This window comes from Cynocephalus volans, chromosome 3 (genome assembly GCF_027409185.1).
Source record: "Cynocephalus volans isolate mCynVol1 chromosome 3, mCynVol1.pri, whole genome shotgun sequence".
NCBI lineage: Eukaryota > Metazoa > Chordata > Mammalia > Dermoptera > Cynocephalidae > Cynocephalus > Cynocephalus volans.
In genome coordinates this window covers 27,529,188-27,642,491 of record NC_084462.1, presented here as the reverse complement: position 1 = coordinate 27,642,491, position 113,304 = coordinate 27,529,188, and the positions used below count along the sequence as shown (strand labels likewise).

Genomic DNA, 113,304 nt, shown 5'->3' with positions numbered 1-113,304 from the left:
CACAAAAGAGAAGCAGGAGAGAAAAATTAGTCAGCAATTGGGGTTCATGGTTACTTTGTGGCCAGGTGGTTAGACTGAGAACACAGAGGAGGTCAGGAATCCTGTCCCTCAGGAGGCCCCATAGACTGGGTAGGGAGATAGACCTCTACATGGAACTAGACAGAACATAGTGTGGTAAGTGCTGGAGTAGAGCCCATAAGGAATGTGTTGGATGATGAAAACGATATACTGGAATGCTTCTCTTCTTCATTGACTTCTACTTTAGTAACACTTCACTGATACTCTCCTAAGAAAGTCACCATCCTGGAATCTTGATGGGGTAAATGTTAGGAGGATGAGAAGAAAAAGAGAAGAGGAAAAGTCAAAGAATGACCACAGTTGTTTACAAATAACTTGTAAATTCCCTTTGGGCAGTGGTAGGCCTAAAACATATGCATATTTAAATTACTAAGGAAAGGGCCGGCCAGTGGCTCACTCGCCCGGGTTCTGATCCCATATAGGGATGGCCGATTAGCTCATTGGGTGAGCATGGTGCTGACAACACCAAGTCAAGGGTTACGATCCCCTTACCGGTCATCTTTAAAAAAAAAAAAAAAAAAAAAATTACTAAGGAAAATACAATGAGCCCACCTTTCTAAATACATTGAATGTGGGTGAGTGCTAAGGAAGATCAACAAAGCTTAATGAATTTTGCACAAGAGAACACTGGAGTATGGAAAAGGTGAGTGCACGGGATCCATGCCTATGTGACTTGTCATCCTGGAAAATGACATAATGTTACAAATATTTGTAAATGTTTGTCCTGGGTTCTCTGTCAAGCACAACTGTCACGTATGTAGTCTGTGCCTTTAAGGAGTTTATAGTCTGGTGTGGTAGAGAAGGTCGTTGATGGTCTGGAGTCAAATCTTGGAGGCTTTGAGATTATAGGTTTATACTTGTAGAAGAGGTGGCGTTGGAGCTGGGCCTTGAAAATTTTGTCTGGATGTTAGGAAGCAGACAGCATCCCTCACCAGACAACCAAACCCGCTGGTGCCTTGATCTTGGACTTCCCAGCCTCCAGAACTGTGAGAAAATAAAATTCTGTTCTCTATAAATTATTCAGTCTCGGGTATTTTGTTATAGTAGCACAAACAGACCAAGATAGACACTTCACCCCTATATACTTGAGCTTGTATCTTTTAAGAACAAAGACATTCTGCAACATGACCAGAGTACCATAATCATAACTCGAGAAATTTAGCAATGAAAAAAAAATTTAAAAGTGATACAATAATCTTAGTATGAACATATTCAAATTTCCCCAGTTGTCCCAATAATGTACTTATAGCAGTTTTTCCCACCCCCCCAGGTCCAGGATCTAATCTAGATCGTACATTTAAGTCTCTAGTCTCGAAGAACCTTTTTTGGGAGTTGGGTGAATGGGTATCTTGTTTGTTTTTAAAGGTTTATTAGTTTGCAGCTTGCTTATTTACCTATGCATGCCCATTATTTTAAGGCAGGGATTCTCAATCTCTGCACTATTGACATTGTAGGCATAATTCTTTGTTATGGGGGACTGTCCTCTGCACCGTAGGATGTTTAACAGCATCCCTGTCTTCTACTCATTAAATGCCAGTAGCACCATACAACCCCCTCCCCAAGTTGTGACAGCCAAAAATGTCTCCAGGCATTGCAAAGTGTCCCCTGGGGAACCAAATCACCCCTGGTTGAGAACCACTGTTCTAAGGGGTATTGGTTATTATGTATCACCATTATGCCCACTTTTCTGGGAGAGCTCTTATTTAATGTAATTCGGTTCTTTTCAATAAAGGTGATTTAATATGTAATTAACTTAGTGGAACTTTCCATATAAATAATTTCATAAATCAGAATGAACATCTTTTAGGGGAGAATAGTATTTACAAACCTACATAAGCCCAGGTTTTGCCAACGAGTAAGGAGTTTGAGGGAAGTAGTAGAAATATTGAGGACAGATTGTGGAAGGTCTTGCAGGTCAGGCCAGAGTTTGGTTTTACTCTGGTAGCTTTAGGAGCCATTGGAAGCTGTGAACAGGAGAGTGACACGGTGTGGAAAATACGGAGAGGAAAGAGAAAGGAGGTGGGGAGACAGTGGAAGGACATTGCCCATTTGAGGTGTTCGCACATATTGAGAGGTGATAGTCTGAGGATGGAGAAGTGACTTGTAGATACAGAGAAAACCAAGTAAAAGACTGAAGCAATCCAGGGAAAACAAGAAGGGAAGTGTAATCAGTTCACTACTTGGGCCATCTGTAATACATAATCATAAGTTATATACTGCATATTGATTGAAACAATTGCAATATAATTATTTGGGGAATATGTTTGTGGATGTGTGTGGTGTTTATGGGGGAACATGAGAGGGCTAAGTCCTCATCTTCCATTGAGGAAGATCAACAGCTAATATTTAAAACTGAAAAAGACTAACAAACTAAAAAATAGCAATACAGTCATCCCTACGTATCTTTGGGGATTGGTTCCAGGATCCCCATGGATACCAAAATCCGCAGATGTTCAAGTGTACAAAATGGTGTAGTATTTGCATGTCTGATGCACATCTTCCCGTATACTTTATTTTTTCTCCCATGTACTTCAAATCATCTGTAGATTACTTATAATACCTGATACAAATGCTGGTGCTATGTAAATAGTTGTTATACTGTGGTTTTATTTTTTAAATTTGTGTTATTTTTTTATTGGTTTTTTGCTGAATATTTCAATCCATGGTTGGTTGAATCCAAGGATGCAGAACCTGCAAATACCGAGGGCCCACTATATATCTATTATTTAGAAATATGGAGGTAAATACCAGAGGAAGCAGGTTTATGAGTTGAAAATGGATGCCAAAGGGAGCAGGAAGTGGGCAGGAGAGAGTAGTGCAGGGCTGCTTTTTGTAGAACTATTTTTTTTTTTTAGCTATGTTTTTCTGTTTCTTTTTGGAGCTATGCTCATTTTCCCATGAAAAATACATGATTTTCATATAATCTAAAACATTTTTAAAGCAGAAAGTCACTATAATGTAGTAGTTTTGGCCAGAAATACTAAAGGCCTGAAGTAGGACACTTATGGGGATAGCAGAAAGGGGAAGTAGTTCAAGATATTAGGTAGGTAGAACTGATGTTATCTGGTTGACTGGCTGCAGAGCTCGAGAGGTGGGGGCTGAGCTTGCAGGATTGAGAGGAAGGTGGGGCCATTCATAGAAATAAAACCCACACAGAGCAGATGATAGAGACTAGAGAGATAAAAGACTAGGTTTGGGATGTTTTGAGTTTGAGGAACCAATAGGACAGGCAGGAAAAGATCAGCCAGAAGCTGGAACTAAGCAAGGGTATGTGTCAGCATCAATGAAGGACGGGTGTGTGACAGGGCATAGCTCCACAGGACACAGACCACAAAAACAGGCCCTGCTGATGAGCTCATGTCATAAAACTACTAAGTGGGGATCAGCACAAGGAAATGTGCTGTGCATCTCTAGAGAGTTATTCCAGTAGATAATCAGCCACAGCTGACTTTGAGCAGACAGTAGGTAGAAGTTCTGGAAACTACAAAATTTAATCTCTGTCCTTTATTATTAATTTGTTCATTCAAACATTGGGAAAGAAAGTACATTGAATAATTAATTATGCTAAAATTATGATTTTAAAAACCTTGAGGGTTCAATGAAAGGGGATGTGGGCTGGAACAATCAGGAGATGGTATCAAGAAGAAAATGGAGGATTCGGATGCACAGAAGAGAAAGAAATACACTTCTGGCAGTGTTTACGAATGAGTGCAGTGAATTCCGGGAATAGGGAGGAAGTGGTCCATTTGAGGCTTGCTGGGAGTTAGGAACCCTAAAAACGGACAGGAAGAGTAAACTCAAAAAGAAAGGTTTTGTAGGCACCTGGAATCAATGAAAGTTTTACAGAAGGAAATTCAGTTTTGTTAGCTTAGTCTTTTATTTTTCTTTTGACATCTTCAGGGCAAGATGTTCAAGTCCTGTGTTAGTCATCTCCATTGTAAGTTTGAACCATAGAAATGGAGGACATCCAGCCAGCAAGAGTTGCATTAAAGTTTATTATTTCCTATATTGTAAAACTAATACATAGTCATTATAGAAAAACTAATATATGTACTTTTTATTGAAAGATATAGAAAAATATAAAGGAGAATCTAATCAACCATAATTCCATCTCTCCCAGGTAAGCACTGCTCTTTATTTTGGGACCCCTAATTAGCTTCTTATGGTTGTTCCTGGGGCTCCAGTTGATGGCTGTGCCCACAAACCCCCATCTCCAGCCTCCGCTGCCATCCTCAGAATTTCCAGCTGTTTTTTGGATGACTCCCTAGGGTACCTCGACTTCATATGGCGTGGTGTTAGCAGCATCACACTCTAACCGACTGAGCTAACCGGACAGCCCTGCTCTTTTCTTATTGCGCACTTTGGTTTTTTTTTTTTTTTTTTTAAAGATGACCGGTAAGGGGATCTCAGTCCTTGACTTGGTGATGTCAACATAACCGGCCATCCCTATATGGGATCCGAACCCGTGGCCCTGGTACTATCAGCACCGCACTCTCCCGAGTGAGCCACGGGCCGGCCCTTATTGTGCACTTTGTACAGCACTCATCACGTAGAACTGTAATTATTTGTGTCTATCAATTATTTTTTTAGGTCAGTCTCTGTGTCTTATTTTTTTCCCCTGTATCACCCAGCATAGGGCCTGGAACATTGTAGGTGCTAGTGAGTACTATTTGAATGGATGTATCTTTAATAGATATGTCTTTTAATATGGTTTCCCAAAGAAGCTTCGACATTATCCTTTCCAGCACGCCCCTAGAAACAAGCATAATACTAATATCCAGATCTCAACCACACTCGCCCTGAATAGTTAACTTTGGGGTGAGCAAGGCTGGGGCTCAAACTGTCCATCAGCAGAACCTTTGCTTGGGGAAGGTTTTGGGGTTACTTCCCGCCAACCTTTCCTGGCATCTCAGCCCCACCCGCGCATCCCCGGGCGTGGCCGAGCGCGGCGCCTTTAAGGAGGGGGCGGAGCACAAGTGTAAAGACAAAGCCCCTGGCCGCGCGCTCCCCCTCCCCCTTCCGGCGCACCACACGGACAGTGGTGCCCGGATGTCGGTGTCGCCGTCGGTGACAGATGGCGCAGTGTCTGTATATGAAAGGGGGCTTCTCTGGCCTGACCTCCTTAAGTTCTAGGCCTTTCGGTCCCCCGCTGTCCTCCAATTTTAACTCCGCCGCTGGGTGCCCGCGCGCCTGTCACCGGCACTTACATAATGTGACCTTTCACCTCTTCAGACTGCCCTCTAGTGCGCTGCAACCTAACTACGCGGCAGGGGCAGGGGGTGGGTCCCGGACGCAGAGCGGCAGTTCCTCTGAGCCAGTAGGCTGTGAGTGCTGACCAGCTCTCCGCCTATTGGGGCATTCGCCACCGGCGCCACTGGGGAGCAAGTTAGTGTGTGCTGGCCGGGTTGGGGGGGAGGAGGGGAATCTCCCGCCATTTTTCAATAATTTCCTCCGGTGCAGCTGAGGAGGAGTCGTGACTGCCGGCCGTGGGGGCCCGTTGCGAAGGTTGGCCGGGGGCTGCCGGGAGGCGCAGCGGTGTGCGTGGGAGCTCTGCGCCTTTGCGTTCGGCTCCATGGCTCTCGCGCGGCCGAGCCAGCAGTGAGGGAGACGGAGTTCGCGCCGCCCTCTCACCCCTCCCCTCCCCCACCCTTCCCCGGGAGCCAGGCGCTCGCTCCGGGCCGCGGGGCCTAGTGCTGCTCCCGGGTCGGCGAGGAGCCGTGCGTTCTCCCCGCTGCCGCGATGGCGCCGCTCCTGGGTCGCAAGCCCTTCCCGCTGGTGAAACCGCTTCCCGGAGAGGAGCCGCTCTTCACCATCCCACACACTCAGGAGGCCTTCCGCACCCGGGAGTATCCTTTACTGGAGGCGCCGGCCGGGCCGCCCGTGGGCTGGGCTGGGCCGGGGCGGGCTGTGGGGGGGTTCTCCATGCCGGGCCGCTTGCGTAGCCCGCTCCTCGGGCAGCTGTCAGCGCGCCGGCCCGGACGCTGCATCCGAGTCCGCCGTTCTGGGGGCCGGACGGGGGGCGCAAGCCGGCCCTGGAGAGAGGCGGGCCCACTCGGACCGCCCCCGGAGCCCCGTGCCTTCCATCCTTTCCCCAGCCTGGCACTTTGTCCCCAGGCCTCGCTGACGAGCAGCGAACCGTCTCCCTCCCCAAGTTGGCTTTAGGCCCTAAGCACTGGGGGGAACGGGGTTTCCTTTTTAAAATTTAAATTAAACCTTCTATTGAAGTTTTTGAAATTGTACCAACGCGGCCTCGTGATCCGGCTCATAGAAGTCTCCACTGCGTCTTACTCGATCTCTGCTGGGGCGCTTGTGGTTTTCTCCTCCCGGGTGGTCCTGTCGGGGATGAACTGACAGGACCATGAGATACAAAACCAAGAATGAATTTGCAGACTTGGAGGAAAAGGAGAGAAAAAAAAACTGACTCGGAGCTGATGCCTTCCTTCCTGGGGCATACACAGGTTTGAAATTTTGGAGATTCAGAAGGAGATTGGTATTTAAAAAAACATTTTTTTTTAAAAATACCAGGACATACTAAAATTTCTGTGTTGTGTTTTAGGAATGTGATGTTTTAAATAGAAAGTGTCTTCTCTCCTAATGAGTAAGATTTCTTGCACAAGCATAATTTTTTACTTAAAAGTTGTACGCCTTTATTTACTTTTTAATACTGATGCCAGATGAATCCTTTTGGAGGCTTACGTGTGAAAAAAAAGATTTCTGAATAAAGCTTTCTTTGGTGTACAGAAAGCCGCAGAGTGAAGACTGATGTACGTATTGTTAGTTTTATCAGTCCTTTCCCTTTGGAAGGACTTGATTTGTTAGTAGTATCTTCTTATTTGCTTCTGTATTATAGGAGGAAATGTCCATGCGACCTATTTAGTTTCTCCTTGATTCTCGCTTTAATGTTGTACTTTATAGAATAATCTCATTCTTGTTTGAGTGCAGTCTGTCAATGCTGGGTGTTTATATACAAAGGGACCTGGAAAATGAGTCCATGCTGTAGGAAGGCTCTTGAAGAAATATACCTGTAGCATCCAGAGCTGGAATGGATATTGGAGGCTTTGCCAGGTGGGCCCAGAGAGTTGAGGTTGGCTTGTTAAAGTCTCATGCTCTGTAAATGATGAGTCAGGAGTAGAATTCAGTGCCCTCACTACTTCGTCACTGTAAGTAAATCAAGAGGAGAATGTGGAATGCTACTCCTTCAGTTTTAATTAACTTAGATGTTAGTCCGCTTTTTGTGTCAGTTTGTGGTATAAGGATCATTTAAGTGGAGTGGGGGTGGTAATGTGGTTCTTTTTCTTGTCCTGTTAGGACTTTTGGAATGCTTTGGAGTTTTGTAGCTCTATTAAATAGGGCATTATTCTAAAGGTACCCTACTTTTAAAAAATAACACTCCAAAAGCCCGGTGGAGTAAAAACTTACTTGTGGGGATCTGACATATCCTTTTCAAATGCCATTAATTTTTTGAGCTGTTGATGGTTGCTCACATACTAATTTTATCAGAGTTAATTTTTCAGATCTGGTTCTAGTAGTGTATAAGAAATATGCCATAGAGGAGAGATAAGTTCTAAGTTTATAACAGGTACTGAACTATTTTAAAAATGGCTGTAGATAGCTAATTTAGGACTGGCAACAATAGGCTTTTTCATGTCACGTAATTAAATCATTGATAAAATAAAAGTTTCTCTGTTAATGATGACAGTTGAAAACTGAAACCTGACTTGTAAGTGGTATGTATTTAATAGACATTCTTCATTTTTTTATTTCCCATAGCAGAATTTAGAACCCTTATAGTTCTTAAACTGTGTTATATGTGGGGGGGGGGGGGGATTGCTCCCTTGGGAATTTCTGCAAGTGGAAGCACTTTGAGGATCGTTTTTAAATAATTGTACTGTATGGTTAGCAGATTGGTGTATTTATTAGGCTATTAGTGGTTTCATAGAAAACAAATATGTGGTTGGGTAACAGCTGCATTTGAAGTATTGTTATTCCCAGTTCTCAATTTATACTTACAGTTAATGTTTTTAATAGGATTTGATACTTTAATTTTCTCTTAATACCAACCTCTTGATTGCGTGTATACTCTATAGTGCATTTGTATGATATTTTATTGACTTAAAACTTTGGGTTGGTATGTACTTGAAGGTATATTGTGCATCATCTTTAAACTTCAGAGTGGAAGTTGTGAATAATGCACACATTTAATGACTGGGTGTCATATATCTTTTTTTTTTTTTTTTTTTTTTTTTTTAAGATGACTTGTAAGGGGATCTTAACCCTTGACTTGGTGTTGTCAGCACCATGGTCACCCAGTGAGCTAGTCGGCCATCCCTATATGGGATCTGAACCCGTGGCCTTAGTGTTATCAGCACTGCACTCTCCCGAGTGAGCCACGGGCCGGCCCATGGGTGTCATATATTGATGATCATGTTGATTGTACTGTAGCTTTGAGTATGGTACATTACTTCCTAGGGTAGTATCAACAGGCAGGACTCTAGATCTTAGTTCGGAAACATTAACTTTATCAGAATCAATTCTTGATGTAATTATTTGACAATAGGATGATACACTGTGTTTAAGTCAAGATGGGTTTTAAGCAGGAACTGAAGCTTATGAGCAGCCTGCTGTAGGTTAATTAATATTTTTGCTATATTACTTCATCTGTCTTAGTTTCTAAAACTTAGAAACAGCTAGTTTATGACCTTTGTAGTCTGAGAATTTAGAGATGGTGTAATGAAGGGCTGTTATTCATACAGTTAATCTGGCTCTACACAGGAGTGACTAGAGCATGTTTTAGGAGTGGGGGAGCTGTAGATGGAGTTAAATTGTAGTTGCAAGACACGATTTTATTGGGCAATTGAAGTATTGAACTCTTATGTTGATTTTTATCATTTAATTACTTCAAAGTAACAAATTATGCGATATTAGAGTTATTTTTAATGGAATGGCAATCTGGTCCAAAAGATACAGTAAAAAGCATGTCTTGAGTTGATGCTACAGTATTTGTCATCTTCTCACTTAGAAATTGTAGGGTTGTAGTTATCTTTTTTATTTTTTTATTTGTATTTTTTTTGGTGGCTGACCAGTAAGGGGATCCAAACCTGTGACCTTGGTCTTATAAGGCTGTGCACTAACCAACCGAGCTAACTGGCCAGCCCCGCATTATGCTTTTTTAACCTCCATACTTTTGTGGGCCGTTTCCTTTCAGGCTGTCAAGTACTTTATTGAAGAAACAGTCCTTACAGGGCTAAAGAGAAAAAGCAGCCGCATATTGTGGTAAGGAGGTACCTCTTGAACTCATGAAAAAGTAGATGCATAATGAGATAGTCTAGGATTTGAAGATATCTTATCATTTATAGCTTATACAACCTTTGGAGAATTGCTTTGACATTTTGTCTGCAATTATATGTGCAGCAGTTGCTGGAACATAAAAATCCCAATTGGCATTTGCTCTGAGTGGTTATTTGAGAGTGAGTGACTTATTTTGGTAACCTAAAATCTGAAATAGGATTTAGAGGCAGCTGACTCAATATCCTTCCAATGGGCTTTTTCCCCCCCTTTACATTTTTATTTTTTCTCGCTTTCTCTTAACATGTTAAGGGTTGTGGTACGAATTTCAGTTTTACACTTTTGAAATTAATTTGACTGTCAGTTAAAAATTTTGCGTTAAAGGGCTGGCTGGTTACCTCAGTTGGTTAGAGTATGGCGTTGGTAACACCAAGGTCCAGGGTTCTATTTCTGTTACTGGCCAGCTGCCAAAAAGAAAAAAGAGTTTTTTTTGTTTTTTTTTTTTGACTTAATATTGTCAGAGGGCATTTGTTGTAAGATGTATACCTTAGATTTACAGTGCTGTTCAATAAAAATATAATATGAGCCACACATAACAAAATTTTCTAATAGTCACATTTTTAGAAAAGGAAAAACAGGTTAAAAAAAGAAGTGCATTTTTCTTATTCTAAGGTCCTTCTTATTCTAAGGTCCAGGCTGAAGGAGCAGTTTGTAAATGTGACATGCCTTTCTAGTGACAGAGAGAGCTGGAGGAAAATCTAATGACTTCCTAAGTCTTTTCCTGGAAGTGGCATATATTACATCTGCTCACATTTATTGGTCAAAGCAAGTCATATGGCTAAGCCCAACATCATTGGGGCGGGAATGTACATTCCTCTTTACAGGAGGCATTGTAAGCCACATGGCAGTGGGTGGAAATGTAAAATTCTCTTGTGTAAAGGAGGTGAATAGTTGGAAACAGTAATACAATCTACTATATTTGAAGGTTCAGGGAATGTTTCCTGGGGAAAGTTATTTTTAACTTGAGATCTAAAGGATGATTAAAATTTAGTTAGATGAAGAATAGAGAACTACATATTCTCAGCTGAGGTAATGAGTTTGTGAGTGTGAGTTTGAAGGTTCTTGATTTAAAAAATTGAAGTTTCATGTGAAGAAGGGGGAATGGGGATGCGGTTACTAAGTGGTGAGAGATACCAAAAAGGGCTGCATCACACAGGTGAGATAGGCTGAAGAGTTTGGACTTGGCCTTCAACTTAATGGAGGCTGTTGAAAAATTTGAATAGGAAAGAAACAGCCTTTTGGGTTAGGAAGATCACTGTGGCTGCAGTGTTGAGAATGGGTCTCCAGCTTTGAGAGTAGCAGCAACTAGACTAGTGATGTGGCCACTGAGATAATCTAGGCAGTAGATAATGGTGGTCTGAATACATTTACTAGCCCTTGAGGTGGAGAGAAGTACAATAGATGGATTTCAGAGATAAATAAGGTAGATTTGACAGGATTTGGTGATTGGGGAGGAGTCAAGGATAATGTTTGGTTTTCACTTGGATTGTAATATCATTCTCTGAAATAGAGAACCCTGGAAGAGCAGCAAGTGTTTATTTCTTTTGTTTTGCTTATGAGTGGGGGGAGGGGAAGTGAAGTGTGAAGTGTTCAGTTTGGACATTCTTGGGGGGGGGACAGCTGGCCCGTATGGGGATCCAAACCCTTAACCTTGGTGTTACAAAGCTGTGTTCTAACCAACTGAGCTTGGACGTTCTTATATTGAGTTGCTGTTTATATCCAAGTGGAGATGCCCATATTACTATTGGATATATGGGTCTGGAGTTTAGAGAGGAGACTGAATTGGGGATAGAAGTTATTAGCATATAGATAATAATTTGAAGTTATGGGAATGGAGAGGTGACCCAGCAGGAGAATGCCATGTAGGTAAGCAGGGACTTTCAAAGGAGGGTTGAAAAGATAACTATCAGGGTAAAAGAGACTTTCATTGTTTGCAAAACCATAATCAAATAAATATTTGGTATTTAAATATATTTGTGTGAAAAAAAATAATTTTATAAATCACAGCAAATAAAGCTCAACAGAATCTTGGTTGGTGGTGTGATTTTTCAATTCTTTGGGGGCCAGAAGATTGCTTACCTGCGGGAACATACTGTATTTTGGAAGGCCTGAGGGCAAACACGATTTTTAATCAGAAGGAGACCTGGGTTTAAAAAACAAGATTAAGTACACATTGGGCTGAGCCCGTGGTGCACTCGGGAGAGTGTGGCGCTGGGAGCGCAGCAACACTCCCTCCGCGGGTTCGGATCCTATATAGGAATGGCCGGTGCGCTCACTGGCTGAGTACCGGTCACGAAAAAGACAAAAAAAAAAAAAAAAAAAAAAAAAAGGTTAAGTACACATAGCAGGAGAAGCACGAAGGAACAGAGAAGAAGATCACAAGTGAGGCCAGTAAAAATGTTTTAAAATGTTATGTCTAGGGCCGAGCCCGTGGCACACTCGGTAGAGTGCTGCGCTGGGAGCGCGGCGACGCTCCCGCCGCGGGTTCGGATCCTATATAGGAATGACCGGTGCACTCACTGGCTGAGTGCCGGTCACGAAGAAACGACAAAAAAAAAAAAAAAAAAAATGTTATGTCTAGGTGAGAAATGAGAATCAGAGGCTGGATTTAAATAATGGCTCTGTTATTGGAGAGAAAGGTCTGAATTGAGAAATACATAAGTGGTTGCAGTTAGGGGCTGAAGAGATGAGGATGATTCCCTGATTTCTCACTTGGATGCTAGGGTCATTCAGTGAGATGGGGAATATCTGTTAAAGAGCAGGTTTGGGAGGGTAATATGAGTTTAGTTGAAAAAAGTTGAATTTGAGGTATCCCTGAGGCATGGAGGTGATACAAATCTTGTATGCTGTTGGCCACATGGGTCTAGATCTAAGGAGAATGGGCTGGACATATTATTCCTACTATTTCTTTCTTTCTTTGGCATCTGACTAGTACAGAGATCTGAACCCTTGACCTTGGTTTATAGCACTGCACTCTAACTAACTGAGCTCATCGGCCAGCCCTATTCCTACTATTTAAAGTAACTAATAAAAACTCAGTGTCCTTTTGGACATATTCTTTAATATATTCTCATTTATATTCTCTGATAACAGTGAATTTCTTAAATGTAGCCAAACAATGTATTAGAACGTTATCAAGCTTTTAGAAAGTTTAAATAAATCTACTTACTGATTCTCTGTACTGATTTTTACCTCCCCTCTTTGTTCCCCTAGTGCAAACAGACAAAAACAAAACAAATCCATCCTCTTGTGATGTTTTTATTTATTTATTTATTTTTTTTGGCTGCTGGGGAGTGCAGGGATCAAAACCCTTGACCTTGGGATGTGATAATGTTTCTGTGGAAGCCATCCTGTTAATTCCTTTTCTTTGGGTATAGGTTTTTATAAATTTTCAGTGATTGAATTTACATAGGAATTTATATGGAAGTCTGACTCCTGGTTTTTACTGGTCCTCTGTTTTATCACTCAGATATTAGCACCACCTCAGTGAGGAAAATGGACTTACTACCTCAATTTTGGCAGATCTGTAGAAAGATTGACAGCGAGTGAAGGTGTTATGTTATTGGCTAAAAATATTATTTTGGATTACCTATGGACTTGTCCCTTTTGTATGCCTTTTCACCAGTCATAACTGGAAAACTCAGAATCTCCATATGTTAAAAATGAATACTGTTTAGTTGTGAGGTGATAATTACTGAGTTTAAATACTTTTATTTTGATCACTATAAAACGTGTCACTTGGAAAGTACAGGGATTGGCCGCTAACTCTCTAGTTGTAGTGTCAGTTTATTTTCTTGCATAGCATCTGTTGCTGTGAATAAAAGTAAATTAGTTACTTGCCATTTGAATTTGAATGTGGCTGGCCGATAGTGAATTCCCGTTGGAATGATGTGGAAAGTTGCCATATATGGCACTAATGTATATGATGTTCTCTTCCCCATCTCTCTCACGAAGACTGAACAACTACTAATAAATGATCTTGTGGATGTAGTATTATTGGAGACACATAAAGACTGGATAAATAATATATCAAAAGTATTTTTTAGGACTTCATGGAATTTATTTTTTAAACTCCAAGAAGCAACAGGTGTTTTCCAAGGTAGACTGCAAGGCTGTGGGTAAATGGGTCGTTAGCATATGCACAAGGTTATTCCAAACTGCTTGTGAAAGTGGTCTAGTCATCTCATCTTACTGTGTACTGATTAAATTTGCTGACCACTGAAGTTGTGTAACAATTCCATTTGCCTTAAGTTCTTATTCCTATGACTTTATTTTGCCTTTGTTTTTTCTTATGAATTTTTTCAAGTTTTTTTTTTTGTTGTTGTTGTTTGTTTTTTGGGCAGCTGGCTGGTATGGGGATCCAAACCCTTGCCCTTGGTATTATGAGCACCAGGCTCTAATCGACTGAGCTAACCTAGTTGCTCTAACCAACTGAATTAACCAGCCCTCTTATGAATTTTTAGTACTGTGTGAGTCTTGTGAAATGGAACTTTGGTGAATTGAGGAAATCACATTTGTACTAAAATATTAATATTTTATTCGTAAAACATGCAAACTCTTCTAATCTTTTAAATTACACTTTAGTCTTTATCATCTTGCTTTTTGGGTTTGCCACTTGTAAACCCTGATTCCATTTTTATGTTCTCACGCTGTATATTATAGAAAGGATACTGTCAATTTTTTTTCCCTGTTATAAGTATTTTATAGTTGTCTTTGTTGCTTGCATATTGTTTTCCTGAACCACTACCAACAGAGAGTATGAAGCTCGCTTGGAAAGATACAGTGAGCGCATTTGGACGTGTAAAAGTACTGGAAGCAGTCAGCTAACACACAAGGAGGCCTGGGAGGAAGAACAGGAAGTTGCTGAACTGTAAGTAGTAGAAGCATTGCCCTCTGGCACCATCTTCACAGTATTAGGAAAAGGGGGAATATTAACCCTAAAACAGTATTTTTATTTAAATTTATGGGGCACAAATTGGAATATATTACATTAGTATACTGTATTGTTCTCTTGTTGCCTTCGCCTAGTGGCATTTTGCTAGCTGAAAAGCGTGTGGAGTGTATATTTAGTTATATGTGCACTTACTTATGTATTTACCAGGACTTTGAGTATTCTTGCTCCATACTTTTATCTTGTAAATACTTTGGAAATGTTGTTCTAAGCAAAGGAAGCTGATAAGATCTAGAAGTGATATGGAGGCACCAAATCATCAGAAAGTTGTCTTTATTTTGTGGTTATTTGAAATTTCAGATGATATTTACAGCAGCTGTCAAAAATAAATACACAGTTTGAGGGCAGTTTATCTCAGTGGGAAGGTCGAACTGGGTATCTTAACATCCTGTCTATGTTCAAAGTGGCTAGTTGTCTGGATATTCTCTCAAAGCAAACACTTAGAATTTGGGCAGGTGCATACGGAAAGATAAGTAGAAATGAGGGTTGATAAAACAGTGCTTTTGGGAGTTTGGAATAGACTTTATTCCTGTGGATTTCTCATGGACTCATCTTGATAGCAGATAAGCAGAGAGAGCATAGAATTTAGTAATCTAATACAATTCTGTTCTTTTGCTGGTATAACAGAACAGTAGTTCAGTTGAGACCTAGGTTTTAGTAATGGCTCCATCACTGACTAATAATTAGTCATATCTGTTAATCTGGTGCCTGTTTCTTTTTTGCTTGGGTCACTTGTGTCATTCCATCTTGGATTAGTGTCATTTATATACTGTATATATATAGTTTGTTTAATGTACTAGACCAAGGGTTAGCCAACCTTTTCTGTAAAGGGACAGTGTGTAAATATTTTAGGCTTCATGGGCCCTAAGGCCTCAATTTGAACTGCTCAGCTCTGAAGCCATACTATGAAAACAGCCATAAATATTATAAGGAGTGAGAGTGGCTGAGGTCTAATAAAATTTTATTCATAAAAACTGGAAACAGGCTGGATTTGGCTCATTGGCTGTAGTTGACCCCTATAATAACCTGTAAACTTATTGAGGGCAGGATTCATATTTGACTTACTCTTGATTTAGTAACAGTGCCTAGCACAATCATCTGAGATATATAAGCACTTATTATTTGCTCTTTGCAAATAGAGATAACATTACCTTCTTTAGATGTCTTTTTGGGACAAAAAGATAATGTGTGTGAAAATTCTTTGCAAATAAAAGATACCACCATTAGCCTACAATAAAATAAAGACTATAAAGAGTAGTAAGGAGAAGAGGTGAGTTGTTGCATGTGTTATGATATGTACCTGAAAAACCCAAAGAGAATTAAGTGAAAAACTGTTAGGAACAAATAAGACAATTCAGTTTCAAAATGAAAAATAAATTGCCTTCCTACACACAAAGAGAATGAAGTACAGTGGGAATTTAGAGGCCAGAGACACTGACTTGGAGGTGTCAGGGAAAACTTCATGAGACTTCACAAAGAAAATGATGTTTGAAACTTGAAGGATATTTTGTGCCAAATTGTGGAAAACAAGGTAAGGCATTTTTGTTTAATTCAGTGAACAATGGAGGACAGCAGTAATATTTGAACAGGGGAGGCATAATGATTGAAGTCGAGCTTTGAGAAGATTAATCTGGAAGTAGGGTGTAGGGTGAGTTAGAGAGGGAAGAGGCAGGTGGGAGTCTTTGTAGGCTAGAATAGTATTCAGTAGAGAGCATGGCATTATTGGGAATAGAAAGGATGAGATGGATTCTCTAATCCTTCCTAAAAAGAGGGTTATTTGGCCATAACTTGGAAAACCACTGCAGACTTTCCTGGAAAGTCATAATGCACATTAGCATTTTAAATATTTTTTTTGGTTTAGTCCAGTGGGTTTCAAATTTATTTGATCTTAGAACCCATTACATGAGAGAGACGTTCTATAGGATACACTTGGGAAATGCTTTATGTGATTTGGTAGCTAATAGAATATAGGGGGTGAGGGAAGGGATCATTGAAAAAGAAAGGTTTTGAAATTTTTATTCAAAGTAGGAATCTTTTTACTGATTATAAAATTAATGCACAATTGTACAAAAATGTAAATGACAGAATTAATAAGAGAATCTGAACATGATTGTCGAACCTGACTCCTCAGAAGTAACCACTAACAAAGAAGTCTTTTTTTTTTTCGTGACTGGCGCTCAGCCAGTGAGTGCACCGGCCATTCCCATATAGGATCCGAACCCGCGGCGGGAGCGTCGCCGCGCGCGTCGCCGCGCTCCCAGCGCTGCACTCTCCCGAGTGTGCCACGGGCTCGGCCCTAACAAAGAAGTTTTAAATCTGAATGAGTGACTAGGAGGCTTAATGAAAAGAGTGAATTTCTGGGGGCCAGGATAGGCCTCATGGAATTAAGGAAGTCTGAGGACATCTTGGAAGGATGATTAAGCTGGGAAAGGAGGACAGTGGGGAGAGTACAAAGGTAACAAATAGCCTTAACAAAGGCAGGCAGACTAGAAGCATATTGATTGTGACTAGGGTATAGCAGATAACTCAGTAGATTAATTAATTGTAAGAGTATGGTAAGAGATTCTAAGTCTAGCAGTCAGTTGGAGGAACATTTGTAGTGATGAATAGAACAGAGAGTGATAGATAATATTTTCCCCACATTGTAACATGGTAATAAACCTAATACTGGTATTTGCACGAATGTTCTCATGCCTGTTCCTACCTACCCCCTTCTCCCCACCCCACTTCAAATAAGTATTAAAATTTCTGGTCAAAATTGGATATATAACAACTATCCATTTAGGTCGTTTCCCATTTTCTGCTACCGTAAAGAATTGAGCAGTGAATATCTTTGCGCATATATGACAGTTTTGATAAATGTCAAATTTCTTTCAAAAGAGATTGAAACAGGCTATCAGTAGTGTATGTGTGCCACTTTGCACTGTTCACTTGTTCATATGTCAAGAAAACTCTTTTTTGCTAGCTTAAGAAATGGAAAGTAGTATCTCATTATTTTACTTTTGCAAGGGCTTTGGAGTTCTAGTCATCTTTCCAACGTGTTAACCTTTCCTGTTTTATTTTCCTTGCCTGTAAAATGAAAATTCTAGACATCTCACAGGTATTGTGAAAACTAAATGAATGAATACCTATGAAAGCATTTTATTGATTGAGACGTCACACAAATATAATCAAGTTATATTCATCTAACCAAAAAATGGGCAAAGCATGTGAATCAATTCACAGCTGAAAAGAAGTCCATTACAAAAAAAAACCAAACTGATGGGAAAATGTTCAACCTTACTAGTTATGTGTCTATTATTTTCATTTTATGGATGAGAAAATTAACCTGGATAAGTCAGTTTGACAAAGTTAATTAAACGTTCTTGTGTTTTCCTGTAAACTGTATGGTTTTTAGTCTTTGTATTCCCCTGTGCTTTGTGTATACTGTATTTGCTAAAGAAATGTTTGTTTTGCTGTGAACTTAAAACTGCTCTAAAAAAGTTGTCTTTTAAAAAAAAAGAGAAAGGGCCGGCCTGTGGCTCACTCGGGAGAGTGCGGTGCTGATAACACCAAGGCCACGGGTTCGGATCCCATATAGGGATGGCCGGTTAGCTCACTGGGTGAGCGTGGTGCTGACAACACCAAGTCAAGGGTTAAGATCCCCTTACCGGTCATCTTTTTTTAAAAAAAAAAAGAGAGAGAGAAAGAAAGAAATGTTTGAATTGACCTGAATGAAATCTCTGGATAGATTTTTCTGTGTTTTCTTGGTAACTAATAACATTTATTTAGTTTGAAGGAGGAGTTCCCTGCCTGGTATGAGAAACTTGTTCTGGAAATGGTTCACCATAACACAGCCTCCTTAGAGAAGTTAGTAGACACTGCTTGGTTGGAGATCATGACCAAATATGCTGTGGGAGAAGAGTGTGACTTTGAGGTAAGTGCCCATTTTTTCCCAGGATTTGATTCACTATCAGAGTTGGAGCTTCTGATATAGATTGTAGAATTAATTTCTATATGTGTAAAATTGTGTTATATTTGAACTCTGTTTTACTTATTTTCAAGTATTATAAGGTCCAAATTTTAGAACCATATTCATTACTGAGAATGTTTAATACTGTGATAATTACCACACTCTGTACTAGTACATCCTTGATTTCTCTTTTTCATCTCTTTTTGATAATTCTGTTATCTTGGCTTTTTTTGGTTTTGTAATTTTTTTCATACTTCGTTTAAAAGACTTTCAGATATGTTTAATCCAGGTCTTCACTATAATTATGAGAGAGTTGACTTTTTTCTTTTTCTACTTAAAAAAATTTTTTTTTAATATTCCAGCCCAAATATATGAAGTATAACTATTGTGAAAGTGATACCTAATACTAAAGAAATCCCTATATAATCTTTTGAAAGCTTAAAGTAAGGTTTAGGAGAAAGGGAGCTGACATTTGTTAAACATCTGTGTACTGAATACTGGGCTAGTTGCTTCACATAATGTCTTGCAGAATCTGCACAGAAATCTTGAGGTTGTAAACGGGTTCAGACATTTAAATAGCTTTTCAGGTTGATATGTATCAGTTATGAGTGCTTTCAACTGTATGTAATGAAATGTCTGACTAATAGTGGCTAGTTCTCAAACTTTAGCCTAAATGAAATTACTCAGAAAGCTTCTGAAAATACATTCTTGGGCCTGTCCCATGAGAATTCAGGTGGTCTAGAGTGGGGCCTAAATTTTTGCAGTTCTAACAAGCTGCGGGGTGGTGATGATGCCATTACACTGGGGACAACACTTTGAGTAGTACAGGCTTAAACAATAAGGGCTTTTGATTATCTCAAATAGTAAGTATTAGAAGTAGGCAGCTCTAAATTTGGTATAGAGGCTGAATAATATTGTCAAGGATCTAGACTCTCTGTCTGTCCAGTTCTTCTCAGTGTGTTGAGTTTTGGTCCTTGGCTTTATTGCTGCCTCCTCCTCACCTTTTTTTGGTGGTGGGTGGGTACAGGGATCCGAACCCTTGACCTTGGTGTTATGACGCCATGCTCTAACCAACTGAGCTAACCAGCAGAGCCCCTTTGTTGCTTCTTGGTTGTGAAATTGTGACTCTTCAGAGTGAGGAAATGCTTATCTGGCAGGGTAAGAAAATCTTTCCAGAAGCATAAAAGGTAAAGCATCCCCTTTCCCCCTCAGTATCTTTACATGTCACTGTCTAGACTTTGGCTTACATAATCACCCTTAGGTGCATAGCTGCAGGGAATCTAAGGAAGTGAACATTTGCCTTTTGTTGCTTTTTAAGCTTCAAAAGAGGGGAGCTGGCAAGAGAGAAGACGTAGGGGAATGGCTTTAGTCAGCTCAACAGTGGTTTGTGTTACAATAGCAAGGAAGTGATGGGACCAAGATTCAAACTTTTGTTCCTTAGTGGATCAGATTCCAAAGACCTTGTTCTTTCCTTTTTATTTCACTAATTTACTCTGACTCCATTTATCTCCTAGCTACTTCTTTTTATTTGTAATGTCTAGGATTACCAGGGGGTTCCTTTATGTATGCGTGTATTTATTTATTTGATGGTTGGCTGGCTGGTACAGGGATCGAATCCTAGACCTTGGTGTTATCAGCACCATGCTCTAACTAACTGAGCTAACTGGCTAGCCCTCCAGTAGGTTTTAGCCACATACTTTATATCAGTCACTGTTTTGGCAGGAAACATGGCATACTTAAGTGGTGTAATTTAATTGAGCTTAATAAAAGGACTGTTGGCAATAGTCAACAGTCTGATCCAGGATCAAGGAAAACTTAACAAGGAAAGGTTAAGTACCTCATAGCTATCAAGAGTGGGGAGACTTTACCACTTCTAAACCCCAAGGAAGCAAAGGGCAGGAGTGGATACAGGAATCAGGAGAGAGTAGCTGTAGTTGTTGAGGAGTACTTTGGTAGTGAGATATAACCAGCCTGTTAGGGAGGCATTCAGAGGAATAAATACCCAGTGTCACTTTTCTTCTGCCATCTGGTATTCTGCTGATGCTTCGCATGGGCTGAACTCACCAGAATCTAGAGGTCAAGTAAGCCTTTTGGTGTAGGTCATAAAGGTCAGCCTATTTAAGCACAAAGTAAGGTAGAGAAGAATGGAGGTGGATTTGAAGTGGCAAAAAGAAAATACTGTGTACACATCTGCAAGGTGGAAGAAGAAAGGTTTGAGGAGAAGGAAGAGATATTAAGGAGATATGTATGCTCATAAACATGAAAAGATGTTTAAACTCATTAGTATTCTAGGAAATTGAATCAAAACCATAGTGAGATAATCAGTTTAGCAGAGAAGAAAGTCACTTCCAACTTTTGACAAGAATGTGGAACTGCTCATTCACTGCTAATAGTGTGAGCCAGCACAATTGTTTTGGTAAACACTTTGGCATTGCAGAATACAGTTGATTATGCATATACTCTTTGACTAAGGATTTTATTCTTGAGCATTTACTCTCTTAATTTTATCCCAGGAGACTTGTGTAAGAATATTCATAGAGTTTTGTTCATAGTAACCCAAATAGAAAATAATCCAAGTATCCATCAGCAGTTGAATGGGTAAATTGTTAAGTTGGGGCCGGCCCGTGGCTCACTCGGGAGAGTGCGGTGTTGAGAACACCAAGGCCCCGGGTTCGGATCCCATATAGGGATGGCCGGTTAGCTCGCTGGCTGAGCGTGGTGCTGACAACACCAAGTCAAGGGTTAAGATCCCCTTACTGGTCATCTTTTAAAAAAATAATAAATTAATAAATAAATAAATAAATAAATAAATTGTTAAGTCATGGAATAATCTATAACAGAAAAAATGTAAACTTGAAAGAAGTCACAGAATCACGGAATACAGTGTGATTCCATTGATAGAGAACTCAAATCAGGCAAAACTGAATAACTTAGAATGGTTGTTACCCTTATGGGGGAGTGAGTAGGCTCACTGGGAGCTTCTGAAGTACTTTTAATGTTCAGTACTTTAACCTGCATGGTGGATATACAGGTGTTCATTTTATGATTCATTAAAATGTTTTATACTCATATGTGTGATACAAATAAAAAGTGGTGTATCTGGTGGACATTAGAAGGGTGACACAAACATTGCCTCAAGTGCCATATTCAGTTGTTTATCCCAGATAAATGTTGATGATCCACTATGTAGAGAGCATATTTTAGGTTCTGGAAAAACAGTGGTCACCAAAATCCACAGTTTTTTTGGAGTATTTAATTGTGGTGATAAGAGCCATAAAAGAAAAGCACATAGGGCAGAGTATTTATGAGAGTTTATAATAAGGGATCCAGCTTAGACCTAGAATTGGTGGAGTCAGGTAAGGCTTCTCTGAGGAAGTGATATTTAAGGTGAAACCCAAAGGTTGAGTAGGATATAGCCATGGGAAGAGGGACATTGAGTATTTCCGGGGGAGAGAATAAGAAATGTGAAGGCCCTTAGACAAAAGGGAACTTTGATGCTCAGGAACAGTTTCTCAACCTCGGCATTATTGACTTTTTGAGAGCCAGGTGATTCTTTGTAGTGGGGGCTTTCCTGCATGTTGTAAGATATTTAGCAGCATACCTGACCTCTACACAATAGAAGCCAGTAGTACCCCCTCAGTTGTGAAAATCAGAAATTTCCAGATGTCCTGGAGAAGAAAGTGGGGGTGAGAGGAGAAGACAAAATTGCCCCTGTACTGTATTGGGAAAGCCATTGTACTGGAAAAACAGAGAAAGTCAATGTGGTTAGGGTATATAATGAGAGTAAGGACAGGGGCAGGGAGAGGTGGTAGGAGTGGTAGTATGAGATGAACTGGCTTTTGTGCAGGACTTCAAAGGTTTTGTCATGTTTTGAACTCTCAGCTTTGGAGAACCTTTGCAGGGTTCTAAACAGGTGGTTAAAATGATTACATATCTATTTTTAAAAGACTACTTTGGCTGGAATGTGGATAAATTTATTGGATGAGTCAGGTGAGTGGATTTGAGGAGACCTTAGAAGGCTATTACAGTGGTCCAAGTGAGAACTGGTTAGGGGGATGGTTGTGGCATAGGAGAAGAGCAAACAGGTTGGGGACATATTTTGGAAGTGAAGAGAACATAGTGATTAATTAGATGTGGAGGGTAAGCAAAAAGAGAAGTCAAGGGTGACTTCCAGTTACTAATGTTGTACATTCAAATCCACAGATAATTATTGGCCAATCTAAAAGTTTCAGGTCAATATAAGACCAGCTCATTAGGTGTTAAAGTGAAAAAAATCATGAGACTTAGAGTCAGAAGACCTGGGTTCTAGATCAGCTTTGTTACTATTCAGCTGTGAAATCTTTGGCAAGGCTTTTTACTCTAGGGTTTAGCTTTTCAGAATTGAGGGGTTTGGATACAAGCTAGAGACTCTGTATAGTTGGCTTAAAAATAGCTTTATTGAGGTATACTTGATGTAAAGTTATCTGCACATACTTAAAGGGTACAGTTTGATAATTTTTGCAGTTTTGTAGTTTGATAACTGCACATATTTAAAATGTGCAGTTCGAGATATTATATATACACATGAAACTCATACCATAATCAAGATAGCAAAAACACTCCTCACACCCACCACCTTTTGTAGTCTCTCTCCTACCTACTCCTTACTGCTTCCCCACCACTGATCTGTTTTCTGTCAGTGTAGATTAGTTTCTAGAGTTTTATATAAATGGAATCATTTTCTAGAGATTTATGTAGATGGAATTTATATAAAATTTTCTAGAGTTTTATATAAATGGAGTCATTATGTATTCTTTTTTATCTGGCTTCTTTCACTCAGCATAATTATTTCAAGATGTATCCCTGTTGTTGCACATATCAAAGGTCATTTGTTTTTATTGCTGAGTAGTGTTCCATTGTATGTATATACCACAATTTGTTTATCCATTTATCTATTAGTAGACATTTGGGTTGTTTTGGCTAACAAAGCTGCTATGAGTATTTGTATACAAGTGTTTGTATGGACATAGGTTTCTTTTCTCTTGGATACCTACCTGGGCTTGGAATGGCCGGATCATGATGGTAGGTGCTGTGGATTGTTTGAATTGTGTCCCCAAAGTTCATATATTAGAAGCTTAATTCCCACTGTAAACGCTGAGGGTGGGAAATCCTATTGTGGTAATTGAAAGGTGGGGCCTTGCAGAGGTGATCGGATTGTAGGACTGTGCCCTAGTGAATGGATTAATAATGGTGGTCAGGGGCGTGATTCTGAGGGCTTTAAAAGGAGAGCACATGAGAGTCTCTCTCTCTCTGCTCTGCCATTTTCTGCCATGTGAGACCCCCGCATTGCTGTAAAGCCACCACTAAAGAAGACCCTCATGAGATGTGTACCCTAGACTTTGGACTTTATAGCCTCCAAAACTGTAAGCAATAAATTTCATTTTCTTACCAAGTACCCAGTTCCAAGTATTTTGTTATAAGCAACAGAAACAGACTAATACAATAGGCATAGGTTTAACTTTTAAGAAGCTGCCAGACTTTCCAAGATGGTTAAACTATATTACATTCCCACCATTGGTATATGAAAGTTCCAGTTCCTTCACATTTATGCCAACAGTTGGTATGGTCAATCTGTTTAATTTTAGCCATTTTGATAGTCGAGTTGTATCAGATGTGTTTTTCTTTTTTTTAAAAAGATGACTGGTAAGGGGATCCTAACCTTTGACTTGGTGGTGTCAGCAGCACGTTCTCCCAGGTGAGCAAAGCAGCCATCCCTATAAAAGGATCCGAACTTGTGGCCTTGGTGTTATCAGCACCACACTCTCCCAAGTTAGCCATGGGCCGGCCCTCAGATGTGGTTTGGTTTGTATTTCCCCAAACAACTAATAACGTTGAGCATCTTATGTGCTTATTGCCATCCATTTATTCATATTTTCTTTGATGAAGTGTCTATTCAAATATTTTATTGTTTTTAAAATTGGATTGTTTTCTTATTTTTTGATTTTGAGAGTTTCATATATATTCTGGATACATGTACTTTATCGGATACATGCTTTTGCAGAAACTTATCTCAGTCTATGGCTCATATTTTTTCATTCTCTTAACAGTATCTCTTGAAGAACAATTTTCAGTTTTGATAAAGCCAAGTAGAAAGCAGATAAACTAACCATGTCTATCATTACATTAAACATAAGTAGTCTAAACATTTCAGTTAAAAGGTGATCGTCAGATTGAATAAAAAAGCAAGACCAAACTGTGTGCTCCCTAAAAGAAAGATACAAAAAGAATGTAAGTAAAAAGGATGGAAAAAGATATACTGTGCTGACATAAGTCTTGCCAAACTCTCAGGAAAAAAATGAATATGCAAATTAACCACTGTGAAGAGTTAGAGAAGTGACATCCCTACATACTCTACACATATTGACAGGATAATAAGGGGATATTATCAACACCTTTATGTCAGTAAGTTTGACAAGTTAGACAAATTCCTTGAAAGACACAAAGTACCAAAACTCAAGAAGTAGAAACCTTAATAGCCCTGTATCTATTAAAGAAATTGAATTTGTATTTAAAATCTTCCTACAAAGTAAAGGTCCAGATGTTGTCAATGGTAAATTCTACCAAACATTTAAGGAAGAAATAATATCAGTTCTGTACAAATGCTTCCAGAAAATAGAAGAGGAGCGAATACTTTGCAACTCATTGTATAAGGCCAGCATTACCCTGCTACCAAAACCATGTAAGCACATCACAAGAAAAAACTATATCTATGTTCACAAAATTCCCTTGTGAACATAGATGTAAAAATTCTAGTAAAAAATTTAGCAAGTGAAACTCAGCACTTAAGGATAATACATTATGGCCAAGTGGGTTTATCCTAGGAATGCAAGGTTGGTTTAACATTTAACATTTGTACGTCGATGTAGTTCTTATTAATAAAGAGGAAAAATCCCATGTAATAATTTCAATAGACACACAAAAAGCATTTGATGAAATCTAACATTAATAAAAACTCAGAAGATCATGTATGTAAGGAAACCTCTTCAACCTTATGATAAAGGGTATTTACAAATAACCTCCAGCTAACATCATATCTAATGGTAAAATACTGAATGCTTGCTCCGTAAAATCAAGTTAGGCTGTTTGCTCTCACACTCTAACATTGTAGTATGTCAATAAAAAGAATTAAAAGGCATCCAAATTTGAAAGGAAGAAGTAAAATTATTTGCAGACAACATGATTGCTATGTAGCACATCTGATGGAATCTTCCAAAAAAGCTACTAGAAATAATAAATTAGTTTAGCAAGATGGCAAGATACAAGATCAATGTACAAAAGTCAATGTTTATTTCTGCGTATTGTGACAATTGGAAGTTTAAATTTTAAAAATCAATACTATTTACAGTAATGTCAGAAAATATGAAGTACTTGGGGTAAATCTGACAAAAGATTGACAAGATCTATGCAATAAAAATTTTAAAACATTGATAAGAGAAATAGAGGAAGACCTAAAAAATGGAGAGATATACCTGTTCATGGGTCAGAAAACTCATTGTTAAGGTGTCATTTCTTCCCAAATTGATGTATGGGTTTAACATAATTGCAGTAAAATCCCAAGAACTTTTTATAGGAATTGCCAAGCTGATTGTGAAATTAGAACCTAGCCAAAACAACTTTAAAGAAAGAACAGCAAATTTAGAAACCTAATACTATCTCATTTCAAGCCTTAAAATTTCTGTATTAAGACAGATTAGTGGAGCAGACTAGAAACCAGAAACAGACACATACACACACACACACAACTGATTTTTTTTTTTTTTTTTAAAGATGACCGGTAAGGGGATCCAAACCCATGGCCTTGATGTTATCAGCACCACACTCTCCCAAGTGAGCCAGGGGCCAGCCCCATAACTGATTTTTGATAGTAGTGGAAAGGTAATTAAGTGGAGAAAAGATAGTCTTCCCAACAAATGGTTTTGGAACAATTGGATATCCATATCCAATTTTACACACACAAGTTTCAAAAATTTAGTGGAAAAATGGAATTGAAAGATAATACAAATCCTTCCATGAACTTTTGAAGTACGCTTGTGTGTGTGTGTGTGTGATTTTTTTTTTTTAATGGAAATTCTTGAACTATACATATATTTCAGACCATTCCAATGATTGCCCTTTGGCCTTAATATATTGGTACATGAATTATAAACTGGGTTGTGATCATTTTATTTTTTAAAATGTCATATTTCAACAGGCTGGCCATGTATTAGCTCAGTTCCCTTATGACACCAAGGTCATGGGCTTGGATCCCCAGAGCAGCCAGGCACCAAAAAAAAAAAAAAAAAAAGTCATGTTTCAACCTAGAAGTCTGAGAAATAAAGTTGGAAAGAATTCACTGTGCTTGGATACTTTCAAGTTTTAGTGAATTTTCATTAGGTGAGGAGGAACGTATAGTGGATCATATATTCTGAACATTAGCTTTCTAGTTATTTATTATCTTTGATTTTTTTTCCCTCCTGTCTCCTTTATAGGTTGGGAAGGAGAAAATGCTTAAGGTGAAGATTGTAAAGATTCATCCTTTGGAGAAAGTGGATGAAGAGGCCACTGAGAAGAAATCTGATGGTGCCTGCGATTCTCCATCAAGTGACAAAGAGAATTCCAGTCAAATTGCTCAGGACCATCAAAAGAAGGAAGCAATTGTAAAAGAGGATGAAGGAAGGAGAGAAAGTATTAGTACGTATGATATTAGCTTTCCTTAGTGAGTTATGAGACCCTCTTATTTTATTATACAGAAGTCTTTTAGAGTTCTAGCAACTAAATGTGTGGTCGAGTTTTTAATATAGACATGATTTTGTTCATTTATGGTTCAGAAAACAATTAAAATATTCATAAAGTGAATCCAGACTTAGATCTACCTAAACAAGACCCTTGGGAAATTATTTCCTCTAGATGCTTAGAAATCCGTGTGCACATTCCTAGCTACACAAGATGGCAAAGAAAGTTTGCTTTCCTTTTCTTTTAAAATTGAAAATATGTACATATTTGTAGAAAGGGGTGATCAGGGTAGGAGGAGCAAATTATTCTAATCCCTGTTGCTTTTCACGTTACAAGCCAATGAGGTGGCTTTAAGAAACTTCCTTCTAGGGCCGGCCCTGTGGCTCACTCGGGAGAGTGCAAGGCCGCGGGTTCGGATCCTATATAGGGATGGCCGGTGCGCTCACTGGCTGAGTGTGGTGCTAAGTCCCTGTCAAATGAGAGCTTCTAGAATTCTGAAACATTGTGATGTCTAAAAGTAGTTTTTAGGGACCTGGAGACTAACAATGTTTCGAAAATTGAAGAACTGAGACACTGCTCATTGGAAAATTATTCAGTCTCTGAGGCCTTCATTTTTGTTTTATTTATTTTTTGTGTGTTTGTATTTATTTGCAGCTGGCCAGTGTGTAGGGATACAAACCTTTGACCTTAGTGTTGCCAATACCACGCTCTAACCAGCTGAGCTAACCGGCCAGCCCCCTCTTTTTTTTTTTTCTTAAACTGTAAATCAGGAATTTTACTGGACTATATTCCTTTTGTCTCCAAAAATATGAGTAGATAAAGTGTTTGGTGTGTATACCAATGTGAGGATGGTGATTTCCCTCCCCGTGACTATTAGAGGAGCAAATAATTTTACCTCATTATTTAACTGTTACAGACTTTGGATTAGAATGTTATGTCATTTATCTTCTGTTCTCTTTTGTGTCTTTTCATGTTTTGGATATGTGTAGATGGTTTTAGAGGGACTTCCTTATTGTAGGTTGAAGGAAACTTCTGAGACTGTCTTTGTATCTGGCCCACCCCAGTTGTTGATAATTCAGCTTTGTTTTTCTATCTGTATTATAAATGCTAATGTTTATGTTTTCCAGTTTCTCTCTTCTTTTTTTTTGATACTGAAGTTTTGTAATATGCGCATTACTTGTAATTCATTGAGATTGATAAATGTCTTGGTTAGGAATTGTCTGATGATGTCTTCTAACACTTTTCTTCTAGAATCAGATCATTGGAATACCAATGATATATAATTGTTAGTTTTATGTGTGAAGCATTGGGTTCCAGGAACCCCAAGTTTTATACTTTGACTTCTTTTTAAGTGTCTTCTGTGCTTTAGTTTATGTTTTAATTATTGAGATATAATATTATTGCTAGTATTTGGAAAGGGTGGTATGTAGGCTAAGGAATTGTTATATACTCTGAATGTTTTCTGGGAGGAAATTGATTAGAATTTCCATAGGAATATGGTAGACAAATTCAATATACATAATAATTTCTCACCAGATGACCTTGCCTTCTATATTATAGAAAAAAAAATAATGTATTGGGCAGGACGTTTTCAGTTTTGTGTGCTTAACTTCATTGTATTTTCTGTATTTGTTGTCCATCTTAGAAGGAGGCTGTCTTTCCTTTTGGCCAAGACAGTTGTGCTTTGAATTTCATTTCCTCTTACTTTCTCAAGGACTTGGGTTAACTTTTATTATTCTTTATTTATTTTTTTTTAAAGATGACCGGTAAGGGGATCTTAACCCTTAACTTGGTGGTGTCAATACCACGCTCACCCAGTGAGCTAACGGGCCACTCCTATATGGGGATCCGAACCCGTGGCCTTGGTGTTACCAGCACCATACTCTCCTGAGTAAGCCATGGGCTGGCCCTTTTTTTTTTTTTTTTTAAGTATCAGATGTTGAATTATTGGTACAATTATTCCTTACTGATTGGTTGGCAACAAGAAAAAAATAATTGTCAAAGACAACTGGGATTCTGAGTCCAGGTACTAGTAGAGGAAAGTTAACATTAACACAAAATAAGAACTAAGGTGGAAGAAGAAGATGATGGAATATAGATTGCTTTTTAAACTGCTCTATTAACTTCAAATTATAAAAAGAATATTTTTTCCTAAAATGGATGAAATTGCCATGCTGACAGAATCTTTTAGACTGAGACAAAATAATATATTCAATTAGAAACTGACAAGTGGGAACACCAAAAGGATTACAGAAAAAGTAAATCACAAAAATACAAGCTTGTAGAGTGGTGGCCACTTTATCAATCTCAGGAAAAACTTCAGGATTCAAGGTGTGAGGCAAAAGTCATAATGATTGTCAGGTTCAGGAGTTTGGAAGCACATGTAATGCTTCATCTGTTGCTCTCTAGTCTTTCTCTTGATTTCCATCATCTGCCCTACAAACCTTTCTACATCATCTCCCACTTCATTGTGATCAACATGCCTATTAGGTATGGCCTGTCGAAAGTTAGTCACCTAGGCCGACCCGTGGCGCACTCGGGAGAGTGCGGCGCTGGGAGCGCGGTAGTGCTCCCGCCGCGGGTTTGGATCCTATATATAGGGATGGCTGGTTCGCTCGCTGGCTGAGCGAGGTGCGGCCGGTCACAAAAAGACAAAAAAAAAAAAAAAAGAAAAAAAAAGAAAGTTAGTCACCTAACCCACCCCCGTCTGACATTTCCTCCAGGCTTCTGGCCTTCACTCCCTCCAAAATGGCAAGATTCCTCTTCATTCTGCATGGGGTCCTGCTCCCCTCCTTCATTTTCCTGCTAGGCACTTTCTTCCTTGAGATTTTTTGCTGCTTGTTCCTCTTTGGACTCCATTACTCCTGGGCCTATCCTTGCAGTCATCTACTCCTCCCACTCCCCCTCTTCCACCCCCCCCCCATGAGGTGTGCCACCTGACACTTTACACTGCAGACCTGCTCCCCCTCGCTTCCTACTTTTTGGGGGCTGCCCCTGGCCCGCATGCCCTCAGGGCTACCAGGGGCAGGTACCGCCAAGAAGGGAACGAACCAGAGAGTGATGGCAGGGTCTGATGTGATGGCAGGGTTTGATGTGATGGCAGGGTCTGACGTGCAGCCAGCTGCGCGTTAGCCAAGTTTTATTATTCTACTCTACAGTCTTTTCAGCTCTCTCTAATGGTTCTTTTCAAATTATAAACAAAGCCCAATTTTCTAAAAAGAGTAGCATGTCCTCCATTGTTTCTCTTGTCTGTCCTGTTCATTCAATCATTCAAGCAAAGATTCTTGAGAATGTTATCTTCACTTTCTTTTTTTTTCCTTTGGCTGCTGGCCCTTGCAGGGATCTGAACCCATGTCCTAATTGTTACAGCGCCGCACTCTAACCAGCTGAGCTAACTGGGTAGCCCCTTTGCTTTTTTATTTTTTAGTCTACATACTGTTGTGTCTCATTCATGCCCACAGTTTAAACTCCTCTCTGTGTTGGGTGATGATTCTAAAGCTAAGGTCAACTTCTTTTTTTTTTTTTGTCTTTTTCGTGACCGTCACTTAGCCAGTGAGTGCACCGGCCATTCCTATATAGGATTCAAACCCACGGTGGGAGCGTCACCGCGCTCCCAGCGCCACACTCTCCCAAGTGCGCCACGGGCTCGGCCCTAAGGTCAACTTCTTAACTCTAGATCTGTGATCTTCATTTGCGTATCCTGCAGGCAACTGAGATTCAACATATGTGAAGCAAAATTGATCATCTCACTCTTGTCTCCCCAAGGCAACGAAATAAGAACCTGCTGTTCTCTTCATGTTCTCTTACCATGTATTCAGTCCCTAAGGCAGAATACTTTTAACATTCCTACAACTGGTTGATCACCAAGTCTGTCTGCTAAATACCTCTTGCCTCTCTTTCCTTTTCCATTCTAGTTACATTAATTCAGATGTTCAGCATTCTACCTTCAGTTTCACTTTCCCATATTTTTCATCTTGTGTCTGTTGAAATTATTTTCTTTTTCTTAATTTTTTTCCCACACTAGTGATCTTTCCAAAATGTATGTCTAGTTAGACTAAAAATTCTTTTGTTTCCTAGTGTTCACAAGCCAACTTTCAGTTTCTTTAAATGGTATACAAGGCCGTTTATAATTTGGTCCCAGCCTACCTCTTTAGTCTGATTTTTGACTGAATTGTACATCACATTCACCCATACCTCATTGCTTCCAATCTCTGAACAAGTCATGTTCTTTCTAGGTCTTTCCTGCCTACCTTCCAGACTGTGAATTAGGCATTCCTTCTCTATGCTGTCATAGTATTTTTCTGTGCCAACCTCTATTATATTATTTACCACATAATAATTTAGTATTGTTATTTTCTTGTTGACTCTCCCCATAGACTTCAGCTTCTTGAAGTTAAGGACATTATGATTTATCTTTGTGCTACATCACCCAGTGCTGTAATCAGTAAGGTTATTGTTAATGAATAAATGAATAGAATTAAAGGAATTATTTTTTTCTCTAATTTTCAATTAATTTGACTAGATGACAGAGCACGTAGATCTCCACGAAAACTCCCTACTTCATTAAAAAAAGGAGAAAGGAAATGGGCTCCTCCAAAATTTCTGCCTCACAAATATGATGTGAAACTGCAAAATGAAGATAAGGTTAGTTGACACCTTGCATTAAACCTCTTACATGTGGTAGATGTTGTTTAAGAAAATACCACGGGGTTGGTTTTCTTGGAGAAATATGCTAAAGAAAAGTGTAAATGTCTTTGTACAACAAATTCTGAATGATTTTTTAGTCTTAGTAATTACAACTTTAAATTAAATTATTTTCTTTCCTAGGAGATAGCATTCTTTTCCTTTTTAAAATAGGAATTACTAGGATGTAAGAGTAAGTTACATTTGAGCTTTAAAGTCAGTTTGAGAAATAAGAATCTGTTCCCAGCAGTTATAGACTTCTTAAGGAAATAGCTCTTCCCAGATGAAGTCAAGCCATTTGTAATATAATTTAACTCAGAAGTTGAATCAGCTCTCATCATTGCTTTTACAAGGAATCTTGTAAAACTTCAAGCTAATAACCTACAACAGTAAATGCTCTTAAAATAACTTAGTACTATTAGTACTATATTTTATTGTTTCTAAGATGTTCAGTTTTTATTTTTCTTAACATGTTCAGAATCAGGATGTATCTTAAAATCAATTGGCAAGAATTTTGTTTTTGTAGTTTTTTTTATATAAAATAATGTGCTTCATTGAGTAATTTACAACTTAGATTCTAAATAATATAGCATATTACTTTTAGGTACTCATACACTTGTATGTAAAGAATCTTAGTTCTTATAACTGGAAAGAGGTGGGGTAGGAGACTGGTTGTGGAAGGCAGCTGCATATTTGTCTTCATATATAACTGTTTTATAGAAGAGACAGTTAAGAGCTGAAAAGCTTAATAAGTTTCAAAGTTCCTAATTTAGTTAATGAAATTGGGAAGGATTATAATCCAAATCTTTTGTCTCTTTATATTGTTTTTTTTCCCCTTCCTCAGAATATTGACAAATCTCATTCTATTCTGACTCATTTGTTTTATAGTTAGTGGTCTGAAGATATGGCTGGATTGTTAGGTTTTTTATATTTGAAAATGGGATGTTAAATAAAATTTTTCATTAAGTTGCTTACATCTCATTCAGCAAGGCAGCTAGATAAAACATGCTAAAGAGTCTCAATCACTTCTCCAATTATCATTCATATTCTTATTGATGAGTATAAACTGTTTTGTTCACAGATAGTAAATATTGGTTATAGGAAGATAAAAAACAAGTAAGAATAAAAATGATCTTTAATCCTACACTCAGAGATGATATATGTTAAATATAGATGTGGTTAATGGTGGTTAGCTCTTAAATGACTTTTAAAGGTAGGAATATTCTATACATATTATTTTGTAACTTGCTTTTTTCATACTGTATGGTCATTAATGACATCTGTAATGTCATTAAATTTTCTTCCAAAGTAATATTTTTAGACTGTAGTATGTATATGTTAGTCACCAGAGGGACTTATTAAACATGCAGATTCCTTAGCTCTATGGCCAGAGATTATTCTGATTCATTAAGTTTGTGGTTATGCACAAGCATCTGCATTTTAACAGCACCCCAGATGATTCTGATGAATTTGTCTTGATTGAGAAACTTTTTTCTTTTTTTTTTCTTTTTGGTGGCTGGCTGGTTTGGGGATCCGACCGCATGACCTTGGTGTTATAAGGCTGTACTCTAACCAACTGAGCTAACCGGCCAGCCAAGAAACTTTTTTTAATGACTGCAAGTGTCCATTATATGTATGTATTTTAATTTATTTTCATTTTATTATTTTTTGGGGGCAGCTGGCTGTTACAGGGATTTGAACCCTTGACCTTAGTGTTATAACACCACCCTCTAACCAACTGACCTAACTGGGCAGCCCCCGTATTTTAATTTTAAAAACCAATTTCTTATTGATATACCTTTAGGTAATAAACTCCCCCTTCCTTTTTTTTTTTTTTTTTGCTATTTATGAGCAGTTGATGATGACTTTGTCCATTTACTTCCTAAGAAAAATTCTTAACAAGAGGAATGGCTGATTCACAGGGTATACACACTTTTAAGACTTTGATACATACTGACAAATTGCCTAGGGATACCTTTAAATTAACATTCTGTCTCTGAAAATTATTCTAGTTTTTCTTCTGTGTAATTTATAGCCATATTTTATTGTGATTTTTCTGGAGAGAACATAAATTTTTGTTCTAATTGGTTAATTGCTTTCTACCCCAGTGGTGAGTTATTTATATTTCTTCACCTAGATCATCAGCAATGTGCCAGCAGACAGCTTGATTCGTACGGAGCGCCCACCAAACAAGGAGATACTTCGATACTTTATACGGCATAACGCGTTACGAGCTGGTACTGGTGAAAATGCACCTTGGGTGGTAGAAGATGAATTGGTGAAGAAATATTCCCTACCTAGCAAGTTCAGTGACTTTTTACTTGATCCATACAAGGTAAGGTCATTATTAATTTTGGACAGTAGGATAAAACACTATCGGATGAGTTTATTTTCTCTGGTGGCTCTAGTAGGATAGGATTTGTAGCACATTTTGAACTCTTAACATCAGGTAATGAATTAAAAATTTTCCAGATATATCTGTTTCATATAGGTTGTGATGTGGAGTTGGTAGGGGAAAGGCCACCTTGAATATCTCCCTTAGTTGTTTTAGTTTTTACTGTGGTCACATAATTAAAAAAAAAAAAAATTATGTGCTTTTTTTGGTCTCAAATCCTTTTTTAAAAAAATTTTTAATTTATCAATAACAATATAGTTGATTTTTCTGTCCCATAACCAATTCCTCCTTTTCTTCCCTTCCTCTCCTCCCTCTCCCCCATCAACATCATATCTGTTCACTTGTCTTAACGAAATCAAGGAATTGTTGTGATTGCTGTGTCTTCCTTCCCACTCCCTCAAATCCTTTTTGGAATGAGATATGATATAAATACAAAAAATATTTTGTGAGTAGATTCCTAAAAATGAAAACTGATTTTGTATGTCAAACAAGATGATCAAATATATTGGCAGCCTTGGAAAGAACCTGGAATGAGTATTACTTTCTGTGACAGGTTAGTAGAAAACCTATCATTTCCCTCTTGAGAACAATCAAGTGTGTTTTTTTCTTTAATCATCTCATTTGATCTTCAGAACATTTTATTTTTTATTTTTTATTTTTATTTTTTAAATTTTTTTAAAAAGATGACCGGTAAGGGGATCTTAACCCTTGACTTGGTGTTGTCAGCACCACGCTCAGCCAGTGAGCGAACCGGCCATCCCTATATGGGATCCGAACCCGGGGCCTTGGTGTTATCAGCACCACACTCTCCCAAGTGAGCCACGGGCAGGCCCTTCAGAACATTTTTTTGAAGTCGTATGGTGTACTTGTACAAGTTAGTTTTATTTTATAGATGGGAAATCTGAGGCCTAGTCTAATTAGAACCAACAGAAAGTGAATGACAAGAGCCAAGACATTGGCCTAGGATTTCTCATTGTCTTTTCCATCTCAGAGTTTCTCCAATAAATTTTTTTTTTAAATGTAGATTTTGAGAGTACTTATGCTTTTTTGCTGGTAAATTATCAGCATACTCGCTGATATTTTCATCTTTGTCTCTAGGCCAGAATAAGACCAGGAAAGGGCCATGAAAATTATCCATGAAAAATCCATGAAAATTATGTCAGACTTTCAGGATTTCTTTTTCCCCCCTTTCCTTTCAATTATGAAAAAATAAGGACATCTTAAGTCATAACAACTAAATTACGTCAATTATCTTAGACTGATAATGCTGACAAAAGTATACTGAAAAATAGTTTTATTTCTCCAGAACATTGGTAAAGACCTCCAACCACAGTTTAGCATTTAGCAGATTTTCTTATTCTAGACTAGCAAGATTAAACATTATCTGCCCTTTAAATTTTCATTATTTGCTTATTAAAAAGAAAATTTTAGGAATTAATTGGCCTTTTCTAAGGTAGGACTAAATTTTCCATGGAACTAGAGTAAACCTAATTTTTTTTCTTAAATATTTTTATTTACTGAGGGGAATTTTGAGCTCACTGTCCTTTTATTGCCATGAAGTTGTGGAACCATGACACAACAGTCTGGATATCACACGAGATTGCTGTCTTAACGATATGAGAACCCTATATTAAATCATTACTGAATGGGTTTTAGACTCTTTGGATGACTTGAGCCCTTAATTATTTTTCTCTTTTTAAATCTTATAGCTGTCTTTTATGTATTTTAGTTTAATGATTCAAGTATGTGAATAACATGAAGGACTATTATTTATGGGTAAAGGGTCTTTCAGGTTTATTAGGACAAAAAAGCTGATCCATACTTTTTGTTGGAGCCAGGGACTGGAATTTCAGGAACTTATATCTTGAAAGACAGTTTTGGAAGGAATCAGCTATTCTCAAAATTTCTAATGAGGGCTTAAATTATTTCATGTAATTCAGCTATACTTCAGATTGAGACTAGGAAATAGAAGATTGCTTAGACTAAACTACTGTAAAAAGGCAGAGATTCGGGCCGACCCCATGGCGCACTCGGGAGGGTGCAGCGCTGCGAGCGCAGTGACGCTCCCTCCGCAGGTTTGGATCCTATATAGGAATGGCCGGTGCACTCACTGGCTGAGTGCCGGTCATGAAAAAGACAAAAAAAAAAAGTAAGATAAATGAAGTCTCATGTAAAATACGTCTACAAAATTAAGGGTATATCTTTATTATCTGTTTTCTCCACCTTACACAATAATTTATTTCCCACTACTAAATGTTTGACATTTCACTGATGGTCTCCTATGTTTTACATATAAGCTGTGGTTTTCTTTTTTTGTGAAATTAGTTTTCTTAAAGGACTTTTGGCATCTCAGCCACAGTAGAACATCACAAAGAGCACAGATAAGTAGACCATAAAACAGTGCTTTGTATTCTTTCATCATCCAAAGGGAATTTAAAATAATGTGTCGAGGATTAAAGTTGATCACATATGACCCGTTCTTCCTAAAGGCATGGGATATTTTCTCTGTCTCTTCGTTGGTGTTCTACCAGGGTACCAAATATATTTACTTAGAGAGAGTCAAGGCCTGGAGAGAGGAAGCAAGTCCTGAGCGGTAGTTTTAGGAAAGGACTGATGGGGAGGGGGGAGCTTAGGTGGGAGAGAGGGAAATTACTTAGAAATATAGGAATTTCAGAGTGTTACCTGAGTAGGGCCTAGTGTGATGATGATGAGGGTGTGTTTGTGATCGTTTATCTTTCTCATTTACATCTTGTGATGTTTAGCATAGTACATTGCATATAATAGTTACATGGCTGTTTAATTCATTCCTTGAAGAAGTTCCATTTGTTGAGGAGAAAAATTCCACTGACAGTTGGGTTTTAGGGCTAGCAAATTTTTCTTGAATGCCTAATGACTTGGAAGAATGACTTACAAGGCAATTAGATGGTAAGATAAGTCATCGAAGATGAAATCTGCCATCTAGTAGCCTATTTCCCTCTTGTAATACATTGCAGCTTTAGTTTTGTTAGTCTCTCCATAATGTTGAAACTTTTGTTTTAGACTGATATAGCCTAGTACAGGAGAAAGGAACACTTTTTAAGACATTTGGAATCCTGAAACAATTTGGACTAATTTAGCATTGTTCATAAAACATTTTATTTTGTAATAACTTCATACAGAAAACCTGACAGAATACTATAAGGAATTTCCATGGGGCTGACCAGTAAGCTCAGTTGGTTAGAGCACAGCCTTGTAACACCAAGGTCAAGGGTTTGTTCCCCATACCAGCCAGCTGCCAAAAAAAAAAAAAAGAAAGAAAACTTATTTAAAAAAAAAAAAAAAACAAAAAAAAACGTATTAAAGTTTTTTTCTGTGTATTCAATTAGATTCCTCAAAAGTTAACATTTACAATGTTTTGCTTTAGCATTTTCTCTCCTTACACACATACCACACACACAAATTATTTTTTTTTTCTGAGCCAAGTAAGTTGCAAGATGGGATGCCCTTTTACAAAATATTGAATATGTATTTCTTAAAAACAAGGATGTTTTCTAATATAACTGTAGTACAGTTATCAAAATCAGGAAATTAACATTGAAACAATATTATCTAATCTATAATTCTTGGTCAGATTTTGCCAATTGTACAATAATGTTCCTTAGCCCCACAAAATTTTTGTTTTGGTTTTAATAAGATCCAATGTGTTATATGTTGCATTTATTGGTCTCTTTGGTCTCTTAATCTGCACAGCCCTCAGCATTTCTTTGTGTTTCAAAATTTTGACAACTTTTAATAATACAAGCCAGTTATTTTGTAGAATGATCTGTGATTTGGGTTTCTTTCCTTATGATAACATTCAGGTTATAAATATTTGGGAAAAATACGATAGAATTGGTGTATTCTCAGTGGATCATATCAGAATGCACATGATGTAATTTTGTCTCATTACTAATGATATTGGATATTTTAAAACATATTCCTTACTTGTCCTAATAAATGATGTCAGTGTTCATAGTCCCGAGGTTTTATTAAAAATAAATTTTAACTCTTTAGTTTGTGAGTTGGAGACTAGAGCAGAAGTACATTTAAAATATATATTATTTTCGGGGCCGGGCCCGTGACTCACCTGGGAGAGTGAGGTGCTAATAACACCAAGCCAAGGGTTAAGATCCCCTTACTGGTCATCTTTAAAAAAAAAAAAAAAAAAAAAAAAAAAATATATATATATATATATATATATATATATAATTTTTTCAAAACACTTGGGTCAGTGAGAAGATTGAAATAAGAATTAGAATACAGATTACCAAAGTTTTTCTAATTTAGGGTTTTGCTATTTAGATTATACTGCTTATTAAGTTTAATTCAGCATCTGAATGAGCTGCTACAAATAACTTATTTTTATCTTATTTTTACCAAGAAAAATGACTTTCTTTAGACAGATATTTGTGGTGGTGGTATGTTCCAGATGACGGGAACAAATGTAGAATTGTGTACACCATTTTCCTTTCAGCCTCCCATGTTGCTGAGACATTCATAAATATTTTTTCCCATTTAGCAATTAGGAATAGCCTGTGCCAAAAAAATTATGATACTGCTAATTCGGGTGTCTGTTCTTCTCTTTTTCTTCCCTATACACTAGTCTAGTAGATTAATTGTGCTGAGTGGAGGGTAGGGGAGACCCTTAGCACATAAGTGGTTTTATACTTTTTCAGATCCCCTTGAGTCCAGCCATGCTGGCTCCCATTTGGCTGTGCCTACCCAGCATGCCCTATGCTGAGATGATCCAGTTACTGAAGGACTGCTTACGAGGGGAGCTGGCTTGTTGGGAGGGGGTTGGGTGAGTTCATTTTTTTCATTTTTAAGAAAAAAAATTATATGGTGTGGCTTGGCACAAAAACATACCTTATAAATAAAAATGGTTTCTGGACACTTGTGGATAAGCCATCCCACCTCATCCTCTAATCAGTTTTTAATGCTGTGCTTCTAAGTGTAAGAAGTTTAAAGAACCTTATGTGCGGGCCGGCCCGTGGCTCACTCGGGAGAGTGTGGTGCTGATAACACCAAGGCCGTGGGTTCGGATCCCATATAGGGATGGCCGGTTGCTCACTGGGTGAGCGTGGTGCTGACAATACCAAGTCAAGGGTTAAGATCCCCTTACCGGTCATCTTTAAAAATAAAAAAAAAAAAAAAAAAAAATAAAGAACCTTATGTGAAGTTTGAATGATTTTTTTAAAACAGAAATATAATCAGTAAATTAAGAAGTGTCCCAGTTATAATAGACCTTATTAAAAGATATTTACTTAAAATGCTAAAAATGAAACTTAGTCTCACATTAGTCTCCTTTTTAGTGATAAATTTCATTTTAGGATAACTTTATGTACCTGTTATTCTGAGCATTAGAAAAAGTAATCATCTATGTGTCTATACTCTGAAGATTTTCCAACCCTAGCTGAAGAGGATGATTAGCTTTTGGGACACACATTTGTTTTTCTTCCTGCCAGCATAGTGATGAGTCTTGTTCTGTGATTTGCAGAATGGTCTCTGAAACTTTCTTCTTTTTGGAGTACTGGTAGTATTATTGTCCATGAGGGGAATGGAATCTTAAGTAGGTTATCTTTGCTTTTTTTTTTTTTTTTTTTTTTTTTAACATTTTGAAATTTAGTTCTGGGGAACTAGAACTGGTAAATTCTATATCTGGGAAAGTATCCCTTGAGTCATGGAAGAGTTTGTATTCTGTAGATCTATAAAATCTCTTTTGTCAGCCCATCCTAAGGATGATTATTGGGGAACAAAATATCCGGTTTTAATCAGGCAACAAAAAACAGCCAGAGGAACACTAACCTGCAATTGCTTGTAATTCTTAAACAGCAGGTTGTCCTTATAGTACAGTCTACTCATTCACTGGAGACTGTATTTCTACCTCTGTTGCCTTGGTTCTGTGAGTTTGCTTTTCTGATGATTTATCCTTAATGCTGAAATCTTAACTGGCATTGTAGTACAACTTATTAAATTTTACTAAACCTGTTTACTTTACTCCTAACAAGAGCATAGGTGTTCTCTGTTACCTCTGGGATATATTTCACCTTAGCCATTTCCCTGTATCCTTTTTTTTAGGGACTCATAATTTCATATTCAGGGGCCTCTGTTTTCTTGCCTGCAGTTACATCTTACACTAGCCTGTCCTACCTGCTGACTCAAGACTGCTTCTTTACATGTTGCTCTTCTCAAGTTGGTCTCCTCCATTGAAAATCCAAAAGTTAACTCATCAAATCTCTGAGTACCATCAATGTGCTTAGCTGCTTTTGGTAATAGAAATCAAGTATTCTAGAGATTACCCAGTCTTTCTCCTAATCACTTTAGCAACATTTTTTTTTTCTGAAATGGGCCGTATTTTTGCATTGCTTGGTTATTTCATTTAGTTTGAATTTTAGCTGCCATGCTTTTTTCTTTATAATTATATTCTTTAAAGCATTAAAATCTGTTTTTTGGCTTTTTTTAAAATACACGTTTAAACTGAGAAACAGTGGTATGTATTATGATAAATGGTGTGGGTTCTATTCTATTAACGTATTCTATGTGATGGAGATTAGGCGTAGGAGGTTTGAGGAGGCAGGAGAAGATGTGTATCTAGGAGAGTGGGAAAGCGAATGGACCCAGGGAATATATTGTGATTGCTGGGTGGGGTTCAGGACCCATTTGAGGTAACAGGCAGTGAATTTAAAGTGAGATCACTCACTGTCGTATCTTTTAGTGTAGCCATATGTAAGCTGACCATGTGAAGGCCAGGAGTAGATAGAGTATGAGTTAATCAGAGTTATGGTTTTTCCAAGCATATAGAATAGAACAAGAGAGACTAGGGGAACTGTAGGTTTATGTGAGATTGATTATAATGATTGAATAGAATTTAATCTGTGTAAAGAAGGACAAAGATGTGAGGGTTGTGAACATGTGATAAAGTTAATGGATTTAAGGTCCTGGTGAGATTGAAGGATTGTAGAATTGGGGCACTAGAGGGAGTGAATGTGAAAGATAAGAGAGGATGTTCAGAGAGAGAATTGTATGAAATTAATGAGAATTTAGAGAGCTTATAGGTAATAATGTTTTCATGGAAATGAGTTCTTGAGGTATGGGGGAGGAAAAAGAAAAGTTTGAGAACCAGCAGGCCAGGGTCAGGAGGTTTCCATATCTATGAGCAGTGTTGATGTTATCCTCACTGATAATTTTATTTATTTATTTATTTATTGAATCATAATTGATTATATATATTTTTGGGATTCAGTGTTGACATATGTTGATCAAATCAATATTACTAGTATGTATATCGTTACAAAGTGTACTTATTCTTTATGCCCCTTGTCCAATCTCTCCCTATTCCCCTCTCCTTCCCCCCTCCCATCACTGATAACCCTAGATTTCTTCTCTTCCTCTGAAAGAGTAATGTTTACTCTGTTGATTTGCTGCCTAGATGAGCTGTCCAATGTTGACAGGTGTGTTCAGGTTCCCCAGTGTTATCATAGAGCAGATGCTTTTTCTGTCACTATGGAATGGGCTTTGTGGAGAGAGACATCCTCTTCTTTTCATTGGTCTCTGCTGGTGACTCTCCTGGTGTCAATGTACTCCAGTGGCTGGCGGACCATCTGTGTGGTGGTTGTGATGTCTAGCCACTTTCATGGCAGCCATGGTTACTGTGGTGGCTGTGGTGGACCAACCCACATGGAGATGATGTTTTCAGCATGCTCCTTGGCGCTGGCGGTGTGCCTGGTTGTGGGAGGAGGGTCCAGTCCCTGGATCACTGATACTTTTAATATGAAAATATGCATCTGAATTTGGACAAAAATATTTAAATAGTATAGTTTCTACTTAAAAGTATAGAATGCCCTGAACTGCAACAAAAGTTTAAAGGATGAAAATCCAGTCCTATTTCAAGAGGAATACTTTTAAACTCCTTAGATATTGCCATTATCTGGATCAGGTATCTTCAGTTTGGGATCCATGGATGGACTCTCTGAAATTGCATGCATAGTTTTGAGTGTTGTTTCTGGCAAAAGGTTTCACAGATTTCATTAAGATATTTAGGAACCACTAATGTATGTATAAACAGGACTACTTACATAGCAAAAAATGTCTAATATCAGAGCATAAATTTTTAAGTCTGGATACCAAGAGAATTTTGTATTAATATGGCAGACACATTAACATTCACGTCTTTGATTTTTTTCAGGGACACAGGGACATGGTGTTTATGAAGAGAAATGAATATGTAGCTATACTTGAATAGCTGGGGAAGAGGGCCTTTAAGATGCTTAAATATTGCTGTGATTTAGCTTTTAAAATTAATTTTGCTCCTATTCTTAAATTCTAGTACATGACTCTCAACCCTTCTACTAAGAGGAAGAATACTGGATCTCCAGACAGGAAGCCCTCAAAGAAATCCAAGACGGACAACTCTTCTCTGAATTCACCACTAAATCCTAAGTTATGGTGTCATGTACACTTGAAAAAATCATTGAATGGCTCGCCACTCAAAATGAAGAACTCAAAGAATTCCAGATCTCCAGAAGAACATCTGGAAGAAATGATGAAGATGATGTCACCCAACAAGCTACATGCTAACTTTCACATTCCTAAGAAAGGCGCACCTGCCAAGAAACCAGGGAAACACAGTGACAAACCTTTGAAGACAAAGGGCAGAAGCAAAGGCATCCTGAATGGACAGAAATCCACAGGGAATTCCAAATCTCCCAAAAAGGGATTGAAGACTCCTAAAACCAAAATGAAGCAGATGACTTTGTTGGATATGGCGAAAGGTACTCAGAAGATGACACGAGGCCCACGGAATTCTGGGGGTACACCTAGGTCCTCTAGTAAACCTCATAAACATCTGCCTCCTGCTGCCCTACACCTCATTGCCTACTACAAAGAAAACAAAGACAGAGAGGACAAGAAGAGTGCCCTGTCCTGTGTTATCTCCAAAACAGCTCGTCTTCTCTCTAGTGAAGATAGAGCTCGTCTCCCAGAAGAATTGCGAAGTATTGTTCAAAAACGCTATGAGCTTCTAGAGCACAAAAAGAGGTGGGCTTCCATGTCTGAAGAGCAGCGGAAAGAATATTTGAAAAAGAAACGAGAGGAGCTGAAAGAAAAGTTGAAGGAAAAAGCCAAAGAGCGGAGAGAGAAAGAAATGCTTGAGAAATTAGAAAAACAGAAGCGGTATGAGGACCAAGAGTTAACTGGTAAAAACCTTCCAGCATTTAGATTGGTGGATACCCCTGAAGGACTGCCCAACACACTCTTTGGGGATGTGGCCATGGTGGTGGAGTTCTTAAGCTGTTATTCTGGACTACTCTTACCAGATGCTCAGTATCCTATTACTGCTGTGTCCCTTATGGAAGCCTTGAGTGCAGATAAGGGTGGCTTTTTGTATCTGAACAGAGTGTTGGTCATTCTCTTACAGACCTTACTACAAGATGAAATAGCCGAAGACTATGGTGAATTGGGAATGAAGCTGTCAGAAATCCCTTTGACTTTGCATTCTGTTTCAGAGCTGGTACGGCTCTGCTTGCGTAGATCTGATGTTCAGGAGGAAAGCGAGGGCTCAGACACAGATGACAATAAAGATTCAGTGCCATTTGAGGACAATGAGGTACAAGATGAGTTCCTAGAGAAGCTGGAGACCTCTGAATTTTTTGAGTTAACCTCAGAAGAGAAGCTACAGATCTTGACAGCTCTGTGCCACCGGATCCTCATGACATACTCAGTGCAAGATCACATGGAGACCAGACAGCAGATGTCTGCAGAGTTGTGGAAGGAGCGTCTTGCTGTGTTGAAGGAAGAAAATGATAAGAAGAGAGCAGAGAAACAGAAACGGAAAGAAATGGAAGCCAGAAATAAAGAAAATGGAAAAGAGGAGAATGGGTTGGGCAAAACTGATAGGAAAAAAGAGATTGTGAAGTTTGAGCCCCAAGTAGATATGGAGGCTGAAGACATGATTAGTGCTGTGAAGAGCAGAAGGCTGCTTGCCATTCAAGCTAAGAAGGAACGGGAAATCCAGGAAAGAGAAATGAAAGGTAAAATTTCATACTGAGAGAAAAGGGAAAGCCCTTTAGAAGATAGTAGAGGAAAGGAAATTAGTAAGATAGTAGTAGGGTCTCTATTTATCGAAACTGTTTATTTCTGTATGTAATAACCCAGCACTTACTAAGTACATAATATTAAATTAGGAGTGTTTGGGCTACCATTTTGCCGTTACCGGTAAGTTAATGTGATGTTGGCTGGCATCTTTTGTGGGTATAGTAAAGGACCAAATCACAAATAGGCATAGTGCAAGCAACATATAACTTGTGAGTTGCTGATCTGGGTTTAAATCCTAGCTCTGATGTAGCTATATTCCTTTGGGCAAGTTACTTATCCATGCCTCATTTTCCTCATATTCTTGGTAAGATTGTTGTAACAATTGAATGACAAGGTATTTGAAGCCCCTAGCATAGTCGCCAATCAAGGGATAGTAATCCTTCCCTTATCAAGATTTAAGAACTTAAAATTTGGGGGCTTTAATGGCACCATCAGATCTGAACTTTTTAACAACAGCTTTATTAAGAAATACCCCACATACCATACAATTCATTCATTTGTTGTGTACAGTTCAGTGTTTTTAAATATATTCACAAATACATGCAACCATTGCCACAGTCTATTTTATAACATTTTCTTCACCTTATAAAGAAACCCCATACCCTTTAGCTATCATCAGCTCATCTGCTCGTCCTCTACAGCCCTAAGTAACCATGAATCTATTTTGTCTCTGTGCATTTGCCAATGCTAGATGTTTTTAATAAATGGAATCATAAATACGTAGTCTTTCGTGATTGTCTTCTTTCACTTATCTTAGTGTTTCATGGATGAACTTTGAAAACATTATATGCTAAGTGAAAGAAGCCAGTCACAAAAGACCACCTCTGTCTAGTTCCAAAACATTTTCATCATCCCAAAAGAAACTCCAAAAGTCACTCTTTTCTGTCCCCAGCCCCTGGCAACCATCAATCTGCTTTCTCTCTATGGATTTATCTATTCTGGATATTTCATATAATGCAATCATACAGTATATGGCCTTTTATGTCTGGTTCTTTCACTTAGATTAATGTTTTCAGGGTTCATCCATGTTGTAGCATGTATCAGTACTTCGTTCCTTTTATGGGTGAATAATATTCCATTTTGAGGATATACCACATTTTGTTTATCAGTTATCAGTTGATGGACGTTTTGGTTGTTTCTGCCTTTTGACTAACATGAGTAATGCTGCTATAAACATTTGTATACAAGTTTTTCTGTGGACATATGTTTTTATTTCTCTTAGGTAAATACCTAGGAATGGAATTGCTGGGTCACATGGTCATGTTTAACCATTTGAGGAACTGCCAGACTGTTTTTCAAAGTAGCTGCACAACTTTATATTTCCACCAGCAGTGTATGAGGGTTCTGATTTCTCCACATCCTCACCAACACTTGTTATTTGACTTTTTGGTTAGAGCCATCCTAGTGGTTTGAATTGGTATCTCATGGTGGTTTTGATTTACATTTCCTTAATGACTAATGTTGTTGAGCATCTTTTCCTGTGCCTTTTGGCCATTTGTAATCTTTGGAGAAATGTTAATTCATATCTTTTGTCCATTATACATTCGGGCTGTCTTTTTTATTTCATTGTAAGAGTTCTTTATATGTTCTAGATATAACTCTCTTAACAGATACATGATCTATAAATATTTTCAGTCATTTTGTGAGTTAAGTTGTCTTTTTACTTTCTTGATAGTGTCCTGTGAAGCACAAAAGTTTTTAATTTTTGTGATGTCCAATTTATATATTCTTTCTTTTGATGCTCTTAGATTTGGTGTTATATCTAAGAATTCATTGCTAAACCTAAGGTCATGAAGATTTATCCCTATGTTTTCTTTTAAAAGTTTTATAGTTTAACTCTTACATTCAGGTCTTTGATTCATTTTGAGTTAATTTTTACATATGGCATAAGGTAAGGGTCCAACTTTAGTCTTTTGCACGTGGCTATTCAGTTGTCCCAGTATCATTTGTTGAAAAGTCTGTTCTTTTCCTATTGAATTGCCTTGGTGCCCTTGTCAAAAATCATTCAACTATAGACACATCAGTTTATTTCTGGCATCTGATTGTATTCCATTTATCTATATGTCTGTCTTAATGCTAGTACCACACCATCTTGATCACTTTGCTTTGTAGTTAAGTTTTGAAATGGAGAAATATGAGTCTTCCAACTTATTCTTTTTTAAAGATTGTTTTGGATATTCTGGGTCTCTGCAATTCCATATGAATTTTAGAATTAGCTTGTCAATTTTTACCAAAAAGCCAACTGGGATTCTGATAGAGATTGTGTTAAATCTCTAGATTCAAATTTGGATCAATTTTGTAAATCAATTTTGGGAGTATTGCCATCATAACGATGTTATATCTTCTGATCCATGAACATGAGATGTTTTTCATTTATACAGATCTTCTTTAATTTCTATTAATGATTTATAGTTTTCAGAGTATAAAGTTTGTACTTTTGTTAAATTTATTCCTAAGTAAATGTTGACATCCAAGAGTTCTTTGTTTGCCCTATTTCATATTTGTATATCCCTTGCATCATGAGAACACTGGCACCCATTAATACCAATATTCACTTATTGGATCAGTCTTACAATGTATACAAAATTAGTTTCAGAATTGCTGTACCCATTCCATTATCAGCAATAAATTTACTAAGAAAAGTTCAGGTTTTTCCTGTAGTTTTTTTGTCTTTAATGATGATGATAAATACCATTTATTTGTCAAAGTTGGATGCTGAGTATTAGACATATACATACCTAGGAATAGTCTTGTGTGTTAGATTTTAGGTTAAGTCATATGACCTTGTTACTTGGGTAGTTCTTTTATTAGAAAACATGTTCTTTTAAAAATATTTAAGTTTATATTACTTAAGGACTTTGAAATATTTTTACACATTTATATGCATACTGTGTATATGTGTATATAATATGTACTTTTCAGTTTTAAAGACCTATAATGAAAGTATAACTGCATTTCAAATAAAGTAGCATGTAGATTAACTTTATATATGTCACAGTGCAACTGTGTTTTAACTGAAATGTAGTAATTTCTTCTTGAGTTTCTGAAGTATTTCCGTGTGTTATATTTATCTTAGCATAGGAGAAAGGAAAGGCAAATGACAGTCTATTATTTGTTGAGAAACAAAGGACACAATATTAATATTATGCCGTAGTCAGCATTTGAATTAGAGTTTAGGTCTTTGGATATCTAGTTCAGTGCTGTATCTTCTGAAACTAAATTTGGTCTTCTGTTGGTGACTTGCCCTAAGTTGGTTTGTTTTTGTTTGTTTGCAGCCTCAGGAAAATAAGCTTGTGATTCAGCTGTTGCTCTATGTCTCTTTTTATCATTTACTTTTGCATTGTTCTCTGCTGTAACCATTGTTGCAAACATACAGTTCCATTCAGGCTAGAGACCTGTTTATTAAAGTAACAGATTCCATGTTTGAAATAAATGGGATTTGTCTTAATTTTTTAAAGTAACATCCTTAGACAGATGCATTGTCCAGATTCTCACCATACTGTACATGTTATCTTTAATGGAGGAATAAGGTTAACAATTCTGGCATGGTAAATAGTGTTCTGTACTTTACAGTATCAGAGTTTGAGACAGTTATGAAAAAATCTAAACTCAGAAGGCAAGATTACTGGGCTTTTGTTGTTGAGGGAAATTCCTTTCCTTTCCTTTTCTTTCCTTTTTTTTTTTTTTTTTTTTTTTTGGGTGGTTGGCTAGTATAGGGATTGAGTCCTGGACCATGGTGTTATTAGCACCACACTCTAACCACCTGAGCTAAATGGCTAGCCTCTCCCCTTTTTTTGTTGTTGAGAGAAATTTCTGTCTAAATAGAGTTAGAATGATCAGAAATAAATTAAAATTTTTTCCCGTCATTAACAAGTAAGTAACTTGCTGAATAAATTACGAAAATAGTATTCAATGTACAGTAATTATTGTTATCTACAAGTGCTTTCTTGCCCTTGCTTTCCCAGTTATTTTTTCTTGTCATTGAGGCTCTTAAGCTGAATTATTGTCAAATTCCTAGGACTGAAATATGTTTTATTTTGAAATAACGATTTTACTAGTTTTATTCATCTTGATCTTTTTGAGGATCTTGTGACTGTACCTGTTGGAAGATGTTTCAGTTAATCCCATTTATGGACTGTTAAGAACATTTCTTCAGGATTGTTTAAAATATCTTAATAGGAAGTTAAATTTTGGAGAGAAAATATTTTTCATTGAGTTGATACCTGAGACTTTACAAAATTCAAGGAGTTATAGGAGGACAAGATAGAAACTGCTGACTTACATGTCATTTCTTATAACAGATTAGAATTAGGAGAAGGAAACTAAGATTTGATGAACATCTACTTTATACCAGATACTTTTTACTCCATGTCTCATCTAATTTGTACGAGTTGGATTTATTAGGAAAAAAATCTGATTTAAGTCTTTATTTTTAACAGTGAAACTAGAACGTGAAGCTGAAGAAGAACGAATACGGAAGCACAAAGCAGCTGCTGAGAAGGCTTTCCAGGAAGGAATTGCCAAGGCAAAACTAGTCATGCGTAGGACTCCTATTGGTACAGATCGAAACCATAATAGGTAAGTTATTAAAATTAATTTTTGTTATCTTGTAGGGCTATTGTTATTAGTTATGACACTCTCTAAAGTACTTATAATAGACTTCCTGTTCAGCTTTTCAATTCTGTTTGGAAGCAGAATTGTTCATCACTTATTTATTGAATGTTAACTGTGCTAAATGCTACGGTTTCAAAGTTGAATAAGACATGTTCCTGCCCTTGAAGATACTACAAATATGAAACTTAAATTATGGTGAAACATAATCCAAATAGAGGTTTTGGTGATATATTTTAAATGCATTGACTGTGTGGAACTTAAAGATACAGAAATATTAGAAGTTATAAAAATTGCATACACTAAATGAGTATCAGATTCCAAAATTTTGGTATCCTTTACCTTATAATTTGTATGTCTAGAGTTCTGAGCAACGGAGGAATTCTCTCACCTATGGTTATGAATGCTCTGTAGTCATCTTCTCCAACAATAAAATCACCCTGCAATCCCGATCTGTTCATTATCCTATTAATAAATACGTGGTTGTAATTTGTAGATACTGGCTCTTCTCAGATGAAGTTCCAGGATTGTTCATAGAAAAAGGCTGGGTACATGACAGCATCGACTATCGATTCAACCATCACCACAAAGACCATGCAGATTCTCTTGATGAGGATTACTGTCCCCGCAGTAAGTATATCTACTAGTTATTTTACTCTGCTCAAGTAGGCTCAACATTAAAGACTGACTTTCTTTATTTTAGGAAAACTCCTAAACTTCAAACTCACAAAATTGTTAAATAAGAAAACAACTAATTTGTTTTATATAACACAAAACTTCAGATTTTAAGGTGTTTTCATGTTGAATTATATTAAGTGTAGATTATGTCACTTAGAAAAATCTAGTTTTGGTAAACTTTATAAATATCTGGGTGAGGGCAGTAACTGTGTAGTCAGGATCTTCAGACTTGGGAGAGATTCCAATGCGTTGAGGGACTTTTATTTTTATTTATTATTATTATTATTTTTGTGTGTGTGTGACCGGCCATCCCTGTATAGGATCCGAACCCGCGGCAGGAGCGCTGCTGCGCTCCCAGCGCCGCATTCTCCCGAGTGTGCCACGGGGTCGGCCCGGGACTTTTATTTTATAATGTATTTCGAAAGCCTAGTGGCAGTCCTGGGAAATCAGGTCTACATGGTTATAATCCCCTGAGATTTGGGCATCCAGATCCTTTCATTTCTAGAACATCCTGATAGATGTTGTTTTATGTTTTCTAGTTTTAGAATGGCAGTGTCTCTTCAAAATTACCCAACTGAAAAGACTAAACAAGGTTATGTGTTAGTATTGCAGGGAAGATGCTACAGGTTAAGGGCAGAGGATTGGGGACCAATTGTAGTATTAGGTAAGGCCTCAAAGATTGTGATGCCCTAAAATAGGCTTTGATAAATTGGCTTGAGATATGTCTATATTAAACTCATGTATTAGTATATAGGAACTGATTTACAAAAAAGTTCATTGTACTGTTTGACATTTGAAGCCTCCAGGGATGAGTCTATAGTAGTTTATATGTTCTAGTTATCTCTTCTTCACTACAGGTGCCTTTACTCTTAACATCATGTAAAAGGAATAAATTCTTTGTTTGCTTTGATATAAAGTTATTTAGTCATCCCTCTTCATTCCAAGTTGTGGTATCTTAAATTTTCAACTGTGCAACTATTCAACTGTATAGAGCAAAATAGCTCAGATAACATGGTTTGTATAAGATATTTAAGAGAAATTAGCATTTATTGTACATGTGGTGGATATATTTAACAGGCAGTATCTGTGTTATTCTTGGGTTTGGCACTGGGTACTGCTTAGGTTGAAACAAAGAATTGGGTATTTACTATCTTTGAAGTAATGCATAAATTTTTCTTAGGTAAGAAAGCAAACTTAGGCAAAAATGCAAGCATGAACACACAACACGGACCAGCAACAGAAATTGCAGTAGAGACCACCATACCAAAACAAGGACAGAATCTATGGTAATGTGAGCATTCATCTGGTTGCTCTTTCTTTCTCCTTTTAAATGTTAAGGAAGAAAATATTTAATATAGTGTCACCAGTAAGTTAGTAATTACCTATTAAGGACATTTTGTGTGACTTGATTTCTTGGATGCCAAAACTCATTGCTATAAAAGCAGACCTAATTTTTTTGGTCAGAAGATACTTGTTTTTTTCTAAGGTTTAGAATTCTATTTCCCTTCCCTGTCCCTTCAAATAATGTTACTCTGTATATTGTATGATAGATCTTATATAGCAACAGAAATGCTCTAGAATCTGTTTGGGAATAGAAGTATTTAGGATTTTTCCTAATTAATTTTTATTAAATCATTAAAATCTGTTAATTAGTAATTAATTATTTATAGTTTGTATATCTAAATGTATAAATTAACACAAATTTAAAATAGATTTCATTAATAATTAAATTTTATTAATGAATGAATGTGTTTGCATTGCCATTAATCTTCCTTTGTATATGATTTTGCTCTTAATCAGGGAGGTAGGTTTAAGAGGGTCCTGTCTACTTTGTGATTGCATTAACTGCTTTAGCTGTGATCACATTTGGTTTAATGATCTTTCATCTTTTAGTTTTAGATATAGGTTTATTCTTTGAAGGTATATAGACAAGTGGGCCTATTAACTTTATAAAATTTATCTCCTTTTGTGTTTTAATAGGAAACATTGGCTGCAATGTCATAGGGTTAGGTCTCATGGAAACAATAAGTTATTTATTCTACTTCTAGATATCAGACTGCAAATTTGGAATTCTACTCTCCCAACTCCTACCATCATCCCTAGAACCCTTACTTAGTGTTTGATTTTTTTTTTTTTCCAGAGTTATCAGATCTGTTTTGCTCCTACAGGTTTTTATGTGATAGTCAGAAGGAACTGGATGAGTTGCTAAACTGCCTTCACCCTCAGGGAATAAGAGAAAGTCAGCTTAAAGAGAGACTAGAGAAGAGGTAAGGATTTTCATCTTGCTCCTCACATCTCTTCAGCATTAGATATAAATATCTGAGGTTTTGCTTGTTTGTTTGCTTATCCATAAAGCTATTAAAATACACAATTTTTTACTTTGGTTTTTTGTTTGGTTTGGTTTTTTTTGGCAGCTGGCCCATAAAGGGATCTGAACCCTTAAAACTGGTGTTATAACACTGTGCTCTAACCAACCGAGAAACTGGCTGGCTAACCAGCCAGCCCCAAAGTACAAAATTTTAAATGTCTGTAACACTTTTATGTTCATATTGTTTGTTATTTTCTTGTTTCACATTATGCTTATTTGGAAAACTATACCTTTAAACCATGTATATACAGGATAGCAGGATTAATCATTGAATAATGCATACCACGCACCAACCCATGAGCTTCATTGTAGTTAAGCAGCCTTGCAGATGTAGTCACAGATAGTTTTGGTGTTCAAAAGTGTTCTGTCAATATTCAGAATAACCAAAAGGTGGAAATAACGTAAATAGCCACCAGCTGATGAATGGGTAAACAAAGTGTGGTATATCCAAATAATGGAGTATTATTCAGCCATGAGGAATGAAGTACTGATACACGCTACAGTATGGGTGAACTTTGAAAATATGCTAAGTGAAAGAAGCCAGACATAAAAGGCTGCCTATTGTATAATTTTATTTATTTGTTTATTCATTCATTTTTGGGCTGCTGGCTGGTACAAGGATCCAAACCCTTGACTTTGGTGTTACCAACACCACGATTCCATTTGTTTGAAACATCCAAAATAGGAAAATCTATAGAGGCAAAGTAGAGTAGTGGTTGCCAGGGGATGGGGTGGAGGGTGAATTGGGAGCAATGACCGCTAATGTATGGGGTGATGGAAATGTTTTGAGGAAAAACATCACTCTTTGGGATGATGGAAATGTTTTGGAATTAGATAGTTGTGATAGTTCCACAACATAAAAACTACTGAAGTATATGCTTTAAAATGGTAAATTTTATGTTATATGAGTTATATCTTTTTTTTAAAAAAAAATTATTTATTAAATCACAATCGATTATACATATTTTGGGGGTTGAACATTGAGATATGTTGATTAAATCAGTATTACTAGCATATATATTGTTACAAATTGTAATTATTCTTTCTGCCCCTTGTACAACCTCTACCCTTCCCTCATTCCCTCCCCCTCCCCCCTCTAATTGCCCTAGATTTCTTCTCTCCTTCTGAAAGAATAATGGTTACTCTGTTAACTTGTTGCCTAGATGATCTGTCCAATGCTGAGAGATGTGATCAGGTCCCCCAATATTATCATAGAGCAGATGCTTCTGTTACTCTGAAATGGGTTTTGTGGAAAGAGACATCCTCTTCTTTTCTTTGTCTCTGCTGGTGACTCTTCTTGTGTGAATGCACTCCAGTGGTTGGCAGACCATCTGCATTATGGCTGTGGCGTCTAGCTGCTTTTGCAGCAGCCATGGTTATTGTGGTGGCTGTGGTGGGCCACCTGTGTGGGGATGCTGTTTTTGGCATGCTCCTTGGCACTAGCCATATGCCTGGTTGTGAGGTGTGTTTGGTCCCCTTCTCCATGCCTCTGGTCCATGGGCAGGGCCCAAGGCACTGGCACCATGTGTCTGGTTGTGGGAGAGGGGTCCAGTCCCCTTCTCCGTGTCCCGGGTCCCTGGGTGGGCCCCGAGGTACAGGCGCAGTGTGCCTGGTTGTGGGAGAGAGGTCCAGTCCCCTTCTCCTTGCCTCAGGTCCCTGGGTTGGCTCCAAGGTGCTGGTGTGTTGTGCCTGGTTGTGGGAGGGAGGTCCGGTCCCTATCACCATACCCTGGGTTCTCGGGTGGGCTCCGAGGTGCTGGCATGTTGTGCCTGGTTGTGGGAGAGAGGTCCAGTCCCCTTCTCCATGCCCCAGGACAGTGGCAGGCCCCGAGGCACTGGCTTGGTGTGCCTGGTTGTGGCAGGGAGGTCCGGTCCCTGACTCCATTCCCCGGGTCCCTGGGTGGGCCCCAAGGCGCTGGCTCAGTGTGCCTGGTTATGAGAGGGTGATCCAGTCCCCTTCTGCCTCAGGTCCCTGGGTGGGCCCTGAAGCACTGGTGCAGTGTGCCTGGAAGTGGGAGTGGGGACTGATCCCCAGATCCAAGCCTCCAGTTCCCAGGCAGGCCCCAAGGTGCTGGTGGTGTGCCTGGGCCGGAACTAATTTTTTGTTCTTTGTTTACTTCCTGTGTGAACCAGTACTTGAGCTGTGTGGTTGTTTAAATTGCTACTTTGCTGCTGTTTCCCTAGGGAAGGCTTTTTGTGCAGCTCAGGGCTTAATGGATGATATTATAGGTACTTCTGGCTCTCCAGAGACCCGGTGGATCTGTGTTCTGTAGAATCTCTGATCTGGGCCAGAGTTTTTTCATCAAACTGCACCCCATGCAATTCTGCATTCCTGACCAGTCTCTTCTGAGTGGTCCTATGCTGATTGGGGGGCAGATCAGCTGTTTTTGCTGTGCCCCAGTGTTCCCCTGGTGGGCACGTCTCCCACCGCTTGTGCTCCGAACACTTCCCATGGGACGGGCCCTGCGCTGGTCCCTTGCGATGACTCACCGGCCTCTGAATGGCTCCCGTTTTTCAGCTGTTCTGGCTCCTTGCTCCTGCGTGGCTCCACGTGAACCCTATTAGCGGTGTTGCTGACCTGGGGGCCGCCAAGGCCCTGTTCTCTCCTGCTGCTTCCAAGTAACTCCATCTGAAGGGCACAGCTGCGGCTTCTGCCGGCTCCTGCTCCATGCGCTCAGCAGCTCGATTCTTAAAGCAGCCGCAGCCCAAAACGCTCAGAGCAGCTTTTTCTTTCTCTCGTCATAGTTTCTCCTGCCTTCGTGAACTCCATAGGTCTCTCCTCCTCTTCCCCTGAGCTCCAGCGGCCCCGGCTTGGCTGATGTTACATTTTTATAGTTATAAATTGGTTGATTTGTGGGAGAGAGTGATGCTGTGGACCGTCTATTCCACCATCTTGATTGGATCTCCCCGAGTTATATCTTTAAAAAAAAAAAAAATTCTGTTCTGTTTACAAGTAACATCAACTTCATCTAGATTTGCTAGTGCCTTTTCTGTCGTTTCTATCAAAGCCAGGACCAGATTTTGGTTTAAGGCTACCTCTGATTTTTGACTGCATGCTTATTTTAATGGCTGAATTTAGGTTTGATTGAAGAAAGAAGGAAAGTACATTCAGTATGTACTCTGCAACATTGCCAGACTTTTGTGAGTGATAATAGATATAGCATATTGATTTTAGTCCACTGTTTAATGTGTAAATTAATTAAAATTATATTCAAAATCATGTTGTCTTAACACAAATATGTCTAGGCAAATTAAGACAAAGGAAAATAGTACACAGACCCACAAAGGAATACAGTCCTATCATGTTCCTTCTCTTTGGTCAAAGTATTCGATGGGAATGTGTGTTCGATTGAGAGGACCAGTTCTGTTCACTAATTGGGAATAGATTGAATCCTTCCATTAAAAGATTAGAGAGTGTCAGACAGGATTAGAAACAAAACATACTTTTGATGTGTTTTGCTGAACATTTTAACAAAACAACCTTGTTTTGTTTTGCTTTGTTTTGAACTTTTTAAAGGATATCAAGCAGTTTGTGACTTACTGCTTTTTACTCAGCATTATTTTTCTAAAGAGTCATTTATGTTTTTTTATAACTGAATTTCCATTTTCTTTTCTGTATAATATTCTGTGAGTCTATAATGTATTAGTGAATGTGACCCAATTTACTTATCCATTCTCTTGTTGATGGTTATTTGAGTTGTTTCCTCTGAGGGTGGCCAAGGAGATAAGATAATGTGTCAGCAACCATTTCAGGTTCAAATTTGCAAAACATAAATGCTGTTTACCAGGAAATATGTAAACTGGTGACAGATATAAGAGAAAAGGTGAGCAAAAGGATTAGGGCAATTGTAAACATAAAGAAATAGTTTTTTTTTGGTATATCCATTGAACATTTATAAAAATTAATTATATACTTGGCCACAAAAACAAATCTCAACAAATTTAAAAAGTGGAGACTTTCAAGGTACTTTCTCTAGTCAGATTGCAATAAAATTAGAAGTAAATTATATAATCATGACCAAATTAATTGCTTAATTGCTACTAAGTCAAATATATTCCTATATAACACTTAGATTGAAGGAGAAAATGAAAGGGAACTTTTGTAGTATCCAGAAGGCAATGAAAGGAGAATCCTTCATGTGAAAACTAGTGGGACATAGTGAAATTATACTCAGAGGAAAATAATATTAAAAACCTTTATTATTAAGAAACAAAAAGGAGCTTTGTACTCAACTTAGATGACCTTGAGATATAGTTTTCATTTTGGTATAGGAAGCCCATGGTGAAGCTATGGCCCACCCAGGGTTGAGTCTTACAGCAGTCTTTATTGCTAGGATCTCAAAGAGTTAATATTTAGTGTGAAGGTGAACTCTTCTGAGGGTCTTTGTATAGATTTCCTACTGAATTCATGTTTCTTGGTGTTGTGAAGAATTCCAAGCAGATGATTTAAAGTTGTCCCAGCTGGTAGCAATTCCTCATAACTGACACAAGCAAATAATGCACATTCTCTCTGGAGGAGCACAGCTTCAAACCAGGCCTCTAAGAAGTCCCACAGATAAAATTCCAAGAAATTCCTGGTAAAAGAATCACTAAATACACAACCAGGCACTATGAATGAGGGCTAGGAAAAGCAGCATACTGCAGATACTGGGATTATCAAATACAGAATAAAATGAGTGTATTTTTAGAATGAATCAAGAAATAATAGAACATTGAAATTTTGTGCAAGGAACATGAGACTGTTAAAAAGCATCAAAGAGAAGTGAAAAAGATCTAAAATATAGTCTTCTAGAAATAAAACAGTCATTCAAGTAATTGAAATTTAAAGAACATCTTCAAAGGTTTCTTTATTCCCTCTTTCCCTGTCCCAACTTTTCTAGGTACCAGGACATTATCCACTCTATTCATCTGGCTCGGAAGCCAAATTTGGGTCTAAAATCGTGTGATGGCAACCAGGAGCTCTTAAACTTTCTCCGGAGTGATCTCATTGAAGTCGCAACAAGATTACAAAAAGGAGGACTTGGATATGTAGACGAAACATCTGAATTTGAATCCCGGGTAAGAATATAAGAAAACACCCTTTGGAAGCTGTTACTCATGGAAACTCAATTTGGAATTGTTCCCTGGTACTGTTCTTGACTTGCCAAGATGACCCTGGAAATCATATGTTTGAGTTTGTCTTCTAAGGCATGTATGGAACCAAAAATTTTTTATTTACATATATATTTGTTGTCATCTTTTGCTGATATTCAGAAAAACCTAATAGTTGGCTCAGAACCTTTGTTGAAAAAGATCTTTGGTTTTTCTTTTTGGCTGCTGGCCAGTATGGGGATCCAAACCTGAGACCTTGGTGCTATCAGCACCACACTCTCTCAAGCTAACCAGCCAGCCCCCCAAAAGAGCTTTTCTCTTAACCTGAATGAAAACTGGTTGTCAAGCCATCATCATATAATATCATTTAACATAACTTTCCCTTGTGGTGCCCATGCTTTAAATTGTGAAACATGCTTGTGGATCCTGCTTTTGTCTGTTCTTACATTTATGTGGAACATTGCTCGTGCTGTTCAGTGGGCTACATTTCAAGGCCCATTTACAGTCCTGTCATTTACCGCTCAGAAGGACCTGTAAGTGGGATAGGTGAAAACTGTTCAAGAGATCCCATGCCCCACATGAGATAGGTTTAGGTATCAAAGGTGGAGAGAAGATTGGAAAATACTATTCATCAATTATTATCATAAAGTGTATTCTACTGAGTTTTAAATCATAAAGTCCACATAATTCTAGGCATATTAATATTTCTGAGTCTTTTCAAGTTATTTGTATAAACTATGGCATGTGTATTTTTATAGTGTATGATATTTTATGAGTGGTTGTATCTTTCCCCCCATTTTTCCTAGTTTATACTTTTCATCTCTTTTATTTAGCCTTGTGTTTCTATTTCTATGCTATTAGAATTAGCAAATTTTATATGTATCTTACATGTGCAATTTTTGTTTGTTTTTTGTTTGTGTCTGGCTTGTGTGGGGATCTGAACCCTTGACCTTGAGTGTTAACAACACCATGCTCTCCCAAGTGAGCCACCAGCCAGCCCCTAATTTTTTTAAATTAGTGTAGTGATAAATTCTTAGTATATTTCCTAGGAAAAGGTTTTAAACATCTTTATGGTTCTTAAAGATTCTTTGAAGAATCATTCTGCCAGTTTTAAATATTACACATTTACTTTTTAATTTAGCAAGTATTTATTAATTGTCTACTCTGCCAAATCCAGCACTGCATCTTGCTGACATTGGGTTATCATCACTTTTTCTTTTTTTCCTTCGTTACTATAAAATGATATCTTTTAATTGGCATGTCTTGTGTGACAGAAAAGATAGTGTGCAGTGTTTAAGAGCATAATTTTGATGAATTGATTTAGTTTCTGTTTCCTCATTTATAAAATAGATGTGAAACTTAAAGGAGATGGAGTATATACAGCATATTACCTGACATACAGTTAGTAAGCCAGAAAGGCATTAAATTTTGATTCTCCTTCTGTTTGTCTTTTCATTAAGACTGTATGTAGCTTGTTTGCACTTAGTAGGCACTTGGTAATTATTGAATGAATGAGTTGTGTAACTCCCTTTAGTAGAGGAAGTTTCATCACTCTGTGTGGGTCCTTTCACTGGGGACGTAGAAGTAGCAACTACTTTTAAATGCGTAAGTTATCTAGTGAACTGAGGAATACAGTTAATGTTATGTGGCCCTTTTGATATTTAAAGTCTAGGTTGATTTAAATTTAGCTGAGCATGAACTCCTTTCATCTTTCTCTTGCCTTCTCTCAATCTAGTTTTTAAATCAATTCCTGTAGGTCATTTCATTAGAAAAACTGAAGGATTTTGGTGAGTGTGTGATTGCCCTTCAGGCCAGTGTCATAAAGAAATTTCTCCAAGGCTTCATGGCTCCCAAGCAAAAGAGAAGAAAACTCCAAAGCGAAGATTCAGCAAAATCTGAGGAAGTAGATGAAGAAAAAAAAATGGCAGAGGAAGCAAAGGTATTTAGTTATTGCAGATATAGTTTATGATTGTGTAGAAAAGTGTAATTAAGCACTATGCCCTGAGCAAGTGTTGCATATTTGTAAAAAGTCACCTACTACTAAATTTGTGGTTTTCAAACTGGTCTGTGGAGCACAGCCCTCCTTGTAGGGCTATGGATGATGGTCATAGTGGGTTTGCGTGCACACACCTCCCCGCCATTAGAGCTTTATTCTCTTTTTTAAAATTATGGTAAATCATATGTAACACAAAATTTATCCCTTTTCTAAGAAATCAAGATAACAGAAAATTCAGAGATTTTTTTATTCATGTAGATCAACCGTTAATTCTAAATTCACATGCTAGACAACATTATTAATCCAATGCCAAAGAAAGTAATTAGAAGAGGAAAAAAAGGGAAGGGGGAAGAGAACAGTAGTCATCTCTAACCTCTAGTTTACCATTTTTATGTGTATAGTTCAGTGGCATTAAGTATGTTCATTCACGTAGTTCTGCAACCATCACCACCGTCCATCTCCAGAACTTTTTCATCTTCCCAAACTGAAATTGTGCTCATTAAACACTAATTTCCCATTTCTTCCTCCCCCAACCCCTGGCAACCACCGTTTTCTTTCTGTTTCTGAATTTGACCACTCTAGGTACCTCATATAAGTGATGTCGTACAATATGTGTCCTTTTGTGACTGGCTTATTTCATTTAACATAATGTCTTCAAGGTTCATCCATGTTGTAGCGTGTGCCAGAATTTCCTTTCTTTTTAAGGCTGAGTAATACTCCATTGTATGTTAAAAGAAAACTGTTTCTCTATTCATACAATACTTCTGACACCAAATGTGTGGGTTTTCTCTAAGAAATTCTCCAATTCTCAGTTCCAGCACTATCTACTGGGAGTTCCTGTCAGATCCCGCAAGTTAAAGGGCTCAGTGCCACAGACTGCTCTCACTTCATATGCCAGTTGCCACCCATACCAGTTGTAAATTGAGGGTTCTCATGATCCCCTTCTCAGGTTCAGTAATTTGCTAAAATGGCTCACAGAATTCAGGATAGAATTTTGCTTAGGTTTACTGAGTTATTATGATAAAGGATACAACTCAGGAGCAGCCAGGTGGAAGATACACATAAGACAAGGCATGGGGGCAGCGTGAGGGCAGTGCCTGGAGCTTTTGTGTCATCTGGATACTCCACTGTCCCAGTATTCAGATGTGTTCACCAGCCTGGAAGCTTATCAAATCTTGTTGTTCAAGAGTTTTTTTTTTTTTTTTTTTTTTTTGTCTTTTTCGTGACCAGCACTCAGCCAGTGAGTGCACCGGCCATTCCTATATAGGATCCGAACCCGCGGCGGGAGCGTCGCCGCGCTCCCAGCGCTGCACTCTCCCGAGTGCGCCACGGGCTCGGCCCGTTCAAGTTTTTTTATAGAGCTTAATACCCAGGTCCTCTTCTTAGTCTCCCCTCTTCCAGGAGGTTGTGGGTAGGGCTGAAAGTTCTAACCCTCTAATCACTTGGTCTTTCAGGTGACCAGCCCCATCCTGAGGCTGTCTAAGAGCCTCATCCTAAGTCACCTCAATAGCATAATCTCAGATGTGATCAAAAAGACACTCCTATCTGGAAATTCCAAGGATAGGGGAGAAAGACCAAATGTATTTCTTAGTATACCACATATGTGTAAACCACATTTTGTGTAACTATTTATCTTTTGGTGGACACTTGGGTTGCCCCACCTTTTGGCTATTGTGAATAGTGCTGCTATGAACATAGGTGTACAAATATCTCTTTGAGTCCTTGCTTTCAATTCATTTGAGTGTATACCCAGAAGTGGAATTGCTGGATCCTATGGTAATTTAATGTTTAACTTTTTTGGGGAACCACCATACCATTTCCCACAGTGACTGTTCCATTTTATATTCCTACCAGTAATGCACAAGGGATCCACATCCTTGCCAACACTTGTTCTGCTTTGATAGTATTCATCCTAATTGATATGAAGCAGTATCTCATTGTGGTTTTGATTTGCATTTCTGTAATGATTAGTGATGTTGAGCATCTTCTCATATGTTTATTAGCCATTTGTCTGTCTTTGGAGAAAATGTGTATTCAAGTTCTTTGCCCATTTTTTAATTAGGTTGTTTGCTTTTTGATGTTGAATTGTAGGAGTACTTTATATGTTCTTGATAGTAATCCTTTATTGGATATATGATTTGCAAATATATTCTCCCATTCTGTGGGTTGCCTTTTCATTCTGTTAGTAGTGTCCTTTGATGCATAAAAGTTTTACATTTTGGTAAAGACCAACTTACCTATTTTTTCTTCTGTTCACCCCACTTTTGGTGTCATATCCAAGAAGTCATGAAGCTTTTCCTCTCTTTTCTTCTAAATATTTCATAGTTTTAGCTTTTACATTTAGGTCTTTGATCTTTTTGAGTTAATTTTTGTAAATTGCATAAGGTAAGGGTCCAGAGTTTTTTGTAGGTGAATATCCAGTTTTCTGGCTTTTTAGTTTTAAATGTAGTGTGTTGTTTGCAAGTAAATCAAATGAGAGGTAAGTAAAATATCCAGGGATATTACTCTTTTAATAGTTTGATGTGCTTTCTTCTCATATACAAAGATAGTTTTGTTGGATTTTTACAGAATGGAATTCTACGATGTATAATATTCTGCAGTTTTTCGCTCATCAGCATATGCTGGGAATCTGTCCCCTCTGTTAGTCTGTAGATCTACCTGTTATGTTTGTTTTAACATCTGTATCATTTGCTGATGACCACAAGGTTTTCTCCTGTTTTCTTTTATTAGAATAACTAGCAGCTCCATTTTTGTCTGTGTATTATATTTCTGCCTGAGATTACTTGTGAAGAAAAGAATTTGAAGACACTGTATTATGGAAAAGGTCCCAGCCAGTATCCATTGTGAAATACTTGTCCCTATTTTAGATTTTCCTCTCCTCCTCCTCTTCTTTCCTTCCTTTCACAAACATCTTGTAAAGGCCTACCTGTGCCAGTCACTGTGCTAAGTCTAATGTTTTATAGAGGTGAATAGAAGCTGTAAGTTCTTGCCTTCAGGTTTGAATGTGAGCGACAGAGAAGCAGGGAGACAGTTACAGTAGTGTGACAAGTACTGATGAGAAAGAGCTGTATCTAGGCTCACCTGTGAGAGATACCCAGGGCAAATTAGAGAATACTTCCCAGAGGAGATAACATAGATGCTGGGTTTGTTTGTTTGTTTGCTAGTATAGGGATCTGAACCCTTGACCTTGGTGTTAACAACACTGTGCTCTAACCAACTGAGCAAACCAGCCAGCCAAAAGCTGGATTTTGAAGAATAAATAGGAATTAATCATGTCGTGGAAGGAGTGGCATAGGCCTTCTCAGATTGAACTGAAATCGGCCTCTTTGTCACTGACAACTGGTTCTTGTGTTATCCCATTTTACATAAAATGAGTCTTCTCTCCTTTCTTAAAGCTTCTCATATATTTGTACAAAGTTGTCATGTTTCCCCTACGTTTCTTCCTGAGGCCAAGCAAGGGTAATATGCGATACAGGGATGATCATTCTGGGTAAGAGGTAAGCAGAGTAGAGAATGAAATTCAGTTTATTTATTTTTTATTTTTTGGGTAGACAAAACTTTTTAATCAGGACACAAAAAATGATAAACGTAAAGTTAAAAAATAATAAACTGAACTGCACTAAAAAAACTTCTCATCAGAAAATGCCATTAGTAGAGTGAAAATACAATTCACAACCTAAGTGAAGATACTTGCAAACATATCTTGGACAAAAGACTCAAAAAATATAAGAATACCTACAAATCAGTAAGAAAAAGACAGCCCCAATAGAAAGAAGATGGCAAAGAAAATGAACATGAAATTCACCGACTAGGATAGCCAAATGGCTAATAAACATATAAAATGCAGGACTTTCAACATTTCAATATTAAGATTACTGAAAAAAAAATGTTGATAGGGTTATGTCAAGAAAATACAGGAGCTATCTAAAAGAAGCCCCCAGTGACCAAAAATTTACTAATTTGAGTGTCAAAATAATAATATACTGGATTAAAATACATTGAATCAAAGAAAATCTATGAGTTCATAGTCATACTCAAAACTGAAAAATACTGAAAAATTGTACATATCACTCTTTGAGTTAATTGTATGCTTTCCCAGGAACATCCTGGCAATTATTAATGGTACCCACTTTTACTCTTTATTTATTCATTCATTCATTCATTCATCCATTTATTTATTATTGGATCATAATTGATTATACATATTTTGGGGATTCAATGCTGACCTTTATTGATCAAATCAAGATTACTAGTATGTATATTGTTACAAATCGTACTTATTCTTTATGTCCCTTGTCCAGTCTCTCCCTATCCCCCTCCCCCCTCCCACCACTGATAACCTTAGATTTCTTCTCTCTCTCTGAAAGAGTAATAGTTATTCTGTTGATTTGTTGCCTAGATGATCTGTCCAGTGTTGATAGGTGTGTTCAGGTCCCCCAATATTATCATAGAGCAGATGCTTCTACTGTCACTCTGGATTGGGCTTTGTGGAGAGAGACATCCTCTTTTCTTTGGTCTCTGCTGGTGACTCTCCTTGTGTCAGTGCACTCCAGTGGCTGGCAGACCATCTGCATGGTGGTCGTGACGTCTAGCCACTTTTGTGGCAGCTGTGGTTACTGTGGTAGCTGTAGTGGGCCACCCACATGGAGGTGATGTTTTTGGAATGCACCTTGGTGCTGACGGTGTGCCGGTTGTGGGAAGGGTGTCCGTTCCCAGATCCATGCCTCAGGTCCCCTGGTGGGCCCTGAGGCACTGGTGTGTGCCTGGGCCAGAACTAATTTTTTGTCCTTTGCTTACTTCTAAAACTGAGGAACTTCCTGTGGGAAGCAGTACTTGAGCTGTGTGGTTGAGCCAAATTGCTGCTTTGCTGCTGTTTCCCTAGGGAAGGCTTTTTGTGCAGCTCAAGGTTTAATGGTTGACCTTGTAGGTACTTCTGGCTCTCCAGAGACCGGGTGCATCTGGGTTGTATAGAAACTCTGATCTGCGCCTGAGTTTTTTCATCAAACTGCACCCTGTGCAATTCTGTATTCCTGACCAGTCTCCTCTCAGTGGCCCTGCACTGATTGCGGGGGCTGATCAGCTGTCCTTTCTGTGTCCCAGTGTTTCCCTGGTGGGCACATCTCCCCCACCACCCGTGCTCCACACACTTCCCATGGGACAGGCTGTGCACTGGTCGCTTGTGATAACTCACTGGCCTCTGAATGACTCCCCTTTTTCAGCCGTTCTGGCTCCTCGCTCCTGCGTGGGTCTGTGGGAACCCTATTAGTGGTCTTGCTGTCCTGTGGGCCACCAAGGCCCCCTTCTCCCCTGCCGCCTCCAAGCAACTCCATCCGAAGGACACAGCTGCGGCTTCTGCCGGCTCCTGCTACGAGCACTCAGCAGCTCCAGCCTAAAAGCAGGTGTGGCCTGAAACACTCTAAGCAGTTTTTCCTTTCTCTCACCATGGCTTCTCCTGGCTTCATGAACTCCATAGGTCTCTCCTCCTCTTCCCCTGAGCTCCAGCGGCCCCGGCTTGGCTGATGTTACATTTTTATATTTGTAAATTGGTTGATTTGTGGGAGAGAGTGATGCTGGGGACTGTCTATTCCACCATCTTGGCTGGAACCCCGAAATTCAGTTTAGATAAAGGTTTAATTCATGCCTTGGGCTCAGGGACTTCACACATAGTATCCCACTGGGATTTAATTCTCACCTTCCTCTGTGTTCCTTTTAAGTGGCTATGTAGCACCTAGATAACCTTCTAGATGTCTGTGATATTGGATAACTAGTCTCATTTGCTTAATCTGTTCTGATTAAGCATAACCTAAGTCTTGCTGAATACTACATGGATTTTGTTTTTAACTCAGTTCTATAGAGAAGAGACTCTTTTTCTTGATGTGATCTTTCCAAGAGTCACATATTTCCTTTCCATTTCTTTGAGAACAAACTAGAAGCTGTGGAATTCTCATTAAACTGTTTTTGAGTACTGAACCACATAGTGAAGTGACCTCCTTTTAGCTTGTCAGATGAGACTTGTTCTTAGCTTAGTTGGGGAGGAAAATATGAGCACTTCGCAGGTCCAGACACACAGTACATAAATGGAAAGCATGGAAGTGTTTCTTGGAAAATCAGTTAGGTTGCTTATTAAGTAGTTCAGCAATGTTCTGCATTAAAATGGCATTATGCCCTGCAGCTCCCCACCAAACGTCAACTTTACCACAGCTGTGAAATTTTCCACTGTCCTTTGCTTTGAAGGTTTCCACTTAGCAAGGGCCATGGTTTTTCCAGCTGGCACTAGGTTTTTGCATGAGTTTATATCGGTCTCTAATCTGGGCCTCAGTTTCCTTATTTAAAGTATATATTATCTCTCAAATCCCTTTTTGTAATAGTGGATGATCTCAGATATTTAATGCTTATTTTGTTTCCTTGAATTAAATGGGAATGGTGATGTATAATTTGGTAGAATTCTGGGTGTTTGTACGGCTGTCTGTTTACTTTGAGTGCATTTGTCCTGACAACCTGATTATCTGTTTTTCCATTTTTAATGATCTTTTGTGAGAGACTGATCTGAAGCCTCATTTATATCCCTGCCAAGGGACTAACTTTATTTAATCATCATGTGCTAGAGATTTTGAATTTTCTACCAGAATAGTCTATCTAGCCTCTCAGCAGCACTGCAGGATATGATTTTTACAGAATGCCATCAGCGTTGAATGTTGAAACTTTATCTTGCTGCTGTTTGTTTGTTTTGAAAAACACTGCTGGGCTGGCCGGTTAGCTCAGTTGATTAGTGTGCTGTGTTACAATACCAAGATCAAGGGTTCAGATCCTACCAGCCAGCCTCCAAGTAGAAAAAAAAAAAAAAAAAACATTGCCTCCAATATGGTAGATTTTTGTTTGTTTTTTCATGTGTTCTACTGTTTAGAACTTTGTACAATGAGAGGAGACCAAGAGGTTCTCTGAAATCTTGAGTGCCTATTTTTGCCACCAACATTAGAGGCTGGTTGGAGTCTAGGCTGGTTTAGGTGGATAACTCAGTGGCTATCACAGGATGCTAAAGATTATCCAGTACATACACTGCTAAGAGCATTGGATTGATAATCTGGAGACCTGGCCCTGAATTGCTGAGACCTTGGGCAGACTTTCTTCCCACGTAAAATAACAAATGAATGTTACATGAACGTACATAGCATAGCAGCATTATTCTGAATAATCAAAATATAGAAACAACCCAAATGTTCGTTAACTGATAAATGAACAAAATGTGATATACCTATCCAATGGAATTATTCAGCAATAAAACGGAATGAAGTATTGTTACATGCCATGTGAATGAACCTAGAAACATGCTCAGTGAAAGAATATCTTAATATGTCTTCAAGTTTTTTTTTTTTTTTTGGTAAGACAAGATAAGCTATTGGGTGCTCACATGTTATAATTTATAGAAGTAAAAAGCAATACTGTATGCAGATATGACATTTTCTTGAACACTCGTGTGTACTACATCTGACTGTGCACTAGAGGACAGCAAAAAGCCCATTTGTAGCTATTCTCTACCTTTTCTCAGTAGCACTGTTTTTAAAAACTGAATCTAGGGCTGGCCTGTCAGCCAGCAGCCAAAAACAAAAAACAAAAACTGAACCTAAAATTCCTAAATTTATATTCCATTGAAAAGATTTGGTTATTCTTACGGTAAAAGAATCTGCAGCTCTCCATTACATCAGGGGAGAAGCAGCTATGATTGTGGACCTCAAATTTTACTGACAAGCTCTATAGAAGGAAGGAAGGAAATTGCACTGTTTTCAAAGCAGATGTTGAGATACCTGTAGTAGAGGTTGGAGTAAGGAACAAGTTAGTTTCCACTAGCGCTTTAGCCACTTCTTAAGTATAGATTTTTTGTATGTGTTTGTATTATTCATCCTGATATTCATAAATTTACACACACACGAGGTGCTCTGTGATTTCTTTATTTCTGTAGGAAAGAGAAAGGACAGCCTTTGTTCTACTCCCTTACCCCTCACATCATGGTCAGTATGTAGTATCTAACTTCAGAGCTAGTTCAACTATCTTGTCCCTTGGCAGCTCTATTTTAAAGCCTATGGCCTTCCAGGATAACTGGCTTTTCCTTAGGAGGCCCATTACTTCAAATGGACCTCTTTGCCTAGGGCAAGGCAGTGAAATTCAGCTGTGATATTGGATTGGTGATGTTGTAGTAGCTAATTGTAGCTTGAGCAAGCAGAGTCATAAGAGTAGCAAGGCTGGGCGTAGTCATTACTGAGTTAAGCAATAGGTCCTCCACACAGTTAATAATCCTAAAATAACTTGGCCTCTCAGCTTCTGGTGTATTGCCTAAGTTTTACCTTGTCCATCTCTGTTATATTTTCTATCTGAGAATGATACCCCTAAATTGGCATTTGTTTACATGGACACTCACCTCATCATTTAGGCTAGAAATGCTTTGAAAACATAAAAAAATAATTTTTTGATTAACACAAACAGTAATACAACTGAATTAGCCCTAAAATGGCATTACTGTACCTCCTTAGAATGTATATGTTGTAGAGGAGAGGGGGTTGTGTTTATCACTGAAATTCCTAATTATTTTTTTACCTGTCCTGGACTAATTCTAAATTAATTTGTATTTTCTGGTGATGGGAGGAGACAATGCAAGGTTATGCTGAGAGTAACTGTCTGGAATGAAGTCAAGCTAACCCCTGAGACTTAAAAAATTTCACTGTAGTTAGTAGTTGGTGATAAAGTCAAGAGGAATATTTGTATCAGGTACTTAATACTTACTATCTCTAGGCCCTATAATCTGGGAGTGTGGCACAGATTGGTGCAGAAACCGATAATCTTGTTAAAGTTTTATCAGCTACATAACATTGTATATACTAAGCCTTTACAGCATATAAGTACTGAATACTTGTATACTAAATGATACGGAATCTTTAAGTGGATTTCACTAGAAGAGACCTGTCCCTAGTCATTGCTCCCTCCCTCCCTCCCTTTAATCTTTGTGTGGCCTTTGGCAAGTTTTTTCACCTTTTGGAGCCTTGATTTCTTATCTAAGATAAATGGGTTAGATTTGTGAAGCTCTAGGAGGCAAATATTCTCAGGATTCTCTCATATCTTCACCTATTTCTAGTCTTCTTTCAGATGTCTTTGAGGTCATTGTAGTAATGCTGGCCTGGTTTGGTCTCTGTTTAGGTTGCATCTGCACTGGAAAAATGGAAGACAGCAATCCGTGAAGCTCAGACTTTTTCCAGAATGCATGTTCTACTTGGGATGCTTGATGCCTGTATCAAGTGGGATATGTCAGCAGAAAATGCTAGATGCAAAGTTTGTCGAAAGAAAGGTACAGTTAGAACAAATTTACTAATCTAGGTGTATTAGGAACTAGAATTTTCATTCCCAAGATCCCCCCCCCCCCCCCTCAATTTTGTGTACATAGATTTTAAGCATGGCGGGGCAGATTTTTACTCTCTCACAAAGGTCTATAGAATGCTAGTCTTTGAAATCACATGCCGGGGAGTCAGAGCAGACCCTTTGTTCCTAAGTTTAGAGTACAAATTAATAGAAGTTGATCTCTCCAGTCTTCAGATTTTCTACCAAGAGTGAAATTAGTTAATCTAAAGTTTTAAATCTTTTTATTATCTCAGAACTATAGCCATCTGTGAAGTAAGACAGATGCTTCCAGCAGAGGGCAATCTTTGTAAATCATGAAGAATGCTCAGGCTTGGTCATTTCAACACTGAGTCCTACAGAGCAAGGCATTTGGGACTGTTTAATGCTGAGATCTTTCAGATCTCATGTGTTGCAAAAGGAACTTCACAGCTAAAAGCCCCCCAGTGATTGACTTTTCACTGGATAAAGTTATTTTGTGAATTAGGCTAGGGCTTAATTTCCAAGGATGAAAAGACCTATGTAAAATTATTTAATTGCTGTAAAACTGATTTAGAGAGAGAAGATGAACATGTTAAGTTGATTCAATATAGTTTCAATGTAAGGAAACCAAATGAGTTAAAGGAATCATATCAGACATGAGTTGGGAAGCATGTGGGAGGTCAGAAAAGCAGCAAGATTTCCTGCTATCCCTTGATTTTTGCTACCTTTCAATAAGTGTTAAATGTCCTGTTCTAGCCCTGAGTATTTGGGATATAAGTTAGGAGACCTGATCCCTGAATTATCTGTCGTCTACTTTATGCTACATTTCTTTTCAGAAAATGACTGCATTCTAAAAACTGGGGTGGAATGTCTGCCCTTCTGTGGTGTTAGTTGAGGGTGAGCAGCTCATTGACTGTTGCTGTACTCTTGACAGTGCTGTACAAGTTTCTCTCTTTGCAGGTGAGGATGACAAACTGATCTTGTGTGACGAGTGTAATAAAGCCTTCCACCTGTTTTGTCTGAGGCCAGCCCTCTATGAAGTACCAGATGGTGAGTGGCAGTGCCCAGCTTGCCAGCCTGCTACTGCCAGGCGCAACTCCCGTGGCAGGTGAGATTTTTTTCTTTTAAAAATGAATGAATAATTACTATTATAATTAAGCTTCAGTTATTCTAAGGAGCTTCGTCTTATGGGTACAGAGTCTGATCATCTATGATACTTCAGTAGGAGCTCAAACCACACTGACCTAATTTAGCTTAATGGTGACATTTCTAGCTTTCATTGCTGGTGACATTCTCTATCTTCTTGTCCATACCTTCTCAAGTAACATATCTCCCTCTCCCTTTTGCTTCCACATTGCCCACTTCTTACTTCTTCATGATTACTTTTCTGCAAACACTTACTCCTAAAAGTCTTCAGTCAAACTCATTGCATTTACTCCCATACCTATTGTTTTCCTTCCCTATCATGATTAGAACTTTGGTGTCAACTTGGACATGAACTTTCTCTCCCACATTGTACATATTTATTAATTTGACAAATGTTATCAATCCAGTGTCCCGATGTCTTAGGAACCAGTCTCCTGCTCTCCATTCTCCTTGGTCTCTGCTGTCATTTGTTTCTCCTCCATCTCTCACCTGGGCTCCTTCAGTGGCTTCTCAGCTCCTCTTCCTCACCTCATATCTTTTCCCTTGTCCATCCAACTACTGTGGTGATATCAGAATGACAGGCATAAGGCAAAGATCTGTTCTCTTTCCTGTTCAAAAACTCTGTTTTTCCATTGCTTCTGGAATAAAGTGTAAACTACCTAACTTTTGAGACTAGGTTTTTATGAGTCCTAGTTCCTATATTTGTATGTTTGTTACAGACTGGTCATTATTCATCCTTGCCTCTGGTGCTTTCCTCCCAGCTGAGAATACTCTCTCTACCCAGAACTCCCCTCTGGGTAAATTGCCCATGCCGTAGCTAAAATTACTTCATTGTTTCTTTGAAAAGTCCTTAGATCCTTAGAATTAATTGTTCCTCCTCTGTGTTCCAGCTGGGCTTTTGATATCTGAAACAGTATTTTGGTGCATGTACCTTGCCTTTATGGTTAGTTTTGTACATGACTGTCTCCCATGAGATTGTCAGTGCCCTGAGGGTAGAGGTGGTACTTTGTTCTTTACTTGAATATCAATAAGGCCAAACATAGGACCTTGTAAAGAGGAGACACCTAATATTTGCCAAGCTAATACCACACATTGAAATTTGAGGTTGTAAAAGAGCAGCTTTGGCTTGGTCTCTCTTTTAAAGGGCAGAGCTGTTTGATCCTTACCCCACCTTAACAGTATTAGTCGATTATTTCTCACTCCATTCCGGCTACACTTAGAGGGATTGAGATGAGGCATGCTGCTCTGAAATGGTTGGGCTTTGGACCAGCTGTTCTGAGCTGGGATTACCATTGCTTTGATGTTATGGTCATCTGCAAGCTGTTTCAGCTCCTGGAAGGGGGCCATCAAGGTGGAGCAACACCTGTCTGGGCTGTGGTTGTCCTTTCAGTCTATCCCAGAGTTGGGGACGGCTTTTAGTACCTGAAATGTTATATTATCTGGCTCTTTTTGTGAGACAAAAGAAATAGTGTTTTGTATTGTGTTGTGTGGGGAGGGGGTAGGGTTACATTTTGGTCTTGATTTCTTTAGCCATTGGTGTCTTGCCCAAACCGTTTGGGGCCTGGTAGAGAGAGGCATGCTGTTGAAGTTTAGTTTTTCATTCTGTGGAAAACTCCTGGCCTAGATTCAGGTTCTCTCCCCTTATCTTCAAATCTATCTAGTGTGTGAGGAGAAAAAAAGTTGCTGGGATCCTTGTGGTACTTTAACTCATCACAGGAGCACTTTGGCCTAGAACTGTGTTCCCTATTTGGGTTGTCTCCTCACAGGAATTATACTGAAGAGTCTGCCTCTGAGGACAGTGAAGATGACGAGAGCAATTCAGAGGGAGAGGAGGAGGAAGAGGAGGAGGAGGAGGAAGACTATGAGGTGGCTGGCTTGCGACGTAAGTGTTTAGTTTGTCTTCAGAGTTAACCTCACATTCTTCCAAGCTGACTTGGAAAGACTGTTGGCAGTAGACATCAGTGTTGCCATCTTGCTAGCTTCCTCATCTCTCATGTTGTGACTGTGGTATAACTCAGCTGCCATATGTTTAAACTGGTTGTCAAGATGCTATTTAGCCACCTGCCTAGTAGGAGATAAGGTGATGTATTAGTACGTTTTCTGTTGCTGTTAACAGAATACCTGAAACTGGGTAATATATAAAGAAATTAGTGTTTTTTTTTTTACAGTTTTGGAGGCTGGTAAGTCCATGGTTGAGGAGGTGCACCTAGTGAGGGTGACTTCCTGGTGGGAACCCTGCGGAGTCTTGAGGGCATCACATGGCGAGAGGGCTGAGCATGTCCACGTGCTCTCTTCCTCTCCTCATAAAGCCATCGGTCTACTCCCATGATAACCTATTAATCCATGAATGGACTAATTCATTTATTTAAGAGGCTCTGTCCTCATAATGAAGTCACCTCTTAAAGGTCCTACCTTTCAAATACCATAGTTGGATTACCCTCTTAATGTTACAATGGGGACTAAGTTTAAATATGAGCTTTGGAGGGAACAAACGTTCAGACCATAGCAGGTGGCTTGGTCTCAAGAACATCAACCTGTGGCAGATCCCCACTTGCTCTAAGATTTAGTGGAATTCAAAGTTCCAAGTATGTTTACGACAAAGCTGCTGGCTGAGTACCCCTCAGTATGTGGGGACAGTGTGTGAGGAAGATCTAGCCCATTGCCATCTCCTGATAGTTCTTTTGACTTCTGGTTGCAGTGCTGCTTTCAGAGTTATTTTTTTCTCTTTGGTTACAGTGACTATTCTCTTCCCTTTGGTTGCAGGGCTACAGCTTTGCTAGTTTGAAAAGAGAAGACTGGTTTTTCCATGGCTTAGGCATAAGAATGTTAGAAAGATTCAGATCTATTCTCACTAGAGTGCAGTAGGAAAACAGTCCTCATTTATACTCGCCACATTGACTCTTACTGTCTTGTGTTTGTTGTTCATGACTCTTTTAGAGTCTTGTCTTTTCATTGCTAAAGTCCTCTAGTCCAGCCATTTAACAGCCTTCCTCTTCCTTAAATATACTCTTCATTGTAGGTTAGTAGAAAACAGACCGCAAATCAAGATTTTGATGAGAAGGTACAGTTCCCAAGATTGTAGCATCTCTGAACGCTCATACTTGGTGTAAGGACAGAGAGAGGATGTTTGGCATGTCCAGTCTCTTACTGAAGTGGTGCTGCCAAAATCTAAGGGATTTGGGCCCGCACACTTGCTCCCATCTTCCCACTTTTCTCCCCTGTGGATGTAATTTGGGACACTTGAATCTCTCCCGTTCTTTTTTTTTTTTTTTTTTTTTTATGACTAGTAAGGGGATCATAACCCTTGGCTTGGTGTCGCCCTCACTGCGCTCAGCTAGTGAGCGCACCGGCCATCCCTGTATAGGATCCGAACCCGCGGCCTCGGCACTCCCAGCGCAGCACTCTCCTGAGTGAGCCACAGGGTCGGCCCTCTCCCATTCTTAAAGGCCTCCTTTTGTTTGTCCGCTAGACCTGATATTTCAGGTATCCCAGGGTCAGTGAACAAGTAGTCCATTAATTCTGCATTACAAGGAGACCATCCTCGTATTGGCTGTAGTCATGACTTGGATGCATGATTGTCTGGGAACAGATTCTGAATATAGGAGTGTATCGATTCTGTTTATTTTCAAACTAGTGATTGCTTTCCACTTCCACATCGTTGCTCTTTCCAAGGAATTGTTGCCTCTCAAGGTTTCTAGGGCTTCTGTCTGCCAAAAGGATTTACAGAATACTTGGTACTTCAGAGGCCTTTTTCTACTACACTTTCCAGGCCACCAAAGATGTAGCTCCCTAGTACAATTCAGTGCCTAGCACCTGAGCATCAACTCACCCTTTCTTATTAGCCTGGCCTTGAGCCAGAGACCCTAAAATGGGTAAGGAAGGGTTATCATGTTCCAGAAATAGAATATAAAGCATTTTTTATTCTGTATATCACTGTCTATACCCTGTCTCTGTCCAAATGTTATCTCCCCACTATCCAAGGTGTTTCCAGCCAGGAAAGGTGGTGGCAAATTTGTTTAGTGGAGAAAGAAGCCTTGAGCTAATCTTTATGGAGCATTGCTCCCTGAGCGCATACTGAGGAATGTTGGTTTGTCCAACATTGAGCATCTTTTGTAAACCTGAGACACAAGTAGTCTTGATGCCTTTGTATTCTTGATTCTCTCTTTGGGGATCCTGGCCAGGGCTCTTATGGAAGTGGCCTAGCCCACTGTCTGTGGTTTTCAGAAAGTAAGAAAGCAGGACTAGGGCTAGTCCTAAGTTAGATTCAATGAGGAGGGCTTGTGGCCCTCCCCGTATCAGCTTTTCTCTGAAAAGATCATGATGGTGCATGTAGGATAACTCTGGGGATTATTTTACAATCTGATTGTAAAATAGGATAACTCTATTTTACAATCAGATTCCATCTTATGTGTAAATACATAAAGTTTTTCAGTCTGAGCTTGGGTTGTACGAAATCCAGGCTGACCTATTAGCAAGTGGTTTCTCCTGAGTGAGTCAGTTTACAGTTGACTCCTTCAACAGCTTTGTTCCCTGGGAGCAACTAGAAAGGATGGGGACAGGATAGGAGTATGGAAGGAACTAGCCTTCTGAAAGGCCTTTGGCAGTTGATGAAGGGTATTCATTCTTCATGTGCTGCTGCTGCTGCCTTTTAGTGTCCTGTTAGGTAGGCAAGAGAAAAACAGCAAGAGGCCTTATAACCAAAGTAAGCCATAGCTTTGCTTGTCCAAATTATCTCCCCATCCCTTTCCCCCATTCTGTAGATGTTCCCTTCATCCTCAGTTGTTCTGCCCTGAATCCATATATTTTATTTCAGTGAGACCCCGAAAGACGATCCGGGGCAAGCAGGGCATCATGCCCCCTGCAGCAAGGCCAGGCCGACGACCGGGTAAGAAGCCACATCCTACCAGGAGGTCTCAGCCAAAGGCACCACCTGTGGATGACACTGAGGTTGATGAGCTGGTAGGAATTATTTATCATTCTCCCTCTAACCTTTCTGTTTCTTATTCTCCACCCAAACATTAGGAATTCATCAGGCAACAGGTGGGAGCCTCCTCCTTTCCTTCCTCCTCCCTTATTTGGGAGGCTGATGAGACAGATGGGTGGGCCTCTAGGCAGACAGAGGCAGTGGGCCCTCCAGGAACAGTTATGTCTGGCATTCTCCTGCTGTAGCCTGCAAACATTGTCTTCTCTAGTTAGCAGGCAGCCTGCAACTTATTAAGGATTTTAAAATAGTATCCATATGTCTCCAGTCGGCTCGGAGGGGCTGGGTCTCCATTGTGGGAATGTCAGCAATGTTGGAGCCTCATTTATTGTTGGGTCTTTTGCTGACAGTTGTTATGGGAGGGACATTACCCTTCCCTTTGCTTCTCAACCAGTGCCTTTCTAGTAGTTTTTAGATGTCACTTGAACTTTAAAGAACAAAAAGCAGCTCTTGAAAACTTGTTATTTTGACAGGTCAAATTGGGGTTGGAGGCATAAAACAAGCCATTAGGGAGATCAAAGGATATTAAAAGATGCTCCTATTTGCCCAGCCCTAACTCCTTTAACTCTGTGGCTCCTGCTGCTGTGAGTTGCAGCTTGTTCTGGCTACCTGGAAGGGAGGCCCCACCCTTTTTCTCCTTAGCCCAGCTCCCATATGCCTGCAGTGGAAGAGCCCTGGAAAGGAACTGGACCTCTTGCTTTTCTTCCCAGAGACACCCCACCCCCACAAAATTGGCTGCTGGTGGTCCTGATAACCCACCTGGCTTTCTGCAGTTGCTTGTTTATACCCATCCATGATATCACCGTAATCCCAGGTCCCTCTGCTCTCAGAAGGCTAGTATTTTGTTGACAGTGGCCCTTTCCAGCCAATTTCTAGCAGGACTGCTGTTCTTATGGCATCTGCCACCTGCCCTCTGCCGCTTTGATCACCATCCACCAGGGTGGGGGCAAGTGGATGGATGGGATGATGCCTGCCTCCTGGGCTGAGAGTGCTCCATGACTTTAATGTTAGATGATTTTGACTGTCTCTGTTCCAAGGAAATAGTTTGACTTTTTTTTTCTTTCTTTCTTTTTTTTTTTTTAAAGCAGATAAACTTGTTTCTGCCCTGTTCACTCTCCTTCCTCTTTTGGACCTGTAATAACATTCTTTCTTTGATACCAGGTGCTTCAGACCAAGCGGAGCTCCCGGAGGCAAAGCCTGGAGCTGCAGAAGTGTGAAGAGATCCTCCACAAGATTGTGAAATACCGCTTCAGCTGGCCCTTCAGGTGAGTGCTGCGTCCTCAAACATAGGGGCTAGGACCAGCCTGGCAGGTTCTAAGAGCCTTCAAAAAAGGCAGCCGGCTGACGGAGCTCTCAGCTGTACCCCTGAGGACTACCCTAATCTCTTTCCTTTCAGGACGTGTTTCAGTGGCAGGGGAATTAACTTTCCCAAATTGGTAGCTACAACTCTTAGTACAAGGTGATCTCAGTTGGCTGATTCCAGCAGGTGTAGGCATTCTGGGCCTGGTTGTTTGACATCAGGGTCTCTCTTAGTGGCATTCAAGGCTGTGCAAAAGTCTTCATTTGGTTCTTCTCTACAGGGAGCCTGTGACCAGGGATGAGGCCGAGGACTACTATGATGTGATCACCCACCCCATGGACTTTCAGACAATGCAGAACAAATGTTCTTGTGGGAGCTACCACTCTGTGCAGGAGTTTCTTACTGACATGAAGCAAGTGTTTACCAATGCTGAGCTTTACAACTGCCGCGGCAGCCATGTGCTAAACTGCATGGTGAAGACAGAACAGTGTCTGGTGGTGCTCTTGCATAAACACCTTCCTGGCCACCCATATGTCCGCAGGAAACGCAAGAAGTTTCCCGATCGGCTTGCTGAAGATGAAGGGGACAGTGAGCCAGAGCCCATTGGCCAGTCCAGGGGACGAAGACAGAAGAAATAGAGAGGCAGAGCCCTGGCGAGGGAGCTGAGGTGGGGGCATAGCAGGAGACAGCAGTGAAGGGTAGGAGGGAGGCAAGCAGTGAAGACTGAGGAGAGCTCTGGAGGGAGGAGATCACAGGGAGTTCACAAACGCCTGTCATCCTAAGCTCGTGCTGTTTTTCTAAGACTCCTCACAGGGCCTTATTCAAGCAAAGCTCTTCGGGGAGCCTGACGTTGGGTTGGAGGGCTCTGCCCTGAAATACTAGGGGCAGAAGAGGGCCTGAACTCCCCACATCTTTTCTGAGAGTCGCCAGGAAGAGTCCAAGGGTATAGCTTTTCTTATGAACCCAGTTCCTTTTCCTTTCTTCTTTCCCTCCCACTTTGGCTACCACGACAGTGCCAAGCCCCTCTGGTCTCCAGGGGAAGGATTGCTGTATCACATAGCAGGATCGGGGTAATCAGGCCAAATGGGGAGGTAGTATTTTTTTTTTTTTTTAAATCTATATTTATATACAGTCAAGTTTCTTTAAGCCCATACTCTGTCTCTTCCTCCCTCTCCTTCTCAGGTGATGGTATCAGTGAGTGCCATACAGAATTCTGTATTCACCAGCATCATGAAACAGTTGTGGTCTTTTGAATTGATCTTGGCAAAGTAAAGGGACATTTCCTGGAGCCATTCCTGAATACCCCTCCCCTTCTTGGTGACAACCCTCTCCCTACTCTGACTCGACCCCACCCCCTCGAACAAAACTAAGGCACTTCACTTAGAGACTGGAGTCCTGCTTACAATCATGCTTATAACCTTTACTTTGATGGATCTGGCCAGAGGGGTGTTGGAGCCCAGCCCACCCACATACCAGACAAGCTCTTAGGGGAGCAGAAGAAAAGCAGGAAGAATTTAAATGTTTAATTTTTTTTTAAATTGACTTTTCTAGGTATTAAAAGTTGCTTGTTCAGCAGTGATATTGTATAAAGAACATCTTGTAAAATATTTCTGTCACCTTGCTTTGGCACATGTACAGTACAGTTTCTATGATAATGTTTTTGCTTTACTTCCCTCATCTTCTCCCTCAGCCCATCTGCTCTCCTTCAGAGATGCTGGGTTGGAGGTTCATCCAGGCAAGCTGTGAGGTCTGCCTTCCATAGTGGCTGTTTCTGTCTCTGTCTGTCCACTCCTCCCCTGCCCATTCTGTCCTCAGACTTGGAAGTCCTTGAGAACCTGGATATTTCAGTGGTCACTGTCAGTGGGGATGGGAGGAGGGTGCGGAAGGACATGCTCAGAGAGCCCCTTGCCACAAGTCTAGTGCTAGTTGTTACATTTAAGCAAAACTTTGTAGTCTTCTTTCCTTTTTATGGCAGATTTTGATAAAAGTACAAAACAGGATTTTATTTTCTTTTCAAGTTTTGGAAAAGTTGAGCACCTATGCTCTTCTGTACCTATTTAAATTAAAGGAAAAGACGTCCACCAAGGGAATCACAACTCCTAGGATTTGAGAATAAAGCCTCTTAATATTAAACTTCAAGGTATGGTCCCTGTCTCTCCCCTATCCTCCTTGCCCAAGGACTTTGGGAATTTGCTCCAGTGGCTGGTGGATAGGTTTACCGTCCCTTCTCCTACAGGCTTGGAGTTAGCACTGACATTGCAATTTCATAGTCCCAACCACTTCTGCCTTCCCTGCCTCTCATCCTAGATCGTCTGTTCTTGTTAATAGTGAGAATCCCATGTTCCCACTTCAGTGACACCTGAATTGTTTGTTGTTTTTTAAATTGTCTTTACGGAGGAAGGGCCCCGAACTTGTAATAAATGGGAATTTCAAATAAACATTATGTACTGGTGTTTATAAAGAAGAAACCATTCTGGTGGCTCTTCCTTTGTGCTCTTGGGAGTAGTAGTGGATGGTGCAGTCCCGAGTGCTGCTTCCCCATGAACTGTGTGGTAGTGGATGGTGCAGTCCCGAGTGCTGCTTCCCCATGAACTGCAGAGGCCTGGCTCCAGGAGCCGGAGTACTCTCACTTACTTTTCTTCAACCACAAGTCAGAGCTATCAGCTGCATTGCGTGGCTTCCAGGAAACATTTCTGATGTCCTGGGTAAAGGAAGCATGACCTTCAAGCCTCTCCTGGCCTTGTCTCTGTCTAACCCCCCCACCCCCCCCATTTCATTTAGAACTAGAAAAAGTATTTTTTAGGGCTTCACTGGAGGCATTTATGTGGTCCTTTAATTTTGAGTGAATTCCTGACGCTTGGAAACAGTTTCTTTTTAAGGAAAATTTCAAATATACACAGAGTGAAAAGTATGAGGTCCATGCACTCGCTTTAACAATTCCACCACATGGCCAATCTTGTTTTATTTATGCTTTCATTTATTTTTTAAAGTCATGGTGGTTGATTTGAGTAGATCACTGCTGGGCAGCAACCTGCCTATGGAATAAAAAGATTCTGCTGAGCCGCTGCTGTGATCCATGTACTGAGAAATCAAACTGCGAGCTTTGGAGATAGCATAAGGTAAAATGGGAAGACCCAAGCCTTGGCTGCAGATTCTGTCACTGGTTTGCCTTGTGGCCTTGGCGAGTGTGGCTTTGAGCCACAGCCCTCACCAGGCACTTGCAAGAGTTTTCAGTCCTGCCGGGAGGAAAAGCAAGCTTACCCCAGTTTCAAACTGGATTTGACCAGCTCATCCACTCCAGCCCTCAAGCTTTGGGAAGAGCTGTGCTATCTAGGAACATTTTATACATGACTACAGTGGTAAAGCCCTGCTCCTCAGATGGGTGTCCTAGGCACACACTGGGATAGTGCCAGTGGCTGTGGGGCCATGCCACCACCTCTAGGGTCTGTATCCTGGTCCTGTCCAATGTCTCAGCACATTCCTCCCTGCTCCCTCATTCCCCAGGGGTGTGACCTTTGGGGAAGCCTCTCCATTTTGGTTGATTACTGCAAATGGAGACGATAACTGTATTCCTGAGGACAGGGGTCTGAATCATTATTTCTGGGAATCAAATGAGCCTCTTATCCTGTATACTCTTCTTTCTCTTCAAATACTATATCTGGGGATGGGGCATGGTCAGTGGACTCAGGGGTGGCAGTGAAATGGTGTCTGGATTCCAGAGCAGCCGCTATCCGAGGGAGCACCTCTTCCAATTTGCCAGGAGCCAAGGTGTCTCTAGCAGTAGACTGTGTGAGAAACTCGAGACAGGTAGGCCTTCTGTTACCTCCCTCTCCTCACCCTGTCCCTGGGCCTTAAGGCCTTTATACACCCAAGACTTCCCAGTCTAGGAACTTCCTCCTTCGGGGTGCCACTTCCTGGGAGTGAGAGCAGCTCCCGAAGTCCCTGGGGCCTCTCCCCAGTCTGCCTTCAGTCAAGATCACCCCTGATGACTCCTGTGGACTTAATTGTTTTCCTGGAACTAATATCAACTGAGGTCAGGGCTAAGAAGTTCTGTTCACTTGAGCCCCTACCCGACACAAGCTCAGACCCATGGGGCAGGCTCAGCTTGCCCAGGCACATGTGCACACATATTGCTGCACTCTACATATCCAAATGCCAGGGCACTCAGGCCACAAAGGGAATCGACTGGGCACATGATGCACATGCCAGCAGGTGTTGGTTTCTGAGGTACTTTTATTTGGCTCTGGAATTTTTTTTGAGGGTTGGGGGATGTTTCAGTTGTGGGAGGAGCATATGTCTCCTCCCTTACCAGCTTCTCTGGGCATATCCTTCCTAAGTTACGTACCCTGCTGTTCCCACACTGGACTGAATCCACTCATGGCAGGGTAGAAATCATGACAGCTCTGGAGGCAGACTTGGGTTCATTTCCCAGCTCAACCTCAGACTGCTTGGCTGTGTGATCTTGAGCCAGCCAAACACCCTCCAAACACTTCCTGTCTGTAGAATGGGGAGAGGAGGATCAAGTGGGAGGACTTCTGTAAAAAGTCTTTAAGAAATGTGTTTCCTTCCTTTTCCTCCAGGGTCTATGACTTTCCATAAATGTCTTCCAGGGCTGAGAAGCCTTAGCTGGCACAGCCGTGCCCTGCCTGCCCCGCCTCCCAAGTCCTGGCCAATGTGAACTATCCCGGCCTTAGAGCAGAGCCCCCTTGGAACCTGTCCCATTGGCCCTGCACTGCCTCCTTCTACGCTTCCCAACCTGCCCACCCCAGTTGCCCTGGAAGCTGAGTGGGACATGGCCACTGATTGGCAAGAGGGGGTGAACTGGTGCTCTCTTGATGCTCACCCTGCCCTCCACACTTTTCCCACACACTCCACTTGTCTTTTTGTCCCCAGGTCTCTGGAATTCTCTCCTTTTGCTCCTGCTGCCCCTGCCCTAGTGCAGACCCTTGGCATCTTCCCTTCCACTCCCTGCAAGCTGGCCTGTGGGCCCAGCTCGGTGCAGCCACTGCCCCTCCAACTCCCGTGTGGGCTCCTTATTACCTTCAATGAGCTCATGTGGTTTCTCACTCAAAGACCCTCATACGTGGAGTTACAAAGAGTTACGGTCACTTGGCTTTGTCGGTTAAAGCACACGGGGACTTAATATGTGCTCTGTGAGAAGAGAAGGACTTAGATGGGGAGGGCATCCCCGTGCAAAGAACTGCATAAGTCAAGGTGCAAGGGCTGCACACTTCCCCTGGGCTCGGTGCTGCTCCTGTGGCAAAAGATAACCCTTAGCCACCCCCCACCCCAGCTATGATGGACCTGTCTTCTGAGAACTTGACCCAACCTGTTGGATTCTCATGGGATTTCTTTCTTGCCCCTGTGGGATTGGTGGTTGGTGCAAGGCAAAGAGCTCAGCTTGAGAGGCCCTGGGTTTGGGGCTCAGCCCTACTATTGATATGAAGCAGCTGATCTTGGGCACAGGAGCTCCTCCCCTCTGTGGAGCCTCTCCTTGTCTCTAAAGTGAGGATATCCCCCCTTACCAGCCAGCCACCAAATAAAAAAGTGAGGCTGGCAGCAGGGATGGACCCTTAGGGTCTTCTGGCACTGACACCGAATGCTGGCTGTATGTAGTGTGTGCCCAGGGACCACAGTGGCCAAGGCCAAGATGGGGCCCTGGAGTCTGGCCCCAAGCTGATAGTGGTCTCCAGGATGGCCACACACACCAGGCTACCTTTCAGTGAACAGACAGAGCAGGTCCCAGTAGCCCTGAGCATTCCCAGTATGTGCCTTTCCTCATCTCCTGGCACACGCATGCACAAGCTGCTGTAGCTTGGCACTATACACACCCTCTGGACTGGCCCTATTCTCACCACTGCCATCAGTACCTCACATCTTTCCACAACTTTAAGAGCTGGGGGCCCAATTTCCACTATACTCTAGGTCTCCCCATCTCCAAGCCCATGTCTGTGCTACCAAGATGCCCACATACCAGTCCAGCCCCATCTCCACTCCACCCTGAGATATGTGGGGATAGGGTGGGGGGTGCCCTGACCGGAGCCCCACGGAGTGAGGTGGATTCACCAGCAATCTTCAAAGGCAGGAAGGACAGTCAGACTCCAGCTCAGCCCCCAGGCCCCAGGGAGACCTCTGAGACACACTGACGCCCTCATTTTCTACACAAATGAGAAAAGCAGTCTGAGAAAGGGAAAACTTACCCACAGTCCCCAAACAGGCTGGATTCCCCAGGGCCAGAGATAGCAGTGTCACCCCAGGGGACTCCCTGATTACCCCAGCAGGTATCCCAGTCACTTTGGAAGCACAGAACTCAGTCCTCAGAGACAAGTGAGGGGGAAACATGCATGCATGCACGCACACAGTGTCTGGTACTTCTGCAAAACACAGCTGTTCCACGGGGAACTTACCCCTGCTTGGTTGGAGGCCAGAGAGCAGGGGCCAGGGGATGAGCCCAGCACCCACTGCCAGCTCTGTTCACACAGGAGACTCCTGCAGGGCCCTCGGCCTCCTATCTTCCCCCTTCGCAGCCCAGAGAGGACTCAGCAGTACCGCACGGGGGTTTATTCCAGTCACAGCTTCCAGAGAAACGCAACAATAAATTACATCATTAAATAAACTCCCTGCTGGACCATGTCCCCTTCTGCCCCTTCCTCCTTTCCACATCTTCTCCTAGGACCCTGTGGGGACTCAGCCATGCCCACCCTCTGCGTTAGCGGGAATGGGGGATGAGATTTACTGGGTCCCCACCCTGGTCCTCAGCCCCCTTGCACTCATTTGCTTGACCTTGACAGCTGGGCAGCTGCTAGTCAGCTGTCTCTTGGGGTGGGGCGGGAGGGCAAGGAGAGGGCAGCAGCCTCCCCACACCAGGCCTGTGTCGCTAGAGGTGTGTGGGGTTCTCCAGAGAGGGGTCCGTCTTAGTCATATGTAAGACCACGGTGGGGGCCTTATAGTGGCAGTGAGTGCCACGGCCATAGCCCCCGGGGGCCCGGCAGGCCTTTGCTCGGGCCCGGCCAGCTGCCATCTTTCGGTGGCACAGGCTCTGCCAGGTCTGGAAAGTCTTGGAGCTCCATACCCAGACGCCACTGGTGATGCCCACCACTAGTGACATGAAGATTTTGAGCATAAAAACTGCCACAGTGGGCACTGAGCCCCCTGGCAGTGAGCAGTCCCTTCGGCCTCCGGGCATGGTGGCCGCCGTGCATGGCTGCTCTGTGGCCCGAAGGCGCCAGAAGTCCATGTTGAGGCGTTCATAGACGTAGCACACAATGACGCAGGTGGCAGGCACCGTGTAGAGGATGGAGAAAACCCCAATCTTGACCATGAGCTTCTCCAGCTTCTCCGTGTTGGTGCCTCCCGTCTTCATGATCTTGCGGATGTGGAAGAGGGCCACGAAGCCGGTCAGGAGGAAGCTGGTGCCCAGCACTAGATAGCAGGAGAGGGGCACCAGCACGAATCCCGTGAGCGCCGCGGCATCCATGCTGGCCACGTAGCAGAGTCCAGTCAGCTCGTCCCCCGCCACCTTGCGCAGCGTCAGGATAACGATGGTTTTGAGCGCTGGCAGGCCCCAGGCTGCCATGTGGAAGTAGCTGCCGTGGGCCTCGATGGCCTCGTGGCCCCATTTCTTGCTGGCTGCCAGGAACCAGGTGAGCGTCAGGACCACCCACCAGAGCGAGCTGGCCATGCCGAAGTAGTAGAGCAGCAGGAAGACGAGCGTGCAGCCCGTGTTCTCCAGACCCTCCTGGATCACGTAGAGCGTGCCCGCCTCCTGGTCACAGGCCACGCTCTGGGCTCCGGCCACAGCGCGGATGAGGAAGGCCAGCGAGTAGACGTTGTAACACATGGAGAGGAAGATGATGGGGCGCTCGGGGTACTGGAAGCGGTGAGGCTCCAGCAGGAAGGTGAGCACGGTGAAGGCCGTGGAGAAGAAGCACAGCGCTGACCACACCGCCATCCAGACGAGCGCGAAGTCCTTGTCGCGCCGCGACCAGAACACCTCGACCCCCGGGCCGCAGCGCGGCGCGCACGAGCGGCTCTTCTCCACGTACTGGAACTTCTCGGGGTTCTCGCAGGTGCCGCCGCTGCCCGGGCCCGGGCCTGGGTCTCCGGGGGGCCGCGCGGGCCGCGGCGCCACGGGCAGCATGCCCAGGCCCTTGTGGGGCTCGGCGGGGCCGGCCGTGGCGTTCTCGGGCGCCTCCATGCAGAGCGCATGAGGGTCGTTGCGCGTGGGCAGCCGGGCACAGTCGAGCGAGTCAGGCCAGCCGAAGTTGAACTGCTCCATGATGGGCGCGCAGCGCAGGCGCGCCTGCTCGCACATGGGCCGGCAGGCGGGGATGGGCGTCGAGACCTGGTCGGTGCACATGGGCGCGTAGAGCGAGCACAGGAAGAAGCGCAGGTGGCTGTGGCAGCCGTACTGCACGAGCGGCGCGAACTCGGCCAGCTCGGCGGCCGCCTCGTCCTGCGACGTGTGGCCCAGCAGGTTGGGCATGCGGGTCAGGTTGTAGCCGATGCCGCGGCACATGTGGATCTCCACCGCCTGGCACGGGGCCGGCCCGCGCCCGCGCTCCGGGTCGAAGCGGCCGATCTCCAGCGCCGCGCCGCCCGCCGCCAGAAGCTGCCACAGCAGCAGCGCCCGGCTGAGCGGCGGCACGGCCATCCCGGGCGGCTCCGGCCGAGGGCGGGAGCGCGGCCCCGGCTCACTCGGGCCGCGCCGTCCCGCACCCCTGTACCTGCCCGCCACGTCGCGGGGCGCGGGCCATCGCCCAGCCGCCCACGTGTGTCCGGGAGACGCCGGACGCCCTGGGCAGCGCGCGGGCAGCCGCCCGAAGGACTGGAGGCGCCAAGCCCGCCGAGCCGCCACCGCCGCTACCACTCGAGCCGCCGCGGAGCCAGAGCCGGCGCAGCCTCCCGGGGCCGCCGTTACAAGCCCCGGGGGCGGGGCTCCGGTAGGGCACGCCCAGGGGCGGGGCCTCCGTGCGTCGGACTCGCCCCTGCCGGGCTTTAAAGGCGCCGCACCCGGGCGCCCGTGGCGGGCGCGGTCCGGCGGGGTGGGGTGTACGGGCGGCATCGTCTGCCTGCTCACCTTCTTTTTCCACTCGGTTTTTCTCCTTCCCTTGCTGCGCAAACTCGCCCCGCGACGGGACAGTCTGCGGAAAGATTCCCCTGCCCATACCCCATATTGGGTTGACTCTTTTTTACCCCAGGTGGGAAGACCATTTCTTAGACCGCCACTCGTGGAAAGGCTCGGCCTTGTACTCAGTGACAGTTCAAGGGGAGCCTCTGCCTCTTCACTGGTTGTATGTGACATTGGGCTCTTCTCTCTGAGCCCCAGTTTCCTTTTCTGTAAAGCAGGAAGATGATCTTACTGTTGAAATTAATGACTCACGTGTTACACACCTGCTTCTGATCCATTGTGCTGCACACTTGACCTCATCGTATTTTCTCAGCAATTCGGGAATGCTCCCCATCCCCATTTCACAGGTGGGGAAACTGAGGCTCAGAGAAGAGTGACATACCCAAGGGCATAGAGCTACTAAGTGCTCCATTTACCATTGTCTGACTCCAGACCCCATACTCATTTCACAAGGCCACCGTGATCCTTCGGGAGGGGTGTTATCACCCCATCACTCTGTCTAGGGTGCCCCCCTGGGACCTGCTTAGAAAGTATAATGGTTCCTGGGTAGCTCTGTGGGTGAAACCCAAGTGCCACCTGTAGGCCACGCAGGGGGCCCTGTTCTAGGACCCGTTAGAGACTGACATTCCCCTTCTCTCCCTCAGCTGTTCCTGCCTCCTTGGCTTAGGAACACTTGGAGGACTCAGACTGAGACTCCACGTGAACGCTCAGCACAGGGCCAGGCACCCTAGTAGCTGCTCAAGAAGCTTAGCAAATGAATTAGTGTCCTAGAACTTCAGAGAGGCTAGGAAACTAGTGGAACTACTGTGAGGACCTGTCAGCCAAGTGGGCCCTGGGCCAGGCATTTTACAGTGACCCCGGTAACAGTCCTACAAGGAAGCCTGTACCCATTTTGCAGATGAGAAATTGAGGCTCAGAAAACTCAAGGTATTTGCCCAGGATTACAGTGCTCATAAGGGTTGGGGTTGACATTCAGGCTCTTCCACTTTGTGAGGCTGCCTTTCACAGTCACCAGAGGAAGGGCTCCTGACCAACTAGTTCAGCTTGGTCAACACCTGCCTGTTGTAGAGCCTGGCATGTGGTGGGGACTCAGGAAGGAACTGGAGCAGTAGAGGTGGCTATGGTGAGAAAATGGGACCATCATTTCCCACACATCCTGTCATTAGTGCTCAGCTCCCCTCAGAACTGTGCTGGAGCTGGGAGGGGACAAGGAGAGGGAGATGCTGTCACCAGCATGCACCCAGCCCCTCAGTCTTCGAGAAGACCTGGGGGATTGGCCATCTGTGGAGATGCAGCTAGCCTGTGCCCAGTTCATAGTACACACTTGGCCCACAAGAGCCATGAGAGGTGCTGCTACAAGACCCTGAACTTCTCAAGGACACGAGGCAGGAGCATGGTACCTTTGAACAAAGAACCCAGCTTTGATGGAGATTCTCTAAATGTCAGCGGCAGCTTCCCATTGCCCAGCGTGAAGCTCCTGCTCCCGGGGATGGCAGCGGAAGCCTTTCCAGGCAGAGGCCCTCACCCACCTGTTCATGTCCTGCCAGGCCCCACACCTGCCCTCACTGCTCCTCAGAAACACCCTGCAAAGTCATCCCTCTGAGCCTTTGCCTGGGCTGTTTCCCCAGCCCAGAGGCCGTTCTCCTCTTCTGTTCCGTGTAGCACACAGGACTCAGGAGCGGCTCTGGGACAAGGCTGGAGGCTGTGCTGTGTGGGCCCAGAGTCCTTGTCCACCCTTCCTCCCAGTATACTGTGAGCCCTCCATCCGTCCCTTCCCTCCGCCCCAATCCCCACAGCTGCCCAAGGGCCATGGGGACATTATTTCTGTGTTTGTGGCCCCGAGAGACATTGGCACATGGACACACGGACGGTAGTGAGGCCTGGCTCTGCCCCAGGCCCGCGGCAGGGTGTCTGTGGGAGGCGGGGCTCTGGCGCTGCCCCCTCTGCTGGCAGCCAGACTGCTGGGGACGTCCCGCTGCTGGGACTGGCCTAGGAGCCAGGTTTTGCGGCCCCCGCCCCCCGCCAGGGTGGAAAGGAGTCGGGGGGCCCTCCTTCTGGCAGCCGTGGTGCAGAGGGCGCCCCAGGGGCCATGGGATGCCAGGCCTGTCACCATGGCAACAGCCGCTCCCGGGAAGCCAGAGGTGGGGGGTGGAACGGCCCCGCCCCCGTGCAGATGCTGCCTGGGAGAGAAGAGGCCTCTTGGGCTGCCTGCCCACCCACCCAGCCTCGTTACTCGATCCCCCTCTTTACAAAGGCGGAACAATACCCGAGGCACTCACTGAAAGGGAGACTATGAGGAGGACCGGAGGGGACGGGAGGAGGGCTGTCACTGTCAATGCCCATCCCCAGTCCTGCTCCCCTGGGCAGCGGGCCGGGTGGCGAGGTGGGAGCGGAGCCCCTCTCAACTCCTCCCTTCCTGGGGGCCTTGGCTGGGGGTCAACAGTTTGTCCCTGCACATGTGGGACCTGTGGAACCCTCCTGACCTGTGTCCCCCCTCCCCGCCCTCCTAGAGACCCTTCTTACCGCACCCTCACAGACTGCAACCACCACTTACCCCCCACCGGACCCAAGCAGTCCCCTCCAGGGTCAGCCCCTCCCTCCCTTCCCTCCCTAACTCCGCTGTGGTATTGCTCCTTGGTGCTCCTCGGTGTCTTAGTGCCTGGCCTGGAGTAGCTCCCATAGATGTTTGTTGTGGGAACAGAATGTCGGTATAAGAAGGGGGCCATAGATCCTTCTGGAAGAAGCTGAATGCAAGTGGGGCCTGAGGTTGGGTAAATGGTTTTGATTGGACTCTGGCAGACAGAGGTGTCCATGTGAATAAGCAGGGACCAGAAGGTCCTGCACCTCCTCCAGGTCCTGGGGACCCCCCTCAGGAGAAGCTGTTGGGGGTAATGGAGACCCAGCGGGTTCATGGATACATTTGCTCCCTGGGATGGGGCAGATGGGAAGTTGAGTGTGTCCTCGTGGAGGTGGCACTCACATGTGTATGGCTGTGGGTGTGTCGTTATTCTTCTGTGCACACACATACCTGGGTTCAAAGCACTGGCCAGGTAATACTCCCTGGTGGGGTTCAGAGGATGCTCTCACCTCTTGCAGCTTGAAACTCTCATTCTGATTCAGTTTCCCTTTACGGAGATGTCAAGAGCTGGACTAGAATGTTAGTTCCATTCTTACTGAAGTAGCATTTAAAAAATTCCTTATTAGGGCTTTGATAATTTTCACAAGTAATTCAATATTGGAGGTGAGCAGAGAAATAAAATAATCGCCTCTACCTCCCCTGAGGTAACCAGTATTAAGAGTTCAGGCATCTCTTTTGATACTTCTTTCTAGACTTCACAAATGTATATACACATGTAGTTCAGTCTTTTCATTCTTGTACTAAAATGGAATTAATATTGTATACATTACAGTGCTTTCTTCTCACCTAAAAATCAATCATAGAAGATGCATGGATATATGTTACAAATAATAATAGTAAAAATTTAATGGTAGAGTCTAGGTGGTGAGTATTTGGGGTGCTAACTATAAATTTTGTCCAACTCTTTTGTATATTTTTTAATTTTTATAATAAAATATTTGAAAAGATCTATTACGAATGTCTTCCATGTCAAAACACAAGAATGAAACTGTTTCAATAGCCACTTTGATTTCCACAGTGTGGATTTTTTTTATAAATTATTCAGTTAATCCCCTGTGGATAGACATTTAGCTCATTTCTGATATGGCTTACATTACACACAGATACATGGATATATGCATCTATATTCAGGGTCAGCAAACTGTGGCTCACAGGCCAGATCTGGCTGGCTGCCTGTTTTTGTAAATAAAGTTTTATTGGAACACATCCATACTCATCGGTTTACATATAATCTATGGTTGATTTCAGGCTACAATGGCAGAATTGAAAAGTTGTGACAGAGACCATATGGCCTGTGAAGCCAAAAATATTTACTCTCTTTGCAGAAAAAGTTTGCTTGCTCCTAAATGTACTTGTGCTTTTATTTCTATAGCATAGAGTTTGAGAACTTGGATTGCTATGTCAATGGGTTTGTGAATTTTTTTACAGCATTACTGAGGTACATCATTATTATTATTATTATTATTATTATTTTTTTTTTAAAGATGACCGGTAAGGGGATCTCAACCCTTGACTTGGTGTTGTCAGCACCACGCTCAGCCAGTGAGCAACCGGCCATCCCTATATGGGATCCGAACCTGTGGCCTTGGTGTTATCAGCACCGCACTCTCCCGAGTGAGCCACGGGCTGGCCCCTGAGGTACATTGTTGATGTTATACAGTAAGCTGCACATATTTAAAATATAAATTTGATGAGTTTTGACATATGAATATACTTCTGGTATCATCACCACAATCAATCCTCTCGATAATGAATATCTGGTAGTAAAAATGCAAATATCTTACTGGGAAGTAGCACATTAAAATGTTAATAACTGGTACATATAGTATGAAATGAGCTTAACAATAATTGCCATTTATTAAGTATTAATTTGCATCTCATTTAATCCTCATAATACCTTAGGATGTGTTTTTATTTATTTCAATTTTCAGAGGAGGAAACTGAGGCTTAGAGAGAATTGAAGTTATAGTGCCAGGATTTAAAAAAAAGAAAACAGACAAGGAATATATTCATCACCCCAAAAATCTTCTCGTGCCCTCTCTCCCCTCCCCACACCTGTAGTCAGGCAACCACTGAACTGCTCTCTGTCTCTATGGGCTAGTTTGCATTTGTTTCCTATAAGTGAAATGTTAATGTGAATTTTTTGTGAATTTTTAATAGGAGACATTAGCTGAGCAATTGCCAGGCACTGGCTCCTTTGTGCCTTGCAGCACAGCTGGGCTGGATGCTGGGGACACAAGATGAACAAGAAGTGGCAGGCAGAATAGTGAGCACTATGGTGTCAGCTGACGTCTGTGGTTAGAGAGGGAAGCCCGGGCAGGAGGGCAGTGGGAGAAGGTGACGACCTGAACTGAGTCTCAAAGCCAAGCGGGAGGCAGGAAGAAGGCAGGGAAGGGCCTTCTAGACAGAGGGACCAGCCTTTGCAAAGGCGTTGGCAAGTAAAGGAAGCGGCCAGCAAGGGCTCCTGGTGGGGTCTGGAAAGCCGAGATTTACCCTCCGGAGATGGGGAGCTACAGAAGGTTTTAAGGGAGGGAGTGCTTTATATGGTGTGTACAGAGTGCTGTTGGGGACAAAGGACAAGTACCGGCCCTGGTGGGTGCAGTCGGGGAACAGAAGAGGGGACGAGTCCTGGAGGGAGGGCATTCCAGGGAAGCGCAGCGAGGCGCAGGGCTGTCCGCGGAGGGGCTCGGGGGCTGCGGGAGAGGCGCGGGCCGCGCGGCCAGGGGCGGTCCCGGGCGGTCCCGCTCGCTCGTGGCCGGGGCAGGCGGGCGGCGCCGGCCGCCGCTGAAAGCCGCTTTTGTGGGGCAGAGCGAGCTCCTGTTTCGTTGACGTTGGAACCTGCTGCTTATTTATCCAACTCGAAGGGAAATTCAGCAGCGGCCGAGGGGGAAAAAATAACCTCAGCTGCCGAGCGAGCGAGGAGGAAAGAGGCCCTGGCCGCCCGCCGCCTTCCCGAGGCCCTGCCCAGCCGGAGAGGGGCCTGCAGGGCGCGCGTGGAGACCCAGCCCCGGCCCAGCTGCCTCCTGGGCCAGCAGGCCTCGCTCACCAGCCCTTGCCTGGGGGAGGCTCCAGGGCCGATGGTCCCCAGGGCCTTCTGGAGCCGTTCTCTGCCCGGCCCAGCCCCAGCCTGGCTGCTGCAGCCAACGTAGGACCCTGGCGCTCGGCCACACTGGCCTCTCAAGGTGTGAGGGCAGAGGCCCAACAAGGCCTGTAAGGTGGTGTGACCTTTACCCGCTGCAGAGGTGTCCTCCCTCAGCCAGGGGCGGCCAGGGGCAGGAAAGGGCGTAGGCCCCCAGCTCCCTCCCTCCCTGCCCCAGGCCTTCTGGGGTGGAGGGGCCAGATGGGGATCAGCCCTGATCAGAGGGCAGACAGCCTTGGCCGTGCCCATCACCGTGCCCTGCTGTGTCAGCCCAGCAGGGCCTGGTCAAGGGCTCCTCTCCTCATTGCCCTCACTTTGTCCCCTGACTTGTGGCCGGGGTGGGAGGGCATCTCCAGGGTTGGTGCGGCTCCTGCCCCACCTCCAGCTTCTCCCAAGCTGGTCTCAGTGGATATGGGTACACACTGTGTCCAAGGCTCCCTGCGTGGCCTCCGAGCAGCCGGCCCTTCTCCTATCACTAGCAAATCCAACCTCCCACTGGCTCCCCTCAGATGCCTGCTTTTCTCTCAGCTCATCTGCATTCACCCTTGCCCGTACTCCAGTCCCCTCGACATCAAGCTGGACCCAAGCATGGCAGTCCTCTCTCCAAGGGGCCTGCACATGCCCCAGCTGCCTCTGCCCCAGGATTCCTTCCCCAGTCAGTCTTTAGGACTCACTTGCACCATCACCTCCTCCCAGGCACACCTCAGCTTGGGTTTAGCCCAACCTCTGCCCCGACCTAACCCACTCTGTCATAGCTTTCTGCCTCTGTTTAGGATTCCCTGCTGCCCTGTCACCCCCACCCCCATGCCACACCCAAGGCCAGGGCCCCCCAGACCAGGGCTCCATAAACATCTGTTGAATAGAGTTCTCCAAAAATGAGAGTTGGACACCTCGAGAGGAAAAGATGCTCTCTGTGGTCCTGGATCTGCTAACTTCATGGCCATGTGGGGTTCTGTGGTCGACCCCGCCTCTTCTTGGACTGCTCCTTTTCGTCCCTTTTCTTGCCTGCTTTCCCCCATGTACCTATGAGGGGAGCTCCGTGCCACGAGCTGGGGACCCAGAGCAGTGGCCAGGTGGGCATTGGCTGGCCTGGGGGTCATGGCCGGGCCCAGCGGCCTTTCCCAGGGCCTTGCAGACCTTGAAAGGTGGCTCCTGAAATCCCAACAGAACTGGATGCTTTTTCAGTGGCTTAGCTCTCTCATCTCCTGGCCCTTCTTAGTTTCTCTCCAAAGTCTGTTCCAGCTCTGACTTCTCTCCCTACAGAGCTGCTACTTCAACCCTTTTGAATGACAACCTGCCAACAGTCCCTGTGCCTTGTAAGGCCCTTTCAAACCCATGACCTTGTTTGCCCCCATGATACAGATGAGAAAACTGAGTCTTGAGGAGGCTGAGAGGAGGAACTGGAACCAAGGTCTCCTGACCTCAGACCAGTGCTATGCGTACATCTCTGCCTTGGCCTCCTCTCTTTAGTCACCAGACAGGGCCACTTGCCCTCCCGCTTCCATGACCAGTCAGCATGTCTGAATCCTCACTCCTCTGTCTCGCCCAAAGGGCTACAGCACTCCCCAGGCAGGGCGCCTGTCCATCCATCTGTCCATCCATCTTGGCTGCTCATGGGTGTTTGTGGGGGGGGGTGTGGAGGGGACAGCAGTCCCACTCCCCAACACCCATATGTCTTTCTCTGTCACTTGTATCATCATCATCTCCTCAAGCACCCTAGCAGGAGAAATCTCAGGTGTACCGAGGCGTTGGGGCCTTGGGAAGCAATGTCACACAATGGGTAAGAGCAGTTTCCGGAGCCAGCTGCCCCGATTGAAAAGATGTGTCATCTTGGACAACTGCTCAGTCTTCTCTATGCTTTAGTTTCTCAGCTGTAAAAGGAATCCTCCGGTGGCGGCCAGTGTTATAGGATTGCTGAGAGGGTTTGATGACACGCAGGTATTGGCCTTAGCACATTGCCCGGGGGAGAGGGGACTGCACACACGAGTGACCTCACAATTACCATCAGATCATGTGGAACTTTCCCTCCGTTCCCCGCCGGCTTTCTGTCCTCCTCAGACCCCGCACCCCTACATACATTCTCCATTCAGTCTCTCCAGGACTCTGGGGTAAACTGATGTTACAAGTTGTCATTGGAAGCCCCGTTATCATCACAGCCTCACTTCTACTTTCATGGGACTTAGGCACCTTTGTCTTCCTGGGCCTCTTTCCATGAAAAGAAATATTAAAAATTATATTTTATGACTGCATTGGTAAAAGGTGAATATATTAATATTATATGTGAAAACATTTTTGGCCTAAAAGTTAATTTTTTTTCTTTCTGATTTTAATAGAAAGGAGAGCCTGTTGGTGGGCTCTGGGCTCTGGGCATAGTGTCCACTGTGCTGATGGCCAGGTGGGCCGTGGTTGTCGTCTGGCCCAGCTTCACTTCCTGCTGTGGAGCGTGCATGTCCCTGGGCAGGGCACACATGGCAGGGGCTGCAGTCCTGCTCCTGTCTGGAATCCTCTGCCTTCTGTCCTGCGTCGGGCAAAGAAAGCTTCCTCCTGTAAAAGTGGGAGGCTTGGCCCACGAGAGCCCTCTCTTTTTATAGAGAAGGAAATATACGTGTAATTTATAATCACATATATTTTAAAATAACAAGCATTATGCTCTGTGCAAACTTTAAACTATACATGAGTTTAAATAATAAAAGGTGAAAATCCACACTCTTCGCACCCCCATTTCCCACCTCTCTGGAAGGGATCCCTGTTGGCAGCTGGGGGCTTTCCCCCCTCGCCCCCCGCCCCGGACCCTACAGAAATGGATTCATAGACCTACGTAACAAATGAATGAAAGGTGCTTTTATTTATAATTAACTTTTCAATGAAAGTAATACATGCATATAATTTCTTTTTTTTTTTAAGTATAACATTAAAATTCACAAATCTCAAGTGTTCAGCTTGATGAATTATTAACAAAGTGAACACACTGTGTAATGACCTCCCCATCAAGACACAGAGTATGCCTGTCACCCCATAAGGCTCCTTCGTGCCCCTTTCTGGCCAACACCGTCAGGCATTCCACGGTCCTCACTGCCACCGTCCTGGCTTCACTGTGCTGTTCCTGAATGTCGTGTAAATGGAATCACACGGTATTTCCTCTTTTGTCTCTGGCGTCTTTTGCTCAGCATTTTCTCTGTCACCCACATGGTTGCGAACATCTACAGTTCCTTCACTCTCCTTGCTGGGTAGTATTCCACCGTGTGGACTCAGCCCGGTTTATTACATGCTCTCCTGTGGATGGACATCTGGGCTGTTTTCAGTTTGGGGCTTTTATGAACAAGGCTACTATGAACTTTCGTGAACTTGTGTTTTGGTAGACGTGTCTGTTGGGTATGAACACAGGAGTGGATTATTGGGTCATGGGACGTGGAAAGAGCTTTACGGACAAGGGTGTGGCTCTGTCACAACTTGGTCTCTTGTACTTCCCCTTCTCCAACTTCGGAATGTAGTGACATCACAATATTGAATAATTAGTATTTTACAATGTTATGGCAAGAGCGGCCCTCCTGAGGCAAGCAGGTTCTTACATGTCTTTTATCACATAACTTTTACTTCTTCTGAACTTAACCACTGTCATGTTACCCTCTGAGCAACCCCCTCTCCCACTGGCTTAGTTTTTTATGGATTTAGTGTTAATTCTTCTCAAATGCTCCAAGCAAAATTGCCTAAGGCCCATGAAAGTGCAAAAGCAGCCCTGATGACAACGGGCTTGAAATGACAACTTGTGGCGTTGGTTTTCCCCAGAAAGCCCCTCTCAGACACATCCGAAAATCTTCTCCCCAGCGCTGGGCGTAGCTGTGATCCTGGGGGTTCCCTTTGCCTCTCTCCTGTGCCGGATTCCCGTTTCCTGAATCTTCCAGCTTCCTCTTTTTTGGTTATCGCCTCATTTTAGAGAAGCCTATTCTCCAGTAGCTTCTGAGAAAATGCACGGGAGATCATATTTTTGAGACCATGAATGTCTGAGAAAAATCTTTGTCCCACACTCACATGCAATTCATGACTTGTCTGGGAATGGAACCCTGGGATGGAATCTTTCTCTCTCAGAATTTGAAGGCTTTAGGGCCGGCCCATGGCTCACTCAGGAGAACGCGGTGCTGATAACACCAAGACCACGGGTTCGGATCCCTATACAGGGATGGCCGGTTAGCTCACTTGGGAGAGTGTGGTGCTGACAACACCAAGCCAGGGGTTAAGATCCCCTTACTGGTCATTTAAAAACTAAAAAAAGAATTTGAAGGCTTTGGTCCCCATCTCCTAGTTTCCAGTGTCACCCTTGTCCCCACCCCTGCCATTGTGGAAACTTAGATCCTCGTGTTTGTCCTCAGTGTTCTAACCTGGCGGGTCTCTTCGCCTCCAGGATGGTGGATCCCATCAAGCTCTATCAACCTGGACACTGTGTCCTCCAGTTCCAAAATTCTTTATTTCTTTGATAATTTCCTCCCATCTATATTCTCTGCCTTCTCTTTCTTGAATTCCTCTTAGGCCGATGTTGGATCTCCTACACTGATTTCTAATGTCTACATCTTTATCTTTTTAGTTACTTTCTGGAAAATATCTTCATTTTATCTTCCAACCTTGGATTTATTTATTTATTTACTTATTTACGTTTAACGACCATGTTTTTAACTTGCAGGAGGCCTTTTTTTTTGAAAGATAATTTATTACATATACATATATGTGCAGTACAAAGTTGACTTTCAATAGTTGTGTAGAATGTGTGGCGGTAGATCAGGATAGTGAGCTTATTCATCATCACAGTACGTCATCATTCTGTGTGTCCGCTGACCAATTCCTCGTTAGCCCCCTCCCCTCCCCTCCCCTCCCCTGCCCTCCCCTGCCCTCCCCTCCCCTCCCCTGCCCTCCCCTCCCCTCCCCTCCCCTCCCCTCCCCTCCCCTCCCCTGCCTTCCCCTGCCCTCCCCTCCCCTGCCCTCCCCTGCCCTCCCCTCCCCTGCCCTCCCCTGCCCTCCCCTCCCCTGCCCTCCCCTCCCCTGCCCTGCCCTCCCCTCCCCTCCCCTCCCCTCCCCTCTCCTCCTCTCTCCTCCCCTCTCCTCCCCTCTCCTCCCCTCCCCTCCCCTCCCCTCCCCTCCCCTGCCCTCCCTTCCCCTGCCCTCCCCTGCCCTCCCCTGCCCTCCCCTCCCCTCCCCTCCCCTCCCCTGCCCTCCCCTGCCCTCCCCTCCCCTCCCCTGCCCTCCCCTCCCCTCCCCTGCCCTCCCCTGCCCTCCCCTCCCCTGCCCTCCCCTGCACTCCCCTCCCCTCCCCTGTCCTCCCCTCCCCTCCTCTCCCCTGCCCTCCCCTCCCCTCCCCTCCCCTGCCCTCCCCTGCCCTCCCCTCCCCTCCCCTCCCCTCCCCTGCCCTCCCCACCCCTCCCCTCCCCTCCCCTCCCCTGCCCTCCCCTCCCCTCCCCTCCCCTCCCCTCCCCTCCCCTCCCCTGCCCTCCCCTCCCCCTTTCTCTCTTTCTAAAAGTTCAACGTATTATTGTGATTGTTGTTTCTTTCTTTCTCTCTCTTTCTTTATCGTTTATGTGTTTATTTATGAATTCAGCTCCCACTTATGAGTGAGAACATGTGGTATTTCCCTTTCTGGACCTGCATTGTCTCACGTAGCGTCATTTTTTCCAGGCTCATCCATGTTGCTGTGAATGGCAGAATTTCGTTCTTTTTTATGGCTGAGTAGTATTCCATTGAGTATATACATATCATCTTTTCCTTATCCAGTCATCCATTGATGGACATTTAGGTTGGTTCCATGTCTTGGCTATTATAAACAGAGCTGTGATGAACATGGGAGGGCAGGTATCCCTTTGACGTGATTATTTCCATTCCTTGGGTATACACACAGCAGAGGGATTGTGCAGAAGGCCTTTCTTGTCCCCCCCCCGCCATTGTTTTTTCCTTTTTGTAGCAACCTGTTCTGGTAAGTGCATTGAGTAGAATCTACAGAGCAATGAAAATGTGAGAACAACATGATCAAATCATGAAAGAAGTGAAAGAAGCCAGGCCTGGTGAAGACACACCGTCCATTTGTGTAAAGTTTGGAAACAGGCAAAATAAAATTATATGGATATTATGCCCCGCCCCCCATGTCCACATTCAGCCCATCAGTGACGACTGAGCTGCCACCAGAAGCACCCTAGCTCCTGGGATGGGGGAGCCAAAGGCCTCAGCCACGCTCCCCTGAAGTCCACATCCAGCCAAGCCATGACCGAGCCACCACCAGAAGTCCCCTGGGCTCCCCTGCTGGAATGAGGGGGGTGCCATGGGCCTCGACCACACCCCCCTTCCTCTTCCTCCCACCTCATCCTCTCCTCTTCTCTCTTCCCCTCCCCCCAACTGCTCTGCAACAACATCTTAGAATGTAACAAAGAAAAAAATAATAATAAATTTTAAAAAGAGAAAAAAGTCATATGGATATTTGTGATAAATATACATCAGAGAAATGCAAAGAGGTGACCACCCTAATGTTGAGGCCGGCGAGAGAGTTGGTTAGGACTGGTGAGCGGCAGGCAGGGGCTTCTAAGGGTTGGCGATGTTCTACTTCTTGACCAGGTGAGGGTCACATCGGTGTTCACGTAAGTCTTAATTAAATATTTCTGTTTGGTGCACTTTTCTATGTGTTATATTTTACCACTGTATTTAAAAACGAAACGGTGCATAAACTATATGAAGCAAAAAGTGAAGTCCCCATTCCGGAGGTGACTCTGAGGGCAGCCTTATTCCCTCTCCTTCCAGATGTTTTCCTAGGCACTTACAGCTCTACACACGTGTACACATGACAGAGGTGTCTTGGGTTTCCCTGAAATAACATGTATATCATTTCCTCTCAATGGTCTTAGAGCCCTTAAAGCTCAATCTGCTTACGTTTTAGCTGTCGCAGAGACCTTCACGCAGTATCAACACGTCGCAGCTCAACTGATCAGTCACTGCACCTCCTGCACGGGCTGCCATGAGGGCATGTGCAAAGTGCCTGGGGCTGGCCTGGGTGCACCAGGCTTGCTTTGACTAATCATTTACCTCCTTGGTGCCTCAGTTTCCCTATCTGGAAATTCTAGTAGTTGTGAAATGGGATTAATGTGAGGATCAAATGGGTCAATTAAGGAACAGCGGTGTTCCTGATGGTGCCTGGTGCATGTAAGTGCTCAGTGTTTGCTGTCCTGGCAGTAAATGGGCCACACCGCCCATTGCAATAAATACTGCAAATGTGAAGTTTGCTTTCATACCTGCAAAGGCAAGCTCCCTGTCTTTGCTCTTTATTTTGAAAATTGTCTTGGCTCTTCTCACTTTCTCTCCTAGTTGAATTTTGTCATCTAGTCCCATAAGTAACCCTTGTAGAATTAGAGATTAATTTATTGAAGTTATAGATTAATTTGGGGAGAATTGACATCTTTACAACATTGAGCACATCCATCTGAAAGCGAGTCACCTCTCTTCTAATTCAGGTCTTTCCCTCCCTCCCTCCCTCCCGTCCTTTTCCCCTTCCTTCATCCAATATACATTTGATGAACACCTACTATAACCCATGTTTGGGGACACAGAAAAGGAGACAGAGCTGATCCCTGCCGGTGGAGCTGATGGTCAGGGGGACAAACACCAGATAAGACATATGCAACATGATATCAAGCTTTGGGGAAAACGGAGTCAGGGTCGGGGTAGAGAGAGATGTCCTGAGTGTGGGTGGGAAATGGTATTTCAGCAGGGAGGGGCTGTCATGGGAGGAACCAGGCGTCTGCTGTGCACATCTCCTGTCCCAGCTTTTCAGCTCGATTCTGAGGCCCCTCGTACTCTCTTTCAGCTGTGTCTATCCAGAAGCCTCCATGAGTGTTGGGTGGGAGAAATCCCTCTCACTTCTGACCCATCCCCTGGTTCCCTCCCCACACCTAGCCCCTGGGGAACCAAATGCAGCCCGGGGTTCTGGGCCGGGGCCTGGTGGGAGCGGGGGCTGAGGGGTAGGTGGCCTGGACCCCGCAGGGCTTTATCCACAAAGTAGCAGCAAGTCTCTGGAGACCATGAGAGACAGGAATGACGGCATCAGATCTGCATTGACACTCTGGGAACAGGGGGAGGAAGGGTGGGAGGAGGCCGTTGCTGTAAACCAGGCACGGTTGGGGGGACAGGAGTAGAGAGGAGGCGAGTGTACGTCCAGCAGACAGGGATCCGTGTGTGGATGAACGAGTGAACGAATGAATGAATGATCATCTCATATGGACACTAGCCTGTTGGCAAAGAAGAGTCCAGGCCTGGGGAGCGGTCAGCCCTCCCCAAGCCACCCCTAGGACGACATCAAGCCCCAACATCAACCTGGGCCTCGGCAGCCAGGGCAGGCTCTGGCCACAGTACCCTCCAGCCTCCAGCCTCCGGGCTGGGGGTGATGAGCTGCGTGGCCAGAGTTGGGACCCGGGAAGGGCGGCTGAGGGCAGGACGTCCCGTTCCCCCATCGAGGAGTGGGATCTGTCCACTCCCAGGTGGGGCGGGGAGCCGTGGCCCCCTTTCTGCCCCCCCCCGCACAGAAGCCCTTTCAGGGCGGGCTGGCGGGGAGCGCTGGCAGCCCGGGCCCATGCCTCCTTCCTGGCGGCCCCCACGCGGATCCCCCTCTCCGGGCTCCCGCAGGCCCAGGGTGGGGAGCGCGGGCAGGGAGCACAATGTGGCTCCTTGTTCCCAGCCCAGCCTCCTGGAATTGGCCTATTTCCTGCCTGGGCCATGGGGCCTTTTCCAAGGTAAATAAACAAATACAGAGAAGTTGGGGCCTGGGGTGGAAAGGCGGGTGTCGGGGCTTTCCTTCCTCCCCTCCCAACCCCGTAGCCATAGCTGCTGCGTGGCCTCGGGGGCGGAGGCGGGGAGGCTGAACCCTCACCCTGCTCTGCCCAGGGGCTGTGGCGGGCACCCCCACCCGCCCCCCACCCAGGGGCTGCCCCCGGAGAGGAAGCCCAGGAGCCCTGGCAGGAATTCCCAGGCAGGGGGCGAGGGACAGCAGCTGACAGGCGGAAAGCTCCTGGCTCCTGTCCCAGCTGTGCCCCTATCGGGGGGCTGTGCCTGCAGGAAGGAAATGACCCTCCAGCTGCAGACACAGGCTCAGGAGGGCCTGCCTGGCCTCGACAAGTTGCTTTAGCTCTCTGGGCCTTAGTTTCCACAGCTTTGAAATGGGGACATCTCCTTTTCACAAGTCAGTGATGACAATTACAGCGGGCACTTTGGGGGTGGTGGAGGTGGAAAGGTCATCTCCCCCGGGGGGTCTGGAAGGTTCCTCAGGAGGGGCGAGGCGGGGAAGGCTCAAGGCGTCCCTCAGCTTTGATCGTTCCAGGGTATTTGAGCAGGACCGACAGGGAAGGTGGGAGGCCTGGGTCTGAGAATGAAGGAGAATAGGCACTTATTGAACACCTACTATGTGCCGGACACTGCACTAGGCACATTTATAATGCTGCCATCTAATGCTCCATCCCCTTAGCAGTGGGAGAAGCACTGCCTGAGTTTGTAGCTGAGGGTCTGAGCTCAGGACCATGCGTGAAGAGGTGGGGGGTGAACCCGAAGTCCCCACCAGTGATCCCACGCCTGTAGGACACTTTCCACGCCTCTCCCACATTGCGCCATCCAGTAACATGTCCCCTCTCCGCCTTGCTGCCCCTCCCTGCCTCTTTGGCCCCTGCCAGCCCCTCCAACCGTGCACACTCACAGTCCCCCACCACCGGGGTGGCCGGGCTTCTGACGTGAGAGGGGGATATTCTGGGGCAGCAGACACAGGGCCCCTGGCCTCACCTCCTTGCTGAGGACTGCCACCACTTGGAAGATCCTCTTACCTCCTGCATGTCTCCATTCATACCCACCCTCCCAGAAGCTTCCCACGGGATTCATCCTGTCATTTCAAGGTACTGATGAGCCCCATGAGGAACCAGGCAACACCACGATGGAACACAGTGACAAGGTCCCTGCCAGGTGGAACTCACATCTGGAGCCCTCCAAGAGGCATGTGGCTCCTGACCTCAAGTTGCGCATGTTGCTGTGCTGCGTGGGTGGGCCTCGACTTCCCCGTGGCTTTCTAAACGCTTGGAGGGCAGTGCCGTGGTTCCATTTCCATCAGTGACCTCTCTCATGTGCATGCCAGGTTGCCAAGTCATCTCTCTCCTGCCAGCCCTCTGAGTTCTGACAGTTCGGCCCTTGGATTTCTGACATCCCATTGCGTGTCCGACAGATGTGTCCCCAGACATCTCACACATGACTTAGCTGGAACAGAATTCCTGACCCTCCTCCCTGTCTTTATTCCAGGGCCAACACGACATCCAGCTAGTGGTTCATGTCAAGAGACCTGGGAACCCCGCGACTCCCCAATCCCAGCTGATTAGCCAGCAAGGCATCCCTCAGCTGAAGCCCTTTTGTTCATTGCAACCCAACTCCCTTTCTGCTAGTCTGCCCAACTAGTTACTCTGCAAAAACCAGGCAATAAAAAAGACATTTTAGGGACAGATGGATTTTCTCTCTGGCCTGGTGACCTCAACCCAGCCACCTGCGGATATATTTAGAATAGCAGGGCCTAGTCTGAAACCGGGACTGTGTCTGTTCTCAAGATGTGTGGCTCCCTGAGGCCAGACACCAGGTGCCCCCATCAATGTAGGGGGCCGGTCCTCAGGGTGAGGCTCCTCTTCTCTGGGCACAGAGAGAAGGATGAGACAGGGAAGCCACAAACGTCCAGAAGGGATGAGACCCCCGTGGGCTGGAGACCAGAACTCCAAGGGCATCACTGCTGAGGGAACAGCACTGCTGGGACTGCGTCTGCCCAGGGTGAGGCAGCAGAAGGTTCTGGGGAGCAGATTCCTGGTGCGGTCCTCTCCTCCCCGCCCCAGCCCTGACACCCGGGCCTGTCACCCGCAGCCCCTTGTCTGAGGCCCTGGTCTTCTCCGTCCAGAACCTCTTCCCAGAGGCCTCCTGAGGAGATGGCTGAGGCTCCCTCCTCCCAATGCTGTTCCTGGCACAGCCCGGTGTGTGGCCCCCTGACCCTTCCTGAGCTCACTTGAGGGAGAGACAGGGCTCTGAACAGCACTGACAACAGGGGGTGAACCAGAATGGGGACCCACGATGGGGAGCAGCTGGCTGTCTCCAAGGCTTCACAGAGACGATGACGTCTGACGAGTTTTTAAGGGTAAATGGGAGTTTTTCAGGCTGTTGGGTGTGGTGAAGACAGAGTAAGAGACATTCCAGAACAAGAGAAGAACACATGCAGGGACCTGGAGGTGTGAGGGAACATGGCATGTTCTGGGCACCGTGGGTTTGGTGTGTTATTTGTGGTGACGGGAAATAGTAGTGGCTTTGACAGGGAGAGCTTCCCTCCCCTGCCCTCTCCTTTCTCACTCGTGCCAAAGTCCAGAGGCAGGCTGGCGTGGTGGCCCAGCTCCACGGACTCCACAGGGACTCCGGCCCTTTCCCACTCACCACATGCCCCCCCAATATGGGTTTTGACCTTTTGGCCCGAGCTGGCAGCTAGAATCCGGCCATCACACCCACATTCCAGGCAACGGCATGGAAGAAGAGAAGAAGGGGCAGAGGGTATATATGTCAGTGTGTTGACGGCTTTCAGGAGCTGGCAGTGACACTTCTGTTTACAGCCCGTTGGCCGGAATTGGTTCACAACCGTCCTAGCCACAAGGACAACTGAGAGGTCAGGCAGGATGGCCACATGTCCACCTACAGCTCAGGGGTTCAAATATTATGGAAGGAGGGAAGGAAAGAGAATGAGGGAGAGCCAGAGGTCTCTGCCACCCTCAGCGTGTCTGGAGCCAGCTGCAGGGTGGCAGCGAGACCGCGAAGTTGAGGTAGAGTCAGGAAAGGCCACGGAGTGGCACTGGCCCCATGGGCCACAGGACAGCCAGCAGCATTAAGCAGGAGAGTGAACTGCTCAGACTTATTTTGGGGGAGGCTGATGCTGGGGGGGGGCAATCCTGTATGTTGATCTGACCCTTTATAATGTCCTTTTAAGTGGTTACTAGTTCTCCTCACCCCTGTCACCCTTCTTTTCTCTCCCAAAGATGGTGGCCTGAATAGGGGTCAAGAGTGAGGGGTGAAGAGTCCAGCTTCCTGCTCACCTGGCGCCTGCTGGTTTTTGCCAGTCTCCAGGACACGGGCCTCCCTCCTGCCCTCTGCTGAGGTGGCACCTTGCTCACCTTGCTGTCTCTGTGGCTGGCTTTCAACCCAGTAACTCCAGGGGTTGCAGGACCCGCCATGAGGGGCCTTGGAGAGCTTGCACGAAGGTCGTCCCCACTTTAGCACGCTGGCCACCACGTCTGCTCTGATGTGGCAAGGATGGCACAGGCAGCCTTCGAGGGTGTCCCCCACAGTCCTAAGAGGTAGCAGGATGAGAGAACCCTGTCCGGTGGGCCCCTCTCCATGCACCCCTCACAAATGCCACTCCAGGCAGAAGCCCAGATGGGGACACCCAGACCAGGACACCACCGCCTTCCCCTCCCCACAAATCCAGTGTCCAGAAATTGGAGGTTCTTCCTTCTTCTTCTCGTCTGGATTATTTTCCTCATAATAAACTCTATGGAAAACCATCTAGTTTGCCAAGCCTGGACCTTGGTAAGTTACAGGGGAAGAGCCTGGCGTGACGTCCGTTCTTTATCAAGACGGCAAACTCGTATGTTTGAATGTCAGAGTCCACCATTGCCTCTTCTTTCTCTTTGGGTTCCCTCTGGAACAAATTCTGGTCTTCCCCAGGCCCTCAAGGCCAGGAGCATGGCTCAGAAATGCAGAAGAGTAGCAATGCGCATGAATGACAAAAGCGCTGGATGGAGACCTTGTGCCCAGTCTATGCCTCCCCTCCCCTTGCCCCAAAGTATCTCCAGGAAGCCCTGTTATTGTGCAGGGCACAGCTGGAAAGCCAGTTAACTCGATTACTGGTAAGCAAGCTTATTGTTCAGCCAGATCCGCTCCCTTCCTGCACGCACCCCCATGGGAGGAGTGTGCATCCCCCCAACCCCGGTTGCATTGGCCATATGACTGGCTTTGGCCACTGGGCTGTGAGCAGGGCTCTGTAGCATGCTGGTGTGTTTGAGCTGGGCTGTCTGGGCTCCTGCCCTTAGGGACAGAGGCACATGTCCCAACCCCTCCTTGGCCTGCCAAGAGATGTGGGGGACAGTCATGGATCCAGACGGGAGCCAAGCCTGGCTGGCGGCAGAAGCATGAACAAGAAATAAATGCTTGTTAAGTGTCTGGGTTTTCCAGTGGTTTGTTACATAGTATTATTGTGGCAATAGCTGATGAGTACAAGCAGATGAATTCTGAGGTCCTGTGAGCTCTGAGTGTCTATGAGGGACACTTCATCAGCCAGGTTCAAATATCTGCTTCTCTCGACAGAAACCCACATGGAACAGTCCATGAGCAAAGGGAGCCAACTGCCCGGGAGCTACTAAGAAGCAGCCCTTCCTTCCTCCAGGGCAGAGCAGAGGTGGGCACCTGTCACGGCGGGGCTGTGCCCCACTTCACAGGTGAGGGACCAGGGCTCCTGGGAGGAAGAGGATGATGTCAAACGGGGGCTGCCTGCCCTGACAATCTCCCTGGTCAGTCTGGCCTGGCCTGAACTTCACACACATCAGCCCCCAAGGAATGCATATCCATATCCATTTTCAGAAGAAAAAATTGAGGGTCAGAGAATAGTTAAGGGACTTGCTCAAGACGACATAGCTGGTAAGTGGAACAGCCAAGACTGCAGTTCCTGAGGCTGGATCTTTCCATGGCTCAGCCCTGCCTGCCTTTCTGCAGCTGAAGGAAGGAATGGGGGAGGGGCAGGGACCAGTCTGGGGCCCAGTCACCCCTCGGCACAAACCCACAGGCACCCTTTGCTTGGCTACTCTCCAGGAGGGCTGTGGTCAGATGGTTGCGCACTGGGAAAGAGGCAAAGTTTTCTCCCACTGCCCCGCATCTCCTGCCCGTATTCCTCTCCCCTTCCTATTACCCAGACCTGTCCCTTAAAGAATGTGTGAACCCCAAGTTCAAAGCCTCTCTCCTCTTCCCCTCATCAGAGCTGGCTCCCGGACAGCTGTCCCTCCTGAAAGCACACTGAGGCCTGGGACTGAGGAGCACTGGGCCCGGCACGGGGAAGCTACATGGACAGAGGGATCCCCGAGAAGGCCACATGTGCAGGGTGAGGCGGGGAGGGGGGCGGGAGAGAGGCCACGCAGGACAGGGCCTGAGCGTTCTCTCCAAGTGAACATGAGTGTAGGGCCAGGTGTATTTATAACACAGCCCTGAAGGGGACCAGGCCTCACATAAATCACGCTGTTTCCTTGGCAGGAGTAAAAATAGCCACATGGCATCCTGCACACGCTGGTGCATGGAGTGGAGCTGGCCCGGCCAACCCCCAGCCCCCAGTCCCTGCCTTCCGGTCACGCCTCGTTTGATCAGCAGGACCAAGTTTCCATCTCCTCCTCGTCACCAGGCAGCAGGCTTGCTGCCTGGCCCTCACCTCCCAAGAGGGGGTGCTCCCAAACAGCTGCTGGGTCCCATGCACACGTGGCTGAGGAAGGGGGCCAGGCCAAGACTGCTGACTCACAGGGGACAGTATAGACCCTCGGTCAAAGTCCAGGTGGAGAAAGGGCCGGAGCTGGGCAGAGATGAGGAATGGGGGGCTGTGAGGTGGAGGTGGAGGGAGACTTCAGCTGAAAATCCTAAATCAGAGGGCTGGCCCACGGCTCACTCGGGAGAGTGTGGTGCTAATAACACCAAGGCCACGGGTTCGGATCCCTATATAGGAATGGCCGGTTAACTGACTTTGAAGAGCGTGGTGCTGACAACACGAAGTCGAGGGTTAAGATCCCCTTACCGGTCATCTTTTTAATAAACAAAAACAAAAAACCCTAAATCAGCATCCTAGTGCACATTAGGCCTTTCATGATCTGACAGCAGGTGAAACTGAGGCAGAAGGGGAAGGAGGGCCTGAACTAGGGTTGAGCTGGGAGGAGACCCTCAGCCAGTGTCCCTGGCAAGGTGTCTGAGGTCCACAAGGCTGGAGCCCTGGGAGGTGGGAGGCAGGACAGGGTCAAGGCCACCCACCCCTCACTGCCCTCCCTTCTGTCCCTCCCTCTTGGGTCAGTCAGTTTTCCAGCTGTCTCTGGGTCAGCAACTGTGGGAAAAAGTGACCAGCTGGAAAAGTGACCTATTTGGGGCATGATCACACCCTGTCCTGGCTGCCTGGTTGGTTCTCCAATGTCCCAGCCTCTCTGTGGGAAATCCACTCCTGGCTGCAGGGCAGTGGGGCAGCCTTCATGGGAGTGAGGCCCTGGGATCAGGTCTGGGAGGAGCGAATGGGGGTGGAGGACCTGCCATGCACCATTTGTGAGCACATTCACTCAATCTTCACAGTAAACTTCCGCAGCAGCTTTCATACCTAGTTTTTACACACCGGGATTTGAACCCAGGTCTCTCTGACCACAACCCATGGTCTAGATCACGGAGAAAATCTCCAAATTCTTTCTTGTGTCCAAGCTCAGTATTGTCACAGAGCTGCCTTCAGTGTCTCTCTCCCATAATGCCCAGGTTGTGGGCGTCCAGCCTCAGCCAGACCAGGGGGTGGCAGGGTGCCCTCCCCACCCTCCCTGGAGCTTGGCCCTTCTTCCTGGGCAGCAGCCTCTGTTTGGCAGAGCCACCCATGCCCTGGGCGCTGAGGGGAGAGGCTCTTGCTCTGGCAGAGACTGTGGGCACTTAATTCATCTAATTGGACTTGAGCAGTGGTTGTGGGCACACCATGCCCTGGGAGACCTTGGAGGAGTTACTCTTCTCTGAGCCTCCTTTGTGTGACCGATACCTGATGAGCACAGATCCAACAGACGTCTCCCCTTCCCCAGTTTCAAGTCAGGAATTCTTTCATTCATTCTACAGATTCTCATGGAGTGCCTCTCTAGGGATGGGGGCAGGGCAGGGTGGGTAAGACAGGCAAGGTCCCTGTCCACGTGGCACTTACATTCTAGGAACGTCACAGTGCCATAGTGCAGGGGTTAAGAGCAGAGACCCTCAAACCATCTGGGTTCATATCCTGGCTCTGAATCATAACTAGCTGTGTGACCTTGGACAAAATGGTTTACTACTCTGTGCCTCAGTTGCCCCCTCTGTAAAGTGAGGGTAATGAAGGTGCCTGCTTTGGTGTTGGAAGGATACAATGAGTGATTGGTGCATGGCAAGCATTTTGGCTGCTATTACTGTCAGTGCCTGGCCCGAGGCCCTCACAGGGGACACAGGGAGGATTATGGCAAGATATCAGGCACCAAAGTTCAAGGTGGCACAATTTATCCTGTGGCAGCCCCAGCATTCTTCTCCTCTTATAAGTTCAAAGGGATCTGCCCATGCCTCTTCCTTGGGTCATTCCGGCTTGGACCACTACTGGTAACCTCCCGTTTCCTTGTGCAACTAGAAAGAGACTGGGATGCACCAGAGAACTCGGACTCCCTCCTGCCAGGCGTGGCTTTGATCTTATTCTTCCCCTATATACAATCTGCTCATGAGGAGGACATCCCACAGTTGTTTACCTTCTCTCCCTTCCCAGTAGCCCCACTTTGGGGACTTGTCTGGGGTCTGTCGTTTCGCCCAGAAGGAAGACACTGAATCCAGCCCCAATGGGAACAGAGGCAGCTGCAGTCTCAAAGCCCCTGTGTCTTTGTGCACAGAGAGGGACAGTGCTCCCTGCAGGTGTGCAGGGATGAGCATGGCTTAGCAAAGTAGGTGAGAATGTTAAAAATCTTGTCTGGACTATGGTCTGTCTTCAGCAACTGGTCTGAGCTGTAAGTGGATCAAGAAGTAATAAAAGAGGCAGCTGAAAATGCTAGAAGATTCTTTCAGTAAAAGGGCAAATAGTATTAAAACTGAAAAATCTGGGAGTAACTCTGTATCAACAAAATTTGGGGACCCATTAATAATATTAAGGCTGCCTGTGTGCCAGACACTATTCTAAATGCTTCACAGATGTTAATGCAATAATAACGTATAATTGCTTTATGTAACTAAGTGCTATTATTAATCGTCCAGTATCAGAGAAAGTGGGCTGGGTCAGTGGTTCTCAAAGTGTGGTCCCTGGGCCGGCAGCACTGACTTCCCCTGGGAACTTGTTAGAAATGTGAATTCTCAGGCACCAACCCAGATCTGCAGAACCAGAAATTCTGGGGGTGGGCACAGCACTCCATGTATTAAGAAGCCTTCTGGGTGTTTCTAATGCTTGCTCAAGTTTGAGAACCACTGAGCTAGATTTGCTGTGGTAACAAAAACCCCCTACTCTCAGTGGCTTAAAACAGCAGAGGAATATTCCTTCCTAACACTGTTTGTCCACTGGCGGTGGAAAAGGGGATTCTGCTCATCACGGCACTCAGACACCCTTTGGAAACAGTCCTAAAGGCACATAAAAAGATAAATAAACATTTATTCACGAAAATCTACTAAAACTTGGTAAGAACAGTGAGCGTCTGTGGTGTTTGAACTAAGACCTATTCCCCACACCCTGAGCTCAATAAGATGGAAATTCCACTCCAGAGTGGTGCAGCCAAGAACACAGAGTTCCTCTCCCCCAGCTCCCAGTTGGAAGATTTTCTTCCCAGGAGGTGCAAAAATTCAGAATTTCTCATCCTGTCCCCAGCTACTGGTTGCTTAGGCATTGTTCTGGGAACACGTGGCTAAGAGGCGGGGGCTTCCTTCTTCCACCCAGCATTGCTCTGCCATGGGTATGGCACCACTGAGAATACTAGGGCCCAAGTTCCTTTGCTCTGGCTTATACGATGGAGGATCCATGGTGGGAGAGGCAAGCTAAGAAGACCTGAGGCTACTGCTTACCCCTTTCACTGAGCACTCAGCTCCTAAAGCAGGAATGTCACTCAGAGAGAAACACCTATTTTCCCATCTGCCAGCTCCAGAGCCACAACACAGAGATTCTGTGCAGGGGGCAAAGCAGGCCATAGTGCAGATAGTTCCAAATCTCTTCCCAAAGGAAGTGGCCTCACTTGAAACAGAGTGTGGAGAGGTTGAAGCACAAAAACAGTGGAGGTTTTGGTGAAAGAAAAGTGGAAGGAGCTTGGTAGATTCATTGGAGATGTAAGGTAAACTGTAGGCCGGCTAGTTTTCTACAGGGAACCAGGGGAAGAGACAATGGAGAGGAGCCCTTCTGAGGTCAGAACAAATCCCAAACACTGACCTTGGGACCTATTCCTTCAAATGAGCTCAGATTTGATTGGATTAGTCTGCAGGACAATATATGTCCCAGGGCAATGTTGGAAACAATAGATAGAGCAATCAGCCAGCAATTAGTGGAGCTTAACACATGGGTGTGGTCAGGGAAAGAGACAGTCAAGCAGAGTCCTGCTCAAACCACTGTCACCCCAGGGTGACTGTGAGCATAGCCCAGGCTGCACCCTCTGAGAAGCAACATCAGAGGCTATATGCTGAGAGGGGAGAGAGTGGAAGAAGCTGTACTAAAATAATTCACCCACTAACTAAACAAATAAACAAGAAAATAACAAAAACAAGACCTGGTGAGCAGAGCACCAATACTGAGTTGCTACACGACATTACCTAAAATGCCCAGTTTCTGACAAAAAACATGAGACATGCAAAGAAACAGGAAAGTATGACCCATACACCAGGAAAAAATGCAGGTAACAGAAACTGCCTGTGAGAGTGGCCAGATGTTGGATTTAACAGATAAAGACTTCAAAGTAGTCATTATAAATGTGTTAAAAGAACTAAAGGAAACCATGATAAAAGAAGTAAAGGATGACAAATTTGCATCAAATAGAGAATATCAATAAAAAGATAGAAATTATAAAAAAGAACCAAATGAAAAATCTGGAGTTGAAAAGTACAATAACTGAAATAAAAATTCACTGGAGCAGTAGACGTAAGCTGGCAGAAGAAATTATCAGTGAACTTGAAGATAGATTGATAGAGATTATACAGTCTGAAGAACAGATTTTTTAAAAAAGTGTGAATTGCACATGAGAGGATAAAAAAACTGTGAAGAGAAACGAACAGAGCCTCAGAGAAATGTGTGACATCATTGAGCGCACCAGTATATATGTAATGACAGTACCAGAGAGAGAGAAGATAAGGAAGAAGAAACAATATTCAAAGAAATAGTGGCTGAAAATGTCTCAAATTTATAGAAAAACATTAATCTACATGTTCAGGAAGCTCAACAAACTCCAAATAGGAGAAAGACGAAGAGATCCACATCATAGTAAAAATACTGAAAGGAAAAAATCTTGAAAACAGCAACAGCAAGAGGAAAACAACTCATCACTGACAATGGAACCTCCAAAATGTCATCTGACTTCTCATCAGAAACAATGGAGACCAGAGGCACTGGGATAACATACTCAAAAGGCCCTAAGAAAAAAACTGCCAACCAAGAATTCTATATCCAGCAAAGCAATCTTTGAAAAATAAAGGCAAAAGGGAGACATTTGCAAGTAAACAAAAACTAAGATTATTTGTTGCTAGAAAATCTGCCTTTTAAGAAATACTAAAGGAAGTTCTTCAGGCTGAAAGCAAATGACCCCAGATAGTAACTTACAGGAAAAAATGAAGAATATCAATAAAGATAATTATGTAATTATGAAAGACAGTATAAATGTGTATTCTTTCTACTTTCTTCTCTTAACTGATTTAAAAAGCAAAAGTATAAAATAGTATGTGTATTATGCATTGATGGGCCTATAACATATAGAAATGTAATGTATTTGCCAACGTTAGCACAAAGGAGATGGGTGGGAGCAAAGCTGTATTGGGTGAAGGAAATGACTCAAGACGGTAACTCAAATTCACAGGAACAAATAAAGAGATCCAGAATAATATAGCTAAGCCATGAACTGGAGGACAATATTTTGAAATTGATCTAAAGACTTTGTTCAATCTCTATCAAAATTTCAGTTAACCTTTGCTATGGTTTGAATATGTTCCCCAAAGTTCATGTGTTGAAAACTTAATTCCCAAATCCATATGTTTGGAGGTGGGGTATTTGAGAGGTAATTAGGATTAGATTAGGACATCAGGGTGCAGCACCCGTGATGGGCCTGGTGGCTTTATGAGCTGACAGGCTCCAGCTCTCTTGCCATATGATGCCTTCCATCATGTTATGACACAGCACAAAGTCCTCACCAGATGCCAGCACCACGCTCTTGGACTTCCCATCCTCTAGAACTATAAGATACAAATTTCTTTTCTTTATAACTACCTGGCCTATGGTATTCAGTTATAGCAACAGAAAACAAAGTAAGATAACCTTTTTTCTACCCCAGAAGTGGACAAGATGATCCTAAAATTACATGAAAATACAAGGAATCTAGAATGGTCAAAATAATTGAAAAACAAAAACAAAATTGGGGAACTCACAGCTCCCGATTACAAAACTTACTATAAAGCAAAGTAATCAAGACAGTGTGGTACTAGCATAAAGACAGACATATAGAGCAGTAGGATAGAATTGAGAGTCCAGAAATAAACAGTCTATGGTCAACTGATTATTATTTTCCCTCCCCCTCAAGGTCAACCGACTTTTGACGAGGGTGCCAAGAGGATCCAATAGGGAAAGAAAAAGTGTTTCAATGAGTGGTGCTAGTGTGGGGACAATGGAGAGACACATGCAAAAGATTGAAGTTGGATCCTTTTCTCATGCCATATACACAAAACTATCTCAAAATGGATCAAAGACCTAAATATTAGAGCTAAAACTATAAACCTCTTAGAAGAAAACATTGAGTTAAATCTTTATGACCTTGATTAGGTAATGGTTTCTTAGTATGACACCAAAAAGCATGAGCAGCAAAAGGAAAAATAAATAAATAAAACTTTATCAAAATTAAAAATTTTTATGTTTCAAAGGTAACTGTCAAGAAAGTAAAATGACAACCCACATAATGGGAGAAAATTTAGCAAACCATATATCTGAAAAGAGTTGAATCTAGAATATAAAAAGAACTCTTACAACAACAATAAAAAGACAAATAACTCAATTAAAAATGGGCAAAATACCTAAACGGGCATTTCTCCAAAGAGAATACACAAATGGCCAATAAGTACATAAAAAAGATGTTCAACACCATCAGGGAAATGCAAATCAAACCCACAATGAGATATTGTTTCATACTATGTACTAGTCCATTTATATTGCTTATAAGAGAAATATCTGAAACTGGGTAATTTATAAGAAAACAAAATTTATTGCTTACAGTTTTAGAGGCTGGGAAGTCCAAGGTCCAGAGAACAAATATGGTGATGGCTTCTTTTGTGTGCATGTGTGTTGTGTTTTTCTGGTGGCTGGCCAGTATGGGGATCTGAACCATTGACTTTGGTGTTACAACACTGCACTCTAATTAACTGCGATAACTGGCCAGCCCCTAGTGAGAGTCTTCTTTGGTAGTGACTTCAGTGATTCAGCGCATCACATTGAGAGAAAGGCAGAAGCAGGACAGAGAGCGCTTCTCATATGCCCTCCTTTTAATGTCCTCAGAACCACATCCATGACAACCATTAAACCATCAGTGGATTAATCCATTCACTATGGCACGGTCCTACAATTTAATCACCTCTTCAAGGCCCACCTTTCAATTACCATAATAGGATTTCCCACCCTCTTAACACTGTCTCAGTGGGGATTAAGTCCTAATTACATTTGGGGGACATCCAATCCACAGCATTCTGCCCCTGGCCCCCCAAAACTCATGTTCTTTTTACGTTAAAATACATTTATTTCATCCACAAAGTCTTAACTTGTTTCAACTCAAAAGTCCGAAGTCCAAAGTCCCATCTGAGACATCAAAATAAGTTATCCACATACAAGATACAATGGTGGGACAAACATAGAGTACATATTCCCATTCAAAAAGGGAGACATAGGTCAAAAGAGAGGTGTAATAGATCCCAGACAAGTAGGCAAATCCCAAATCCCAGCAGAGCAGGCATCAAATCTCAAAGTTGGCAAATCATGTACCTGGACTCCATGTTTGACATCTTTTGCATGCTGGTGCTGGAGTTGGACCTCCAAGTCTCTGAGCATGGCTATGAGAAAGTCTATGGCTTTCCTGGTCTCTGCCATGCTTAACTCTCCCAGGCTGGCGTTTGCACACCGGTAACTCTACCAGTCCAGGGTCTCCATGGCGGACCCACTCTCCTGGCTCCACTAGGCATGGCCTTGGCGGGGATTATCTGCTACAACTCCAACCCCACGTTTCCGCTCAGCATTGCTCTAGTGAAAGCTTTATGTGGTGACTCCGCCTCTGCATCAGATCTCTTGCTGGGCCCCCAGGCTTTTCCATACATCCTTTGAAATCTGGGTGGCACAGTCTAGCATTCTGGGAGCCTGCAGACAACACTATGTGGATGCCACTAGAGTTTCTGGCTTGGATCTTCTGAAGCTGTGGGTCCAGCCATACCTGGGGCCAATCTAGCCACAGTGGGAACAACAGAAGCAGCCAGGATGCCAGGAGCAGCATCCTGAGGTGGCCTTGGGCAGTGAGCCCATGGAGGGTGCTTTGAGCCTGTTCCCTGAAACCATTCTCTCTCCCGAGGCCTCTGGGCCTGTGATGCTTCACTGCCTTTCTTCCACCC

The 113,304-nt window shown here is 43.2% G+C and overlaps 2 protein-coding genes and 1 pseudogene across 3 annotated transcripts; 1 reads left to right on the top strand and 2 right to left on the bottom strand.

Annotated features, from left to right (window-relative positions):
* Positions 1-5,493: 5,493 nt before the first annotated feature.
* Positions 5,494-78,266, top strand: BAZ1B (bromodomain adjacent to zinc finger domain 1B). Of its 2 annotated transcripts, XM_063090124.1 has the most exons (20): positions 5,494-5,924; positions 14,177-14,293; positions 18,146-18,290; positions 26,834-27,035; positions 31,600-31,721; positions 33,898-34,095; positions 42,500-44,201; positions 48,705-48,843; positions 49,373-49,506; positions 50,735-50,840; positions 51,723-51,821; positions 56,802-56,979; positions 58,769-58,951; positions 68,195-68,342; positions 69,332-69,479; positions 71,284-71,399; positions 74,331-74,476; positions 75,660-75,763; positions 76,079-76,465; positions 76,981-78,266. In XM_063090124.1, the coding sequence occupies exons 1-19, from the start codon at positions 5,818-5,820 to the stop codon at positions 76,434-76,436; spliced, it is 4,452 nt and encodes a 1,483-aa protein (XP_062946194.1). In that variant the 5' UTR covers positions 5,494-5,817; the 3' UTR covers positions 76,437-76,465; positions 76,981-78,266. The 2 variants fall into 2 exon arrangements, with proteins under 2 accessions (XP_062946194.1, XP_062946193.1); XM_063090123.1 differs by having other exon boundaries at positions 76,079-78,266.
* LOC134371647 (protein BEX4-like) lies at positions 29,404-29,936 on the bottom strand (annotated as a pseudogene).
* A 4,078-nt stretch (positions 78,267-82,344) lies between the features above and the next one.
* Positions 82,345-84,671, bottom strand: FZD9 (frizzled class receptor 9). The gene has a single exon (XM_063090785.1). It carries the CDS (start codon positions 84,449-84,451, stop codon positions 82,676-82,678), a length of 1,776 nt encoding a protein of 591 aa, XP_062946855.1. The 5' UTR covers positions 84,452-84,671; the 3' UTR covers positions 82,345-82,675.
* Positions 84,672-113,304: the final 28,633 nt, after the last annotated feature.

What these genes read in the sequence shown, in the direction of transcription:
- BAZ1B (XM_063090124.1), top strand. Translation starts at nt 5,818, where the DNA reads ATGGCGCCGCTCCTGGGTCGCAAGCCCTTCCCGCTGGTGAAACCGCTT. An exon ending in GAGGCCTTCCGCACCCGGGA is followed by an intron (nt 5,925 to 14,176) that starts GTATCCTTTACT and finishes CACTACCAACAG; the next exon opens with AGAGTATGAAGCTCGCTTGG. An exon ending in AAAGAGAGACTAGAGAAGAG is followed by an intron (nt 51,822 to 56,801) that starts GTAAGGATTTTC and finishes CAACTTTTCTAG; the next exon opens with GTACCAGGACATTATCCACT.
- FZD9 (XM_063090785.1), bottom strand. Translation starts at nt 84,451, where the DNA reads ATGGCCGTGCCGCCGCTCAGCCGGGCGCTGCTGCTGTGGCAGCTTCTG.